Raw genomic sequence first — 129708 nt, 5'->3', positions numbered from 1 at the left:
TTGAATAACTACAAAAAGAAAAAAAACAACTTATTGCACTTAATAAGATCTAACAGAAGAGGGAGCTGTTTGATCTTTGTAAACATTGGATTGTTTGTGTGAATTAACTACCCCACAGTTTTGCAATGTTTTCAATACACCAGTGCAATCCTTTTAGTACAAAGGAAACAAAAGGACGCCAGTCTAATTTAATTTCCATAGGAGTCCAGGATTCACAGAAATACAAATAAATAAAACATGTCTGGTTATGTTCGTGTGTACCTAAGTGATTCACCACCAAACCAGATCATTAACAGCAACATGCTTTATTATCACAATGATTCCTTGCCTCCAGCACAGACCTACAATAAGAATTACCATGGCAACAGCAAAAAGTGAAATGCATGTTTTGGTTTTGTGTGTGCGTGCGCACGGTCCGCCTGCAGACGAGTCAAAGTGAGACTGTCTGCACTCCCCCATTCAGCCACACTCATACACACACAAACACAGTGCATACCATGTAGGCAAGCATGCTGAGACATTTCTCTGAATTGATCTGGGGGAGGAGGATTCTTGTGGTCTTCCCAATAATCAAACAAAAAAAGACACCAAAAACACTTAGTGCCCTGGGGATATGGCCTATTTACAGAACAAACAGAAACCAGAGCCCCTGCCAGTCATCCTGCAAGACTTCACTGAAGTCATCAGTACTTACTAGAAAGTATTTCATAATGAATTTTGCAAGGTTAACATTTTTATTTTTTCAAGAACAAACTTTGTAATAGACGTTACTTTTTTCAGGTAAAGTTAAAAACTTCTACAAAGGGCAGATTTTCACTTGCCATTCAATGTAATTTACAGATAATAGAGAGTGTGCTTGTAAACTTAAAATCTTTCTTTCAGCATGTCAGATATTTCTTTCCCAGAACATTTGTTATAGTTATGACTCAGTTTCCTCTTTAAAGAGTGCGGGCAGGACACTGTAAAGCCACAGCTTGACATGTGTTTCTTGTGGCTATTAGCATGCTCTGCTGAGTCAAGACAGGAAGAAAAGTGCAACTCAAACAAGTATTTGCCATTTAGGATGCCCTCTCTGTGTCTGTTGTATCTGCCCACTGGTTGGAAAGTGGTAGCTGTAGGTGGAATGTGAGATTAATCAGTGAGTCTAAATTGGGAATATAGGTGGGCTCTCCTAAATGTCAGTCACCCAAAGGTTTGCTTGCAGAGTAAATGAGTAAGAAACTGACATTTTAGACAGCTCAGTCTGTGGTTGTGCGCTAAAAGAAATTACACAAACACTCATTTCAATACACAAACAACATTCTAGGTGGTATCTATATCGTATAACATGCAATTAACTGATCAAATTACTGATCACTATATTAGTTTGTCATATAGTTTTCCTAAATTTGATGCATTCTAGTAAATATGTATAGTATTTCTTTGACAACATCTACATTCAGGAAGAAACTCTGGAATCCTTGGAGATTGAAAAAGGCTTGTGAGACTGAACATTGCACTCCTGAGCTTAATTTCTGCTGAGACCTTTTAAAACTATTTTAAAACTTTGTTCAGTTAACCTGTCTTTTAATTAATTTGCAACTCTTTTTTGCTGGTTTTCATCTCCCCCTTTATACTTTCTGAATAATTTGAGTGTTTAAAATGTCATTCTGAATAATTTTTCACCTTCTTAATAATTCTGAATATGCGTCTACCCGTTTAGTAATTTGTGCCCATGTCTCCTGAGATGCTTGGACCTGTGGCCAGAAAGCTTTTTTTTAGTAATCATTCCATGGAATTTAATGTGCAAGACACAAATATATTGTTACATGCACCCACTGACATTCGCTAATAGTGTTTCTTACAACACATAAAAAATGTTAATATTTTGAATTTTTCCCATGCAAACTATCATGATGTAATGAAGTCATTCAGCAACTTTTTTTTAATATGCAAATAATTTCATCATCAGTGTGGTAACGTTTACTAGGAAACGAGTGGTGGCATTGGTCGATGATAGCTGTCAATCAGAGAAATGCTTGTGCGTCATTTCCGTTGTCAGGTGGCGCTGTCGCTGTGGAAAGATGCGATCAGCGAGGAGCGGAGGCTTTTCCTTAATTGCTCATTTCAGTAACAGAGGCTAAGCAACCCGAAACCAAACATCTGTGGTCTCTCCTGTTAAAACGTCAAGCTCCGTAAATACACCACAGCGTTTACCCAAGAAATGCCCATGTTTTAAGGAGACAGCACAAATTCTACCCGGCGGTTTTGGCTCGAGGTAAGCGAGGTGGTGACTGCGTTGCTATCTAGCTTTCTGGCACTGTTAGCCAGCTGTAATGTTACCTACTTTGTTTAAATGGCCTCCCGGCTGCCCTACAGACTCCGGCTTTGCGTTAGCTAACGCTGCTCGTCAGCGACCATATTTAAGCCTCTCGGGTATGCGAGAGTACACGTTAAAGTGGACGTAATCTTGCTAACTGCTGCTTTGTCTAGTTTGCACCGAAAGCCCAACTCCCTGTGTTGTGTGCCTCTTTGTGTGGCAAGTGAGCCCGAAGCTGTAGTAACGTATGTAGCCGATGGATTCAGTTAGCTCTGCTGTCGTACTAAGTTCGTGTGTGTTCCCAAAATTGGTTCCATGATATATTATACGCGAATATACAACCTTAGTTGAGATAAACAATTGAGTGGATTTACCACATCAGTCATATGTATATTATAAAGATGTAACGCGGTGAAGGAATTGTTTTAAACGGTGTTCTTTGCATCTTTCGCAAGTTGGCTGGTAGTATCCAAGTTCCAAGCAATAACGAGCAGCTTTCACTTTAAAAACGTTTTACTCTCGCGTCCTTTACATTCCTCGTTGCCAGAACTGAGTGTCCAGACCTTGTGGGCGTAAAATGGCATGAAACGATGCGTGCATTTCTAATTGTTTTCGTCAGGTGATTTACAGCGTGACCTTGTGTCCATAGCTTGGTCGTGTGGTCAAGGACATTATTGTTGCAATAACGTGTAGTTTACAGCTGCATTATTTGGAAACCAACTGAAGGAACTAATGTGTGACAACATTCAAGCAAAAAGATTCAAATCCGTATGTGATTTTATTTTATTTGTTTGGTCTACTTATGTATTTATTTGTTTGTATAACCTAATCTCATTGCCTCCCCCTCCCTCCTAATTCATCTTTGCTTATTACCTGCACAAAAGCGTTATTTGGCTTTCTATGTCCATCTTGCAACTGCCGGTCAAGCTCTTCTTGCAGAGCCAGACAAGCGGTATAGAGTGGATGAATTTCGAGACACCTACGTGGTTATTTTGTTCTGATACTATTTAAGGAGCCCACATTTCTCGTGGGCACTGGCAGCGTGTCTCTCCTTCTTTTGTGTGATATGATTCAGAAGCAGTATCTGTTCTTTTCCTCCCTCTGGTACAGGCAGAGGCAGTCTTACTTGCCAGATCACTAGCTGAGCACAGAGGCACAGCGGTGTCAGAAAAGGATAGCTATGTGCTGTCATCTCGCTGATGTCATTTAGGTCAGTGTGCAGTAGTTGCTTACGATGACCTTTGCTTTTAAGCTGTGTTTAGCATTGGTTCCATAACACTGCAGCTGGTTTTTAGTTGGTAGATGAATAGCTTTGGGTCCATTTATTGAGTGCCGTGTTGCATTTTTTGTCAATGAGTCAGTCAAGTGTTTTCAGTCCAAGGTGCAAAGATTACCATGTGTGTGTGTTTTTTTTTTAAACCGATTATGTAGCTAAACAAAAATGCATATGCTGTACAGTGCCTGCCAGGTTTGGCTCACTTTTAATTTTAGTTGTCAGTTTTTAATGTATTTGTCTGGCAAAGGTGGAAGCCGTATGTACATTGTCATATGCTGGAAGACAAATAATTTCCCACCAAGAAGTCTCATGAATTGCACCATCTGATTATCCACTTCTTTGCATCCTCTAGAGTAAGATGCTCTCTTACTATTTATTGGCATCGTGACTTTGTGTCACTCTGGCTTGTGCCATAAATGACAAAAAAAAAAAAAAAAAAAAACTCAGCTCATCAGACTTAGTGTGGGCGATGACTAGTGGAGATGGAGACAGATGGGTGAGAGACATGATGATGACACTGTCTGCTCTCTGGGATCACAAAAAGCCTCATGGAAGTGAGAATTCATACCAGCCCTTACCGACTGCCAACTGTCCTGGCTCCTCTGTGCCCAAAAACGCCAACTGGCGAGTGTCACACGATTAGTTTTAAACAGCCTATTTGGTTTTTGCTAGAAAAAAAGACTTGTTCCACTGAATGGGTTATATTTTCTGACTCTTGTGTGCTTGATAGATCCTCCATTATGGCAAACTTGCAGGTTGAGATGCTAAAACTGAAACTCTAGTAAAGTAAAACATGCACACTACAACTGACATTTTTCCTTTTTAGACATGTCACTTCTGCTTCCTTGTTTTTAAATATTACTTCTATGATTCTCTGAGGTTGTATTTTCTTTATCAGTATGATGTATATTTTAGAGGTTTGGGAACAACCTTCAGTCAGGGTTATCACCAGGATATTAAGCATTTCTGATCCAATAAAAACCTGGGACGACAACGAGGTGAATCATTCCTCTCAGTTCAGGGAACTACTTCCCTATTACGGGAAACAGATAGGGTTTCATCACATAGGAACTCAGAATCATTAAACAAAGCATACCTCTTGCTCTCTGATTTCTGGAAGGTAGGTCAGATCTGTTGTGCCAGTTAGAGAGGCTTGTATAATGACGATGTGTCACACTGTCACTGGTTCTTCTGACATGTGAATCTACTTCCTTATCATAGTACACGGGCTTGGTATTTTCACCTTTCAGCCTTGTTAGAACATGCATGTCCTTTCAGAGGAAGGTCTGCAAAGATAAGCTGGCTGCATAGATTCTGAGATAAAGCATGCAGATTAAAAGCGGGAGGATTTTCTAAACCCATGTCCACTGCAGCAGGAAAAGCTAAAGATTAGAGAATCAAATTAAAATGCTTCTCTTTAAAGAATCTTCTTCTACTGGGCTTGTGCTTTGGTTTGCATGCAAAGCCTGCTAGCACCAGCTTTGCATGCAAGTGCATTTAATTTTAAATTGCAGATTGTGGCACATTCACTTTTCCCGGTGGGGAGATTGAATCTGAGGTGTTGCCCTTGACGCCAGAAGCCATTATTTTAAATGGAGCTGTAATGGCTTCACATTCACACTGAGGTGTGCAAATGTGAGGGGAGGGACATTTAAAATGTGGTAGGTGGAGCTGCCCTGAGATTTACCCCTTTTGGCTTTTTTTTTGTGTGTGTGTGTTTGTGTACTCTTAACCAGCCTGCATAAAATCTGTCTTGAGTGTAGCCTTTATTTTTTAACACTCTTAATGAATATTTATTATTTATTCTGTCATCCATTTATAGTTTATATTTTTTGTTGCCATACCAATGCTGATGCACTTTCCCTTTCAAGTTGACTATCTTTATCCCATGAACTAATCAGATTTGTTCCCCTGTAGTGCTCCAGTATGTCCAAGCGGCGCTCGTCGGAGAGGGGGGCTGGAGAGACATCAGGCAGGGCCAGCAAGCTGCAATGTCCTGGGATATCTGGCAGTAATGCCAAGAGAGCCGGTCCCTTCATCCTTGGTATGGAAGGTTTTAGCTTTTGCTCAACCAGTTTGCATTAATGTATTACCCAAACAATTAAAAAAAAAATTGGAAATCTGTTAAACATTTGTATGGATGAACAATCTTTTCAGTGCACACTGGTATCATGAGTGTACAAGGGTATGTGATTAGGAAAAGGTATTGTGTGTGTGTATGAAGAAGTTGTGGGGTGTCTTTGTTTCTACACTGTAGGCCTATGTATGCCTGGGACAAGAATGTAAAGAATTTTGCTGATCCCCATGACATTGGCCAGAAAAGGCCTCAGTCTGTGTTGGGACAAGGTTGTTTCCTTCCTCTAGAAAACATTTTCCCTCTCTAAAATGTACACTTGGTGCTATACAACTCCTCCACTATCTGCAATACTTGGTGCCAAAGAAAACATTACGCTAAGGGGTGTTAATGGGGACATGCACTTGCAGCCTTTAATGAGTTGAAGTGTGAGCACACACTCCAGCGTGTAGGCTGCCTTTTGGTCATGCAGCTGTTCTTTTTCTTATCCTTACAGGGCCTCGTCTGGGCAACTCACCAGTTCCGAGCATAGTGCAGTGTCTGGCCAGGAAAGATGGCACCGACGACTTCTATCAGCTCAAAGTAAATCTGTTCGGGTCATCCCATTTCTGTGTGTTTGTGTGTGTTTTTCTTTCTTGCTTTTATTTAAGTTCACAATTCGGTTATAATTGAGCCATTTGGCCTTCCTTTGGTGTGCATTTTATTGACCCTCTTTCATTTTGGCACAAACAAAACTTGAGCCAGGCAGTCTGTTTACTGGGGCCATCCAGTGCTTCTTAAACAGGGAAGTGAGCTAGAGGGCCATAGAAGGGGAGAAAGGAAGGTAGCGCCCCACCTGGAATGTCAACTTTTAACCCCATAATCATGTTGTGAGTCCATGTGAGACCCTTCCCTCATATCTATGACCACAGCACCTCTGTGTGTACTGCACAGCATATTGACTTCACATTGGGATGTGGGTCACTGTTAAAAAAACTTCAATCCTGTTTGCTTTGTCAACTCCAAACCATAATTTCCTTCTTAATTCTGTTCAGATAAAACTTAATTTCACTTTTGCAGACACTACAAATGTTCACTGCTGTAACTGTTGATTAGCTCTTCTTCACTTCGTTCTCTGATCCTGCTTGCTCGCATGCCTTGTGACCTAACGTTCTGTTGTCATGTGTGATTACGGTAGATTCTGACACTGGAGGAGCGAGTGGACTCTGCTGGGGAGACTCAGGAGGAGAGGCAGGGGAAGATGCTGCTGCACACAGAATATTCTCTTCTCTCTCTGCTGCACAACCAGGATGGGGTGGTCCACCATCACGGCCTCTTCCAGGTAAACTGAGATGTGTATTTGTTTTGACATCAGTTTCAGGTTTATTTCTCAGCACTGTGTGGGTCAGCATGCTCTGCAGTTGAGTATGTTAAATACTGCATCACCACCATGGAGAAATTTATGTCACATAATTTTGGAATATGGTTTCACAGTACAAGTCTTATCAGCTCAGTAATTGCAACAGCAAGCTTGTCATTAGCCCAGCCAGCTTTTTTTTTTTTTTATATTAAGGTTGTTTCAATAGAGAAGTGGAAGTTCCATTAAAGACTATATTTATCTGCAGTTCTCTGTTCGCAGCCCTATACATTCACAGGAAACCCTTTTCCTCACCTGCCTTTCCATCTGCCTCCTCCTCTAACTTTGTTATTGTTCCATCAAACTTCTCCCTTTTACTGCATTTTCTCTGTTTTGTCTCCTTTCCCCATCCGGTCTGTTCCACTCTGCTGGTGATCTCAGAATAGCAGCATTGAGCCGTGCAGTCTGATTCATTTAAAACTGCCATATTGATTGGATTGTTATAGTGCATCGCCTGTGTCAGATAACTGGTTCATGATGTTCTTTTTCAGATCTGCTGACTGCATCTAAAATAAAACTGTCAACCTGATACAGAAATCAATAATCAAGAAGTGGTGACCCTGTTTAAGTTGTGTTTGTAAATAGTTTTTGTCATTTGTTACCACACACTGATCAGGTAAATTGCTTATTTTTGTGTTAGCTTTTGAAAGGCTGTAAGGATGGCATTTCCTCTCCTTAAGTGTGTCTTTCTAACCTGAATGATTCCAGTTTATTGTCCAGTTTTGAACAGAAATCTCTTCTATATGTTGTATTTTGTGGATGTCTCACCATATATTGATCGAATATAGCTGGAAAGTACATCTAGAAAACATCAACAACCCTCTCCAGTTATAAAATGGCACCTTCCTAAAGGCTATTTCTCACTCTTCTCTTTGTTCAATGTTTCCAGGATCGAGCCTATGAAATAGTGGAGGACATGGAGGCCAACAAAGTGCGCAAGATGAAGAAGCGGATTTGCCTTGTGTTGGACTGCCTATGTGCTCACGATTTCAGTGACAAGACAGTTGATCTAATAAACCTGCAGCATTATGTCATAAAGGAGAAGCGTCTAAGCGAGCGGGAGGCCATTGTCATCTTCTATGATGTGGTGCGTGTGGTGGAGGCCCTCCATAAGGTAAGCCAGAGGTGGAATTTGGTAAACTAAAAATAGTTTGACTTCTTTAAAAGGGTTTTCTTCATTGTACCATCCATCAATGTGAGAAAACTTTTGTACTGCAGTGTTTTGATTTAACTGTAGAAGAAATTGCCTTGTTATTGTTTGTTGGTTGAACTTCTTTCTGATTACTCATTTCAAAAGCTTGCGGACCACTCCCAGACACAAACTGATTCTTGTGATACCAGTGATTCACAAAACACAATGTGACCATTTGTTTTTGTTTTGTTTTTTCTTTTTTCCCTTCCTGTCTGCAGAAAAACATTGTGCACAGAGACCTGAAGCTGGGAAACATGGTGCTGAACAAACGGTAAGACGATGCTCAATCACTCATCTGGGCTTGTCAATCAGTTCACTGGCACATAATGTATCCCACTTTGCTAGGTCAGTCATTTCAGTCTGCACAGTAATGTGCAAGGGGCCTTAGTGGCCCCAACAGCCTGTATCCAGTGTGTATTATGCGTTAAACCCAAGAATAGGTCAAATTCTTGGACTAAGAGTGAGATCAATCAGAGGAACCTAAAGTCCTGCTTGCTTGTGCTGAAATCTGAGGCTATCTTGAGTAATGGTTAATGATTCATTCTCCATGGTTGTATTGTCGGGAGATGGCATTTTGTATAACAGAACAAAGAATATAACATTGGTTTGTTAGCAGAGGGATGTTTTGATTTTTTTGTTCCAGGTTGTTGCCACGCGAGTAATGTTACAATGCACGCAGGAGCCTGTCGAAGTGCGTCTCAGATGCTGCAGTTAGGATTGGCTGTGTAGGATGGAAAAATACTCATCTATAAAACTTCTCTAGTCACCTTTTGCAAAGGGTGTATGAATTAGATAATATGTGTGTCCAGGAAGTTAGAAAAACTTTCTCATTTAGAAATTCCTTTGGTAATCATTTAGCTCAAGAGAAATCATCCTGATATTGCATTAGAGATATGCAGGTTCTTTAAAAAAATAGGTGTTCAGCCATAGATTGAATGACTGAAGCTGACACACTCTTCCTAATGTCAAATCTACAGAGAGTCTGCACTTTTACCTATGCAAGAGGCCCATGTCGTTGTACATGTTGATTGTTGCTCTGTGTTTACAGAACTAGAATGATGTTGAGGTTTCCATACAACTCCTTAGTTTCTGCTTGTACTTCAAACAGTAGAGACCAATTGGCAGGACGGACTATGTTTGAATAGACAATAATGAGTGTTATAACAACAATTACTTGTAGTGAAGCTGGTTCAACTTCACGTTTTAGATTAATTATGATATATTATTTTGTTTCACAGCAATTTAATGAAAAGTCATTGTTCTCTGTTTACATTGCTTAGTTGCACCTTAGTTGTTTAATAGTTGCAGTGTGTAGTTGTATTTTTGGGAGGTGCATGATAAGAGTGTGTTGCTATGCTGTATATTAATGCAGCTTTACTCTATCTATATAGATGCAGCTTTACTCTATCCATATAGATGCAGCTTTACTCTATCATATGTATGCTTGTATCATCCACAAGTTTGGATAATCAGAGGCATCACTCAAATAATTCTTATACACGGTCAGCAGGTCAGAGTATTGTGCATTGAAATGTCAAACGCCCAACTTTTTACTTCCATACATACTCCACGACTACTGCATCAGCAGCCTTAACCCCCATCAGCAGCAGCTGCAGCAGTAGTTGCAGTAGTAGTGTTGGTGGTGATGAAACAGTAGAGGAGGATGGTGGAGAGAGGAGCAGACGAGCAGAACACTCCGTCCCAGCAGGAGACAAAAGAGAAGCCTGCCACAGGCCCCATAGCTCAGAGCTGACTCACGCTGAAATGCAAGTAACACACGTACATGTGCAAGTGTACATGTGCACACCCATAGTCATAATTCATTTAGCCCATATTCTGTTTTTGTTTTCACTGAAATCCCTTTACTGCTTCTGTTGTCCTTCTGGTATATCACCTTTGCAATATGCTTCACTTTCCCTTCTCCTTTATTCATTATACTTCCACATTTGCAAAATTCAGTGCTACTCCACCCCAAATGTGTGTGAACGTACAGTCAGTGTGGGAAGAACATGGTCAGTTTAGAGACTCCTTTCAAAATCCCCTGTCCTCCAATGCTGTTTTTCTCTGGGAAATAAGATCTAAATGCTTAACAGTTTATTCAAGAATGATGTGATTTCCTCTTGCAAAGCCAGCTGTTATGAAAGCAGGATGTTACAAATAAATCTGCATGCTATATTTGAATTTTCATGAGTTCCTAAATCTATTGGTGTTCCTTTAGATTAACATCTGTGTATTTATTTATTTAATTATTTTTTTTTTATACAATTATTCCAAAAAGAGAGTTCACTCTGGAATCATCCACATTATGCATTTTTTAAGCATTAAAATATCTCATTAAAACTCATCAAATGATCAGTCTGTAATAGTTTTAAGAAGTCAAATTTGCTGGTTTCTGAAGAGGTTGGCCCGAGTTTGTCCTTTTTTCTCGTCAGCTGGTGCATTTTCATCAGAATGTTGCAGGGCGGGAAAGAGAAGTCATGGGGTTGTTTAGGTCTCTGGTTTCCTGACTTACCCAGGGTCATGTGACCAGGAAGCATAGACGGTGATGTCTCTCTGCAGTCCTCCGGGACCCTTGCCTCACGAGGCAAACATGCAATTTCATTTATCCAATCTCCGGTGCAAGAATAGAAGCCTGGGTCGTGATGCACACAAACAAAAGAACAGACCTCTTAATAAAGAAGGTTTTATGTTGAGGGTCCTTGAAGCATCACACTCTGCTTTTCTGCCCCATCCTTGTGCAGTTCACAAGGCCACTGTTTATTAGCCTTAAATTGTATAACCTGTTGAAAAGGTTTACTCATGTAAAGAAAAAAAATGGAAATGATGTAGAATAAATCTTCTCCAGAGAGGTTTGAGATTGAAACATTTGGTTGAAAATTGAGTGTTCAACAGGAATCTGCTCCAGACACTGTAATGGGAGCAGTGAATAAGTGTGATGGAGCAGGGTGTGAAAGTGAGAGAGAATAGGGAAGCTGTTGACCTCAGGCTTTTCAGAAAGCGGATGTTGGTGAAAAGCGTGATCCAGAAAAGACCCAGGCTGTAGACGGTGGCTGCTTTGGTGTGCGCTCATGTGCCTTCAGTGTGATTATCCTGCATGTGCCTGTTTAGTTTGGGAGAAAATGTGTGGGTGCTCATTACAGTACATATCTTCTTGAGCTTTATATATATTTAATTGCCAACACATTACTGTGCAGGCTTAGTCATCTCAACAATTATCAAAAAACCTCAGGCTGACTCATATGTTTGTCAAAGTGCATCTTTTTTTTTTCCCCCCCTCCGTTGCTGAAAGAGCACACTTCATGGTCCCATAGCTTTAGTTTCACTCTGTCATAGGTAAGCAAAATTTACTTTGATTTATTTTGTAGTGCCACATTGTTTCAAAATACCGAATTAATTTAAAGCAGTAGAGCAACAGTACATCTGAAGTCATCTTGCTCTGAAAGTGCAATGCAATGTTGATCATTAAATTACTCAGATCAGAGCTCACATAAGAAAAGAGTTCATACATTATTATTGAAAATGTATGCAGTAAATCCTCTGTGCAGGGGTCTATGAATGAATGAAATTAAAAATACTTTATTTAACCCAGAGGGACATTGCAAATGGAATCTATGGAGTTTAAAGGCGCTGATGTTAGAAATAGACATCTGTTGTTGGAAGTAGATAATATTTAGATTATGTCAGTCTGTGTGAGTCATCTGTGTTTGCATTATTAAATAATTATTGTACCAACCGCTGATTACCTGCACAGTAAAACTTTAGCTTGGAATCCATACTTTATTCTGAGCTTAAAGAAATACTGTATAAGGAAATGCATTTGTCTACGAGTGAGATATTTTATTTGCGTTATCCTACATATAAAATATGCATTAATCAGATATGTTTTTGTGTGTTGAAAGGACTCATCGCATCACCATTACAAACTTCTGCCTGGGAAAACACCTGGTGAGCGAGGACGACCTGTTGAAAGACCAGAGAGGAAGTCCAGCCTACATCAGCCCTGATGTACTAAGCGGTGAGTGAAAAGTATATGTTGCATATTTGTTCGTTTTGAAGACATGGTCTGCATCAAACAAGTTGCGTTTTAGACAGCCATGAAAAGTCGGACATAACATAAAGCTTATTTCTGACATTTATTTGTTGGAAGAGGCTGACTATCCCACTGGTTTTTGACACTTTCAAAAACCAGTCTCATCAGCACCTGCTTTAGCTGTGATTGACCATACACAGGTGTGAAAACCCACTGTCAGAAGTGAAAGAAAGATTGTGAAGTGTTTTATTTGCAAGGGAAACTCAGTGATTCATTGTCTTTGCCAAAACTACACAGCGGTTCTGGTTAGAGAAGTTCCTCTTGTATATTTGGTTACAGAGAGTAATTATTGGGATTATTTTAATTGGATTGCATAATGTTTAAGCAGCCTTATGTTTGATTTTCCAATTATTGAGCAATCCAAAGGAGGTTGTGTTGCAATCTCGGACTAGCAAAGCAAGAAATAGATAGTTTTTTTTCGCTTTTTGTGTAATCATGGTGATGCTGCATTTTCTCATGCATTCTGTCTGCAGAGGAAGCTGCTCTCTTTGTGAAACAGTCTGCTTGAGAAAAGAAGAGCAGAAATCTGTCTTCTTTTTTTTTTCAGCTTATCAGGGTGCACACATGAGTACCACACACCAGTAACACAGATGCTTGAGCGTGCTCTACCACAGAAGCTGTTAATTGCATCAGTTTAATCAAGGATTTCCTGAGCAGCTGATTATCCTGGACTGTGTACAAGATTTAGAGGGATTTAAGACGTGCATCTTTCCCGTCGAACCAGTTGAAAACTGTAAATAAAACCCCTGCGTACATATCGTCGTAACGTGTCAGGCACACAATTAAATGGAGCTTCAGTGACTCATGCACGGATGACTCACTAGAGGGGAAACTACTCCCATCTACTCCCATCCCCCGCCTGTGTGTGTGTGTCACAAGCTTTAACATGATTGCCGGCTGCTATTGCTGCCGCCTCCCTGGCTGTAACAACACTGCCTATGGTAATGTACGGCCATGATTCTCCACCCTCATCAGTTCCAGTTTATTAATTTTAGGCCCACAGCTGGTTTATTGTCTAAGATTTTATTACAAAAACAGCTCTCCCATATTAAAAATTAGGTTTGTACTGAGAAATTTCTAGGAAAAAGTGGATGTGAAGTTCTTGCTTGCATATGTTTTTGTCATGTTAATCATTGGACCGGGTGACTTAGGGGCTTGACTTTTCAAATGCTTTCTTACTCCTGATTTACAAAGAGAAAAATTGTCTTGGCCCCAAATAAATACCAAACTCTGTGTTTGTCTGCTCATTCTGTTCATAGTTTGTTGTTACAAAGAACAGACCATAACCCGCTCTTCAACTCGTCTCCAGGTCGACCGTACCGTGGTAAACCCAGTGACATGTGGGCTCTTGGCGTTGTTCTGTTCACCATGCTGTATGGCCAGTTCCCCTTTTACGACAGCATACCTCAAGAACTTTTTCGTAAAATCAAGGCTGCAGAGTACTCCATCCCAGAGTGAGTATTTTATCTCCTGGGGATTTGTTTAAAGTGGTGGAGTTGCACAATTATTTGTTGTTTTATTCACGATTCTAAACAAAGATGGACATGACCTGCAGTTGTTCTTATATTGACTGCAAGTTCCCCACATTTCTTATTGTGTTTGTAGTTGATTTTGTAACATACTCATCTTCAGTTCCAGGCAGATTTGTTGCCTGTGTACAGATATTCAATAAAACATTTTTTTTGTGTGTTTTAGAATTAACATGTAGTTCTGTGACGTTTTTGTTTGTAAACAAGCTTTTTGCTTTTCCCTCTACTTCCTTACAGGGACGGTCGTGTGTCAGAGAACACAGTGTGCCTCATCCGAAAGCTGCTTGTTTTGGACCCTCAGCAGAGGCTGACTGCAGGAGAAGTGCTGGAGTCGCTCAGTGCCATCATTGCCTCATGGTAACTGCTCCCCCTGGTGGATGTTAGAAAAACTACATCATGATGTGCTGCTTGTTAGGTTGATTGATTTGTTTGAAGGGTTAGATAATCTTGATTTGCAATGTGGATGATTGTAATTGCACAAACTGTCAAGCTCGTCCATGTTAATTTGTTTAACATGTTGCTGTGTTTACCTAATCACAGGCAGTCTGTTTCATCAATGAGTGGCCCTCTGCAGGTTGTTCCAGATATTGACGATCAGGTCAATCAACCAGAGCATTTGCAAGAGGTAGGATCTGAGAAGATGATGTCGTCTTACAGCCCCAAATGATAAATATGTTTGTTATCCTGAGCATGCATGATACCTGATGATATGGTAGCATTTTTAACTATGAAGCTTAAACTAAAACAATGCAAATCACCTGTAATAGACTGCTTTTACAGCAGCTAAACATATTTTACTATATATATTCATTTTAACCCAGTAATGATAGTAAAGTGAACTCAATTCATTTTCTTTTCTTTGCCCAGGCTAAGGTAATTGAAGAGTCTTCACAGTACGAGTTTGAGAACTACATGCGCCAGCAGCTGCTGCTGGCTGAAGAGAAGAACACTATCCATGAAACCAAGAGCTTTCTCACCAAGCGCCAGTTTGGCAGCATCCCACCTGTAAGGCGTTTGGGCCATGATGCCCAACCCGTCAGCCCGCTCGATGCTGCCATCCTAGCTCAGCATTTTCTTCGGAAATAGCGCCCAAGCCACCCACTCCAGGCTCCCTGGTCTCCTCAGGAAGTAAACCAGAGAAGACTAAGAAGGGGAAGCCACAAAACGGAACTGGCATACAGGAGGACCTGTCTGAGCAGATAAACAGACAACCCTCAATGCAGGTTTTGGCAAGCCAGGTGAAGCAGACATAAAATGGGCACCAGAACAAATTGCCAACTCAGAGCTTCACGTCCCCTGTGTGGATTCACTCTGAAATATGGAGGGGCCTGGAGGACACTCTGAACCAATGGTTCCTCATCTTCTGGTTGCCCAGAAGTCAGATCTCACTGTGCAACAAGCCTGATAGCACAGTCACAGAAGGTTCTGCCAGTAGTGTTGAAGAAACTATTAACCCTAATGCTCCTCCTTTCACATCTCCCTAGTGTAACACTTTGCCCTCAATTCTGGGTCCCCCGAGCAATACAGGTCCAGAATTATGTAGCAACCCCTTCCCTTCATAGTGGTTCAAGATATTGCTTCGAGTCCAGTCACTTGATCACAGATGTCACTTCTGTATACCTCCATTCCACCTTCCTACTCTCACTCCTTCCTCTTCCTCTGTATTGAAATGATCCTCATCCTGTCCAAAACTCTGGCTTCAAATCAATCTACCTCTTTGTCTCTCTTCTCTGTTGGTAAACCATGCTCACTGTTCTGAGACAAGGGATTGTAACAATGGAGTCTTGATGCTACCAGTGACATAAAGCATTAATGTTTTCTGTCAGAGTGAAAATATTTGAAACCTTTTTCCTGGTTTCTAAAGATCTGAATAAGCTTTTTATAATTTACCTGAATAAGTAGCATTTTATCCCTATAGTTGCTGAAGAGAGAACTGAATATCAAAGTGCATGTGCACACATCCTTTGATATTTACAGAATGCATTGTCTCCTGCTTTTACTCATCCCTGTGGAAATCTATTTTTAACATCTAGGCAGCTAGTGTGAGATACCTGGAAGTCACAATGCCAAGAACTGAATGGGTAAAACTGTTGGATCCTCCATGCCAAGGCGTATACATGGTGACTCTTCCTCAGTGCTGCTGTAATGATGATCAGGCACTGGTATGTTTCTGTTGCCAAAAAAATCCTGTCTTAAATTACTCTTAGCCAAGGAAACTGGTACTCACAGGCTCATTCAGAATTAAATGGCTTCCAGGTAGCTTCCCTGTTCCTTCTACACAGATAGATCATGGGACAAGTGTTTCTCAGTATGAATGTGAAGCATCATTCTACACTTCGATACATCTGCAGTATCTATGAGTGTGCATGTTTTGTGTGTGTGTGTGTGTGTGTGTGTGTGTGTGTGTGTGTGTGTGTTTAGGCCTGGCGAAATAAGAGTCTGCGGAGCTGTCGAGCTTTTTACCCTCTTGACACTCTGACCTTTTTAAGCTATCCTTCAGTAATCATCATGTTCTGTTACCTGGCCTGCCTCAGTGGCAGACACTGTGAAAACCAGTGCAGGCTCTGCTTAGATGGAGCTTTGGCTGAATGTTTTTTTTGTTTTGTTTTGTTTTCTTTTGTTTTCTTTTCTTTTTGTAATGGTATGAATGCTTTAAGATTGGAAATTATCACATATCTGTTGCCACTCTTAAGTCCTCTCTCAAGCGCATCTTGTACATGCTTGTTTTAACTTACTTTGTAGGCTCTTTGAGACCAACAGGTGGCTGATAATCGATACTGTAATATTTCATAGTTAAATTAAAATACAAAGTCACAGATTCATAAGTTTACCTTCTGGGTTTGCTCTGCATTTTTGGTGCATTCTTCTTTTATGATCGTAAATCTTTAAACCATGGCAATGCTACTAACCAGTGACTGTTAAGCATTTGTACAATGCATCCTGCCTTCGCGTATTGGTATCTGCTTTAGGCTCCCTAAACTTCTTTCTATTTATATTCTGATTGCATGAACATAGCCTCTGGAAAATTTTCAAATGTCTTCTACTTGTTGTTTTTTTCTTTGTAATTTCATGATAAGTTATTTATTCACTTGTGTAGACCTTTTCCCCCCTAAACCCCTAGGGCTTGTATCACAGTCATTGATTGTAGAAAGTCAAAATGTTTCCTTAAGTTAGTTTGAGATGTGGTGTACTTTATGCCGGTTAAAGAGGCCCCATATCTCTTTGCTCTCTCAGCTTTAAAATGTTCAGTGATTCTACTGAAGTCTTTTTTTTTTCAAAATCATGAAAGAGTAGCATTTTTTTCTTCTTAGGATTATTGAATCATTTTCTTAACTATTTTGCCACAAAGATTGTGGACACCCTAAGCTACACTAATATTGAGACTGACTTTTGCATAGATGTATTTTTTAAAAGAAAACAAAATTATTCTTATGTTATCATGATTGATGGGAGGGGGTTTTGTAGTGTATTTTTTCTGTCATTGCCCCCAAATTGCCACACAAGGCAGCACACTCTGGTCAGTATGTAAATAATGTACATCATGACTTTGCCAGTCATATTGTATGTACAGTAGTTCTACCCAGTGACTTACCAACTCTTGTTTCAACACATGCTGATTGACGTGTACTTCAGGCCATGTTGGCCATCCACCACCGCATCTGGAGGTTAAAATAATATGTAAAGAGAGCTGTTGGCTTTCTCCCACCTCAATGTGAATTCCATGGGTATACAGCAGTATTGTAGTAGTCTAGACTGTTCTTCAGAAAAGGATGTCTTCTGAACTCTGTAGCTTGTGTGCTGACATTAAGTGACCATCTGTGGGAAGTGTCTAACGTCATCTTCCACAAGACACAGTTACAGATTACTAACTGGAGATAGATGTTATTTGTGTCCCCCCCCCCCCCCCCAATCAAACAGTATTTCACTTTCCAGCATGTGGATTGTACCACATTTCATGTTGAGTTTACAGAGTCATATTGATAGTCTGCATTGTGGACAGAAAAGCATGGTAATAGTTTGAAGTTTAACTCTGTAGAAATCTGTTGCATGACTTTAAACTTGCAAGGTGTCCCAGAGAGCAACTGGAATCTAAAAAAGAAAATGAAATAAAAAAAAAATTATCAAAATGACTAGAAAAGAAAGAATAAAGAATAATCTACCCCAACTAGATTAATAGTACAACTTTATTTATATATATATATATATATATATATATATATATATATATATATATATATATATATATATATATATATATATATATATCCCTTTTTTTCTTTTCTTAATAAGCATCTCTTCTTAGTTCTAAAGTAGTCTGCATATATCTGATATATTGCTGACCATTCCAACTGGAAACTGCGTTCAGGATGTGAAATTTGGTGTTGAAACCCAATGGGACAATGTGTTGTAAGCTGCTTGGTTGGACATGGGCATCTAAATACAGAAAACTAATTAATTGTACAGATGAAAAAAACACGTTTCTATAAAAAAAAAACATATTTTTCTACTTCATCAGATCTCTACATGCATGTCAGCAATAAACTTTGATATGGAAAGATTATTTTGTTTTGTCGTGAGTGAATGTTTACATTTTCCCACTAGGTGGAGCAATTTCTTTTTCAGTTGAGTGCACCAGCAACAGCTCTTTAAGGAGATAATACTGAATGTTTGTCTTTACTGGTTTCTAGATATTTCTTTACCTAATGTGGACAACATTATCATCAAGGAGTGGCTACACTGTTCTTGAGTGTCTAATGCTTTTGCACGGTATGCATGAAGCCTGAGCAGAATGAATGACTCTTTGTGTGTCTATGCTGCGGTGAGTCAAGTTGGCCGTCAGACCGAGGCAGATGTGCTTAAACAGGAAACCTCCTGCTGACTGACAACATAGCCGTACCCTGTGGACTTCTCTGATTTCCTTCGCCTTACCTCAGTATATGAATGGATGCACATCCTCCTGTTCCAGCTCTTAATTTCATTAGACATCATGACTTGCAGGCCAGAAGATCCCCACAAGGACACCGTTTCATGCGCAGACCTAACAGATTCAGCCTTTGACAATGACAACCAAGGCATAAAATATTTGCAGAAATGCTCAAGTGACTATATGCTCACGTAACATTTCCCACCCTCCTGTATCTTGATTGGATCACCCATTACACAAGCTGCTGGGGCAAGTCCAGAGATCACAGAGGTCAAAGTTCCACAGATGCTTTGTCCCCACAAATTACAACCAGCTGTGGCCTAGAGGAAGGCCTTCCTGGCTTCATCTGTGTGTCAAACAAACAAATGTTCATTAAAGACTGCGTAAGACCTTTGCAATGTTCCTGTTTAACTACCTCAGAGTGTGACATATTTCACTAAAGAGCAGCTGGACATGGATAACAAAGGCTAAACATATGCACATTTCCAGATATGTAGAAGTATTGTCGCAATATCTGTGTATTTTCCTGGTAGCAATGTATTTAATTTGAATTAGCCTGTTTAAAAACAAATCTTTTTTTTAGTGCATAGCTGCATCAGTCATGTCGTGGTGGTTTATGGTTGTTGAAGTGTGAATGTGGGTTACGGCCCTCAGGCCTTTCAGCCTGTGGACTGATTTAATTATTGGCAGATTGGTTGTCTGCAGGGATCTTTCCAGGACTCCTCCTCTCCGTCATGCTGATTGGCCAGCGACTACTCCAGTTCCGGGATCAGCGGTCCAACCAGAAAGCAATGCCAGCCTCAAAAGAGACGATCGCCCATCATTCGGGGCAGCTGTGGACAGTGGGACACAGATTCCCTGTTTGGGAGCTTTTGCTTGTGTGTGCTGTTTTGATATCCTGTGTGGATTAGGAGATTTGGAAATTAGTGTTAAGTATAAAAGTTTGGTTGTCAGTTTGACAAGACCTTATATCCCTGTCTGAGGTGATCTCTTTGAGTTTTGTTTAATTCAGACATATTCCACCACTGTGGGCGTTGACCCCGTTGTTTTGGGACACTTTTAGTTATCTTGTCTGTTCTGTTGGTTAATTGTGATTTCTGTTTACGTGAACTTTTTGTTGAGACTTATTGAGGATTTTTGTTTGGGGACATAAGGGTATGTCTCCTATGGCGTTTCCTAGAACGAACTTAAACCAAACACACAAAACCGAATTTCTGCTTTATGTGAAGCTTCATTTATTGCACCATCCACATAGTAGAGTCCACATCAAATACAACCCCAAATCTAAAAGAAAATCAAGAAAAACGATCAAATTTAGATTTACTCTTAATTTCTTTGTGACAGTAGTTACCCAAGATATTACTTTTCTTTTTATCATTACCATCATTTCATTTGTCAGTATAATATCAACTACTGCACTTCAGTTCTTTATACAAATTAAACTGTTGACCACAAATCCACACAAGCAAGAGAAAAACAGTTCTGTAAAAGACATATCCAATGTCCTGTTCGATAAAATGCTGAACAAGCATTTCCGTTTAGAGTCAAACACTCAAGGAAGAGATGATGAGATTAGCAGCGTTACAGTTTGCGTAACAGACACTCTGAACTAAGTTCATTTTTGTTGGCAAGCGGTTGTGGCCACAAAACGGGCCCCCACACGAGGAGTAAAGTGGGAGAACATCTGCTAAAGGTTTCTATTTAATTATTTCACATCTTGTTCAGTCTTAAAACAGATGATAAAACAGAAGATCTAAAAATCTATTCACAGTACTGTCAGCCACAATGAGCAGCCACAAAAACACATAGTGGTTGGAAGTATCCAGATAATCTTTACATTTACATTGAGACTCTAAAATCTGTTTCTTGTTCTGTTACACTATTAAAAGCCTCCAGTCATGATATAGATGTAAGCCAATAAAACAAATGAAAAAATATAATTGTCATGTTTTTCACACACTGAAGCAAACAACCCCCCACACTGACTTATATGATGCTGCAAAACTGGAGCCAGCAGGACACAACTGAGCAAACCAAATCTGATTCAGATCAAATGTGTTCTCCTTTGATTAACAAACTACTTGTCTCAAGTCATTGCTCACACACACTGTTCAATAAAAATAAAGGGATATTATATAATATTCTTATTAAACACTTCGTTCTTTACGTAGTTGAATGTGCTGACAACAAAATCACACAAAATTATCAATGGAAATCAAATTTATGAACCCATGGAGGTCTGGATTTGGAGTCACACTCAAAATTAAAATGGAGAAACACACTACAGGCTGATCCAACTTTCACGTAATGTCCTTAAAACAAGTCAAAATGAGGCTCAGTAGTGTGTGTGTCTGAGGATCTCATCTCGGTACCTAATGACAGTCAGGCTACCTCTGGCGAGCACATAGAAGGTTGTTCGGCCCCTGCATAGAAATGCCACCCCACACCATTACTGACCCACTGCCTACCGGTCATGTTGGAGGATGTTGCAGGCAGCAGAACGTTCTCCACGGCGTCTCCAGACTCTGTCACGTCTGTCACATGTGCTCAGTGTTAACCTGCTTTCATATGTGAAGTGCTCTCTGGCAAATGCCAAACGTCCTGCACGGTGTTGGGCTGTAAGCACAGCCCCCATCTGTGGACGTTGGGCCCTCATACCACCCTAATGGAGTCTGTTTCTGACCGTTTGAGCACACACACATGCACATTTGTGGCCTGCTGGAGGTCATTTTGCAGGGCTCTGGCAGTGCTCCTCCTGTTCCTCCTTGCACAAAGGTGGAGGTAGCGATCCTGCTGCTGGGTTGTTGCCCTCCTACGGCCTCCTCCACGTCTCCTGATGTACTGGCCTGTCTCCTGGTAGTGCCTCCATCCTCTGGACACTACGCTGACAAACACAGCAAACCTTCTTGCCACAGTTCGCATTGATGTGCCATCCTGGATGAGCTGCACTACCTGAGCCACTTGTGTGGGTTGTAGACTCCATCTCATGCTACCACTAAGTGAAAGCACCGGCAGCATTCAAAAGTGACCAAAACATCAGCCAGAAAGCATGGGAACGTAGAAGTGGTCTGTGGTCACCACCTGTAGAACCACTTCTTTATTAGGGGTGTCTTGCTAATTGCCTGTAATTTCCACCTGTTTTCTGTTCCATTTGCACAACAGCATGTAAAACTGATTGTCAATCAGTGTTGCTTCCTAAGTGGACAGTTTCATTTCACAGAAGTGTGACTGACTTAGAGTTGCATTGTGTTAAGTGTTCCCTTTATTTGAGCAGTATATATCCATCCATCCATTCTTCCATATATATATATATGTATGTATATATATATATGTGTGTGTGTATGTGTGTGTGTGTAAATGAAAGGCTCAATTTGCATTGGTTTGTTAAATCGTCTTGAATTCTTACATCTTATTGGAGGCTGTCATTTGGGCACACAGGCCCTGAATTCTTACTTCAGGATAAAGTTTCTACGTTCAAACTAAGGAAACAGCTTCTACAATTATGTTTCAGTCTATTTCTAAGTCTCCCAGCTAACTGTTCAGACACGTGTTTGGATGGGTTGGTTTCTGATTAGAATAAGATTTTGACACAATACTCTTTTTTTTTTTTTTTTTTTTGCAGCTCTTGCATTCAATTACTCCTGTGAAGTCCATCTTTTTTACACTTTTTACACTTTGGGTAATGGGATGGGAATGCATTCCTTACATAGTGGTGCTCCCAAACACCCCAAAAATGTGTTGCAAAGCCTCAACAATCGGACTTTCCAAGATAGAAGTGCCTCAACAGCCCCAATCTCATATGGCAACATAGTTAACATGCTAAACATAAAAAGTTGTGATAGCGGCAGTGATGAAACTTTCATTTAATAAACAGTTATGTTGTTTTTATTTATGTCAAAGCTAAGCTAAGACACTACTAGTTCATGTTCACGTTACAGAAAACAAAAGCAATATCGCCTGTAAAGAAGACTGTTCTATCAGATCCTGTTCACCACAAGTCAGCTAAGTAACATTCTCCTTTTGTCATTAACACTCAGAAATCTGGTTGTAATGTGAGTTTAATTCCTGCCTGTAGGGTTTCAATATCAAAGCTTCATGCTGACCCAGGGCTCAACCTCTTGGTCATAATCATATGAAAATTAATTGGCGTCCATGTGGCTGGAAGATTGTTCACAGCGGCTCTGTTTCTTTACAGTGACCCTGTCCTGCTCCATAAAAGAAACACTTCTGCTTCTTGTCTCTTTTAGGGTGACATTTTGGGACATTCACATGTTCTTTCACTAGCCTTTAGTGCGTTTGCATTTGACATGATGCAGGAGGGTTGAATCAGTCTTTGTATAGTTTGCCTGCACATGGCTTTATTCAGGGTCGAGAAATAGAATCTCATATATCTCAACAGGATGATGCTGAGAAGAGCCAGGCCAGCTGACAGGGGGTGGACTAATCTGACAATGTTTTTGTCACACTTTGTCCTTTAAGTCCATGTGCAAACAAATTTTCAGTCTTCTACATCTTACTGGATTCCTTCATCTCCTTCCTCTCTTCAGCCTCTAACCCCATCCATCAGGAACTGAGTGAGAAATCCAACATGGCACAAGAGCTAGTCATTTTCAAACTCCCCGCTAACTCTGAACATCTGGTCCTGAGGGGCGGAGGACGACATGTCAATGGGAACCCTTGTCTCCCCTGTCAACACCATGAAAACGGCCCTCCACAAGGTGAACAAGGAGGCGTGTGTGTGTCTGTGGACTGAGTGTTTTGACTGGAATGATCTTTAACAGGCATCATTTAGACTCATGAATGCTGTGTGTTTGTTGAAGTAGCTACTGTAATTTAAATGGATAGTTTTCTTCTATCTTGCCTCAAAATAAACCACTAAATGTGTGTATCATGGAGGTGATTTGGCTTGACAGTCTACAATTTATTGTGAAACAAATGCTTGGATTACTTTTTAATGAAAGACTGATGAAGCAACAGGATGCAAACTGATATTTCCGCTCAAGTCATTAGTAAGTCAACACACAATGCAGAAATTCATTACATTCATTTACTAAATAAGAGGAATAACGAGGATTTTCTACTGGAAGGTTACAAACTCGCTCCCCTTTTCCTCATCTGCGCGTCATGTCGCCAGATGGAACTTGTTAAGTTATTAATTCAGCGCCTTACTGCTGTGTGAACTGGTGAAGAAGAGCTTGAAAGGTCTTGAAAGGTCTGTGTGCTTAAATATTTCCACGAGTCGTTCTGTGTAGATCTTTCAGTCGCCAAAAGAAAGATTTATTTAATAACAGTTTAACTTTATAGCTATAATATTTCATTTTATGGACCCACTGAGGTGAAAGCCCCAGTGACAGTCGAACGTTTACATTTTAGAGTCAGTATTAATCATGTGTGCAGCTCACATTTACCTGCTTTCATCTCAGTGACTGTCAGAAGTAGAAGCTGTTATGAAAACTCAACTTCTCCACTACTTATGCCATAATTACTCTATTTGATAAAGTGTATGTAGGTTTTTGTTTATTTGAAAAAATGTTTCCATTGTGGTTTTGGCTGTGATGGACTATCAGCCGCTCCAGGTTGTACCCCACCTCTGACCCCATGACAGCTGGGTTAGTACCCCCATTGACCCTGAAACAGATGAGGCAGGTAGAGAAAACAGATGGATTTCTAATTCTGTTGACCACTCAAAACACTTTTAACACTTCAAGCCACATTCACACAGTCTTACACACCATTTCATAGTCTGTACAATTTGTTTTAGCCTTTGCATTCATTTTTGTTTATCATCTGCACACACATTGTCAAACATGGAGGGCAATGTGGGTTGAAGCATTTTGCCCATTGACACTTGGCATAACCAGCCACTCTGAACACCTGAGGCCCAGCTGCATGTGTGTTTTCTCTATTGGGTATTTAGATTAGTTGTTTAGTTTTTGTTTGTTTGTGTGTTTTTTTAATGTAATGTTTTTCAGTTTTATAGTTGCCTTGTACCTCAGGATTACCATTGGAATAGGACTTTCCACCATGTGATGAGGTTATTTGATATGTTCCATTATAGTTTATATGTGCAACATTTTAAGCCTTTGAATAAGCAACAAATAACTACTTATAAAATCAAGACAGAGCGGTGTATAGACGTTATTAACCTAACGCAGCCTTTTGCTAGCAGAGTACTTCATTTTTACCAATTCTTTGTTTTTAAAAGCTATTTCTACAACATGTAAATGTTCTATGCTGTCTGTCAAAACACTCTTGGATTTTCCTCCACTGAATAAACATTTTTTAGTTCCAAATATTCCTCCAAAAAGAGGGAAAAGATCAGAGTCGATCAAGAAAGATCTTTAAATGGCTCTATGTTAGGTTTAACTTTTGGTTTATGTTTTGTTTGTTTTTGGTCTGAGTTGCTGTCACTCAAGCGTGACACCCAGTGGTTTCCAAAGTTTTCACAGTATAATACCCTTTTAAATGTAATGAGAATAACAGAGTCAGTTAAAAATGGAGTGATGAAGCTGTTTGGTTTCACATAAATTCCAAACATTGAAATATGGTAGAATAAGTAGAATTGAGCCCAGGGTTACAGTTCCTGCTGTTTAAATGTTAAAGAAAGAAACAAGAAGAAGAAGAAAAAAAAAAAAAAAAACACTGTACCAAATATGAATGTGTACAGTCCACAAAATGATCCCACACTGACCAGTTGTGGATGGAGGGCGTGTTGGCTTGGGAAAGGAGCTGATGTCCATTGACAGTAATTACGGCTCTTGCAGCTGTCCCCACTCAGCATAGTCAGCACAGAAAAATCTGCTAATGTTTAGTGCTTTCAGGGAAACTCTGCACATTGCTTTCCCTAATGCCATTTAGGTTCACAACACATTTCCTCTCAGGGTCAGAGATGTCACCGAAGCAGATACTTGACTTCCCTGCAAGAGTTCCTGCAAAATTCAGATCGATGTTTTCATTTAAACAGACATAAAGACCATGCAGGGAAAGTGGGAGCTCAGTTTTTCTCAAGGGGGAGTTCTTTTGCGAACAATAAAAGCTGTCCAGCCAAACAGCTGACTGATCTCTTGTTTTGGATCCTAAACATTTCTGGCACATACTGACACAAGCAGCTGCTGACCAGTGCAAAGAGGGGCTCCATTCTTCTAAAACAGTTATTCCACTTTTGCTTTAGGGTTAGCAGTTTGACTTTTATCCCCTGCTTTTAGTACACGCACAAAAATGTACAACAGCTGAAGTTTGCTAGTCATATTCACCATAAAAACTAGACAAGTACACTTCCTACATGCAGTTATGGCATCAATTGTGTGGGTGTGCAACAACTGAGTCATTTACAGAAGTCAAACGATTTCTCATGATGTTTGAGACATATGTTGAGGGAAAATTAACCCTACCAGCACTGATTTAAGCAACCACAAGGCTTTTTGTTAATCATTGTTCTTGTAAAAAGATACCAGATTTACCAAAATGTAAAATAAATTCTGCCTTTCTCATCCTCCCCCTCTTTTTCTCAAGTTCCTCCTACTCCTTCATCTAGTATCTAGTGGCAGCAAATGCCCCCTGGGTTTCCTCTCAACGCCAGTTCAAAAGTGAGATGGGGTGTGGGAGGTCGACATATGCTTCTTTTTCTTTCTGTGTGCTGTAAATATTTTCCCCAATCAAAGAGTCATACTTCAGAGCATAATCTAATCTCTGGAAGTCTATCACTATGACTCACATCAAAGTACAGGATGAAGGAGATGAGTTAAGACAAAGACAGTTCATGTCTGTGTCACTTTGCTTTGCTTAAAATTTGTCCAGAAGCAGGTCATAGCTTTTGGAAGAAGAAGTTACACTGAGGCATTGGTGTTAACATAGAGATAAAGTTAAAAGCAATGAAAGTATAGAATTTTCTTTCTTGGTTTACCTCCAGAACACTGGTTTAAGTAGTATTAATAAGAGTTGTGTACAAATGGTTCTACAGGATCAAAAGAAATGCAGTGTGCATTATGGATTAATCTAATCCATATTACCTTAGTGGGACAATAATGGTAAATTGTTAGGAAAAACAATTATAGATCGCAAAATGTACCCATAGTGGGCTTTTGCAGAGCCAAAGTGTTTGCTTTATTTTATGCACCATGTAAGGATGATTTGGGGTTTTGACTACACTGGATGTACAAAGAAACAAAACTGCCTCCAGAGTTTACTTTCTTGCTTTTCTTCCAACAGCTCATCTATAAATCTTTGATTAATTTAATTAAAGAAACACACAGGGACTGTGTTTAATGAGATTTAAAACGGTTTACTCTCCTTCTGGGTGTCATTTTTTTCTGCTTTTTAGAGATTGGAATTTATTCTACGTTGAACGGTAACTTTGATCTCCAACAAAGGAAAATGAAACTACCATGATTTGGATTTCCAACCTTTTATTCTCAGGTATAATTTCTTATCTCAAACATACTCCTGGTACAGACCAAAGTTATCTCATCTTTGAGTACTGCAGGGTACTCAAACCTCCAAGTGAAACCCCAAAAGATTATCCAGAACTTGACAGTGTTTCTGGTGCCAAATTATCAGAACTAGGAGTGTGTCAGTCCATTATTCATTTAGCTTTAAATCATTAACACAGCTATTCTGGCTCCTGAGCTATTTCCCTTCAGTAATAGAGACTTTACTCTTTCTCAACCACTTTCTCAAAAATATAAGTTATGACTCTAAGTATAAGTACTGTAGATTTTGATACACACTGTGAGTATCTGATTGCATTTTAAGGATTCATTACACAGTATATATATTTTTTTACATTTAGTATAGCAGCAACAGCATCCTACAGTAACTCTGTCTGGCCACATGTGAATGTTAGTGAACTTAAATCCTGGATGTGGAGCTTCAGATTTTCCTCCACAAAACAAAACACAATATTGTGCTAAAAACTAAAGAAAAAAAAGTGAAAAAAGTCTCCACAAAGACATGGATGAGATCAGAATTTACATTGTTTTGCTTTTCTGAAGGGCGTCAAGGTTTCACTTTTGGTTTTGCGTGTTGTTTTGTAGACTGAGCTTCTGCTGCTCTAGTGTGACATCAATATTACGATTGATAATTTCCCGTGGGCAAGGTAGGTTTGTCATGTAAAATACAATTCACAGTTCTTTACATTAAACAGAAAGGGTACAGAATAAGCATTAAAAAGTACATAAAAAAACATAAAGAGAAACTAAACTGTATTACCATAATTAAAAGGATGTGCAAAAATAATAAAATCATGTAAAATAACTAAATTAAATCAAATTTATTGAAAGCAAACAGCATTATAAGTTCAAAGATACCATGCAAATTTCTAAAATTGGCTCTTGAGAAAAGAATGTTTTTAACCTGGATAAATGTGTCTACATTTGGTGAAAGTTTAATCTCCACTGGCAGATTGTTCCGGTTGTTTACAGCATAACAGCTAAATGCTGCTTCTCCATGTTTAGTCTGGACTCTGGTCTGGACTGGTTTACTTGAGTCCTGCTATGTTTATATTCTCTGAATATATCACAGATGTATTCTGGGCCTGGACCGTTCTGGGATTTGTACATGATCGGTAGGATCAGGTGTAAAGATTTAAAAGATAAAAAAGACCCTTTGAAGGCTTCTTCGTAATTTGTTACATTTTGATTGACATTAAAAATTCAGTGGATATGAATAGTGTCTGAATCTTCTCCTCAGTGGTAAAATCTGTAACTATTTCAAAGACAGGCCAGCATGCTGTTGAAGAATAATGCCAAATTTATCCATAGTTTCCCAAAGCTCCAGCTTGCAGCTGGATTCTCTGCACAGAACAGTTTATAAATCAACTCTAACAAACGACTACTATCATGAAACCCCACCAGCAGCAAGTTTCAGAAGTCCTCTCGTTGATTGCCAAACAAAAATAATGGATGCTGAAATTACACCCTAAAATGTCTTGGTTGTAAAGTTTCTAAACAAAAAGAATTGAAAGCAGACTTTTTTAAAGGGTGTAAAACTTATTTTTATCACTTATTGCCATGCAAACTTTTGTTTTCAGCCATTTAGTTACAAAACAGTTTATTTTGAAAATGAGCAATAATGTCCATGCTGCACGTTATCTTAAATAGTTGAATGATGAAAAGAAAAAACATGGAAAGAAAACAACAGGAAACGACAACCCTCCTACACCAGGAACAGGGGTCATATTTTTGTTAGACCCACACACACAGCCATCCTTCATACCACAGACAGCCAAACAGAGCTGAAGGTTGTCATTACGGGCTTCCCAGATTAATGCTTGACTGACTCCTCAGGTCTATTCTCGCTCAGTCAGGGTAAAGTGGGTGCACAGTGGTTCTTAGAGTAGACACTGGGGGACAAACAATCATGCAGGGTGTAATTCTTGCGGCTGTGTCTTCAACCCCAATGAGGCATGGGTGGGGTGCCACTTACTAAAACCAAACCAGGATTTCCCAAGTGGTGCCAGGCACCCATGGAGAAGAAACATGTCTGGACCAAATTCTGGCTACATCCTGGACCAGATGCAAATTCTTTAGGGGTTTGGTTTGGGATCTGTCCCATTCTGGTTTCTGGATTGTTTTGCTCATGCATATTTAACAGTTATAGCAGCAGGATATAGGAAACAGGACAGACTTCTATAGAGATGTATTTGCATTGCATATATCCTTGTGTGGGTGAGCAGTGTGTCTGGATGTGTTCTTGACTTTATGATAGTAAACGGTGTTGTTTTCTCACTTGAAAGTTGAGTCAGTTAGCAATCTGTTTATACCTTTTTTGTATACAAATGATGTATACAAATACTTTGACAGAGGAGATCTAATTTATGCACACACAGGGTGTATACTTTAGCTCAATTTAGCTGGAGAAAATTAGGACCTGCTCTTTTCAAACCTTTAAAAATAATGACCTCTTCCTTTTGCATGGTCTTTTTTAGAGGCTGCACTGGCTGAAAAAGTCCTGACAGGCTGTCATTTCCCTTGAGAAAATGAATGTATTTAAAAAATGTGGCAGTAAGGCTGTTTCTTTTTATTCTCTCTCTTTCTTTCTTTTTCTTCTTGGTGACACAGAGTGTTCTGTGTGAAGTACACTGAAATAACATGGATAAAGAACAGTTTCAGGGGCTTGAATATTACTCAGATTGCATCTCTTCCTGTGTTAATTAAATTGAGATAAAGGAGTTTTTTTCAGCTTTGGGTACTTTCTGACTTGATGGTATCAAACAATTGTTTTTTAAGTTGCAATTATTAGTTTTGGATCACTTGGTGACTTTTGTCCCAAGCAAAATATTAAAAATGAATAAGTACATCAAACAAAGGACTTCCTGTTACACTAAAATATAAACTGAAATAATCATTTTGAAGTCATTTTAACTACTACCTGAATATATGAAGAAAAAACAGGCTGGTTAAGATTTTTTTTTCTATGAAGTTGTTTCTTTAGTTTCTGACAACTGAACAAGAAATATAAAACTCTGCTAGTTTTAGTTCTGCACTGGTTCCAGAATGATCTGTATATAAGCTAACTTGATTAGCATCATGTCTTGTAGCTGCAGTTACTAGGAACATCTGTTTCTATGCTTTTAAGCCATGGGAGGTGGTTTTAGCAACACTACCAGAAGAGATAGTTATTTACATAGAGGTGGGGACACTTGCAATGACAAATAGCATACATTTAGGCTTACAGTATAAACAGAGTTTCTAACAACTGTGCATCATACAAGACAAGCTGGGGACCCTATCTTCTCCACAATGAATGGTAAATGGTCTGTATTTATATAGTGCTTTACTGTACCTGGAATGATACCCAAAGCACTTTACATCATACATCACATTCACCCATTCACGCACTGATGATGCAAGGTGCTCAACCACGACCCATCAGGAGCAATTAGGGGTTTGGTGTGTTGCCCAAGGACCAAGGACAGCTAAACTCGACTTGGCATAGGATCAAACCGGCAATCCTCAGGTTACAAGATGATTGCTCTACCTTGCTGAGCCATGCCGCCAAATTGCTCAGATGAGTTACTTCTACAACCCTGATTGCTAAATCCTACTCAGCTGCTGGATCAACCCCCCTCCTGTACTCCGCCTTGGGCTCATCTATGTTGAAGTGCTGTTTTAACAGAGGTGAATAGTCACAATGGCATTGCATTATGGTCAGCCTGGTCAGCACAAATGACACTTTGGAGTGAATAAATAATCAAAAGCAAACAGCAGGGATTTAAAAAGTTGTCCATAATGGTTTCAATGGGCAGCGTTCAGACACTGGCTTTCACATGCTTTCTCTACCAAACTCCATCAGATTATGGAGAGCACAAGCACTGCCAAGTCCAAGTTGGTAATGGTAGAATCAGCAGAGAATGTCAGACTGAGCCTGTGAGAAATCCACATTTCTTATTGGTCTCGTTGCACTTACTGCAGGTTCTGTCCCAGAGAGCAGAATTTAAACACATTGACTTTGACCCTGAACTCTGAGTTGGTTGATATTGAAGTTGTCATCATCTGTGGGTTTTCATTCATGTTCTGTTGCTGTCTTATTTAGTTTTCTAGTCTTTTGCCATTTTTTACTTCTGTCTTGTTTCCTGTTTTATTTTGTACATTTATCCACTGTCTGCTATAATTACTTTTTTTGTAGGAATAAAAACAAACAAACAAAAAAAAAAAAAAAAAAAAAGACAGGAAAAAGATCATTTTTAAGTATTTGTCACCTGATTGCACTTCTACTTAATGGATGATAAATTAAATTCCTGCCAAAATGCTCCCATATAAATTATTCCATTGAAATGAAAATAACATGAAACATAGTTAGAGCTATAAGCTATAGATCAGCCCAGTTATAAAGATTTGGTCATTTAGGTTTAAAATGTGTCTGTTGCCCCTTGGACCTGTCAGGGGTCATAAGGGCATAAGCACATATGAGTATGCCAAGGTCTGCCCGCTGTGGGTTACAAGTACCTCTGAACACTCTGCACCCTTCAGTGGTGACTCCATACAACAAACTCACATAGTAACAACAGTATAGCAATTGGGAATTTTCCCTTTTTGGACACAATGAAAGGATAAAACATAAAAAACGGAGGGTCTGTTAACTTCTTTTAACTCATGAACTGTGCATATATGATTGTCCCAAATCAATCTTAACCCCTTACATTTCCACAGACAAACTGACAATGTTTGACATATCTTTTTGTACTTTTAACCTTGCCTAGTTATCTATATTTACAGTTTTGTCTGAACCAGATACTCAGTTACCTGAACCCACTGATTGTTAGTCACTTTTTTGGCAAAACCATAAGCACGTTTCACATGTTTAGATACAACTTGCCAACACATTTTCATTGTGATGCACCTGTGTTGCATAATAGTGAGCACAAGTGACAAAAGCCAAACGCAATTAAAGCACAAGTGTCACTCACTGAATACAACAACTCAAAATTCATATCACCCTTGGCCATTGGTAGCCATTTAGCCTACAGGGAACAATACATATTCATTTCTACAGCTTCATGTGAGCACTGTGTATTATATTTTTCTATGTAGTGTTTAGTAACTGCTCAGTCGTGTTTTTAATTTTGATTGACTCGGAGCACGGAGAGGGAGGGTCTGAGGTTTTGTGACGGTAGCTTTAAAATTGGGGTTTGTGTTCACAGTTTAGAGAAAAGGAGAGAAGCTTTCGAGAAATGTGTCTTAGCAATCAAGAAAAACTGTAAACAGCCATGAAAATTTAAACATTAATACAACTTGCACTAAAACTGTATGCAGACCATATTTTAAAAAGTCACCTTTTTAAAAAAAATTCATTTAGAACCTCAATTTTATTAGTATAGCATAAAATTGGGACATAAAATGTAGGGAAAAATGGGATGCAATCATGTTCAAATTTTAAACTTTATATTCATAAGATAATAAAAAATACATCAAATGTTGACATTTGTAAGTACGACATTTTACTATTTCATGACACAATATTGGCATAACTTGAATTTGATTGCAGCTTACATGTCTCAAAACAGTTGGCACGGGGAACAAAGTGCTGAAAAAGCAAGTAGTGCTACAGAGACAGAGTTGACTGGACATGTTACAGCTAATTTGGTTGAATGACAACAGGCCAGTAACAAGACTGGGTATCAAAGAGGACCTTTTTATGGAGGTAAAATCCTTCAGAAGTAAAAATGGACAGCCTTAGCAATCTGGGGAGAAAAAGGCATTAAATTGGGGAACAATTTTAAAATAATGTTCTTCACTGTAACAAGAAACAGCAAAGCCATATGTGAAGATGATTCAGTACAGCTGACTTCTCTGGGCCAAAGTTAAGTTAAAATGAACTGAAGCAAACTGTTCTGTTGTCAGACAAACTGAAATTTGAAATCCTTTTTGGAAATTTGGGACATTACATCTCTTGGACTAAAGAGGAGTGGTACCATCTGTCTTGTTATCGGGCTCAGTTTAAAAGCTTGCATCTGTGATGATTTGGGAATGCCTTAATACCATAGAATAAGATACACATACAGGCTTTAGGGCAGCATTTGCCTCCATCCAGAAGGCTTTGCATATTTCATCAAGACAAAGCTAAAGCACATAAATTGCAATAACATTTCTTCGTAGTAGAGCAGTCTGGGTGCTGTTCTGGGCTGCTGGCAGTCCAGCATCAGAAGACCGAGGACTGTTGAGCAACTAGAATCCATGTCAGATGAGAATGGGGCCACATTCCTCTCCCAAAGGTCCTGCAAAGGGTCTCTTCAGTTCCTTAAATGTTTATAGGCTGTCAAAAGAAGGGGAGATACTGCACATTTTTTTAGATATTTCACTGTCAACTTCATGTTGAGCTGTTGTTTTTCAGTTTCAACATGCAGTGCATTGTGAATAAAGCATTGGTTTATTAGATTCCAAAAGCATTTCTTAGAAATTATGTTGTAGTCTAGTTTAAAAATCTTAATATTGTTGTTTCAGTAATACCCTACTAATACTCAAAATTTCCTCATAACGCCAACATAAGCTAACAATGCTTGGAATGTCCCACTAGTGCCATCAATCACATTTTGGCAATTCATTGTGGTTTGTTCATATCTTATGTGTCTAAAGCTTTATATAGATGTGTTGCATAAAAACTGTTTTTACTGCAGTGATAGTGGGAATGTTTCATTGCAGGGGAGCAAACTGACAATCTGACAGCTGCATCAATATCTATCATACTTTTACTTTGCAAAAGTATGACCTATCATGACCTGTGGATGAATCCACAATGTCTAGAAAATGTAACTGTCCTTACTTTGATAATAAATGGCTCCCTGGTCAATTAAGTCTTCATTTAAGAGCTTGCTTGTCGTTGTAGATTAGTCAGTTTAAATTACATTTCTGTCTGGAGTGGTAAAGCCAGGGTTACTGTCAACTCATAGTTAAATAAATTAGTTTTTTTTACTAAACTCTCAATTTGGATTACAACTCAGATCAGTGTCAAAATCCTCAATAACCTTAAAAAAACATTGGGCAGTTCTTAGTCTGGAGCTAAGCCAGTTCTTACCTACGTGATCACCTCCTTGACCTCATTTCAGCCAGGCGCCTTCTCATCAAAGTCCAGAGTCTGTGCTGTGAGGATGATCAAGGGCATTTTGTGGCCCAGATCACCCTCACTGCATTCTTTACTGAAGGTGTTTGTCTGAAGCGAGGATTTCTTTGCTTTGGAGAAGATAAGCTGGCTGCAGCACTTTCACCCTGGCTGTTTGGCAAGTCCAAAACTTTTTTTTTGTTTTCTCTCTCTCTCTCTCGCTCTCTCTCTCTCTCTCTCTCTCTCTCTCTCTCTCTCTCTCTCTCTCTCAAGGCAGCACTGCTTCTTCTCCCTTCATTGGCACTCGGCTCTTCTCAAGGTCATAAGCTTCCTGCTGTGGATGCTACTTATTGCTTTGAGAGGTCCCCTCTCTTCCTCTCCCATTACCCAATAAAACAGTAATGAAACATAAACTGACCATCACTCACTTGTAATGAAACATGGACTCGTATATTTTACCAGCATTTGCTTGTTGAAACAATCCCTTTATTTTCTAGAACTGTTTTTTTTAAGAGGCCTGACTGTTATTTATTGAGCTCCTTCCAATCTCCTGCCTCCATATTATATCTCAGCAGCACTTAAAAAGAAGTTTATTCCAAACACCTGGCCCATAAGGAGCAGCAGCATTGATTCAGACAAGAAGAGGTGGGGATTTACCACCCAGGGAATGAGTTAAAGGTTCAGATTTAAAGAGATTGTGTGAGGTACAAGCAGCTAAAGCTTTAGATTATATGAATGATCTCTGTGTTTGTGTGCACTTTTAGGTTTTAAATATTTTCTAGATAAATTGCTCAGCTTTTACTTCCACCAATAAGTATAAGTAAACACCAATAGCTACACACTGTGGTTGAGGGTGTGCTGGCAAGTTAGTGGGATTTTATTTTATTTTTGTGTTTTTTTATGGTCAAATATCTTAAAACTGGCACAACAACCCACAGTTTAGTGTCCAAGACTTCAAGCTGTGTTTATTGTTCCCACACACTTGCATGCATCATATCTTTCTCTCTCTCTTTCACACAAACACCTATAAACGGTCCACTTGCTTTCAGCGAATACTTTGCAGGGCTGTAATGGTTTATTTTCTCCTGTCAGTATGTCCTGGGTTGAACTTGGCAGTTCAGATCTCCAGAATGCACGTCAAGCCTTCCTGAGCCTCCAGGCAAAACATCAACCTCTGTGCTGTCTGTCCACCAAACTGAATCATTCAGTTCGGCATCCAAAAATAGAACCAACACATAGATGAGTGAATGTAGGATTAATAAAAAAAAGATATAGAGTAATGTTAGAAAAGAACTTAACTTGATTTTGGGGGTTCTGGAGGAAACACTTTTGAATCCATTTAGAAGTTCAAAGAGCAGTTAGAAGTAGAGATTTTTCTAACATATAAATATTGTATTAAATGTCAGACCTCTAAATTTAATTATGTAGAAGCTTAATCAGAGAGAACTGTTTGATTTGGAATCCACAAAGAGGAATGATCATATAGTCATTTTTCTTGGGTGCAGGAGGAATGTTTCAGTCCATCTATTTAATTTCCAGGTAATATCCTGACTGCATACTCGTGTTACAGCTAATGCTGGAGCTCATCAGATTGGATCCAGAAGAAGTCTGGTTTTAAGGCAACGGCAAGAGGCTACATGCTGTGCGAGAGGTTAATCGTCTGGGGGGGTGAATCAAGAAGTCCTGTGCTACTTTGTAGTTGTACGCCACAGCTGCAGCCCTGGAATTTCATCCTCTCTGAGGAGATGTTTATTTCACCCACTGGAGTGAAGAGGCAATGAATGACTGTGGCTGCTGAGAAGTTCAGCACATAAACACGAGAGGCTCATTTTTCACAAATCATTTGCACCTCAGTAATGCTGAAAGGGACAATAATTTCACCTAACAGCCAGATAATATTTAAAGCTTCCAAAGGTGATTTGAAAAATCCAGGAGAAGCAAATACAGAGGAGAGTTTGTAAACTGTGCAGCCTGGTTGTTTCCCACATTACGCATCGCTCATTTCATCAGTGATAAGCATCACACCATGCTGAGACCACATAAATTGTGGGGGGTTTTAACAGGAAGTTGATTTATGATGTACTGCTGATTTTTTTTTCCTTTTCTTTTTTTTTCTTGCAAGCATGCAGCTTTAATGTAAACACCCTGACACTGCACAAGCTGATTACAAGTGAGGCAGATGGTTCCACTCCAAGGGAGTCATGTTTTTGCATTCCCCTGTCATTGGGGGAGAAATGAGGAATGCATGCTGCACATATGCAACGACGTTATCACTTGCAATGCATATACTCAGACACATTCACAGGCACAATTTTATACAGGCACGTTTCAAATATTACGCTACCGGACCTCTTGTGAGCAGATATGTTGAGTGTAGAGATAGTGGGAATCTTCTATCAAATGTTTGTGACTGCAATCAGCAGAGATTGTCAGGGTGGATTTTTGTCAACTGGCCTTACAGTGAGGATTTGAATTCCACAAGCTTTGACCCCAACTAATTACTGAAGTTCATATTTGTGCCTTGAAGACGAGTCTCTTTCTTGTACATTCCAGTTAAAACATCTGTTTTTGACCTTTCTGTGTTGCTGCCATCGTGCGAGGGACCAGTGACTCATAAACTCGGTGGAAACCCGTTCTTGAATGTCAGTAATGTATCCTTTACTGTGCCTGGAGTAAGAAATCAAAGTAAGACAGATCAAATGAATCCTTTACATGTCCGTTCCTGCCCCAGCCCTTCATTAAAATCAAATAATAAACTAATTCATTAGCTAACTCAAAAACAATGAATGCATGCCTTAAAGATACATGGACATTTCTGACAACTGGCTTACAACCAAACAGATTTCCAGCTGTCCTTGTGCATCGTTTTGAAGAAAAAGAGATCACACTTATCAACAAGTTGATGTTTTCTGAGAACAGAGCATGGGAACAACTTCTGCTTCTCCTAAACCCCCGGGTCCTGGAAAAAAGAACTTGTGACAAACATGCTCTGGCATAAGTACGAGCTGTTCATTCACTTTTTGACACCATTTCGCTCCACCGACTGTGCAGTAGTGTCAATGGGCTCGTTCTCAAATGAAAAGCAGCTCAGCTTGTTATTGCATGCGTCAGTGTGTGTTGACTACCGCTGCAGGGGGTTTGTTCCGGTGAAGAGGTAAATGACCAGCAGGCCTCAGCACTGACCCACAGTCCAGATAGATGCCTCTGTTTCAACACTGTTGATTTAGTCAACCATGAGTCAACAGTTCCCAGCAGAGGGGGCAGGATGGAGAGACGGTGGAGAGGAAGTGAAATGGTGTTGAGCGATTCCATGGGGCTTAAGCCTCTGAGATGGGTGCAAACAGGAAGCAGATGCCTGAACGGTTCAGAGGAACAAAAGTGAGCAATGTGTACCAACTAATGTGGGTGTGAAGTTACTGTAATTACAGTGTTAGTGTAATTTACTCTTAAAGAAGTAGTAAACAAAAAATCTATCTTTAGTGTTTCAAAACGTTTAGTTTGTTCTTATTTTTCACATTTAAATGTTTTTCTTTTACATATATATTTTTTTATATTTTATCTTTCACTCAGTGTGGCTGGAAATGTTTCAGGGAGTTGGGACATTCTCTCATGCATGCACAAAAAGCAAAGAGGCCCCACTTCATCCACTTTTCACACCTGCTCTCTCCTTTTTCTTGACCTGTTTGGTCCTGTCCTCAGAAATGTGCTGTGAAACCAACATATACTCTAACTTTTAGAGTGCTGACTTCCAACCTGGCTGAGCTCCACAGTCCCCATCAGCAGCTGGGTTGCTGTGTTATTATCTCCATTACACTCCTCCAGCACACTCCTTTGAGCTCTATCTTGATAAGAGGGAAAAAGAGAGTAATGACTTTGGTTTGCATCATTTAGGCACAAAGACATATTCATAATGATGACTATATACTTATCTTCAGGAGCAAACTACACCCCAGGTATTGTATCTTCATAGTCATAGCAGTTCACTGCAGTTCACTGCACTCTTACACTGAATGCACTGCAGTTCATTCAGTGTAAGAAAAGTCTGAATAGAAACAGACTGGTTGTTGACATCTCATGGATGCCAGTGTGGATGCCATTATGCACACACATTGGAGAATGCTGTGCTCCAAAGGCTTCATAATTGCCTGTGGTTATAGAATAAAAACGGTCTTTGCCACATTTCTGCTTGATGTTTCAGTTCAGCTTGTTCTCAGCACTTATAAATACCAATCAGGGTATGTATTTTTAGTTCAGTTCTGTGGGATAGTTCAAGCTCAAATCTATTAAGGCTATCAATCATAGTGTGTGTATGCAAGTGGATACATGGATACTGGTGTTTTGATAGAGGGGATGTCTGTTTGGCTCAGCATTTTTTTCTAAACTTGTGTATCCAAGATATATATATGGGTACCAACAAGGGGAGGTTGTAGTGGATTTATTTGGAACCTGAGAGTCCTAAGAAGGTAAACTATGGACCAGAGAGGGAGACTGGCAGGGTTAATGAGGCTAAATATGTTGGTCTTTTTCTGTGATTTCTGAGTTAACGATAACTTTAAAAAGTGACTGGGAATGTTTTTTATGTTGCTAGTTCTGCATCATGGGACCTTCCCAACACCACAACCCTTTTCTAGAATTAACCAATGACCCGCTTCAAGACCAGAGGCTTGAGAGGACTGTTACACTTTAATACGGGAACCTTTCATTATGAAGACCCGCTTTTTTTTCCAAGAAATAAAATGTTAACAGTGAGCCACTGTCCTTCTACTGAAGCCCAAAGAATGCAAAATCTTTTGATATTTGATAAAATGGAAGAACAGTAAATATGAGTGGGGATATACTTTACATAGACTACCATTGTTTCTGTTAGGACAGCTGACATATCACTATGGAACAACAGAAACCTTTCATATTGCAAACATTACTGAAATTGTGTCTGCAATTATATGAACTCAACAAGAAAGTTTTGGTTCCCCCCCCCCCCACCCCACCCCCCCAGCAAATACTTAGCACATGTGTAAAAAGTGTGTTAACACCTCACTTATAAGGAATTGATAAAATGTGTGAGACAGTTCAAACCAACAGTTTAACACCCAAAAATGATTTTCAAAGTACCTTCTTTTTTCTTTTTATCGTATTCATACAAGTCATTCTTCCAAGCTGCTGTGACTTATCTTCCTTTTTTAAAAGTGTTTCTTGTCCTTTTTGTGACATAGAAAGAGTTAAAACAGCTTTGCTGTTTTGTAAGTAGGTTCAGATTGTTTATGCGTAAACTGAATTGGGACCTCTGAAAAGCCCTGAGGGAACCTACTCTGCAGTGTAATGTGTGCTTCTGGTGTGTGGGAATTAGAGTATGGTGGGGTGAAGACTGAAAGAAGAGCACTTTCTGTTCAGAGCTGTGTTTGAATTTAACCTTTCTGATGAATTTGTGGGTTTTAACATGTGGTAGAGATCAAGTCATTGCTATCCTCCCCTTATTTAAATGAGCAATAGCAACATAATGTTACAGGGAAATGTAGAGGGGTAACATTCAGGTGAAAAAAAGATTAAAGTCACAAATTTGTGAGAACTTTTATTCTTACTTTGCAATGTTGACTTAACCTCATTACAAAAGGCATAATTTATACAATTTATACTTTGGAAACAAATTTATTAATGAGGAAATAGTGAAGTTTTAGCCAACAGTTACCATAGATATTGCCATGAATATGGTGTATTTAAAATAATATACAGTCATTGTTATATTCTCTGTTTGCTGATGAGGAGAAGAAGCTGATCCAACATTATAAAGAAAAAAAAATTGTTTTTCAGAAATTTGAGACTTTGATAAGTATTTTTTATATATGTGTTTTTTTTCTTGATCTTCTTTGGTCCATCACAGTTATCTAAGTTTTTGTCTCTCTATAATTTTCCCTCTTTTCTCTTGCTTGTGATGCTACAAGATTTTTTAGTGTTTGTATATTTTCAGAAGTCCTTCAGCAACATGTTTGTAAATCATCAGTTTGCAATACTGCCATTAACAAATAGGTAAAAAAAAAGATGATAAAAAACCAGGTCAATGGTTGAAGTAGCTTAGCTGCATGCAGAGTCAAAGAAGAAGAAATGTTTGAATATGGCAACCATCAACGTTACTGTCAATTTATCACTGACAATGTTCTCTGTGTCTCTGTATTTTAGTGATGGACAGACAACCAAACTGGCTCCAGCTTTCTGTGGGACTGATGCCTTTATCAAACCATAATCACTACTTCTGCTGTTTTAGTGTCAACCTCAAATTTGATACTGTAGAAGTGTTATTGGCCATGATTGTGCCCCATAGTAGTTTCTGCTGTTCTGTAAGAAACAGCTGTCAGGGTTGAAACATGCTGACAGCAATTTTCCTGCCTTGGCAGCTCAGTATGTCATTACAGTGACATTTAACAGAGCTACTGAAAAGTGTAATGTGTTAAACAATTTTTTTTTTTCAAAAAGTGGAGATTTTGCCAGAGACATTTTAGACTGTGTTGATTTCAGGTGTTTTATGTTTACTGTTTGTTAGTTTTCAGCCATGTTTCAGCGATGATGCACATTAAAATACAACAAACTTTCATCTATTTTTTAGCATAATTATTATTTTTAATGTTTAAACTGCTTTGTTGGATATCATCTACACTTGAAACGGAATGATTCATGTAATCAGAACAGATTCACTATAATATTTTGGCTTTCTTTCTCAAAAATAGAAAACAGTGTTTTGGTGACTGAGCACCACAAATAAAGATTTTTCAGTAAATTCACTAAGGAAGCTATAAATACAGTGCAGCATTGTTCTGGCTTATTTTGGGGTATGCACTTAGCATCTTTTATAGTTTCCTGCAAAAGAAAGCCCGTCATTATGTGTCACATGTAAACATATGGGGAGTTTTGGTGTTGCTAGGAGGGGTGCTGCAGGCAGAAGTGAACAGAAGTGGAAATTATTATTCAATATCTTGGACTTCAGCAGACTGTTTTCCTCACTGCTACATTAAGCTCTTTCTGTGCAACAGGCAGTGAGACAGTGAATTAATATGACAATTAAATAAACCCGTTGTAGGACCTAATCTGAGCTTGTAAAGGATTCAGCTGCAGAGTTTTTCTCCAACATCCCTTGAATGCAACACTTTAGGTCTGACACAGTCAGTGGATCAGTCACATAGTTTCCATCAACACAACGAACAATTTTAAATTATGCAAAGGAAGATGGGTTTATAAAAGAAGTGTTTGAGCTGTGGCAGGCTGCATAGTCTGTAATGTTGATCAGATGTGAACAGCTTCACCAATAGAAACAGTGTTTAAGGGAAATGGAAGTGCTCCCTCAGTCTATGTGAGCAGTCTTGTAAAGTTTTCAAAGCGCAGTAATGTTTAACCATAAGCAGGAGTTTAGAAGAGGGTGGAGACATGTTCACTCAAGACAATGACTTGACAAATACACTCTGGAAATACAATTTGAGGATAACAGAATGAAGCAATTGAGCTTCTGTATGGTGGTGACTAGATGCAATTACCCCAAATTTTAGGAAAATATATATATAAAAAAAAAAAAACTAAAAAAAAACAGGACATTTTTGAAAATAATATATAAACAGAAAACACTGTGCTATTTCAGACCAAGCATTTTGTAAGCACAACACCATTGATTAATCGACTGAAGTGTTTTATTTCAGTCACTTCGATAAAACACAAAATAAGAAATATCCTGTCAAAGATGAGGATAACAAAAGAAATGTAACAAAAACAAAAGACAAATAATCAAGCCAATCAGCCCATTATTCTTCAATTTCATGTCCAAGAAGGAGTGGGTGGAAGTATACAACATCTAAGATGGTGTGTTAGTGTTCCCTTTATTTTTATTTTTTTATTTATTTCTTTAGCAGTGTATAACTACCACATGTAGCTATTTGAGTTACACAAATATGTTGGTGTAATTCTTCTCACATCAAATACAAAGAGGGGGTGGATGTCTTAATGGTGTTGCTTATTGAAAATCCATCCAATAGCAGTTTATATATTTTAGTCTTGTCTAAAGTAATAATAGGAACAACGATAAACCACTGCTGTTCACACAAGCTGCCACACTTACATGAAGGATGGAACTTGTGATGCTGGTTTTACATTCCTATATCATAATGATGATAAGACATTATTTCCTGTCTGGAAATGAATGCAGATAGCATGTACATATAACTTATTTAAAGGCAGCTCCCTTTAAAACCATGATTATCGTGCTTGGACTCACATCTTTTGGTATCTTACAGCTATAAACTGAGTTGAAGAGATGAGAAAGTCAGAAAAGAAACTATGAAACCAAAGAGGCAGAAAGAATTTTGTCAACTTGCCAAGTTGTTAAAATGTTTATGTAATCTCACTCTAAGATATTTAAAATCGATCTGCTCCTCCTCCGCCCCTGTCATCTCTGTCAGGCCCTCTGTGTTAAGTGACAGAAGAGAGGGGCAGAGGTGAGGCTGGACACTGGGTCCTTTCCCTAATACTGGTCTTGATGTCATTTGTGTGGATGGATTGCTTCTGTACCCCCCCACAGAAATGTTTCCTGTCCCAGGCTTCCCACTGAAAACCAAACAAACCTTTCCATCCAGTCTGCTTTTTGTTCAGCACAGCAAGGGAGCACTGGAAGCAAGATGTGGTTAACAGATTTTGGAGCTGAGGCCGTTATAGGATCCTCCTGACCTTTACAGGAGGAGTCCAAACTATAAAACATATATAAAACAAACTCATGAAGGACTGCTCAGCATCAGATTGTATATATATATACATATATATATATATATATATATATATATATATTGCATTGCTGAAATACACCAAACCTGATTCCAATTTTTAACAAAATTACTATAAATTATCACTAATCAGTGGAGTTAAAACAGTTGCTTCAAACCAGAAAGAGTCAAAGTCTTCAAGTAGACAAATTACTAATGAGAAGCCTCTTTGGATTATGAATCTTGTAATTTAACTAAATAGTTCTTTTTAGCTGCCAAAAAGTCACTATTAAATTAAATTAGATAATGAATTGTTTTTATATGATCTGCCTTGCTACACATTTCACCACTGGTATGTGGCCCAGCAGGGACAAAAGTAGTTTTGTTGGTATTCTTAATTATATTTTAGAGCTTGTAATTTCCTGGAAAATTATTTGAAAATGCTGATGGCTCATCTGCAAACTATATACAACTGGACATCAGGGGTAATCCAACTCTTCAACTAGATGGACTTTTCTAGTTTATTCTAGGAGTCACTGTAGAGTACCAAACCCAGGCTGTTGGAGATGCAGTATATACTCAATGTTCTTGCACATCTATATAAAGGTATTCTCATGTGTTTCTGTGTTCCCACACAAATGCATGTGTTACAGAGAGTGGAAAATCACAGCAGGAAGGAGATCAGACTTATGATCACAAACCATAAGCTGTGCACAGGAGCTCCCTGCTCTTGGATCCCGTCGGTCCCATAAAGCATCTTCTCCTGGCAAATGCCTCCAGTGAACATTTTACGGGAGGGCACAAGGGCCAAAGACAGAAACATGTGCTTTCATGCACTGGAAAGAAGGTGTGGGAAGCACCTGAAGAAACAGACTAGACTAAATCTATCTACAGCTTCTCAAAAGGAGTTTTAATGAGCAGTGTGAGAATGCCAGAGTGTTTGTACACTGACAAGCTTGATGATAACTGACATTAAACATGACAAGGAAAATGTTTTCCCTCCGCCCCCTATTTGTCTTCACACATTCTCTCTGTTTTTCAAGTTATTTTTTTTAATCAACATTGTTAAATGACATATCTCCTTGCAGCTCATTTTTGCAACTTGATATGCCCATATGTTTTAGTTTTACAAAAAGAATGATGTTAAGTCTCTCAGGGCATCCGCATAGGATATTTATTTCACCGTTGAGTGAACACATGAGTCATCTAAGGGTGGTGCTTGTCTTTGTTTTATTTTTTAAAACCTTATTTGTAATATTTCCATCTCAGTACTGAGATTATTGGCTGACATAAAGGGGGAAAATCACTGCTTACTTGTAAATGTATTGTGTAGCACTTTTTTCTTTTTACTGTTGTAATCGTCTGGAGTGCAAACAGCATCTTTCATATCTTTATGTTGTTTGCCTTGTGCCAAACCCAGTTTTTTATTAGAGGTTTTCATCCACTGTGCATTCACATGGCTTCCCTGTGGTGCATGTCACCAACAAAGGCCTGCATGCAAACTTTGGAAAATGACTGAAATGACTGGGTGAGGCAACTCTATCGTGAAATACACTGCAAATATTAATCTAGGTTAAATACTGTGGTTAGCTTGTGTTACTATGAAACCTGTTTGGGCCATATTGCTTCACTTCATCCCACCAGTGAGCTTTGTGGACGAGTGCTATCTTGTTTAAATCTCACCACCACCACAGTCTTCACACACAGACACCCTCACTTCTTGTTTCATCCTTTTCCACCTGCAGGCAGACCCTCCCCAGTCATAAACCACAAATCCCACCCTGTTTCTGCCTCCTCAACAGGTTATCATACAGTATTTCCATTGAATGCTGCACTGGCAAGCTTGAGTTCATAATCCAGGAAAAATCTTACTTGAAAGTTATTTGTGCTGTGTAATTACTGTGCTCCCTTTTCAATTTAAGCCTAACTTCCACCTTTCTCTTATTCACATTTTCTGTTTTATTCTTGTGGGTTTTCTTTCCTTCCTGTAATTCTCCTTCTTCACCTACCATGATCATAGACTGAGTGGAGTATAAATCAGCCCCAGGGACAGGTGGACGTCAGCCAGGCGTGAAAAGATCCAGGCAGGAATGTGATCACTGATGGAGCACAGAGAAAGATTTAAATCCTGGCATAAAGGGAATGGACTTTAACCATAACCCCTTCCTCAGCCCCAGCAGCTCCTACTCACTGATGCAGCTAACAGGAAGGTTCATTGTAGAGATGCCTTTTCCTTTCCTTTCCTTTTAGTTTTTGATGAGCAGTAACTTGAGAGAGACACTTTTGGAAGATGTTTCATTTAGAGTGAAAACCCAGTGGGTGCAATATGCAATGCAATTTCATCTCAAGAGTGTATGCTATGATTTTCACAGGCGGACTGCTCAGGTTAGCAAGAGGGTTAATGAGTGAAACATGTGGGATCTGGACCAAGATGTGCTTTCACGCCTCAGCAGGGTGTAGCACAATAACAGCTCTGCTCTAACAGTGAACCTCTGGAAGAGTAAAATGAACTCTTGATTTCACCACTCTTAGCTTTTCTTCCCCATTTTCTTATGCAGTATGAGCAACACTAATGAGAAATGTCACTATGCCCTCCCTAGTGCATGGCTTTAATAAAATTTGGTCAAGACAGAGCATGATGGCCAGGAAGATTTACAACTGAGCTTGCTGAGATGAAATACAGATTAGGAAATGCTGAGAGTAAAACTGTTTGCACAGTGTGTGCTGTGAATTTAAATACGTGAAATGCACATCACTGTCAGGGTCAGTTCAGCTGTGTAGTCAGGTTATTGATTGAAATCTGTCCTGAAGACAGATGGGGAGTTTTTATATAGCTCACAGCTGTTTGCAATTAGTATGTCAACTCTTTCGGGGCAGCAGCTGACGTATTATCATGATTACATGTTTGCCATGTTCTATGTGAGGCTGCTTTCACCAAAATCATACAGTTCTCATCAAAGCTCACACTGTAGCAAGGGGTGGAGAGAAATCCCTGTAATAGGTTGCAAATGTTTGTAGCATTTTAAACTGAAATTCAAAACATTAAGCAGCTTAAAACTTGTTATTATATTGTCAGCACCTTGGCAGCACAAGCCCACGATTGAGCCACATATACATTTTTCTGCATATGACACACTGCATGCTCACACTGTACTGCCTGAGTGTTTAACAAAGGATTTAATTTTATCTCCCTCTGGGGAATTTATGAGCAACTACATCTGTACAGAATTACAAGGCTACTACATTGCATAAAAGATACTTCACACATTTGATCTCAATCTCAATTGCTTCCTTGGCCCTATCCTCCCAGTTTGCAGAGGTAAGGTGTCGCTTTTCTTTTCAATATAAAGAAGTAGTGGTCTAACTAGCCCCATTTGTAGGGCTAGGTGACCACTAGAAAAAAAAAGAAACTGTCCTGGTTCTATCATTTCATTTTACTTTGCAAAATTGAGTGATAGGGCCAAGGGAAGGGATTGGAATTAAGCTTTGCTTATTATAAATTTCTTATGACAAATAAGGGTCATTTTGACCTCTGCAAACCCTTTTGTAATCAACCATGACAGGGACATTTATGGACTCCAAATTAACTGATCTGTTCACGGTCACCTTTTATGAACCAATTCAATTCAAAGCAAAAGTGCCTATTTCCTTTACTGTAAAGCTCATATTTCAGAAGAAGTGAAGAGAAAGATTTACAGAGGAGAAAGAGTTGGACTGACTAAACACACAGTGGAGTTTTTTTGATGATGTAATAGAACACACCTCCTGGACAAATATGACAACCCTCCTCAATGTTATAGATGAATTTTTTAACAAGGTTTGAAAAAGTATATTCCAGAAACTAGCAGCAGGTTTGGAAGATGATTTTTCTGATGATCTTCAACCAGAAAAGGAACAACTACTACTTGCTTAATGGCAGGAACACAGTGTTGGCACCGTTTGATCCAGCTTGAGTTACTCTCATTTTGTCCATCCTTAAAAAGGCTGCTTTCAAGTATGTCTTGGTCCAGTCCTAACCCTTTATCTTCTAACAGCTATGTTTTAGCTTTCTTTACCTTGGCTATGCAACTTAGACTGGACAAGAATAGGTTCCTGATGCCTTCACCTTTTGATTTTTATCAAATATTTTGTGGTTAATTTGTGCAATTCGTCTATATCTGATTTAACACATACACCATACTTCAAATATAAATTGAATGTTACATTTTGTAATATAAGGCTTTGCCCTCCCTTATTACATATCAGCTAATATGATTGATTCCAGATGGTAAGCTTACATGAGGTTCTTCTCAAAGTCAAGGATGCTTTTTTGGTAGGATGGGTCCCTTGTTGTGCTGGGAAAATGTCCTTACTTTATTTCAAAATCACACAAAGTAACAAGTAACAAAAATCATGGGGACAGTCCCAGTCATTCACATCGAACACAAAAGAGTTGAAAAACTGACATGGCTGTTAAATAGCTGTTAGCTATACAGTGTTACCAAACTGTCATTCATATTGGCAAAACACATTAACATTTTTACAATGATGGCAAGAAAAATGGTGAAAACCTTTTACATTTAAACGCATGTTGCTTCGGTCCATTGATCCATCTTCTTTCTGCAGTATTTCTGAGGGGCATAAAGGATTGTGGATGTTATGAGAATGCTGAGGATACACAGAAAAATCCTTAATTCCATTGACTAGGTTCTTTACAATGTCAGTGACAACACAACACTCCTTTAGTAAGATTGGATAATTTGGCATACCAGAAGCAGCATCTGTGTAGGGTTTTCTTTCCTTTCAGCTTTTTGCACAGCTAATCATCTGCTTCCATCTGACCTGGAATGGAAGTCGTAGGGTGTATTTGCATGTTCCTTTGGCATATGTTTTTACATCGGATGCCCTTCCTGACACAACCCTCTGCACCCAGAGATCACTGGCTTGTGTCCCCCTAGGGGCTGCAGATGCCAGGGATTGAACCTGGAAGCTCACACATGCAAAGCACGCTGAGCTACATGCCCGGCTTGAGCTACATCTCCAGCTAGCATCTGTGTAGGACCATTCCTTGAATTTCAGAAGAACTGTTTATGTTTGTTGTGCTTTCTTACTTTTAAAGCAACACTAAATTTCCCATCTTTACACTCTGTGCTTCCGATTCATTTTGATGACACACTGATATTAATTATGCACTTTCCTGAGTCCATCATTGCCCTGCAGCATCCTGGGATAACTGTATGAGGATATCTGGCCATTCTCTTCACTGTCCAGTAGGTATATGGATGATTTCCAGCTCACAGATGTCCTTCACTAGTCCTTTAAACTAGACTTGTCACTGTGTTCAGTGCAAGGATTTAATGAATAGAATACCCTTGTTGGACTGCATCACTCTGTCTATAACACTTCTATATGACAAACATGAAACATTCATTTTTGGATGTAAACCTTGTTTCCAAGGTTGAACTTTCTTCCTTTAGTTTCCACATATGTAGAGACTTATGTACATCTGGTCAACATGGAATACAGAAACACAGCAATACCTACATTTTGCCTGCTGTTTTTTCCAAGAAAGCTTTTATATTGCTGTGTTTCTGTCACAGCATGTGAGCTCACCCAGCAATGGCCAGTGCTTTGCTCCATATTGAGAGTGCAGAACATAGGAATGAACAGGTTTTAGAGCACAATGCTGTAGTTGTTTTATTTTGTCTGAAAGGGTCAAAAGACTGGCTTTGTCCAAATGGAACAAAATCTGCCAACCTACACATCCAAAGCACACTGATTAACAAGCCATATATTTTTTAAAATGGTTTTAAAATTGTTTAAAAATGGCAACTTAGCATTCAGAAGCCTTGGTTATGAATCACTTCGACATGATATAACATGTTTAATGGAAAAGTTTAGCGTTGCTGCTATTTGGATGCATTTGGACAGAACCGTGTTTGATGCAAGCTGACTGCTGGCTTGAGTTTCACGTTTCCAGACATGAGAGTACAACTGATTGTGGCATTTAATGCAAAGAAATGCATCTCCTCAAAAGTTTTTCCATCTCATCAGAGATGTTTGCAAGTAGGGGAGAAAAAACAAATCCAAACTGCAGCTACTCATACACAACATGGCATCTTTTTTCCTAGTTGTTTTCTTTCTTGTCACACTGGACTGCGCACGGAAAGACTTGGGCTAATTTGCCTGAGGTTATGTTTTTGCCTTTTTCCTTAACAACAAAGGGAGAGTCCTCCCCCTCCTTCCCCACGCACCCACGCACCCACGCCACACCACAACATACACTCACCCAAGCTCTCCTCCCTCCCCTCTTCCTTATGTTTGCCCTTTTTAGGCTGTTCCTCTTTTTTTCCATCTGAAAGAGGGATAGTATGACAGCTTTTCCTGCTTCTTGTGGACTGGAGCTGGGAGTGCGAAAACTCTGTCTCACTCCGTCTCCAACTCTGAGAGGAAGTTACCACCTCTTCCCCAGACTCTGTGCACACACACTCAGGCAAAGCCACACACGCTCTTCAGGACTTAACCACAGCAGCAACCGTGAAAATCTCAGGGCTGCTTGTAATGTGTTTTGGAGGGAAAGATTCAGATTTGCATTCTGTCTGAGGCTCTCTGTGTGGACTGAACAACTTCGGGGGGACGTTCTGCTCTCATCACTAACTGGGTGAGTTTGACAGTTTGTTTCAGTGTATGTGCAGTGCTATAGAAACCCCTGAAATGTTGTAGTCCACTATTAGAGTTGAAATGCTTTGCTGATCATTAAAACTTGGTTAAGCAGGTTTCTTTGCGGAGAACTTCCATATGCTAAAAGCTGAATTTCTTTTTTCTTTTCCCTTTTTTTTTTTTTTTTTTTATTGCAGCAGCTTATTAAAGGATTTGCATCATGTGAAATACAAGTTCTTACTGTGATTTTTCAGTCACAATATGGTGTGTTAAATATGACAGAGAAGTGAGAGTGCTTCTGAAACAAAAATCCACTTCTACATGTAATTCTCATGATAACAACCATATGTTATCGTATTGTTATTGTATGCTATTTATGATTACCAGCACTGACTGAAGCTGAATATTCAAACCCACCTAAACAGGGTCAGTGCATCATTATGCAGTCCTGCTAGATATGCGTGCTTTCAATTTGTAAAGGTGAACCGATGCTAAATAAGGGCTAAAGAAGCATTAGTTGTGTCCAAACAGGAGAGCCGGGATAATGCTTTCCTGTGCAGCTGCAGGTTATTTTTTAAGGTTGCAGTGATCTATTAGTTGACGCCTTGTAACGGTAAAAGCAAACATCTTGCTATTTTGGGTTTACTGAAGTCAGGAAGAGCAGATATACATACACATGGCTCTAGTTACAATTCAACTTTTCTTTCTTTTTTTTAAAACACAAGCTCATAGAAACATTCTTACGTGACAGCAGCTGACCATATGCTTCAGCCCTTGTGTCTTTTTCCTGTCTCCACTGGATCTTTGCAGTTAGCACATCTTATCACAGAAAAAGTGAAGTGTGGGAGGAGAGAGGTGATGGGTGGAGGCTGGGCAGGGTAGGTGGATCTCTCTGGTCACCATTAATTTACACTATCTGAGTGAGCAGATGGTAGTTTAGCTGCACCTTCTCTAGTCAGTCTGATAACCCTCCATTGGATGCGTGTGAAAACTAGTTAAATAACCTCTCCAAGGCTGACTGGAGACATCTTGACTTCTGTATGACCTCTTTGTGCTGTATGAGTTAACAGTCTTTCCTTTGCCCAAAACCTCACTGCTTCATTCATCAGTCAGTCAGTCTTATCTGTCCCAAGGATGGTTGTTAACTTACTCTATTTACCTAGAGGTCAAAGGTGTGACAGGGATTTGACTTGCTTGTCTAAACTCCCATGGTACCAATCTGTTTTCCTTGGAGACATAGAAAGCTTTATTCCAGTCAAAGTCAGGGTAACACTGAGAAGAGAAAGGAATCCCACACAGAAAGCAATAACCAAGAATTAAAACCAACCGACCACAAGAAAAGGGGTAAAAAGTGCAGTTATTCTTTTTTTTAATTACTGTTTACACATTAGCAAAAAGCATGGGATGATGCTTTATTGTGAGAACTAAATATATACACATGAAAGTGGGTGGATAAGCAAGCTCACAAATAAGCTTTATTACATAGTGGTGTTATGTTTTTTTTTTTTTTTTTTTTTTTTTTTGGAGCAATACAACCATAAAACATTCTCATTTAAAGTTGCTTTGCTACATGAATCCCTCTCTTAGTTTTCTAGCTCTCATAGTAAAGTGTAAAGAGAGCATCATTACCTTAATAAGACTTAGATTCCTAATTACAATTATAACGATTATTATGCAATTTACTATTAAAGTTTGATTTCAGTATTTAGGTCCTTTTTGCATACATGTGTAGTGTGTCTTTGTTCCAGTACTATGGGGAAATGCAGAAAATGCTTTATCAGGTTGTCATGTGGAGCTTTAATTGTCCCAGAAAAGAGACTTGAGAAACCTGAGCCCAAATTAATCAACACCAAGGTGCTGGAGTAGAGAAACTGGGAAAAGTTGCAAAAGCCCTTAAAGAAGCTATTTTCATTTAACAATCCATGACATCAGTGTAAAAATGTGTTGTAGTTAAGCAGCCTCCATTCTGCTGTTGTAGTTCACAAAGACCAAACACGAGAAACTCATGGCCTCGTCGGTGTGTGTTTACACACAGTAAATTGTTCAAGAACTAGCTGAGTGACAACAACATCAATGCCTTGTTTTGCTTCTGCCCATACACAAAATATAGTTATGTAGCATCACCCCTACACTGAAAAAACAGTGTGAAAAGGGCTGGAGAATGTAGATTTACCTTCCGCTTTACCCCGACTATCTAAAATACCAGCCATCTGACACTTAATTTGGGATTATGGATCTAGTTATGCACACACATGGAGGACAAGCTCTGAATTGAGTTTCTTGCTAGCTGTATTAATATATGGTTGAACTGTCCACATTAAATTTTCCAGAAATCTCCCATTCAAAAGGAAAAACAAAAGATTAAGAAACAGACGAGATAAAGCAAATAAAACAAAACATTTAAATCTGTCACCATCACAGCTCAGGAAGTTTTATTGAAGGAATCGGATGGACTGTAAACCAACAGAAATCTTTGGCTGATATGAATTGTAAACTGAAAATAACCACATTCACATTCACAGAGTCCTGATGTATGCAGGTGTTTCTAACAAGAATATATCTTAATGCTCCCTCCATGCTTTCCTAATTAAAAAGAAAAACTTCACAGGTTTCCAAACCCTGATCTGAGATCCTTTGATCAGATTTTGTTGATTGTTCATCCATCTCAATTTAAAATAATACGTATTGGAAGATCTGTAAGGAGTGTGGACACATTGGTTTATTTATATCTGATTTTGTTTGGTTTTCTCTGGTTATCAAATTAAGCATCCTACACTATTAGCAATATGCAGGCTGTGGGTGTAACGACAGCAAACTGTGGTGGCTCCTAAAAACAGAGACGCTCCTGAAGCATCAAGCAGGTCAGAACTGAAAAGTATCTGACGGTCTCAGCATAAGTTTGGTTGTCTCCACTTAGACAATACGATCAGTTGAAGTTTGCTCCAGATAGATAGTGATAAATAGTTTATCAACTTACATGTTAAGGGTTTGTTTTGGGGGTTTTTTTTAAGTTGTCTGCCCTTTACCAGTTTCCTGTGTAAAAAAGCAACTAAAACATCAGTGCAAATAAGAATGCCATCGCTCTAAAGTCTCTTCCAAAAATTTCAAAAAACATTTTTAAACCTTGAAAACAGAGCCAAAAGAGGTATTAAAGTCAAATTTAATGTCAGACCACCTGATTTATAATATGCTCGATTGTTAGTACCTTAGTTACAGCAAAAACATCCACCTTTATTTCATACTTTTCCACAAAGGAACATATTGACTGTTAATCCTATTAACTCATCAAACTTCCAAATGAGTTTGACAATGAGCTTTTCTCCTTATACAGCAGAATGTGTCATAATCTGGAAATAGTGTACATGTACTTTACATTTTATCAAATAACTTTTTTCATATAATTGGTATTTATCAAACTTTGAGAACCTCATTCAATCCACTGAGATTGTCACATACAACATATATCTAAGAAAAAAGAAATAGCAGAATCTATTTGAGTAGCTGAAATGCTTTGATAATAGTTTTATAGAGCATGAAGTCATACCAGGTCAGATGATCATCACTGGATCTGTTAGACCCCAGGCTATTAAGAACACCCAGGCCCCCAAACAGAGTCATTAAAACACCAGCCTGTTTACATCTAATTGCAACTGCTGGTTCCTGCTCTTAGAACTAGTTATAGATTTTTATGGGGAATGTAATTAAAAAATACACACAAAGACAAGTTTAAAAAGTGTAATATGTTTGCTATAAATTAACTGCAGAAAGGGGAATGTTTTAACAGAATCAGTTTTGCTGTAGAGAGTTTAAATACATTAGGGGCTTGAAACATAAACAGGTATTTGGTTTTTGAAACATGTAATATTCTGTGCAATCCCAGTTTGCTTGTGTTCCCTCATCTGGTAAGAGACATGGTAATAAAATGAGCAAGCATGACAAAAAATTACACAGGCACAGTCTAAATGAGCGTGAAGTTATGAAGCATTCTGGTCCTTGCAGGACTCATAGCTTCTAGTAGAGCTCCACTGTCTCTAACACACCATGGCTTATGGTCTGAAAGATGTTTGACATGTTAAACCTTTTGGGGTTTGCCTGAGCTTGCACCCCTATTTTGGAAAAACATAGAAACACACAGTAGCAGCCATTCAATTTTATATGAGCTTCATCAAAACTTTCAGCTGGCACCATACAAGCAGCTACACAAGCATGAAAATGCTGCAACACACACAGATGTGCACATGTCAAGTTTTTTGTGTTGTAAAAGCATTATTAGAAATGTGAGTTGGGCAGTGATTATTTAGAGATGCTGAGAGCGTTACTCACCAGCCACACCAGTCAGCAGCTACTACAATGTATTGCTGAATAGAAAGAACCCTTAAATCATTAATATCCTGTTAGGTTAGTGCAAATAACAAAACAACACAGACATATCTTTTCTTTTTGGTCTCTTTTTTTTATTATTATTATTTTGGTGCACACTTGTTTTGGACCAACTCCCCAAAACTGTCACACAACTTGTTTTTCCCCCTCCTTGTAAGTAATAGATTTAAATCATCTGCGTACTTTTTTCCCCTTTTCTTCTTAGACATTTCTGTGCTTTTTGGTTAGGCAAGTTTATTACTTATCCCTGTTGTAAAATTGTGATTATTCTGGCATAATGAAAGACACACTGCTTTTTTTCTTTTTTTTGCTACTGGTTGTAAGTAAAAGACAGTAAAGCCCACTGACTCACAGCACCTGAAACTATCCAAGCATTCTTTATTAAACTTTCTTAACACAAACACAATCCTGTCAAAACAACTCTACCGAAATCTAACTGAACTTCACCCTGTTCATGGTAAAGTAAAGTGGGTTTTTCTGAACCTTGTCATAGAAAAGTTAAACATATGTTTTGTGTGACAGGGTAATAAGGTCTGTGTAACTGATACAGTATGTGATGTTTTTGTACTGCTGGATGGTTGCCCAGATCGATGTAAAGGGTGAGATCATTGCTCTATTTTTGGAGCTTTTGAATTTAGGATGCTGTATAAAACCTTTGATCCTTGAGGGCTGCTTTCCTGCAGGTCTTTGTTGTTTTTCTGCTCCAATACATCTGATGCCCACCAAATGGATCCAACAGCCTCTTGTCAACTTCTGCACAATGAACCATTATTTTAGTCAATTGTGTTGGAGCAGGGAAAAACCTAAACCTGCTGGATAGTGGCTCTCGAAGACCAGAGTTTGACGCCTGTGCTTTAGCATAACAGAGAAATGTTCATTTGAATAGATTTGAATGCACAGGAGCACATATGGACAACAAGTGTCAACATACTAAGATATACTATACACACATGTGCATATACAAATAAACGATGACAGCAAATACAAACACTCTGTTTAAATCTGGCTTCCAGCTGCCATGAGCTTGATTTGCTTCATAGTACTTCAGTGATGTTTGCATGAGGATGAAACTCTGGATGTCTCTTTTTGATTTACATAGTAAAGCATTCTGAATTGGCCTCACATCTGGAAAACATCTGGTTGCTATTAATCACTTGCCCTAACCTCCAGCTCAGTCCCACATCTCTATTACCCTCCTGTTACCTGCCACAGCCGACAAAACATGGACTTCATGGGACAAGCAGTGCTCTGTGGCTCACTTTTAATGACAAAAAGGGATTCATTTCTTTTATTTTTCTTTGCTTTCAGCCAAGCTGGAGTCACATTGGCATAGTGAGTCATGTTGACTTTATAACCCCACCGTTGCTGAAAAGTACAAAGTCTGCAGTTAAATAATAACTGGCCAACAATGCCTGATTGGGTTTATTCTGTGTTTACTCTTGAAAATATTTTTGTCCTTGAAAGAGAAGCTATTGAGTCTATATCAAATAAAGTACATGCCCAAAGTTAAATAAGTCAACATGTAAAACAAAGCTTTCTTTCAGCTCAATATCAGACACAGAAATGTATTCAAGAAGTTTGGATGGGATCAAATTATATGCAGGAGTGGAAATTTCAGTTTTGGTGCTGCACAAAAAGGCACATTCTATCTGAATTTATAACTAATTCAAACCCACTCAAGAGCAAAGCTGGTGAAATTTGGATGAATTCTAAGTTTACATTCTCAGGCAGCTGAATTTAAATCAGGATCATTTAAAGTCAAATTATTATAAAAAGCAATCCAAATATTTTTTGAAAAGCAAAAGTAATGACTTGTTTTGTGTGATGGCAAACCAGTCTTTTCAAGGTCCAGACATGTAATAGTTGTGAAGCTTTTAATTAACACTTTTGAACCTAAGAGTTCAGGGTTCTGTTTTAGGGTCGGGGGGCCTGGGGAGTTTTGTAAAGCATAACATACCTTCCTGAGCTGTCTCTCTGGTGTTTTCTCACAGCAGATGAGAATGCTGAAATGATGTAACAGCCAGCTGGTGTTTGGCAGGCAAGTCAAAAATCATGTTGTAATTCCTCTGTTGCAAATAGCAAGGTTGATTAACTTTGGCGTTAACTGATGATCAGCTCCTCTGTGTTTTTGTCTAGTGACTAATCTCAAAAGCTGTTGTTTCTAAGAAGCTTTTTCCAATGTTTACATGTAAGTCGTCATGGCTGCTTACAGCGCTGCATTAATATGTTCATCCAGTTTGCAACACTTATATTGTCTGGACCCATTACTGTGCAGATAGAACACAGAACGTTTTCCTTGTGCTTTTATAAAATAGTTGGGAAGTGCATTTTCTCTGCTCTGGGATGCTGCAGAGAAATGACAGCTCCAGAATGTACATGATATTTATCAATGTACCATCAAAATAAGTCAGCACTTAGTTTTAGGAATCCCATAAAAACTATTGAATTAACCACAACCACCCACAGTGTGTCCTTCAGTGAGTACACAGCAAAGGGTTAATTCCTGTAATATTTAAAAGATTAAAAATGTTCTTATTGTCCAAATACACCTAATGCTACCATACAGCCTTCATCTGCAAATGTACTGTAGCTTGCTGAGTTTTCAAACAGCTGTAGATCCAAGTTTATATTTTTCTGAGTGTCAGTTGGGCTTCTCATCCTCATCATAAGTCAAAAACTAATCATTGACATTGGAAACATAAGCAGTTATACTGAAGCCCAGGTGATCAGAATCATGGAAAGGTTGGAGTCTGTGATGTATTACCAAACTTAAACAAAGCCTGGAACGGGCCAGACTTTGATTCCTTTTTAAAATGGCTGATTCTCTTGTTTAAACAGGCAGGATCACCATGTTTGTGAACTTTTGTTGAAGACAAAAGGGGACAGGGAAGCTTCAAATTCAGGATAATTAACTTGTTCTTAGCCCAGTTGGGTAAAACTCAAGACTCATATCATACCAGTATCTGTCTCCCATTTCATCTTTTATTCTTCTCTTCAATAAAAGCAAACTGATGAGGAACAATGTAATTAGAACACAACACAACATAACAACACATCTTGTTATGGGTAAACCTCACCTGGTGCTTCATGTCTTCGTCCTGATGATAACTACCTGCATGTTCTGTTCCTAAATCTCAGGACCTCCATCTCTGACAGATACTTTGGCAGACATTGTCAAGAATGGCAGCAGATCTAACAGTATGTACAGCTTAAAACACAAGCACTTGATGTCAAGGATCAGAGCAAAAACACATCCTTACTTTCTCCAGAGATCCAGCCCTTCAGAAGCTGAAGAAAACTCACAAATACCTCAAAAATGATTTACCTTCACCCTGCTGACCTTTATAAATGCTTTTACAGACACTGTAAACAGAACTTTTGGTTTGGGACACAGTTCTGTTTACAGAGGAGAAAGTAATCGCCTGGACTGCTGGTATGTTGGGGGGGAACTTGAACTTCCATTATGTTTTAGAGCTTTGGGACCATTTTCTGATTTGATGACAGGTGCGATAAAAGGCATGTAAAGCCATCTAGCAGACATTTTTGTGATACAGTTTCAGTTTCTTTGGCAGTTTGAGGATCGTTTTTAATGTTTTATCAGCTGCTTAGAGAATTTCTTCATGAGTAAGAGAATAAGTTGAGCCAAGGCAGAACTCTGATCCTGTATATTTATTTAAGTGCAGCTTGCAGTGTTTCAGAATGTACTCTGCAAGCTGAAAATAGTAAATTAAAATACCCAGATTTGTGTGTTTGATGCTGCACATCATTAAGTCCAGACAATTTCTTCAGTAGCAACCACAGAATTAAGGCAGAAACATTTTAATGAACATAATCAAGACCAAAGACACTAGCTGCTATAAATTCTACTGGCAGCCTCTGTGATCTTGTTCACTGGGGAGACCCTGCGTGGACTTAAAACAATGAAATGTAATTAAATATAAACACGGCTTTTTTCTTCCATTGAAGTTACATCCCTTGCAAAACCACATTTGTAGCAGCCTCGCAGAAATTTGAGGTATTAAAAATATTCTGTCCCTACTGTGGCTTAGAATGAGTCATTACTATTAGGAAATAACACAGACAGGCTCCTGTGTAATCTGACCTTTTCATATATTGTGTATGAATCAAATATGGCTTGACTCCCTGCATAGATTCCTCTGAAAATTTATGACTTTGACTTCTTCATCTTGGAAGAGTAGTATTGTGGTTGGATGGTTTATGAAATTTGTATTACTGGGACAAGCGCTTCTAATTCATAACAATTTTGTTTTGACAATTTGCATCTGTCAAGACTGATGTAGTAGTCAGTACAGGTCTATAACTGAAGGAGTAGATGTTGATATTTTAGTTAGCTAAAGCTAAGTCCAAAAGCATATTACTGATAAATGAAGAATTTCACTCAAGATTTGGAGTAGTTTTATTGGTTCGGTCTGATCTCACTGCAGCATTAGACACTACTAAAAACATTTCACCACAAAGAAATGAAAATATCATCATAATCAAAAGGGATTGCTTTGGGCTTGTTTAATTCATACCTATCTTGTAACTTCCAGTTTCCACATAAATGAAATCTCTTCCAAAGTTTTTCATGCTGTTCCACAGGGTTGTGACATAAGACCAATTCTGTTTACTCTATATAAGCTTCATTTGGGCAGCATCATTTGAAAACATACCTTACATTTCCATTGTTATGCTGATGGCATCCAGTTGTAATAACTAGTTAAAGAGGTTAGAGGCTTGGCCTGGATACATAAATGCCTTGATGATGAGTAATTTTCCATTTCTGAACTCAGGCAACACTAAAGTCATTCATTTTACCGTGAAAACCTCTGAGAATCTTTGGCTAAACCCGTAGCTACTCTGTATGACATCACTTTGGTTTTCTAGTACTTTTGTTAAGATACTCATTTTTTACTAATATTTGTTGTTTAGTTAACCCATTAAACAGTACTTCTAAAGAGGTGTTTCAACTCAAAGTTTAAATAAATTCTTGAAATTTTTGCTGTTTATTCTCAATATTGAGAGTATATAGCAATACTGCAATGACGATTATTTTTGTCAGTGTTTTGCTTTGGGTTGCAATAATGCCAGAAAAGTGCTATATAAATAAGTCTCAATTGAGTTGAGCTGTACTGATAAATCACGTCAATGACATCTGTGTACAGTAGGCAGCTCAGTCATTGTGTCTTGCTCAAATTAGACAATAGCAATGATGCTAAAGGAAGTCTCTGACATAGCTGTTATCCCTGCAGAAAGGGACAGGCCCTGGGAGAAGGAAGAGCAATTGTGGTTATCTCCAAGTGGATAACAACAAAATATCACGCTACATTTAGAGTTTCTCTTTCACTCTGCTCCTCCAGCCAAACCAAAGCAAACAGTCTCTGTTAGAAATAGTGTTTGACCTCTTCTCAGGCCACAAAAACATGGCATGCTTTAGTTATGTGGGTTTCCATGTAACTCAACATAAATAGCTGATTGTGGACTGGCAAATGTAATAAAACTGAGCTGCTCCTTTGTTACCAGAGTAAACTTTTGTTTTCATTTTCTGTGACATAAAGAAATATTTTCCTCCACACTGTTAAAAATGTGCATGGATGAGTAAAGGGGATATTTGATAGTCTGCAGCATACAAAGGACTCAGGAAGAGGATGCCTGAGTGTTTAACCTGAGGATATGAAGCCAGGAAAGAGCTAACGATAAGCTAGGAGACAAAAAATAGGACCAAGCATTAACGTCACAGGACATCGGTCATGGCAGAGACGTGTGCTGCGACACGTTTTGCCAGATCATTGGGAAATTTGGAGGAAGCTGTTTTTTATCTTTTAGTTTGAATAAAATTAATGCCTACAGAGCTCATTGAATGGATCTTAGTTATGTTTTCCACAAAAACACTTTAGCAAGCGTGCATAACTACAGCAGTTGTTTGGTTTGGCTGCAGCTGATCTCTTGAATTAAATAAATTGGCTGTAAATATTTTCATAAATTAAGAACATTTAGTTTTATTTACAATATTCATTAATGTATTTGAGTAACACACAACAAAACAAAATAATACATCAAATCATAAATGCAACAACCATAATCTAAGGTCTCTTTTTTAAGGCTGTAGATCTGCAATAAGTAAAGTAAACTGGGTCACTTGGAGAAAACAAATGACTGAAAGCTGAGCCATCTGATCTGATGAAGTACAAACTTCAGCACAGGACAAGCAGGTCTGTTAATAATTTCCTTGTTTGGGTTAAACAAGAACACAACAAAACAACAGGGCAACAAGATAATTAGATAATGAGTGTTTTGATAGGCTTTAAGCAGGTCTCCAGCTATTAACCACCAGTTACAGATTCTTGAGACATGAGGCTCAATTTTTCTAAATTCCAATACGAAAAGGTTTGTTGTTGAAGATTTCCAGTCATTTGTTTTGTCCTTGACTTGACAGATGTCATTTGAGCCATTCACTGTATTACCTCTGAGACAAAAAACAAAAAATCTCATCAAAAGTCTCTGTTGGATATCCTGCTTGGATAATGATTAATAGATTTCATTAGACTGCAGGAGGGAGGAAATGAACTTGGTCATCATTAAAAAAAAAATAATGGTGAAAGCTTGCCTGGAGGACAGTGCAGAGGTTCTTTCCAACTGTGAGGCGCATAAACAAAAGGCCATCGTCTTCCTCCAGAGGGGGTTGAGGGGGTGGCCTGGAAACCAAGTTGCCATAGTGACTGTGCTGTCAGTCAGCCCCCGAGCGCCATATCAGTCAGGCACTGTGTAAAGCACATACAATCTGCCAAGAAGTGAGATTAAAATCTGCTCAGGAAAGCACAGAGGCTCTGTTAGACCAACTGCAGCTGGCAGAGGAGCTTTTCCTAAACACAACCACAAGTTAGAAAACTTCAGAGCTCAGCATTTTTTTTAAATAAGTTATAAAGCTTTTCTAAATGTTAAAAAGTGATCCTGCAGCTTTATTTACTTATTACACCTGGTTTACGCCCGTCTTTTTTTACAGTAATCATGTAATAACTAACAGCTCTTAACATCAGCTTTCTGTAAATTTCTCCATTATGTAACTCAGAGTACAATGTGGAGTAAGATGTGGTAACATGATGATTATATAAATCACAGGGGAAAAAAATGTCCCTCATAGGAGGCCTTTTAAAATTTTGTTGATATTATAGTCTTATTCCTTGCTAAACAATCACCAAATAAATTGAAAGGATCAGGATGGAAAAGCAGGAAAGTATTAGACAGGAAAGCTAATGGCTACTCACAACAGGGAAAGGTGAAAAGAAATTAGCCAAATTTTCACCATCTAACTCAATCCTCAAAAATGTTTAGCAAATCATGAGTGAACACTAGATTGTGGACTTTTCCACATGTTAATTTACATCAGTTAATTTTTACTGCATTTTCTTAACTACGGAGTGTCTATGTCATAGCCGCATTGGCAGTGTTATGTAGATCAAGTATGAGTAACAGCCTGAAACTAAAGTATCAAGAAATAGAAATCTATACTTGAAGTGTTTTTAAAAGTGTTAAGATTTGAGCTTTTTTAGAAAGGAAAAAGTTGCCTCGTTCCAAGTAGCTGTTATCTTGTCTCCCCTAAGTGCAAAAGCAGTCTGTAATAGCCTTAATTTTAATTAATTCATAAACCATTTAAACATGAAGATATTAATTACTTTCATTTTTGCACTGCAACACATAACCTGCAGACTGAAAAGCCTGTCTCTGGTCTCCTGCTAGACAGTGTATCCTGCAATAGGCCTGTCATTGTTTGCATTGCAGACGCCTCAGTGAGTTTGGATCTAATGTAGCTTGACGTCTGTATGTGTGTGTGTGTGTTTGCTCTTGTCTCAGGGTGGCCAAATGAACTGTTTAGCCTGAGGACGAAAGATCACAGGCCTCGATCCCACAGCGAGGCAGATAAAGACAGAGAGCAGCGTGATCATTCTGCATCGGTTCTGCAGCTTCTCTTTACATTATGAGCTGGGACTGAAGACTTGCTTTGGGGCTTTAATTTTGTGGTAAGTTTTATACTTCATTTGTACTCTGGTTTGTGTTTACTTCTGCTTTTACAGGAAAATATTTGCTGTGTTTTGAAGTTCATTAGTGGACCACATTACATATGGTTTACATGTGTGTGGTTTTATGCTTGAATTGTTTCTTAAAACTGCATCAGCAAATGAGCACAAATGCGACATAAATCACTGAGGTAGTCACATCATGATACCGATCAGGCACTGAAGTTATCAGTGGGTGCAATTATGAGGTAAATGCAAACATAAACATGTGGTTTGTGCAATTTGAGGACATCCATATGACCGGTACATAGGAACAGTTACATGTGGTTTAACTTAGAGAACAGTGCACACATGTTGGAGAGGTAGGTCTTCGGAGTTCGTCACCATTTGACATGAAGAGAATGTCTTTTCCACAGCCGGCCAAAACACAAAGCACATTTTAAAGAGGGATGGTGCCAACATTAGTTTGGAAGGATTTAACACCTGTGGTTTGAACTGGCCTGTTTTCTGGTCCCACTTAAATGCTACAATATGATGTCATTAGGTTAGGGAGATGGGAACTGTTAATGAATTGGCAAAGCTCAGAAAAAAGCTAGAGTCAGCAGGGAAATCCCACTTGGTGAAGGAGGGCAGGAGCTGCAAAGTTTAATGAAGGAATCACAGAAAGACCAGGCAGCACAACATGACCCTGCTGTGATGTTCCATGCAGGAAAAAACCAACAAACGTTTTCTTTTAGATGACAAACGGCTTTGTTTCTGCTGAAGACAAAAACTACTGTGTGAGGATTTAGCATCAGGGTTGCATTAAGGACTACAGAGAAGTATTTCTAAAAAAAAAAAAAAAAAAAAAAACACCTTCAAAGAATAAAAACCCCAACCACATGGTACAAGGGAGTTGTAGAAGTTATGACTGCGTAGGAATGGATACAGACACAATAGAGGTCATCAGACTCACAGGATGTCAGGATGATAGACCACTAAATGTCAAGGACACAGCATCCAAACAATACAACACACTGGCTTTTTCCTCTGGGCTTCACAAATTGATTCAGGAGTCCCATCTGACAGGAAGGAGTCCTTTGTGACCACTTGGAAAACTGACTCTTGACCTCATTTATAGAGGGTTGCCATGGTTCAGAGAGAAAGACAGAGCCATGTGCCAAGTGCATTATGAAGATCCCAGATGAAGGCAGTACTTAAGACGGACACAGAGAAGCTTTTGTTGGAGACTTGGAGGCCTCGTCCCACCCACCCAGAGGCATACGAAGAAGTCAGTGGGTTTGACATTCAGGCACTGCGCTTAATACAACACTGGAGGAAGAGCATTTGGAGAAATATTTCAAAGATTTTAAACACATGGAGGAGCTTTGGTTGGGTGTCCAGTTGTATTATGTGGTAAAGTCAAATTGAATATGGTGGGGCGTATGCTTTCTATTTTTCAGGAGTGAAAAAGTGACGTAAGAATCACCATGGATGTCAAGAAAAAAGAGATGGACCTCCTAAGCAACAGCATAGCTGCATTTGCACACATCAAAGGTAAGATAAACTTAACATAGAACAATGTTCATGATGCAGAGAGACACACTCAAAACTGTTTGTTTGTCTCCTTTCTTTAGCAAATCCAGAAAGTTTTGGCCTTTATTTTGTGCTTGGAGTGTGTTTCGGCCTGGTGCTGACGCTCTGCCTCCTGGTCATCCGCATCTCCTGTAAACCACGGACCAATGTGGACCCCTCCACGACTGAGAAGAAACACCTCAAGGAAATCAGTGTGGAGGATGAGGAGAGTGATGATGATGAAGATGAAGAGGTGGAAGATGTAGAGGTGCCCGTCTTGTTGCCCAGCACTGAAATCCCTGTTGGTAATCATACCAGCCAGGTGGATGGGACTCTGAGTGTGAACGTATTCACTTCAGCTGAGGAGTTGGAGCGTGCGCAGCGGCTGGAGGAGAGAGAACGCATCATACGGGAGATCTGGAGGAACGGCCAGCCTGATATCCTGGGGTCGGGAACTGGGACTATTGGAAGAGTGCATTACTACTGAGATGCATAAGGCTACAAGGGAAACACTGTAAGCTCTGAGGAACTACATAGACCTTTTGGTGGGCCTGGTGTCCTTGAAGCTTGAGAGCCTGTGTTTGATACAAAGTGACTTGTGGAACAGTAAAAAAAAAAAAAAAAAAAAAAAAAAAAAAAGCCATGATGCCACATTTGATATTATTGGCTCTGACGGAGCTGAACTTTGAAATATTGCACTTTCTCTGTAGCATCTTATGTTATTTTTTTAACTGACTACACATAACTGAACCAAGAGATGTCTTAATGGCTCATTTTCCCTTGTGGGCATAGTGAAGTATTAGTATGCAAGCTGAAGGACTTTTGGAGTAATCGATCTATTAAAATATATGGTGCTTAACGTCAGAAATAGTGTTTGTGTGTATGTGTGTGCATGCAATAATTGAACAATGAAAGCAATAATAAGGGCAAAGCACTGTTTGTTGAATTGATGACTGTACAGAAAAATCAAAACTCAAACAAAAAAAACTGAGTTATACTGTTAAATGAAAATGATTTGTTTGATTAAACACATATAGTCTGGTCTGGGGCTCAGATATATGTACAGTAAACCCATTTAAATAGGTCTATTTTTGGTAAATGTTTGTAGAACTTCAACAAAGGAAATGACTAAATTACTAATTCAAGCTGAATTAATCTACTATTTGTATTAATAATGTCAGACAAACGAAAGGAAGCATGGACAATCACCCTAGTGACATTTGTAATTTCTTATATTTCTCATATACGCTTTAGGTCAGGGGTGTCCAAAGTCAGTCCTCGAGGGACGCTGTCCTGTAGGTTTTCAGTGTTTCTTGTTTTAACACACATGACTCAAATTAAATAGATCCAGCAGCCTAATAACTTTTGCACAATGACTCATTAATTTGAGTCAGGTGGTTTTGGAGCAGAGACACATCGAAAACCTGCAGGATTGTGGCCCTCGAGGACCGGAGCTGGACACCCCTGCTTTAGGTCAAACAAATAGACTCAACGTTTCTGGGAACACTAGAACTATGCGGTGATAGTTGTTTTTATAAGCTTGGTGGAGTCAGACTGTACGTCTGTCAGACAGGAAGTCTTAATAACAAAGCGAATTTAATTAGTTTGTTCATTATTGCTCAATAAAACTTAAAATGGAAAAACGCCTGAGCCTTGACAAGTCCACACGGGCTGTGACGTGCAGCCTATCAAGCGCACCCTCATGTGAAGACGACGCGTTCAATCTGTGCACACCTGTCGCCCTCTGCTGCTTCCACTGCGGGAATATTTCCAACGAACACCTGTTATTTTCAAGTCAGTCTAACATAAAATATGCTATTTTAATGTACTGTTATAAAACTACGTCTCTCCTGCTGCCCGTAACGTCGGTCAAACAACAACAAGACAAGCTGCTGACAACTTGGACCTAATGATTCACTCCTTCCAGGTACCAGCTGTTTATTTTATTAAGTCTAATGTCAAGCTTTGTTTGGTCTTTTTAAAAGCACTGTCCAAAGATTGAAATGTATTGAGACAGTTAATGTTCTTTGGTCAGGCATTCACGGTCCCTGAAAAAAAATGAATAGGGACACAAACAGATGCAGCAACGAAAATGAGCTTTATTGTTTGCAGAGACAGCCCACTTTGGCTTCAGGTCTACTAAATTTAGATAATGCTAACTGTTCTTGAAGCAATTTGAAGCATGTGTGCTTTTTGAAATCAGTATTGAAACACTTCATAGGGCTGATAAGCGTGGGTGTGGTGTTTTCTAAATGTCAGCCAGCTTATCCTGTTGCCTTTTCAGCATGTCTAAAAGTCCGGCTGCTTCCTGGTGTTATGCAACTGCAGTTCTGATACCTGCTGCCAGTAAATGCTTCCTAATGCTAAATGCCTTTGCTACTATAAAATGCTTGCTGCTGATTACTGCTCCTGTATAACACCTGCTGCACCAGTCAGTCACGGCATAGAGAACTCATCTCAGTGGCCCTAGACAGCTTTGGCATCCAGGTTAACTGTAGTGGCTGATTGGTGAATGAGCTTGCAGCTAATTTCTAATTAAACTTTGCTGACCTGTACCATAAATGCAATATATGGATGCTTGTTAAATACTTTCCAACTGTGGCTGAACTCATTTTCTCTTGACTTGCATAGTGATGATGGTAATGTCATGGGTTGAACTGCTGCCCTACTGTGTATCTGATTTTTATTTCTTTTTTAATTTGACTTAATTGAAAACTCAGCATGTGTTTAGTTAGACATAAAGTAGGTAAATGTTTTCAGTCTGCTGCTCCTAATGTTTCAGCTCTTGCCCATGGATTTATGGTCATTTGTTGCTCAGTCATTGAAGTTTGCTAGACTGTGTATTTTCTAATTGGAAGTGGCCAAACCCGAGCCAGCCATGGCTCACCAGGTAGCACATTCCCTTTGTTGTCTGTGGTGCCTAGCTTGTCAATAGCCCACATGTTATAGATTTTACAGAATGATTTGTTCTATGCTCTGGAATGGGGTTTTTGGACCAGTGTGTTATCACTTTCAGAACTCTGCTGTTCCAAGTTTGGTGATGCAGGGAATTATAAGGACAAAGCTGAGAAGGCCAACATCAACTCTCCTCTTGTAATAAATTTGTTCCATGTGAGCTGGCGGACTGTTACGTAGTTAAGCTGCCAGTAAAGACTTAGAGAACATTGATGAATATCCCACACCGAGTGAATGTTTGTACTGGGCATTATCACAAGTCAGCCTTCATTTAGTAGGAATGGAAGTATGAATTCTTGGCACATCAGTAAAGCCATACAAAGAGGGAAATTTACTAAATACTCATCAGCATTTGGCATGTCAACATTCTGTCAGCCTTCCTGGGGTCAGGAACATCTTATGTTATTCTGCAGAGATACTAGTGTAACATTGCATGGGGTCTTGTTTGGAGAAGGAGGCTTAAATGCTGTTGTCATCCCTAAAGTATGAACTGTGCTAAAGGAACAGAAGGACACGGGTTTGCCTCAGGACAAACTCTTTTCAGTTGGTGCCTTCATCTTGGGGAAAAAAGCCTGTCATGTGGTAACAGGCTGTCATTGGTCTCAACCGGGGGGACATGAAGTAGTTGTTTAATTGTATAAACTTTTTTAAAATGGCTTCTTCCTTTAAAATCATAGCTTTAAAATGAATCAGATTCAGTATTTTAAACAGACATGTTTGATTTGATGGGAATATGCATAAAGATTAATATATCGATTAGACTGATGCCCATGTGGTATATATGTAAGCAGGTAGATGGATGGATATTATTGTCTTTGAAGAATATGTGGCTTAAATGTGGAGATTAAATAACATACATGAAAGTGATGGTTGCCTTGTAAACAGAATGTGCTGTAGCCCAAAATATTAAAATATTTTGTAGCCTTGACCAACATTAAACTAAGTATCTCATTAAGCTGCTTCATTGTCATAAGATGCATTCAAAGGTGCAGCATGTAAGAAAATCAATGGGTAATAACAGAAAATTTTAATTTACAAACTGCAATTCTATTGGTATCGTATCACTTTATTAAAATAACACATGTTTTTATGCCCATAGAGAGATTTCTATCTACTTCCTGGGGGTCTACATACATAGCAGCAGCTATATTCATGCCACCATTTTCACTATAGTGTCTCTGAATGGACAAACAACTCTGTATGTGAAGTGAAAACCCTCTTAGCTATAGTACCAGGTTTGTTTGATAGGAGCACCATCTGGGATAAGTAAGGCCTTAAAAGGCACATGGATAAAAACAATTTTGAAGTGGTTACCAGAAGTGCAGTCATCGCTGTACCCGAGGCAGCTGGATTTCACAAACAAAAACACGTTTATGTCTGGAAGAATTTTGGCCGCTGTCTCTTCACAACTGTGCTTGGCATTTGAAATCATATCAGTACTTCTTCCACACTGTACCTTTTTTTTAAGGTTATGAACAAATTACAGAAATGAGTGTTTCGGAGTGTTTGTTATTGTTACTGCATGCAGTTCTCCTGATTTGAGAACCACAGTTTTCAATTAGAATAAGCAATGCCATGGTTTTACTGCTTTCGCTATTATCATAATTTTATTACGCTCATTATTTTATTACATTTGCAAAAAGTGATATTAAGAGGAACCACTGCAAATGTAGTTTCAATTGAAACTATTGCTTCAGCATCCATTTTATATTATTTCTAATTTAAATTCTGAACTTTTTTTTTTTTTTTTTTTTTTAACTAACCAACTCATGAGTTCCAAAAAGCTTCACTTTTAAACTGTTTTCTTTACTACCAGCAGATTAGTCAAAGTTGTTTTAAATTCCACCATTAATATGGTGCACTGAGCCGAGCTGTCGTCACCTTGGATCTACAGTATTCCATTTATGCAGAATGAGTCAGATATTCGAAAGCGGTTTGCTATGATTTATTGCAGTCCAAGCAACGCTTGTTATTGCTGAGATTATTAATTTGTTAGAGGTCAGTGCAAAAGCATAATGTTCAATTGCAAATGCCGAGCTTCACAGAAAGAGCGTAGGGGTAAGGAGACATGGTCTTAATGACAATCATTCAACATAGATTTTAAGAATAACATTTTTTGTGGATGTCTCTGGAACACCAGGGCCTGATGAGCTCCAACTGTGGTTCAGATGTGTGCTCTGTGCTGTGCATCTCTACTCATCCTTGCAATGTGTCCCAGTGTCACCATTTCTATCGTCACCATTATCATTTAGAGCCAAAATTAAGACTTCACACTTTGTTTTAAAGATAGTTTAGTCAAAGAATAGTCATTTTTAATATACTTCTCCCCTCTGGCTTCAATTGTCCAAAAATGTTTTATTAATCCCCCCCACCTCCACTGTTATCAACATCAGAGGTGATGAGTCACCATTTTATGAGTGAGAATGTTTCTGAGTGACACAAGTTGGCTTTTCCACTTAACAGAAAAAAATGACCGCAAACTGTAGGATTCCTGCACTTTTAGTCAGAGTTCGCTCAACTCTTAAACTTTCAAAGTTACCACCTCTTTTTCTGCTTTTCTGTTTTGTTTTATCTAAAGCGAAGTTACTTTTATAAGGTTATTTCCACCAGTTGTGCATTCACTTAGAAACACAGCACGTCTCTGTGTAGAAAAATGGATAAGCAGCGCCCTCTAGTGGAGCGATGCAACATCACAGTGATAAAAATGGGGGGATATTTTTAAGCTAATTTCCGTGTATCTTCCAACTCTAAATTAAATATACTTGCATCTATATTCACTTGAATCATTTTAGGTCATAAATAAAATATTCCCCTGTGGACACTAATGTCCTCACCCAAGTTAAAATGGTCAACAAAGCAAGTTACCTTACACAGAAGAGCCAAAATGATAACATGCAGACAGATGCAGCATCTTTAAACTAAAGAGATAGCAGGACCACAGGACAAGCTGATTTTTGTGAATAAATTGGTCACAAAAAGTGCCCGAAGAAGAAAACATGCAAGTTGATTATATCGATTTAAAAATATTAATAAAATTATAAAGTAGGAGTCCATTTTCCTTCCATGTTACCATATTCCAGAGTTCTGGCACAGATGAAGAATACAAAATGCAAGCTAAAAAAAAAGACGAAAAAGTCTGAAACCTGAACACCACTAAATAAGATTCGCAGCCAGATAAAAAAGATCAAATCTTTCATAGGTTTTATTGGAAAAGTCACATGACTTGATCTTTAATGAACAGCACAACCAATCGGGCACAAGCAGCAGGGAAGAGGGCTGCTGCTGGGATGAGTCCATTAAGTATGAGGTAGATAAACTTGGAAAAAAAGCTTTTAAAGTTAATAGAACAGGAAGGATTCACAAAAGCCACCATCTTTATGTAGAATAATGCTCCTTTCTACTATTCAGCAACTACACTAGAGGCAAAGTAATGGCTGTATAATGACATGGCCACTTTCCCTCCTGATTTTAATCCTGTTGAGAACCTGTGAGCTCTTCTTAAATATTTTATGTATTTGAGGCAAGAGGTGACATCTCTTAACAATATATAGGAGGCTATAGTTGCTGGTTAAGCTAAAGTTGACCATAAACAAAAGACAAATTTGAAGTTTTTTAACAGTGGTTTCTAATGCATGTAGGGATGTTCCCATACCTTCTTTTATTGCCTTATACTAATTCCGATACCTGTGGTTTAGGTATCTGCCGATAGAGTACTGATCTGATACCTGTGTTCTTTTATTAAGAGGTATATTAAATTTATAATTTATATAAATTATATTTATTATAGACTTTGTTCTTCGATAATTTTGTTACTAGCATAAGTTAAACTATAAAGCATGAATTAACACATGAGAACAATGGTTCACCTACAACAATGTAGTTGAACTCAAATCAAAGAATTTCTATTAAAAAGAAAATGTGGAATTGTATTTGAAGTGAACATTTTCCACGACGGGCAGGCTGGTCGTTCAGGAAATTTCAGCCTCGCATGTTAGGCATGTTGCTGTTTTGCCAGTGAGATTTTCTAATAAGTGATGTCACCAAATTGCTGGCATAACACTAAATGTTAGCACAACAGGGACTCGGGTGCAGCTGCTTTTCAGCCTAAAAGTCAAAGCAGTTGTCATGCAAGATTGTGTCACTTCTTGTGTCTGTGTGTGGTAATGTTGGTGGGGTTGGGCAGGAAAAAAATTTATTCCGTTTCCATGGTATCGGATGGTGTTTATACAGAAATAATCGCCCAATGCCCTCTTTTTAAGGGGATACAGGATTAGCAAGTATTTCCGATACTATCGGTATCGCCTCAACTGTAAATGCATATACTAGAAAATGAGAATAAAAGGTTGAGTAGGAAGAATGCTCATTTCGGATTAAGCCACGTAATAATTCCACATGTTCCTGAAAAAGACAAAACTATCTGCTTTGTTTACCAATCAGATTTATGATTCTCAAGAAATATAAAATGCCTCAGAAGTATCAACACAGTTCAACTCACCTCTATGTCAGTAGTCTTTCCTTTATTAACGTTAAGGTAACAATATTTCTTTTAAATGAATTTTTTTTTTCCTCTTTGTAAAAGACATCACATTATTTCCCGTTATGTACAGGTACGTATATTACAAGTTCCACTGAGGCATTAAAAAGAGCCTTCAATGAACCCTACAGTAAAAAACACAGTAAGTGTGACAGTGGAAACATAACAGTGTAAAACAAATTATCTTCCAAGCGTAGTCCAGAAAGGACCGTTACTTGTGATTTCCAGCATTCATATCGGCTATGCAACAGCATTGAACAGCATATTATTTATTAAGTCCCTTTGAGGATCAAAGAATGAGCTTGTTCTTATGTCTGTAAATACTTTTGAAAGTAGCCCCTCACTTGTATATATTCAGTTGGGTGCGCCCCCCCCCCCCCCCCCCCCCCCCCCCCCACTTGGTGTCAGAGAAATAGTCATATCTAGTTAATATTTGCAGTCCACAGCGCCTGCGTACCACAGTGTCAGACCAACAGCTCAATGTCTGTGTTGAGATTAATGATTAATGCTTCGTCTTCAGTGTGTCCACTTCCTCCTGCATGGAGATAAAATGGTTTATTCATCAGTTAATTGCACTGTAGTCATGATCTTCAGAGTCCCAACTTCTTGTTTTTTTTGTGGTAATATGCAGCAGTCATAGTTGATGTAAAACTAAAGTCATGTTCCACTGACCTTCAGAGCTAGGCGTTTGTTTCTTTCCTCCTTCAGTTCTTCTTTCATTTCCTGCATGTCTTGTCTTATCAAAAGAGTCAAAAACAAAAATGAGGAAGATGTGGACACGGTTTGGTCACATTGAGCAGACTACACTGTCGAAAGCCTCTCAGATCAGATAAGTGGTAGACTCTTTTTTTTTCACAGCCAATGTTTTGACATGTTGTTGTTAAAGAAAAGCACAAAGATCTCTGTTTGAAATCACATATGGACCCTTCCACATGTTTAATTATCACCAGTATCACTGCAAATTAAAGAGACTAAAGATACAACAGATTTTCTCTGGGGAGCATGTGTGTTTACGGTTTATATTTCTATCTTAGGTTTGGATAAATCATTTCCTGTGTCCTCTAACGTCAGATAGGAAAATCTCTGTTGTTTTCTGGGAAAGATGAACAACCAGAGTGTTCCGATTTTACAATTAAAGAGATTCATTACTTCACTAAATGCTCTTTTAACTGACTACATTTCTCGGCTGTTAAAGTAAATTAAAAACCAGAAGCACTCACTCATGTCGCGTTTGAAGCAGCTCCAGAGCCATCCTCAGCTCTTTGATCTCGGCCTGCAGGCTGTCCACAGTTGGCACATCTCCTTTATGATTCACAATTTTGTTACCCACAACGACTTTAGGTGGTGTTGGTCGTGCTGGAGGCGGCGTCTTGTGCAGAGGTTCAAGCTTTATGAGTGGCGGCACATTTTCTGTACTCTGCAATGATTTAAGTGCATCCATCAATTATGGGTTGTCCTTCCAACAAATTATGGGATGCCTTCATCTAATTTCTTTTTGTCGCATTCAGATGTTGTCTCTGCTAAAGCACATATCTTGCTCAACATCACACTCAGAATATTCTATAGTTTGCATAGACTTCCTGTGCAACAAGCTTATTCTGTTTGCACATAAAGCTACTATAGAAATCTGGTGCTAACCAGATTGCTTAGAACTGAAGGCATCTAAGAATCTAAGACTATGCACGAATCAAAACTGAAAGCACGTAGTCTATTTTTTTTGTAGTGCAGGCCCTAACTAATTGGTTACATGTCCCTTGATGCATAAATATCCAAGAGCACAAGTTTTATGAGCACAGACATGTTTTATGCTTGTGAGTGGCCATGTTTGTAGACAAGAGGTTTGTGCAAACAACACTGTGTCCATGCAGATGTGCAGTTTTCGGGAATGGATGTAAAGGCAGAGTTTTGGAGGTGACCATTACAACATCTGAATGTGAAAACAGGCTTAAACTTAGTGGGATATTATTTCAAAATAGCTAGAAACAGGTGTATTCAGTCTGTTTTACAAACCTTTTGCAAGATGGGCAGTTTGTCTGATTGTGTTTTTTTTGGTGATGGCTCTGGTTCTGTCTGGTCTGATTGACTCAGTGGCTGCAAAAGAGAAATAGTCAAGTTCATTTGCATAAAGTGCTATCTTAACAACAAAGTTCAAAATAAAATGGTACTTCAGCAAAGTCAGTTATTTTCCCAGAATGATTTCATAACTCAGGCTGGGTTGCTTGTGTTGTTGTGTTGTTGCTGCTTGTGTATTGGGAATGTGAGTGCCTCATAAAAGGAGCCTCTATCATATTCATATTCATGAATATATTACATGGCTTTCATACAAGTGGAAAGTCTGTCATGTCCTTTTTGTCTTACTCTAAAATTCAGCAATGAAATAGGAGCAATTATTTTAAGATGTGTCCTGGAAATAAGTCCAGTCTATAAAAGGTCTTTTGTCTAAAAGCCACCCATGAGGCAGTCTGGGAAACATTTTCTTAAAATAAAAAAAAGATAACAATATGCTTCTATTTCAAAAGATGAGACTAGCGTTGCTGGCAGGTATGCACCAGATACAACAGGAAGTTGTGACACTGTTGCAGAGGTCTTAAGCTGCATCTTCAGAAACGGTTACTAACACTACCTTTGTGGTTTACCAGGATGTGATGTAAGTTATTTTTGTGAAATGCTAACCTATCATGGAAAAAAAAACAAAAAATCAAACTTGGACTGTACTTGTGCTGCTGTGGCAAGGCCAGATGGTGGTCTCCTCTGTGGGGGTTTGGCTCTGTTTGCAGTAGGATGACTCAGCTTTTCAGTCTGCACATCCAACCCATCAAATTGATCAGCTTCTTCCTTCTCCTCCGGCTGTTTTTGTGAATCAGGAGTTGCATCACCATTGGTTCTACTGAATATTAAAAAAAAAAAAAGATTGTATTTCTCAGTCTAAAAGTGGGGAACATCACTTTGTAAAAGAAGCATAACTAGACTAGGTGAATATGTCAATTTACATTGTACAATCCATAGTTTGTTTTTCAGAAGGGGAAGAATGGTATTTGAATGTGGTTTTCTGGGTGTCTGAATGCTAACTGTTGCAGGTGCAAAGCAAGGCAGCTGAGGTCTTGAAGTCTATTTTTATATGAGTTGTTTAAACCTGATGTAAAATAAGTTTCACCACAGATAGAAATACTGAAGTAGTGTGACAGCGAATCTGCAAAAGTAATGCACCAAATTCAAAAGGAAAAATGAAATCTTCATGTTCAGATTTCTTAGTCTTGATATAAAACATTAAACAAAGCACTGGCAGCCCATTTTTGGCTTCTTGTGTTCTTAGGTTGAGTGAACTGTATAACTTTTGATGAGAAAATGTAATTAACTGCAACAGAGAGGAAAAAACAAAGAAGGCAAGAAAGAGTTTCAACTTCCCACTTCAGAGGTACAGTGAATGCAGCATGACTTGAAGTTGTAATTGGTGTAGATAAAGATAAGGAGGGTGGATAATTTAACTTTGAGCTGATAATGTTACACAACAGAACCTGAACAGCTTGTTATAGGAGATGTTTACAGACCTAAAGAGCCACAAACAAAGTTACAGGGTTTTGTTTTCAGAGTTTTTTAAATGAATACTTGCTCTCAAGCACAGAAAATGTTTTTTTTTTTTCTCATAATATATTCCCCTCATTGTTTTTACATAATCCACTTGTATTTAAAAACCCTGGGTGATACATTTATAAATATGAAGTGTACCCCATACAGACATATTTAGTTGGAAACAGTTTTTATAACTCCAATAGCAGTTCCTTCAAGCCAGGGTTGTTTTTGTTTTCTCTGTTTAGTGTGTGACTGATTGTATGTAGTTTGCCCAGGAAGCAGGAAATGGGCTGGTCTCATCTGTTTTGGTCTGATCTGACTCATCCCAGAGTTTCCACTGAGCTACTAAATGCCAGGCATCCTGGCATTCTTCTTTAAGAACTCCATGACGACCAGTGGCGGCAACCAAAACCTTTAACATCTAAAAGGCTCCGTTTGTGGTGCCAGACCAAGGAGAAGAAAGTGTTCCTGACCTTTTTCAAATGCTTTATTTTTTAAAGGTTACAAATGATTAACTATTCATTTTCCAGAGATTATTAAATTGCTTTCCACTGAGATTAGTAAGTATTCTTTGGATGACTTACTTGGGTAAAACTTTGTTAGGTTTGTCTTTAACTGGAGGTGGACCAGGTTTGTTGAAGGATGGTAGCTTGACTTTGGTTGGAGGATTGCTTCTCAAATCTTTAGGCTCTGGCTTATCATCTGTTAAACAAAAGCATCACATTACTCAATCTGTATCAGAATAAAATCACCCTATTAATGTTATACTGAAAGCCATCCACACCTTTTGTCTTTAACAAACCCCCTTTCTCCATTGCTGAAACCTCTGTTTTCACTGAAAGAAAAGTAGTCAATGTCAGTTTACCTCAAAATACCAAAAGCTGCACTTACACTATTACAGTGACAGTATTTGGATCATTGACATATATAAGCCACATAAGAAAATGCAGTGATGTCCTACTTTGAGTTTATGTCAGAAATATGTTGCAGCTTGGATTTATTATCCAAACGAAATAATGTTGAAAGTACACTCCATCTGCAGCACATTTCCTAAGTGTTTTTCTGGTTGCTGCATGAGCGGATATAGAGCGGGTTGCTGCTATGTTTCATGCATGCTCAGCAAACCTCCACTCATTTGAGCAGTCATATGATGCTTTTTGGGATTTCCAACATCCTTCCTGTACATCACAACTTTTTGTGCCTATAAATGGTCAGAATAAGTATTCTCCAAAGGAAGTGATTCTTTCTTCAAGAAACGTTTGTTCTTAATTTCCCTGAAATGTCTTGTTTGTAGTCTGAACTTTTCTTCCTCATGCCAGCATTGGGCTTCAAAGCATTTATCAGATCTGATGACGTTGACTGTCCTGTAGATGAATAAAGCTGGAAATATTTTACATTTTTTAAAAGTAAGCTGAGATTTTAGACAAGACCAATTGACCATCCTTTTCTAGGCCAGTGTCATCTGCTTCAAACTATCCCCCATAATGCTGACGTGTTGCTGCGAAACAAGGCGTTTCCCACTGAGTTAGTGATTTTTATTTATTTTTATTTGTATGAGGAATTTTTTTTTCTTTTTTTTTTGGTGAAGTATTTATGCTCAATTAGTAATGAGGTAAAAACACCCTCTATGCCTTGCCTGCGGGAATTTTGCCAGTACAGCAAACTGTCTGCAGCTGAAAAACTTTGATCTTCCCCATCATGTAACGCATTTTAACACAATGCCTGTTTAATGGCTTCTTTGCCACAAACTAACAATGAACAGCTGAACTCAGACTTTGCTGTTTTTTGACCAAAAAGACCAGAGTAGGTCATTTAAAAGGGGGGCTTTTAAAGAAACAGGAGCTAAAAGTGAGTTTGTTTTTAGACAAAAGGTGATGAGGGGCTGAAACGGTATATGGTATCAGAAAATGTTTATTTTTTATTTCATTAATCATGTAAACCTACGTTAGTAGCAATGATATTCTAAATATATGAATGAGAATAATTGCAGCTCTTTATTAAGGTTTAAAATCTCATACAGGTGTGGTGTCTCATCAGCGTACCAAAGCAAAGTATTCATCCCCACAGATTTGTATGTGTTTTCGTTTTGCCAGAAGCTATAATGCTGCTCTTGAAGTATTGCGGTTTTAATGTAGCTGAAAAGAATGCTGAAGGCATGAAACTGTTATCTAGTTTAAAGGAAGGAATGTTAAAGATTTAATTTCAGGTCACACCTGTATCCAAAAGCTGCATAGCCACTCTTACAAACAGCACCACCAGAAATTTATCAGTGACAGACACTGGTGCATTTGATAGAAAATAATACAGCCTATGACTTTGCCTCAGAGAGGGTAAATGGTTTAACATTTTCAGTGTCTGGATACTGAAGATTGTGCCACAGTCGTCTACAGATTGTTATGGAAGTAATTTGCTTATATCAGTTTATGATGAGAAACCTGGTTACAGAACTGCTGCAGTGCTAAAACCTCAAGAATAAAAAAAGGCTAAATATGTTCCCCTGTGTTCAGAGCAGTAAAATCACAGATGCATAATTGAGCAAGTGGAAACACATGAAGCCTACCTTGAGTTCTAGGAACATTGTGCAATATTCCCTCTCAAGCAAAGCATCCACAGAGCAGTGGTGGCTAAAGTGCTGCTTCTTGCTGGTTGTGAAAATGTCTGTGACAGAGCTCTCCTCCATCCCCCTCCACCCCCCACCCATTTCCTCCAAGTCTCCTGAACTGTGTCACATGACCAGTTTAACCATCCCCCATCGCACTGTAGTCTGAGACATCCTGTAAAGCTCTTATTTTTATATACTGTCAGGGAATATGAAAGTACACTGATATGAGTTAATTCAGGTGAAAATGCTGAGTAGTGGTTTGTGTAGCAGTATGTTTTTTTTTTTTTTCTCTCTCTCTGAAGAGGGTCCAGATTTTGTATGTTACCAAGGAGGGAGTTTGAAACTTAAAGTTTATGATGTTGAAAAATTTTGCATCTTACATGCAAAAACATGAGCCACATCCTGTTTTGTGGAACTTGCTGATAAATCTTTTACATCTTCTTGCTTCAGAGGATGTTGCTGTGTATTGATCATGTGCTGTACAGTAAGATCATGTAGACCATGTTAAATCATTGTTTTTCACGGTTTTTAAATTTCAGTGAAGAGAATTCTTTGAGTGACTACACTCCCGGTTCAGTGAGTTTATTCAGGAGCCTCAGGGCAAAAAGCGTCCGTCTAGTTCCCTTTGCATGGTGATTATGAATACCTTGTATCTACATCTGAACAGACTATGCAACAGATACAGTGGCAAATGAAGCATCATTATGTAAGACATATTTGGCCTACGAAGAAAAAAGAAAAGACAAGGCGTTCTGTGCAGATTCACTCACCCCACCCCCCACCCCCCCCTTCAGTTAACAGTCCTGAAAATCCTGAAACTTTACGATTTTAAAAACTTATGCAACCAAAAGGAAAGAAAACAAATGGGTAACGGCAGTACTAAAAATGGTCCATAGAAGTGTCTGGAAAATGTGCATAAATGTCTCCTGAATCTCTGTTTATATTTAGGTAAAATCTGTGCAGTCTTTTTTGTTTTTTAACCTAATATCTAGTGGTTAAAACATGAAGCCACTTATAGGTTTGAAATTGTTTCAGCTGTTCATTCGGGGGCTATTTTATTTGTTTTACTACAGCTTAAACCAAAATTATGGCCACAATGCAAAAATATGCCTTTTCTTACCTGAGAATTTCTTGCTGATGGTGCGTACAGGCGGTTGGCTTGTGGTCCCAGACTAAATAGAGGAGAAACAGAAACTTGAGCAGGCTGACTTAGTATATGTCCTTTTGCATCACAAGCAGCTATGATCTACATACTTTTTCCACAATGGAAAATTTTCAGTGAGTAATAGAAGATGTTTAAAGACAAGCCTTAGTCATAACAGAGTATGGGCTGCAGAAGCTGACTGAAAATAAACAGAAAAATGGTAGTTTTCATTTTAAGGACATTTCCAAATAATGACAGAAAAAAAAGTTTGAAATAATTAATGGTATTTACTCTCAATGCCCAAGGTTTCATGGCAGTCCAGAAGGATGGTCAAATTCCTCTTGGATAGGTTACATATAAGGTCCACTTGAACAAGTATTTGTTTGAGACTATTTTTGTTCACTCACTTGCTTACTCTCCTTTGGTGGGATCACCATAACAAAGTTGTCCGGAAAGAGGCCGCAGCGGCCGTTTAGCTCTCCCTCCCACCAACCTTCATCTTCTGCTTCCTTCAGATGGAGATTAAAGTGTCACATTAGAGGCTCAAACATGGCTCTATCCTTTGGGATGTGAAATTACTGAACAAGAGGTTGCTGCAAGGTCAAGCAAAACATGTCATTTTTATCTAAGAGCGAAGCACAAGTTTGAGTAACTTCCACATTTATGCCATTAAGGAAGGTTCACGTCACATTTATGCTCACTTTGTTTCGTGTCATAATATAGTAGAGTTCCAGTTTTCAGAAAAGTCCTGAAGTTGTTTGCTTGGCATTTTACTTTGACAATACATAAACAGGAAGTAAAACTATTGTACAGTTAGGTTACAAAATATGCTTCCAATGGCCAAGAACTGCTTAAGATTTAAATAAAATATTTGCGATAAACCTTGTTTGTATAATTGCATCTCTCCAACCAATAAAAGTGGACTTATCATATAAAGCTGAATTTGCCTTATAATAATACATCATGACACAACCAGGTTGTACAGGATTAGGAGGGAATCACAGAAGCCAAATTACTAAACATATTTAATAACTCTACTCCCACGTAAAGCTGTGGGCTGTTTTTTAGACATGTTAATCTAGTTAAAGCTACTTAAGAATTAAGTGAGTTGCAGTTGAATCAGATAAACTCCAGTCAATGAAAAATCTATCTTTTTTGTATTTTGCAGGAAAAGTGAAGCATAGTGAGCTTTATCTGAGCATGAACATGTCACAGGCAGCAGCAACTCTCATCTGACGTCCGCCAGTTGCATTTTTTTTTTTAAGATTGTGGTTTTTTCTAAGTTATAATCTTAAAATTGTGTAGTTGTACACCAGATGTTATTAGCCGGATAAAACTGCCACAACTTTAATAATAAAGATCTATTTCCATGAAGTTCCATTCATCCAGGCTAAAAGTCATCCTTAAATGGCTTTAAGTGTTTCAGAGCAGGTATTTAAACTGACTCTTGCTCAGCCTGAAGTGAACTGTGAATTGCATTGCATGTTGTCTAAACAGCCCAATAAAGAAAGCAGACTCTCATGCACCTATAAATGCTGAAGGATACTACCATTTCACTCAGTTTCAGCCTCAAAGGCCAAACAAGTGCCAGCTCTTTTGTTTCTTGTCTGGTGTGGTTAAAAGTTTGCAGCAGTTATGACTCAAAACTGCACAGTTTGCACTACGTGGCAAAAGACAACTGCACATCAGTTTGAGAAAGCTTGTCACTTCATCCACAGGAACAGTCTTTGGTGCATTTTGCAAGCTTATAAAATACCATCAGAGATCATCCATGCCATTAAAAGCTTTTACAACAACTTCAAATGCCAAGTATGGTGCAGCAACATCAACGTTGAAGTGAAAACTGGCATTAGAAAAGCCCCTTTCAACATAATCATTGACCGGGTCATGGAAAGAAACAGCAGAAGATCAGCACAGAAGCATCAAATGAATCCTCTTTTACACACTACAAGATCTTGAGTTTGCATTTACCACTGATGTCAAATTCACACCAGCATATGCAGGAGAAAACACAATGCATCAGCAGCTTTGCAGACCAGGTGGGCCTGAAGATCAGCCAGAAGAAAACAGAAGTTATGACCCACAACATCTCAAATCTGATACAAGTTAACAGTTGTGAACACCTACCAGTAACAGAGGAATTTACATATCTCTGCAGCACAGTCACACATGATGGAGTGAACCGTGACGTCAAGAACAGACTAAATAAGGGCAGAGATGCTTTTAATGTTTGGAGATGAAGACACTACAGCACCAAGACCAAGTTAAGACTTTACCAGAGCTGTGTTTTTACTATACGGATGTGAATGTTGGTGGATGACAAGAGGATCTTATCAAGCAGTCAACCTCCAGAAGAATACTACATATATTCTGGCCAGAAACCATCTCCAATGAAGATCTGCTTGATAGATGCAAAGAGGAAAGCATGAAAACTGTCATTCTGCAGCAGTGCTGGATTGGACATGTCTACTAGAAAACCCCCAGGCCACATTACACAAATAGCAGAAGGCAAACGTAAGAGGGGAAGGCCACAAAACGCCTGGCATCAAATGGTGGAGTACAAGATTAAGATCCTTAATCACATCTGGGGAACGGTGATCAGGCCCAGAATTGGCCCAGAATCATCTAGCATGGTGATCCTTCATTGCTGCCATACATGCCAGCTAAGCATAAAAAGGCACAGTGTAAGAAGCTCCTACGTGCATGTCAGTATACCCTAAAGATTATCTTGTGCACACAGGTACATGATTTTCTTGAGAGTGAAGCAACTGGTCTGTCTGGTTGAGCAATGTGCTACACTGTACACAAACTGCTGTGTACACAAACAAGTTTTACACCCGGAGGAGCTTATTGCCTGCTGAAAGAACACCGCCAGAGGGAAACATGAGATATGATGCTATAAAATGACAGTAGTTCTCAAACCTTGCTCAATATCACTACAACATCTCCTTTTTTCAGGTCCAGCTCATCCTCTGCTTTGGCTTTGTAGTCAAACATGGCCTGGCAACAATCGACAGCTGAGGAATGTAGAAGAGATGACATGAGTAAGTGACCTTACAGACACTGAGTCTTGCATTGCATAAATGATTGGAATAAGAGGTTGCTGCAAAGATGAATAATCCTTTCCGCCTCACAGTACTGACTCATAAGTAGAAAGAGCTTGTGACCGACAATGTGAAGATAAAAGTTATAAACCTTTAACCCTGACGACATTTCATTTCTAATGTTCTTTGTATGGTAATTAATCCAGTTATTGTAAAAGCTCTTTGTCTGACCACACCTAAGCCATACAGGTGAGAGCAGGGGAATTGCCACTTTTGACACATTGTGTCAAGATATAAATAAACCAGCCAAACAGCTTTTTAAATGCTGCTCATGAACATCTTATATAAGGCATTTCTTTCTGTATGCTTAACATTACAAACAAGCATTCTAGGCACTTTTGATGAGACTTAAGAGAAGTGTGAACTTACAGTTTTTTGCTTTGTGCCTCACACTTGCTCTCTGAGATACCTTTTAATGGGATGAAAACAGCATCAAGTAAGTGGGAAAAAGTCCATACATGTTTGAGAAAACTTGTTCCTGCAAGACATACCTCCTTATTGAACGTGGTGTCGGATAGTTTGGGTCTAATCTTGCCCTCACTGTGCTTCACATCTAGTTAGACATAAATACTTTTAATTAATCTGGAAAATGTGTGAACAAAGAGATTTAACGTATGACTTAACCACTAACCTTTAGGGGAAACAAAAATTTCTTTGACAAAATTTGATGGAAATGCCCCGACTTTGCCATTTTTCACCCCCATCCACCATCCATCTTCAATCTGCCATGTGGAAGAAGAAAAACCGTGACTTAAAAAAAAATAATAATAAAATGAATAAACATTAAATGGCCACATTTACACTTTCAATATATTTTATGCATTGCAGAGATTTAAAATCAGCATATTTTAAGATATCAGTGAAGTTTTGGCTGAGCAAACATTTCCTCAACACCCTGATTTGGATATAAGCTCTGGCTTTGGCTTCAGGAAATGACACGTTGCTACCTTCATTTCTAAACAGTAGTTAACAATGTATGTGTATGTCTTTGGGGGGAATTTGTTCCAGCAGCTATCAGTTTGCTTGACAAGTTATTAACTTAAAGTGTAGTTTGCTGCCAGAGAAAGCAGAGTCACTCCTTATCAAGTCATTTGAGCTGTGATAAGAAAGACCTCTGTACCTCTCTGACGATCTCTATGATCTCGCCAACGACCAGCTCCAGCTCGTCTTCATTTTGTGGACTGTAATGAAAGGCGACCTCGCATTTCCTTGTCTGTTTCACTTTCTTTGCTGAAAGAAGAAAGGATTGTAGCACTCATCACTCAGAGGTGGATGTAAAGCACATAACTCAATCACTGTCATTGTGGGGTTTCTTTTTCTTTTCAGTGTTAAGTTTTGTGTGGTGATGATGTGGTAAACACATTTATGGTTGGCTTTCTGACCACACTGTTAATGTGAGTGCATGGACCACAGTAACCACAAGCTTAAACACCTGTATATTTTTCTTTCCTTTAGTTTAGAAAAGTTACAATAAAAAATACAACGAATTGTAAAGAGCTTTCTTAAATCTTAGAGGATGAATCATTTATCAGCCTAGATGAGTAAATTATATTGCAACATGAAGATATTTTAGTTACAGTATATTTAATCTGCGAATTAAATGCAGTACAATTCTCTACCAGCTGAAGTTAAATTATTTCCAGTGGTGACGATTATCAGCATCAGAATTGTCTAATTTCTCTGTTTGCTCCCAAATATAATATTTACTAAGAACTTCCTGAGGTAAAATAATGCATAATTCCATTATGGATGAATAATTTTGACACTACTATGACCAAGGGGTGAACAGATCCTTCCAAATCTTTAAAGTTATATCAGAGATATTTGCTCAAACTTGGCATTACTTTTTCTGATACTTCTTGGCTCCCTGTTGCTGTCACCCATCAAATACACTGGCACCTCCTACAATGAAAAGCCAGAAATGAGAGAAATGTAACATACATGGACAAACGCAAACCAAAAGATAACATCAATGAAAAAACTGTTGGAAAACCTTAACAAAGTTGGCAGGAAAGATGCCTCTTTTCCCCCTCAGCTCCCCGAGCAGCCATCCTTCTTCGCTAGCCTTGGTGACGTTTTTGACCACATCCCCAGTCCTCACTGTGAGCTCGTCACCCATGGTGCCCTCAAAGTCGAGCAGCACCAGCACCTCTGCAGCACATCCATAAATAGGGCAGAAAATTAGATTCTTTACAGTGATGCATCCTGACATTTCAGAACCAAGATAAACCTCTGAGCAGTGGAGGATATAGTGAAGGATATGGACTTGGAGTGAATCTAGGTTACTACAGACTAATTTAACACTTTTACTTAAATGTGCAAAAAAAATGCATCTTACAAGCCAGAATTTTCTGGCTAGAACAAAAGAAATACAAAGACAGGACAATAAGCTTAACAAAAGTTTGGCAAGATGCGTATTCGGTCTATGCAAAGGTGTGAAGTGGACTTCACATAGCAAGGCTTTAGTTTTATTTGCATGTCAAATTTAAAATACAAATCAGCAGACACAAAGCAACTCCACTCTCTCAGCTGTTCTTTGTGTTGAAATCTAACTCCATTACCAAGCTTTGTCTTTTTTTTTTAAAAAAAAAAGGAAACTGAGAATCAACATATAGAGAAATCCCAACAGTATATTAACAATGACTCACCCATGATATTTTAAAATGTGTTCTTCCTTGGATTTGTTGGTAATTACTTCACACAGCAGCGAACAAACTTCTTGAAAGGAGAACTGAAAGAGTGTGGCTCTGTTGTCTGTCTGAGAGATATGGAAGCCTAGTCCCTTCTTCCTGCTTGTCAAACATTAACATTGAGCAACCTTTCCTGAGGCAAGTCATAGCAAGTCAACAGTAAAGAGTAGGATGGGTCACAGGGCAGGGACTGAGAGAGAGAAGGAGAACAGAGATTGAGAGAAACAGGTAAGACTGGTTTACAGTGAGGGAACAAAGCTCTGATGAAGTGGCTCATGACAATGTAACTAATCTACAACAACAAAAATATTAGAACACTGAAGTCAGAATGCAAATTTGCATGTTATCACCTGTCTGAGTTTTTTTTTTTGTCATCTCTTCTTAGTGTCATATTTCTACAGAATATAAATCCAATTCAAAGTCCATGTGCACATGTGTTTGTGATATTATTCCCTCTTTTAGGTTAAATATTTGGGAAATTTTAAGCAGTGACCTTAAAGTAGTGAATGAATCTGCATTTAAGTTGCTTCTTATTGAATAACGATCTTTTCTTTACAGAGTTTCTTTAGCTCCAAATAATGTCTTATCAGGCTTGATTATATGGATGCTTTTTTAAATTAAATGCTTTCTCTGTTTCCCTTAGTACATCTGAATAATGAGATGTGGGATTTAAAGGTTTGAGCGTCTTTATAATGACGATTATTAAAAAGCCCAAGAAAGAGTTTGCCAGAATTTACTTCTTTAAATGTTTAGACTCTTATAGCACCACTGTAAAGCAGAGGCTTTCTAACAGAGGTCCCAAATTCATTCTACAGCATAATAGTGATCTCAAATAGTCAAAGTATCGTAATAACAAAATGGTTCCAGCAAAAAAAAAGGAACTTTAGAGGGCGGCTGTTTCTGGTGATCTGGGCTAACCAATCTTATGATGAACTGTGTAATAGTTTCACTGTGTAATAGTTTCACGACTTTAACAAAGTTGTGTTGTTTTTGTTTTTTCTTCCTGCTTTTTTATGTTGACATGTTCTGACTGTGGCTGTGAAGTCTGTCTTCAGTTAGAAGAAATCACCCAGGCACATTCTTGTAAAGGCTGATTCATAGTGTTGACTCTACTCAGAGCTTATGATGTAGCCAGCACAATTAATAAATATTATTGCATTTATTCATGTCTGAGTGTGTGTGTGTGTTACTCTGCAAGCAGCTCATGACACTTTGTTTTGAGGTTTCTATTGTGTTGACTTGTGTAGTATATTTCAGAAAGTTTTTATTAAAGTGAATAATTTAAGAGGAAATAGCAGTGTTTATATGTGAGCAGGGATGGACTGGCCATCGGGCACACCAGGCATTTTCCCGATGGGCCAACGTATTATTCAGTCTGACTTATTTTTATAATTAGCTAGCCCATAAAACTCTTAGATCAGCATCTCAATTGATGACAGGGTGGTTTTTAAGTGACACTGGGCTGGCCCAATTAAAATTTTTGACACCATGCCTTTTTCCCTTGTGCCGTTGTAATACATTCATCAAAAATAAAGATGGCAAAGGTATTTATTTTTTAACCACGGGTCCATAAAACACACTGATATGCAGTCCACTGACTCTTTTTAACTGACACAGGGCTGATCCAATCAGATTCTTGATTGTGTGTTTAGTAATAGAGTACTTTTGGGGCCTGAAAAATGTGTTTGAGGCATCTTCTGTGTATTCATGGACAACGTACGGAAATAACATTTATTTCATTTTTATCTAATATTTTGTCCATATATTACACCAATGCAGCTTTGTGTCTATCAGAGAATCCAATAATTCTGGACCTGAATGAATCATTATGTATAGGAAAGAAAAATCTCAGTGAGCAGAGGGACTTTCTGAGCACAGAAAAGTGATTTTTGCAAGCACATCAGTTACATTTTGAGCAGAAAATATTTTTGTGCAAAGAATAACAATCTGAGCAAACAAAAAATAATTCTGTGCACACAAAATGAATACACGCGTTTGTAAATGAACACTAACCAAAAATGTAATGAAGTTTAAAACTAACCACGGATCTGGACTTAAACTATCTTTTACAGCGATACAATGATGCAGCGAAGCAGCCGTTGTCAGGATGACTTTGTCCGAGACTGTGATTGATAAGAATTGTGGCGCATTTATAGCCTTGTAGAAACCCGAGTGAACACACTGACCGTTCTGAGCACGGAAGGTACACAGAGTGTGTGCACAGGTGTATGGCAGAGGATAGATCAGTGTGGGATAAGATGAATAAAACTAAGGGAAATGTTTTTTTTATGGCTCTACATCTACACAGAGAGGAGCAAACGTACATTTCTGCTCAAAATGTAACTGATGTCCCTCTCTAAGTCCCTCTGCTTACTTAGAAATGAAGCACAATAACAATATACACTATATTGCCATAAGTATTCACTCACCCATCCAAATAATTGAAATCAGGTGTTCCAGTCACTTCCATGGGCACAGGTGTATAAAAAAAAATCAAGCACTGAGGCATGCAGACTGTTTCTACAAACATTTGTGGGGGAATGGATATTCCTCAGCAGCTCAGTGAATTCCAGCGTGGTACTGTGATAGGATACCACCTGTGTAACAAGTCCAGTCATTAAATTTCTTCACTCCGGTCAACTATCAGTGGTATCATAGCAAAGTGGAAGCGATTGGGAATGACAGCAACTCAGCCACAAAGTGGTAGGCCCCATAAAATGACTGAGCGGGGTCGGCAGATGCTGAGGAGCCTAGTGCACAAAGGCCGACAACTTTCTGCAGTTGATTGCTACAGACCTCCAAACTTCATGTGGCCTTCAGTGCAACTCAAGAACAGTGCAAAGAGAGCTTTATAGATTGGGTTTCTACAGCCGAGCAGCTACATCCAAGCCATACATCACCAAAAACAATGTATCAAACTCATTTGATTAAGAATGGATGTCTGTTTAGTTCATTCAAGAGTCAAAGCAGATGAGCAAATACGTTTGGCAATATAGTGTGTGTCTTGACTGGAAAGTTATCAGTTTTCTTTCACCCTCAAACACATGGTGAGTACTGCTTTAAGATTCACCATAATGGTGCAGTGTACATTTTTCATTTTATTCATAAATGACACTTTTTGAAAGTATTTAATGGGTCCATTCTCTCTGATTCCCTACTCATCTCTGGCCCTTATGGCTCAAGCTGGCCCAGCTCAAGGGAAAGTTGAGCCATTGTTCAAGTCAGTGGGTAAACTGAGCCATCTAGGGTTAGGTTGACCAATGTACCATTTTTCTGTTAAAACATGCACACAATTAGGGGAGAAAAAAATCAGCAAGATTACTTTGCCTCTTGTCCAACAATCCAAACACAAGCGTGTTATGCAGAGTATTTGAACACAAATGATGAAATAGTGTTCTTACATCACCTGTTCAGTATTTGAATGTCATGTATGTAAGATGTAAAAGATGGGGGCATGCTTTAAAATTGAACCAATCTCTACAAGAGAATTGAATTTATGCTATTAAGAGCAGGGCTATTTTTATTTAGCAACAGTTTGCCTTAGTTGTCCTGATGAATCATGCAGTCTCATCACACCCTACCTGCATTTCTATAGAGTAAGCCTGTGGAACTGGCGAAGGAAGCTTCTTTGAAGTGGTCTGCCACTTCCTTTCCAATCTGTCCTTGCTTGGGCTGTCCCACTTTGTCCTGCTCTTGTCACTTCCTTTTTTTCTTTTATTTATTACAAAATTGAAAAGGGTTGAAATGTCAATCTTTCTTTTTTCTGCGACCATTTTGGTGGAAGTAGTCTATTTAAAACAGAAAAATCTATTATATCATCATCAAAAGCTGTTTCTGTTCGTATCTAATCACTAATCACTTTTATTCTTAGATTGAGCCGCAGGAGGAAAATTGATGACAAATCAAAGAGACGGATAATACGAACGGTAACAAAAGAGCCCAGAAAAACTTCTAAAGAGATTAAAGGTGAACTTCAAGCTCAAGGAACATCAGTGTCAGATCACACCATCCGTTGTCGTTTGAGCCAAAGTGCCAAGGAGGACACCATTGTTGAAAACAAATATAAACATAAAAAAGCCACATTGGAATTTGCCAAACTACATGTTGACAAGCCACAAAGCTTCTGGGAAATGTCCTATGGACAGATGAGACAAAAAAGGAACTTTTTGCCAAGGCACATCAGCCCTGTGATTACAGATGGAAAAATGAAGCAAGAAAAGAACACTGTCCCTACTGTGAAACATGGAGGAGCCTCTGTTATGTTCTGGGGCTGCTTTGCTGCATCTGGCCCCCTCTCCCGTGGGCTCACCAACTGCAGGAGGGGCCATAGGGGTTGGGTGCAGTGTGAGCTGGGCAGCTGCCGGAGGCGGGGACCCTGGTGATCTGATCCTCGGCTGCAGAAGCTAGCTCTAGGGATGTGGAATGTCACCTCTCTGGCTGGGAAGGAGCCTGAGCTGGTGTGCGAGACTGAGCGGTTCCGTCTAGATATAGTTGGACTCACCTTGGCGCACGGCTTGGGCTCTGGAACCATTGTCCTTGAAAGGGGCTGGACCCTCTTCCATTCTGGAGTTGCTCCCGGTGAGAGGTGCCGAGCAGGGGTGGGCATGCTCATTGTGTGCTTGTGTGGACGAAAGGGTAGCTTCCCTCCGCCTTCAGGTGGGGGGACGGGTCCTGACTGTTGTTTGTGCTTATGCACCAAACAGCAGTTCAGAGTACCCACCCTTTTTGGAGTTCTTGGAGGGGGTGTTGGAAAGCACTCCTTCAGGGGACTCCCTCGTTCTGCTGAGGGACTTCAATACCCGCGTGGGCAATGACAGTGAGACCTGGAGTGGCATGATTGGGAGGAATGGCCACCCTGATCTGAATCCAAGTGGTGTTTTGTTGTTGGACTTCTATGCTCGTCATGGATTGTCCATGATGAACACCTTGTTCAGGTATAAGCGTGTCCACATGTGCACTTGGCACCAGGACACTCTAGGCTGCAGTTTGATGATCGACTTTGTAGTCTTATCATCGGACTTGCGGCCGCACGTCTTGGACACTCAGGCGAAGAGAGGGGCGGAGCTGCCAACTGATCACCACCTGGTGGTGAGTTGGCTCAGGTGGTGGGGGAGGATGCTGGTCAGGCCTGGCAGACCCAAGCGTGTTGTGAGGGTCTGCTGGGAACGTCTGGCAGAGTCCCCTGTCAGAAAGAGTTTCAACTCCCATCTCCGGCAGAGCTTCAACGATATCCCGGGTGAGGCGGGGGACATTGAGTCAGAGTGGGCTGTGTTCCGTGCCTCTATCGTTGAGGCAGCCAGCTGCAGCTGTGGCCGCAAGGCCATTTATGCCTGTCTTGGCAGTAACCCCCAATCTCGCCTCGGGATCCCCCCGGATGAGCTGGTGAATGTGGCCGGGGAGAGGGTAGTCTGGGTTTCCCTACTCAGGCAGCTGCCCCCGCCACCCGACTCTGGATAAGCAGCAGAAGATGCATGGATGGAATTCTGTTGAAGTATGGTTGAAATGCAATGTCTGGCTTTCATTGGTTAAATTTCATAGAATTTTTATTTATTATTACTTTTGTCAGATTCAAGTTATTTCTGTGACCATTGTGAGTTATTCTTTCATTAACCCAAGGGTACCAACAATTTTGTCCACGTGTGTACATGGCAGCTGCCGTATTTGTGCCACCATTTTTATTTTTGCTAGAGTCTCTGAATGAACAAACAATTCTGTGTGCACTGAGAACTCTCTGAGCTACAGTACCAGCTTTGATAGATGACAGAGCACCGTTTGAGATAAGTAATGCCTTTAAAGGTACATAGAAGAAGACGATATAAGTAAATAATTTTGAAGTAGTTACCTGTAATGCAGTCATCGCTACACCTGAGGCCGGATGAAAACATGTTTGGCTGCGAATGTATTTCAATAATTATTACACACTTTTTAAGCTTGAACTTTTTCTTTTTTTTTTTTTTGCTGCGTTTTATTTTCACTCCTAAAATTTACAGGGAATTATTGTGCTTTTGGATTTCTTTCTGCAGCAATTTTGTTTACTTTAATTAACACGCATGTTAAGTTATATCAATATGAATTTGTTTGATAAATATGTTAACGGTTCATTCTTTTGTCATAGTTGAAAGTATCAGTGTAGTTCTTCTTTAAAGATGGTAGCTTTTTTTTTTTGTTGTTTTTTTTACGTCACATTAGAAGACCACCAGTGTCACCTAAGTAAGCTTCACTTATATGGTCAACAGTTCACTGATACTAAACTTGTAGTACAGACTTTCTTTAGTTATGTCTTTTGTTATGTATTTTCTCTTTTATGGTGATCTTGGTATAGCAGTAATTTATTTATTTTAAGTCTGAATAGAATGTTCTCCAAAATCCCATAATGGTCTGACTCAATAAGACTCGTGTTAGGTCATCAGAGTTATCAGTGTCTCTTTAATTTACTTAAAGGAAAATGGAAATAAACAAACAATTGCAGCTTAAAAATTCTTCTAAGAAAATCCTCTTAACAATTAAACTGGAATCTCTATCTGTTGGCCTGTATTGTACAAAGACCAGCGCAACAAGGCACACAAGGTATGTAATTACATTCTATTTTAAACAACAAAAAAGGTAGTATGCACTGGAAAAAAACATTAACTCACTATCTTTTGTTACAAACTACAGACGAAACAATGTAATCTGTTCTTTCACAATTTACATACTGTAACTAATAAAATAGTATCAGCTGGATACAACTTTGAGAAACAGTCTTAGAAAATACATCAACATCTATGGGAATAAAGACACACCATCTATTGCAATCAAAATCAAACTCCAGCCTTGACAAGTACAAAAACTACAATATAGATCTATGGAGGAGTTGGAGGAGGCCGTGGATCTCTGTCAATACATTTTGAAGTGGTATTGTGACATGACAAAACTAAGCATAGCTATTGTAAGAAGAAAAACATCTCACTGCAGAATGTTTCGTGCAGATGTTAAATATACATGTTGTCAGCCTAAGACAGATGCATCATGCCTTCAATTAGCACTGAAAATTGGTTTGTAATGAGGCTGCAGAGTATTTTTCACCCTGCAGAGTTGGTCCCGTTGACAGATAAGTCGTCTTTTTTTTATTATTATTATTCCTTTACATCAACGTGAACAACTCTGTGTACTGACTGCCTTAAAAAAGTGTCTCCACCTTCACAAGTTTAAGACAAATTGATCTGATCAACAAAGAGTAGTTCATTTTTTGAACTGCAAAATACAATTTGTTTTTTGTTTGTTTTTTTTTTTTTGTTTTGTTTTGTTTTTTTCTCCAATCCCCACAATAAGAAACATCTACACATGACAAAAATGCAGTGTGAAAAAATTCAAACCAAAAAAGCAAATAAAATAATAATAATGAAAAAATGGTAAAACTTCAGTAGCATTTTGATAAGAAATGCCCTTTAGCAGTGCTTATTACTAGTTACAACCTGTATCCAGATGTATAAGAGGATTTTTTATGCCGGGTCAAAGTAAGTATTCTGATCTGAAACCAAAGCAACAGCATCAAAATATTTGACTTTTCATTTATCGATCCATTGTGGTAGATTAAATCACTAATTTATATCCTATGACAAAACAGAAGACTGATAAGATTTTTGTCAGGCTGCTTCACTGCTCAAGTTTTCTCTCTGTCGATTTCTGCCTCTTTGTGGTCCTGTTCTGCCTCCTCTCCTTGCTTGCCACTGTGCTCCCTGCTGGCCTGGAACTTATCAAGGGCCCATTTGGGGCTATTCACACAGACACCACCAGTGGCTTTACGAATGATGAATCGTGCCCTTCCACGGGAAAGGCTTCCCCGTCCCCGCCCTTGGTTGTCCATCCACTTGCACTCGGACGACTCGTCTCTATCGTCGTGCTAAACCATTTAAAAACAAAGGGGTGGGGGAGGATAAAAGGAAACGAGGTTGAATATGGTGATCTGATAAGGAGAAGCTTGTAGTTTGACATAGCAGAATTAAGAGGCATGAATCAGAAGTGTTTAATCCTACCAAGTAGTATTTTTTGCTCTTGGGAGTAAACTCTGGGTCCCAGTATTCACTTTTTGGGTCTACAGCCACATTCACAGGGTTACTGTGTGAACTGTTTCCCTGATAACTGCCTTGATTCCAGCCTCTTCCACGAATTCGTATTTGCTGTAATTGAAGAAAAAGACAAGAAATTAAAAAAGAGCTAACACACAGTGATAATAAAATATATGCTCCGATTCAAACTCACAAATCCTCCACGTGGCCATCTTCCTTCAGCTGGTCCTGGTGATTCTCTTTGAATCAGCTGGGCCTTGTTAAAGACTTCATCTTTGGACTGAGACTTGTCATGAGTCAAGCTTTTGTCATTTTGAGATTTAGAGGATGAGGAAGATGAGGAAGAACTGGAACGAGAGCGCTTTTTATCACTTTTCCTACCAAAAGAAAAGAAAATTCAGCCATGTTCAGATATTTATGTTGAAACCTGTGTGAACAGAACTATCCAACACAACTGGAGATGCTTATAAACTTGTATCTTCCCAAGGAAGCATATGCACGTACTTTGACCTCTTGCAACATCTGGAGATGTTTTCCTCTGATCTTCCCCTATTAGGATCCAGGGAATCTTTCATATCTCTCCCCTGGTCCTGATTGTAATCTCTTTCATAGGTGGAACATTTTTTACGACGCTCAATGTCTAAACGAAGGTCCATTGGGTCCCCTTTGACTTTTTCCCCACCGTCCTGAGCAGATCAAAACACAGAACACAACGTCGTGGACAGACTTTGGATAAGCACGTAGACACTAAAAGTCTGCTCTCATCTTGTGTAAATTACGTGTCAAACTAGTAGTTTTGCCTGTTTATAGTACATCCTGAACAATTCTCCAAAGCATTTTATACCTTTTGTTTTTCTAAACCTCCCAGACAGCTATCTGAATATGGTATGAAAATCAACTAGAAAATACTTCAGATTTACTTCCACTACACAATCCATCATCAACAGGAAGTACTTTATGTTAAATTTGTGTTTTAAAGTCATTATTACAAGTATACAACTACATGTGGACATGCTATCATCCCATTCTTGAGATGATGCATGGATCCAACATCTTTCACCTCATCTTCTATGTTTCTAATACTTCCAGCAGTCGATTCCAGAACTTTTCTGACTTTTAAAACTCAAAACAATAGGAGAAAAAAACGTGGGCACTTTGGTGGTTTTCCTGTTTCAAGCAGGTTTTAATTAATTTTAAGTTAATTATCATACCATACTGATACAAATAACTGGTAATAGCTGCATGGAGGATGGCAAATGAGTCTAAAAACTTTGAGGTATTCTTTGAGACATAATTGAAAAATATACCTAGGTGCTTTATACGTATTTGGTCAAAACGTGCCAAACGCACCATTGTGGCTTTTTAGCAAAAGTGAGATGCAATAATCTGATTGTTCACACCGAGCTTGCAAGGTCTTACTGTATATACTGTTTTTAGCAATTATGTGTTGACCTTACGTTTCCATGCACGTCAATAGAGAAAAACTATTGGGGATGACTCAGCATGTTAAACATGTGAATGTAAGCACATGTGCATGAGGTGCTTGCTGTTGGTTATTTCCATTACTTATTTATTATACTCAGTTTTTTTGTTTTTGTTTTTTATTCTTGTGAATACTTACGAAAATCCTTGGAAAGCTTTGTCACAGAGGCCCCCATTTCTGACTGAATTTGATATACTGGCCTCAGTCAGCATTTTTCTCACAACAGACACAATTCACCATGAGGTATTACAATGAACAACAAAAATGCCCCCCTTTTTTTTTTTTCTTCCTTTCTTAGACTTGACCATCTCCCCTCATGGAAAGCCACAGGCTTTAAGTGAGAGCAGTCTAAAGGCATCAGACTTGCTGGCTTGTTTGCTGCTGTTTGTCATACTGCAGAGTGTTCAGTCACCTTGTAAGTGCCATCCTCTGAGCTTTTCATCGCCTCAAAAAGTTGAGGGTGTTTCTTAAAAGCACTTGGTGAAACATCAATTCGCCTGTGAGAAAGAAACATAGTTAAGGAAAGAAAATTAAGATGGCACACGAACTTTAGTGCAGGTGTCAAAAACCAAACAAAAGAAAAACCCAAAGCTGAGCTACACTGAATCAGAAAGGCAACATGAAACAGAAAAAGGGAAAAGAAAAAAACTGCTGGGAAAATAAAACTGACCTCCACCAAGCATGAGAACTAATTAGCCAAGATAGTCTGTTGATTATCTAATAGGAAAGGTGAAAGAAATACCTGCAAGCTTTTTAAAAGAAGACGTGAAGCCACAGCACACTGAAGGTGAGAGGGTCACTCAATAGGCGACTCTACCTGTGTATCTCTGGGCTTTTTCTTGGCTTCATCATTTCCTTCTCTGCAGCTTGTCTTTGGTACAAGGTGAATCGCTCGTTTAGAGTCATGCCAGAAGACTGAAAGTGTTGGGCTGAGAGGGGAAACGGTAAGACATAAAATGGTATGAATGTGCTGATTTGGCTGTTTTAGATAATGCTGCTTTTACTTCCATGTTTACTGCATTGTGTCCTAAAAGATTTTCCAGAAATTTAAGTTCATAAATCTCAAGCCCACTGTTTTTATTTCACATCCCTCTCAAAATATGACAAAATATGCTCTTCCTTTTATCTGAAAAATGCAAATGCTGTAGTTTCCCAAAGAGTGGAAAGTTAATTTGAGCATTATTTTCAGTGATACAAATTCAACATTGTGTGTAATTCTAAAAAATGGATTCCTTCATTATTTAAAAAAAGGGTAATTATTAAATTAAAAAAAAAATGATGGGAAGACACATTGTAGAAATGTTTGACTTACCTTTGATATGATGCACAATGGTGACAATATGTTGAGCAAACAGCTCGGATGGACTCCTCTGTGACTGAACAGCCTGAACGTGCTGAAAAATGGAGCGAAACTCCTGATCCTTTTTTGAGGACTGCACGAGGTCCTGAGACAACTGCCGCTCTTCAGCTAAAATATCTGAGGAACTGAAATGATTGGGGGGAAAAAAAGCTTTAATGCTCATTATTATGACAAAGTAGGCTGATGTGTTGTTTCTTATAAGCGTTTCCAAAAAAGATGGCACACTGTATATAATATAAATAAAAAAATGAGAATGCAATGATTAGCAAATCTATCAAAGCCCATATGTAAATAAAGTAAAAATACATTTAGGTTGTTGAAATGTTATGTTTAAACGTGGTGATTTGTCAGAAGGTCAGTTGCATTATTGGGTGTTAAAAGAAAATCCCTGAGTCTGCAGAGGCGAAGATGAGGAGTTGGGTAAGTATTCAATATGGTCTTTGTCTTCAACGTATCATTGAAATAATGTCTGTAATGGTTAAAAAACACTGAAAATTACTATTAAATGACTGTGATACTCAGTACCTCAATCAGTGCTGTATAAACCAAACATAATTCTGTTGTAGAAATCATGGCATCATTCTGTAGCACATCTGGACGCTGACAGCAGTGAGCACTGATCATTTTTGGTCCTTGCTTTATCCACAAGTGAAATCTGACACTATGTGCTGGAAAGAGAATAATCATACAGCAACACCCAGAAACGTCACTGCCTTCTCTGGGCCAGAGCTCATTTAAAATGGGCTGAGGTAGGCTGTTAAAGTGGTCTGTGATCTTGTGAATAAAACTTTGAAATGCCTTTTGGGAATCATGAAAGCTGATCTTCCAGGCTTATGTGGAGAGGAATCATCAGGCTTGTTATCAGCACACAGTTCCAAAGCCTGTATCTATGTTGGCATGGTGGTGCAGTAGTGCATATGGCATGGATAAGTTGCACACCTGTAAAGTTGTCACTGCACAGAGATCATCAAAATTAGAGTTGTACACAAATAGCTGAAAAATAAAACCAGAATTACTGAATTATCTGACGTCTGTGATTGTAGGGTAAGATGTATCATGTTTTTGTGCAGTTTCTGAAACTGCAGGGGGGAAAAAAAGAATTCCTGAGAATGCACAATTTCCAGCTGCGTGAACAGCTGACTGTGTTTTTGATAAAACAGCATTGCCTCATAAACACATTTACAAACTGATTCAGGTTCCTGAATCAAACATCATGCAGCGCAACCTTGTAAAATCTATGTCAAAAGTAGAACCACAACAAAATTAATTTTACATTAAAAAAAAGTCTAGTGGCACAGATTTACTCAGCTTCATGGTGAACAAGCTATGTAACTGCAACCACAGTCCTTTAAATACAAGCAGGGTGCCTTCAAGCAAGAAAGGTTCAGTGCCTGAACATCATCTTCAGAGACAGCCTTCCAAATGTCAGGAAGATGATGCAAAACCATATTTATACTGCTTTTATTGCATTAATATAGATCCTATAGGAGAAGGAGTCCAATACTAGACTGGCCTCCCTGTCTGCTGTCCAGACCTGAAAATGTTTTAGTGCATTAAGATGCAACACACAACAAAGAGGGGGCAGCTGATTCAAAGTGATAGCAATCTGGCCTCAACTGTTTCAAAATAAGTTTTTGTTTTTGTCTCATGTTTGTTTGTATCAAAATTAAAATGAGCTTGTATAAAAGGTGAAGTAAACCGTATTAAGCATTTGTTGTGCTTTCTTTATAATAAACAGAGCTTGATTATGATTTGGAAATTATTGCCTTTTTTTTCTTACAGTTTGCACAGCATTGCAACTTTTTTGGAAACAGGGTTGTAGTTACAACACTAAGCAAAAATATTTAAAGCCATGAAATGATGCTCACCTCATCAGGCTATCTCCAGGGAAACCCATTCTTACATTAAACTTTGCTTCCTGTTTCCTTGAGGAAACGAGAGGCGAGTCTTCTCCTCTGATCAGAAACATCTCTCTGTCAGAGTTCCGCCTTAGTGGTTGAGCAGAAGATGGGACAGATGGAGATTTTGCCATCTTCCCTATTTTGTAACTCATGTCTGGAGACAGCTCTTCAAACTTGTCAAACTCCCTCTTAGCGAGGGCAGCAGCAATGGATGCTGCTTTATCCTGCTTTCCACTTGGATATGTCTCCCCTGCCATGGTGTCAAGTTCACCATTCGTAAACTGTGAGAAGGCTGCATTCTGCCACTTGCCAAAGCACTCTTCAAAGAGTTTTTGAGCTGAATGAGTGACTTTGCTCTTTGGCTTATATGTCTCGTCACAGTTATACCAGTCTCTATGAAGTGATTTTGAAGGAGACTCATGGATCATCTCATCATCTTCCTCCCCCTCAGCAGACAGAAACGGGGAAGCTTTTAAAAAGCTTTTCAGAGACACCTCACCATCAATGTTTTCTTTGTGCTTTCTTGATAGTGAGTCAGGAATGACTGCTGATGCTTTGCCATTTACGTTCCCCTTTTCCATATTTACATGAACAGCCTCAGTGCCTTTGCCATTTTCCCAAGAAGATTTAGCTTTTTTGTTTTGCTCCTCCAAAAACCTGAACAATGAAAAGAGATAGAGTTGAATCTAAAAGGCATGCCGCTTGACAAATGACAGCACACATTAAAATAATTAAAATTGAAAATGTAAAAACAAAAAAATTATAAACACTATCAAAACATAGTTTGGTTTAACAGAATAAATAAGCAGCAACTCATGAAATGAGTGTAAAATTGGCCTTACTTCCTGAAGGCAATGGAGATTGGAGTTTGATCTCCACCCAGGTATTCCTCAGTGGAGAAGAAGTCAAAGCTGGGAAGCATTGGATTTAGACCTTCATGTAAAGGTTTTTTTGTTGAGGTTGAACCACATGCCATCGGCCATGTGGGGGCACCATTGCTGGTGTCTTTTGTGACTATAGTAGGACTACGTTGACTAATAGTTTGGCTGCTCTGACTAACAGTAACAGCAGAGCTGGCCACAGGACTGTTTTTCTCTGGGCTGCTGCAGTTTATCAGACTGTGCCAGTTCCCCTCAGTTTTCCCACTGCCTGCACCTTCTCCTGCCAATAACTCAACATGCTCCACTGGCTCCTCATCTGCCCCTCCTCCCTTTTGGGCTTCCTTGAAGGCTAGTTGCTCCTCTTTGACATCCTTGGAGTTTAGGTTAGCCAGCACCGAGGCTGGCCTGTTTTTGGGGGAGGAGCAATGTGATGAGGAGGAAGAATGTTGAGATTGTCTGGATAGAGGAGAACAGGATCTGTCAGAGTGATGAGAGTGACCCTTCGGGGGGCTTCCTGAGCGTTTTTGCAGGTTGTGTGATCTTCCTCGTGAGTGGTTAAACTGCTGCTGTTGCTGTTGATGCTGCTGCTTCTGAGGATGTTGCTTGTAATTCTTCCAGTTGGGGCGATAGTTGTTGTTTTGATTGTAGCCGCCACCCCCACGCTGATAGCGTCCACGTGTGAAGTGGCCCCGTCCTCGGCCCCTGAAGTTGTAGGGCCTCCGGAAGCCGCGGTGATAACCCCGAAACTCCCTGTTATTCTGGTATCCCCTCGGGTATTTCTTCTCCCGGTTATGAAATGGAGAGTGAGATCTTGATCGAGACCTAGAGCTAAAGAGAAAACGGGGAAATGGCAGCATGCCGTAAAATTCCACAAAGAGCTAAGATATACACATGTGAGATGGATTTAAATCTTTGGTGCTTATAGTAATGGCTGTTATGCTGTGGGAAAATTTTCTCACATGATTTAGGTCAACATGCCACTGAGTATTAATACATTTTTAGTGATAATCATGTTTATTCTAAGGCATTATCATCCATGTCTCTTTTAGGATCATAATACTGAGTATCTGACATGCTATGTCCGTGCAAAACATAACCAGCAGTAAATATCTTGCATCATAGTAACATTAGCAACATGTTTAGCACATCGCTTTTGACTGATAGTCTAAATTCGAATAATATTAACTCATTTCACCTTTTTAAACAATTGTGCTGCCACAGATAACATTACCACTGAGGCCACTGACAGCTCAGTCTAGTATAAAATAAGTGAAAGTATTATTTAAATGGGGGTTAAAATGATAAACAGTTGTCAGATTGCATCTTGATATTCTAATCGGTTTAGTATTCGTATTATCTATAAAGAACTCATCCCATTTCCACACCTATGGAAGTCTTAAGATTAGCAAATAAAACCTGGTATATACTGACATTTTTCTTCTGCCCCAGATGAAAGAGCTCCATGGTAATATCTTTGATTCTGGCTTTAAAAACCAACAACAAAAACATACAGTCCTACATTTGGTGAGAGGTGTACAGAGACCACTGTTATAATGGTGTAAGCTGGGGACCTACATCTACTGGACTAGCTGCCTAATTGGAAAAATATCTTGATCAGTGTGACATTGTGTAAAAACCAAAACAAAGCCAAGATTTTTATTTACATTACAGTTCTCCGGGTCAAACCATGACCACAGCAAGGATGCGCACATCATGTCATTTTTCTGTCCACCCGTGATTCCTACACTCAGTTAATGTGATGCTCTGATTCGTTGTTGCTCTCAAGTCACATTTCCATGATTTAGCAGGTGCTGTCATTACACTGTCTGCAAACCATTTTTATCAGCAAAAAGTGCTAAAAGAACAAAGCTGACATCAGTCGAGTCAACAGTGGAGCAGACAGGGTAACAATAAAGAAGAATGGAGAGCAGTGTGTGAGTTACAGGCATCAATCAGCTATTTTCAGCTGGTTTAGGTGGTGGGAATTTCCTTTGGAAGAATTTTTAGCCCCTCTAGTAGCGCTTCAGAGAATAGTAGAACCATTGCCAAGGTGCAAAGAGGCTGTTCTGGCAGCATGTAATGGCCTAACACTGTTGTTTTTCCTTTAAATGAGTCACCTTTCTGCAGGTCAAGTATAAATAGTTTTCTTGTTTCTGGCCCCAACAGTGGAAACTTCAGAGTGTTATGTGATAGAACCTTTGTAAAACTGCTCCACATTAACTTAGAGATTAGACATTAAACATGAAGCATGCTGAATAACAAGGTAGCTGAGCAAGCATTTAGGGGAGGCATGGCTAATTACAACCAGAAACTCACTTAAAGTTGTTCCTCTTCACCATATGGAAAAGACATAAATAGATTATCAGTTATATCCGGTGGCTATATATCATCTTAAAGTGGCTAAACATATGTTTGTGTATAACGTGTTGAGGAAGGCCACAAAGGAGTACTGCAAGGAGAAAAGCAGAGCTTCCACAGGACGGTGATAACTCGGGATGCAGAGTCACATTTTTCCACACGGTGGCTCTGCTGCACTTCTGACAATGCAGTCCTCTAGCCTGAGCCTACAACATAGTCCTGAGATTATATCACTAGATACAGTGTGTTCACTGTTCCACAAAATCATTTTTTTAGCAAGTAAAAATGCTCTTTTTTTCTTTAAGGTACAACATTTCAAAACCATGTCCACAACTTTTTGTTGGTGCAGTTTAAGATTAGGATTGTTTCAAGCATTAAGCAGACGGCAAACTTGTTGGTCCGTTCCCATGCTAATTACACAATAAGATCTTCTGCAGCAATTATGAAACTAGAAAAAAAAGCAACCCCTTACTGTTTCCCATCCAAAAAATCCAAAAATTGAATTGCATCAAGAAATGCATGCCAAGATTTTGCAGAAAATTCTAAATTGAAAGAACAAGGTTGTGCCAAATCACATGCAAGCTCATTATAAAACCGCATAAATAAGCTGAAAAGGCACATCACTCACCTAGTGTGTTTTTTCATTGGAATACAGAGCGACGGAGAGACGGCAGCACACTGAGAAGCACTGCACACTCGCAGCAAAAGCTACTGATACTGTGGACAGCTCTGGTGGAGCAGTGAGTCACATGGACCATACAAAGAAGAGAGAAAAAAAAAACACCTCTTGAATCCTTTGACTCTGTTTTCCACTTACAGGGCTTCCACAACTATTTTAACAGGATGCTTTGAAAGATGGTTTAGACAATTTATTGGTCTTTCTCACTAAAACTTGGCACATATTATCTTTATCTTGCTTCAGCTTTTAGTAAAATACATTGCAGCTTGAGTGTATGTACAAAGTTGAAAAGCAAAGCACAAACTTAAGTGTCTTGTCTTGCTGAATGTTATATACATCTGTAGATGACTTAGGTGAAAGATTTAGAGATGAATGATGGAGGTTTACTGTTCACTCTATCTTGCCAATTTTGACAACCTATAAATATGTCTTTATGATAATTTCAATAGGGTGCAACACTGCCAGGAAATAAGCTACCATGTCATTTTACTGCTATACCAGTCATGCTGCCAGAAACAGCAAAGGCATCAAGAAACCTCATGATTTCTTCCAAACGGACACACATCACCCTTCACACAGCTTTCTTACTGAGGCAACAAAGAACAAATGATACCTTAGTGATTAAAGGCTTTATAAATATTTAGATCTGCCCCCATGTAATGAAATGAGCTCCAACTTAATATAGCCTGAGTTGACTAAATTCTCCTATCGGCATCTGAACTCTCTCCTTCAAACAGTAATTTCCTCTGTAACTGGAGCCAACTTCAGAGTTTGAGTAAGACTCAAATCCATTATAATGCTGCACCAGCTTAGTCTATTTACATTGGAGCCAAACTCATAAAAGAAAGGATTAGACAAGGTCTTGAAGGGGCCAGTCAGATGATTCGTAGACAACAAATAAATCTATAATTAATAGTTCATTTGCGTCCCAAAACAATTCTCTCAGAAAAAAGTACATATTTTTCTGCAGGGTTCAGGCTGATCACTTCCTTGACATTTATTTTTGTCATGACAATAGAATCATTCATAATGATAAAGAGTTGTGTGAATATAAACATTTTTATTAAGTTTTAAAGCCTCTCAAGAATTTTCAAAATAGTTTAACCATTCAGACACAGTAGCATGTAGGCATCTTCAACAATCAAGAAAAATTCTTTTGGTTATATTCAACCGCAAAACAGCAAGTAGATCTCATAGTAAGGAGAATTTTTTCATACCTGTAACGATGCTTCCTGGACCGAGACCTGGAACGACTCCTGGAGCGAGATGTGGAACGGGATCTTGATCGGGACCTCGAGCGGCTCCGAGATCTGGAGGCAGATTTTGTGGATCTGGACATCACTGCACTCGGCCCACCTCAGGCTGTGACACAAAAGTGTAATACAGTTGAGTTAGAACTGTTAGGGGGGGAATACAAGAATAAGAAGTACATATGTTAAAAAAAAATAGACAAGTTTATCAGGTCACCTATTCAAAGCATTGGCTGCAGGAAGCAGATGTTAATCTGTGTGAGCAACATGAAAGAAAAACTGCATTTCAAGAAAAAAAAAAAAAAAAGTAGTCCCTGAAATAAAGCATCCGACAGAGAGAGGGAGCATCTGAAATGGACCTCAAAGAGGTCTAAAGTTGAGTGAAGAAACACAACAGCTGTGAAAAGAGGAAGGTTGTGTAGTGCAGGGCATCCAAACAAACAGTTTTATTTAGTCACTGATCATTTGCATAGAGGGCTGTCTTCTGTCAGTCATCTGACTTCTTGTCTTTTGAGTCCACAAAAAAAAAAAAAATAGAAAATGCAGCAGGTTCCTGTATCCTATGCTGTAGTAAAATGGAGGTCAAAGAGCTTAAACAAGCCATCTGTTTAACACCATCACACCAAGTCTCAGAATTACAGAATGTTTGATGATTATCCCAAATACAAACTCAACAAGTTTTCCCTCGTGTTCTCCAGCCCTGGCTCTTGTTCACCGTATATTTTTTATTAAAAATACCAGTAATAAGTTTGATAAAAAGTAAGAGTTAGAAGGTGTGTGTGTGTTTTTTTTGTTTGTTTTTTTTTTAAGAAACTTGTAAAAGCTGCAGTGAGTGAATTAATATAAAGCTGCTAAATGTCTTCACAGAACAGGCACCAAACATGGGAGTATTTGCAGAAATTTGAAGGTTAGACTAATTTGGTCTTGTTTTTTATTTGGATTAATCTTTGATTGAAAATTAAACCCAAACAAAGGTAAATATTTAAACTTGCCCATCACTCTGCTGAACTGATAGGAAGCCTTTCAGCTTCCTCTGCAACAATGTTGTTCTGTGCGGTTAATAATCTGCTTTGAATATGCTACCTGAAAGAAGTTCTCAGTGAAGAGCATGCTCTGTGTACAAAGACCTCAGCATATTTTTAACTTCAAAGGATGTTTCTTCTCAACATCCCCAGGACTTAAGTTCTAAACCCCTGAAACTGTATTAATACAGTACTGTGGCAAGAGTATCTGGTTCTTGCCACGATCAACAAGACATTATCTGTGACATATGATCCTCAGAGTATGTGAAAGCTGGGGATCAAATAATTGATCTCTCCTCATGAGAGGCATCTTCAGGAGCTTTGGAAGGAGGAAATTGCTGTGTGCACATGACAGAAATTTTAAACACAGCATACAAAATCACATGTCCATAGCGTTTTTGCATCCTTATGACTATGTTGAAGAGAGTTGGAGCGGATCCATTTTCCCTCTCCCTCCTCCTCTGTGAACTTCCCACTCCCCTCATCCCTAGCAGCTTGTTGGCTTTGGCTTTCAGAGAATCATTTCCTGAAGGCCCAGCTTCAACAGCTTGTCACTTTGGCTTACTCTGCACATTTTAAGACTGGCACTCAGATGTGGCCATTTCCAGCACAAGGTTAAGGGTAAATTGTGACGATTTCTAAAATCGTGGCTTTATGAATAAGAGGTTAACTTCAGAAGACCTTTTAATTGCAGTGGACTGCTTTTAATTAGTTGCACCAGATGTAATCAAATGTTTGAAATAAACATGTGTTTCAGACATTTTCAAATGGCTGAAAATGGTTACTTTGAAACTTCAGAGTGGGTGTTTGCAGAAACTGAACACAAGGCCACAAGATTGAGCAAAGCCATGCAAAAAGCAAGCTTTATGGCTGCTTTATCAGGACATCAGAACCTTATAACAATATGTGGGGATATGATTAGTATAAGGTGTGTGAGGAAAGCTCTGCCTTTCCCTGTAGCTGGCAGAACTGAATGCAGCTGGATTCTAATACCTCCCTCTAAATGCTTGATTGATAACCAGCTCCAGTTGTCTTTGCTCCTCACTGTGTGGCCGGCAGCCTGATCACTGACATTTCAGCCTCTCAGAACGGCTGCAGGAAGCTTGATCTCTAATCACTCTATATTACATTTCCTCACACTGCACACCGATACACTGACACACATTCACTCAAATCACACATCTATGCTAAGGAGAACTTTTTCGTTGACATTTTTTGCCTTATCTAGCCATTATGCTGTTTCCATCCACAAGTGTGTCTTGATGGATTAATTATGTCACTGAACTTGTCAGCTCTTAATCCAAAGTATTTCTGATTTTAGATGAGTTTTATCAGTAGGTGTATTTTATTTTTAATTAGCTGTATATATAGTGTCATTAAGAAAAAACTCAAGAAGAATACTACTGATCGTAATTTTGTTAAACAAAAGTCACGCTTGTTTTAATCTCTTTCACTTTTAAAACAAGACAGGAACAGCAGAGTATTGACAGGAAAAGCATGTAAAACTAGAAAAACAGGTCCACAACATACAGTAGCAGAAAAATAAAAACAGAAATGGACTGCATATGGAGAACAGTTTAATCAGAAACAGCCTAACAATCAGACTGAGAATGTCCAAAGGGAGGAACTCTGACATGCTCGCATACATAATTAAGAAGAGAAGGACAGCTGTGTAATCCTCATCAGCTGTTTATTTCATGTAACAGGAAAAGCAGCTCTGAGCGACAATGGTCTTGCAACTTGATACACAGCCGAAAGCTGTTTGAGAAGAAACACTCCACTCAATCAACCACTCTATCATTAAGACCGGGATGCCACAGTGGCAGCTGGAATCACACTTGCTATCTATATGCGCCCCTGAGACACCCCGCTCGCTATTTCAGAAAAAGCCACAGCAACTGTCACTGGCACAATGTTTGGTTACTGAAACGTATCAAGGTTTCTTAGTATTCCCTCAAGAAGCTTCACATGCATGCTGAGACACTTAATGGATAGTGGCAGTGCTGCATCAGAGCAGATGCAGCTGTGAGCATCCTTCATGGGTTAATAGGAAAATAATAGCTCTTATTAAAGTGACTCATTTCTCACAACAGCTAGCTTGTTTGTCATCAAACATCTACAGTAGCAACTAGACAGACAAATGGTGTCTTTCATGCAGTATTACTTTTTTGTATATTATCTAAAATGACAGCGCCTTTCAAGCTGGAGCTAACATTCTGCTAACTGCTAACTTAGCCTTGCTATTCTCACCCAAGCATACTATTTCTGGAAGGATCTGGTACTTTTAACCAACCATTTTCACTCTTATAACAACAATCAGGAGTTTGTAGACTTAACAGCCACCACTGTATAGTCTTCTAAGATGTATGAAAGGTTGCTCCTGCGTGGAAAATGGAAAACTATAACAAAGGCATCCTCACACTGACATACTTCTGAGCTGTCTGTCATCACCACATTTGTGAAACTCTTTTGAATACAAGGGGGGGGAACTCATCAGCTAAAGGTCCTCTATTTTGGTCTGTTGAGAACAGCCTTACAAAATGATGATGACATAGTTTTAGTATGCATTAATATACACTTAGTAGTTTTCTTTCTTGAAGCTTGGCATCTGTGCGTTAAACTGGGGACATGATTTGTGTTTACGGTAGTCCTTAGGAACATCATAACTTGAATATTTTCATTTCTACCATGCAGACACAAGCTGACTCAACTGAAAGTGGGTTATGAAACGTAATGGACATTGCTTCTGTTAGCAAAAGAAACAAAAGTGGGCACCAAAGTTATGGCAACAGTGTTATTGCCACTTTCAAGTTTAATTATTCCAGAAGCTCCCAAAGTGTATGACCCAGTTATATGAGGAAAGAAACACAATAAGTTGTAATGCTACCTCAGTATGTGCCAGTATTCTTTGACACAGGCACACCCTTCTGTTGTATGTTTGCTAAAGAGGATTCACCTCAGCCTGGATCCTGCAGTCTAGCAGGATGCATGGTGCTTTTTTTTTTTTTTTTTTTTTTTTTTTTTTTTTTGCATCAAGTGGTTTCCAGAAATCCCTTTTAGAGAAAGAGGGTGAGACCACTCTTATATGTGAACTGGTAGGCTTGATTTAGAATGGTTAGTGTTTACAGTAGTTGGAGGGACATCTTTGTGGAGCCTGTGTAATTACAGCATTCTTTCACTGGGCTAACCACCAAAAACAGCAGTCAAACGACTAAAATGACAGTTAATTTTTTTCTGAATCCCAGGTGGTCTGAGGATATGCTTTAGAAATCTGCATAACTAAGTTAAGGATCTGGCAACATGTTGATAAATGAATGACACGGATTAGAGACATATTACTTGGAGCAAGTATGTTAAATGAGGTCATGTTCAGGACGGGTTGGACAGCGCACCATTCTGGCGCGTCATTATATGTCCATCATGATGCATTAACATGCCGGCAGGGAAAACTGGCCACTAAATCTTACACTTGTATCATATTGATTTAGAATTAAACCTTTCTGTGATGAAACTGATTCAGTGTTGATGATTTAAGAGTTTGTAGCTACTTGTTTCCAGAAATATAATTCCGCAGAAGAAGTTGGTAGCAAACATTAATTAATTGATTTCTGGCATTGATCAATTTGATCAACTTCCATTTTACTGACTGTAATAAAGGGGGAGGGGGGGGGGAAGAGGATAATACTTTGCTCCGAACTTAAAGAAGGGAAGGAAAAAGAGGCAACTTACCGGTCGTCGTTGTTATTCAGTGTCTTCGAGTCACATTCAGGCACCACGGTAGCCTATAAGGTGGAATATGGTGAAACTGAGATAAAAGTTCCTCCCTGCCTGGTTGCTGTTGTGTCCAGCTTATGCGTAAGTTCGTGTGTCGGCTGAGGTTTGCGGTGTTCAGACAGAGGGGGTGTGACAGCTCCGTGCTGCTATAAGGTTCATATTTCCTTCCGCCTTCTTCACCGCAGTCCGTCCAAACAGCAGCGCAGCGAACAGGCGCGCAGTTCAGGAGCCGCAGATTAGACAACGAGCTCAGGATCCGACTTTTATTTGTTTTTTATTCTCTGTAAAGACACTAAATGGCAGAACAGTTTTCATCGGCTTGTGTTGACAGAGTGGAAAATACAAACAGTTTAAAAAAAAAAAAAAGGATTGGCAACTTTAAATGCAATAATTCTTTAACACCAATTAATCCAATTAAACAAAAAAAGTCAAGTACAATTTTAGGGTATACTTGAAGATTAGCCTACGCTAGCTATCAACATTTTTGCAATAAGTCTAATTTTTACCCAAATCAATTACTATAACAACTTCATCAAGTTACTTTTAGGATAAAACAAATAATCAAAATAAATAATGGCTTTTAAAATACAATACGTAGTTAAACGTGTAAACGGTGATTTACGGCATTTATGGGCTCCTTGACAAAACCAATGACTAGTGAGGGATGATGCTAAAGCAAAAGAAAGAGAAAGAAAAATAATTAACATAAATATAACATTTTACGTTTGTTGCAAACAGATTATCAAAAGTTTGGATGAGTGGGACCCTAACAAAGATTATTAAAAAGAATATGAAATTTGTGTATGTGAGAGCGACACACAGACCTTTAGTGAGTCCAGTGAGACCCTGAAGAGAAAATGATGTGCAGACTTTTACCCACAGAGGGAGAACGATTGAAGTGCCCTGTCTTTGGGGTCATTCTTATCTTGGCAGGTGTTATTTTGACGTCTCAGTGCAAGTGTGTGAGAATAACTGTCTCAGTTAGCAGAAACAGTGCAGAAGTCCAAGTCTTTCTTCCTGTCTTAAAAATCATTTGCATGTAGACATCCAAGCTCACACTGTTGTAAGTAGAATTTCTATCACATCACATAAGAAATTTTTTGGTTACACAAGCACAAAAAGATCAACATGGCATAGTAAATAAAGGATAAAGGATTAATCTAAAAAGATTATCCACACATTTACAATATATTTAGTAATTTCACAAATTATTTAACAAGGATCAACATTTAGTCTTGAATGTATATAGGGAGGGACATTCTTGCCTTGATAGCATTTTAGAATTTGTTCCACTGTCATTAAACAACAAATGGGAACAATCGGGCAAAAACTGCCTTGTCTCATTTTGCTCTCAAACAAAATAGTGAGCCATCACATTTCCCTTGTGTCTCTCTAAATAAAGTAGTCAAAACAAGCCCCACCTCCAGCAGCTGCAGCAATAACATGCTGCTGATACACTTATGCTTTAGATTTATTAATAATCTAATGATGTTACGTGTCAGAGAGACCAAACCAGTGCTTTTCCTTTAATGGACCTGCAACATTTTGCAGATCATATTTATGTACTGAAGTAGGACCTTTGTGATGCTATATGACTACATCTGAATACTACCTATCCTCTGTAGAGCCATTCAGTTTAGATATTGTGACTCCAATGAAAAAACATACAGTATGTGGTGTTATTTGACATCATTTGTTTGAATTAGAAGCTCTACTTTTCATAGAAGTTTAGTACTATGTATTCACTCTGATTGATCTCTGACAGGTTGGACAGATTATTTGGACTTGATATATCATAGCTGTTTGGAGAGAGGGGCAGGTCTGTCATTTAGAGAAAGAAAAGACAAGTAATCAGATGATCATCCTAACATTCACACATAATGACTTTTTTGAGATGATGGAATCTATTATATAAATATAAACAGTACTGTGGCAAACATGCACAGCATTGTGACTGAAAATGATGTAGCTGGCAGAAAAGTTATGACAAAATGACAGAAACATACGATTAAAGTGGTGAAGAAATGATTAACAGAGAACAATATCAGCATCTTGGAATGGCTTAGTCCAGAGTGGAGACCTGAATCCATCTAGAATCTTGTCTTTTGCCACTTATGTTCTATGCAGAGACAAACTATTATGTAACTCAGTGCAGCTTTAGTAGTTCAATTACTTTCACACTGGCCTGATGGTGTCAACTAAAACTCAGTATTATACCCAAATCGTCAAGATAGATTTTGTGCTCTGTGTAGTTGTTCTTTACTGAGCTAGTCATCCAGATGTAGCTAGCAAAGTGTCCGTTTAGCTTGCATTTTCACAGGAAGCATGCTTCATATTGTTAAATGTGCACTGATAGTCATGGTTACAAGATACTTGAAGATAAATTTGGGGGGGAAAAAAAACAACTCATGATCTGGCGACTTCTGTGTTCTGGGTGTTTTGACAGCATCTCTTTAGCTGCATTTAACATATCTGCAAAGTAGTTCCTGAGAAATAGAGAGAGAGAGAGAGAGAGAGAGAGAGATGTTTAATCCATTAAACTTTGTGTTCTGGCTGCTTTTTAAAGAACAGCCAACAGAAATTATCTCAATAAAATGTTTAAGTATTGTATCTAGTGGGCTATTCAACTACAGCATTACCAAATAAGCTGGCGTGTGATAGATTGTGATGAAATAGACTGTTATTAAACTTGTTCTGAGTCAATCTACAGTTGTCTGTTTTATCTCAGCTGATGAAATCCAATCTGTCTGGAAAAAGGAACAAGTTTCTAATGATTTGCAGTTGTGTCTGTGACCAGATCCATGCAGCTCTGACAATGTCTGAGGTACAGGATACCCAGTGGCACTTTAAATGTGAGTTTCCATAATTCACACTATTTTCTCCACATAGATCATTTTAAATATGAAGCTGGTGCACATTTGTTTTGAATCTGTAGGACTTTTGTGTCATTCATGAGCTCCAATGTGCATTGAAACTTCCAGATGAATGTTTGAGGGTCTGATCTGAGTTGCATCTCCCAGCAGCCCACTGCAATACTTTTTAAACATTTTCTTAAGATAGCATGAATATATGGAAGCCCATTTCCGTCACTCTGATGAAAAAAAAAAACATAGTATCTCATAATTATGACTTAAGTATCTCATAATAATGAGATACTATCTCATTATTATGAGATAGTATTTCATTATTATGAGATACTATCTCATAATTATGACTTAGTATCTCATAATTATGAGATACTATCTCATTATTATGAGATACTATCTCATAATAATGAGATACTTAAGTCATAATTATGAGATAGTATCTCATTATTATGAGATACTATCTCATAATAATGAGATACTTAAGTCATAATTATGAGATAGTATCTCATTATTATGAGATACTATCTCATAATAATGAGATAGTTAAGTCATACTGTAATTGTTACAACCAGCCTTACGGTTATAACAAAACAACGCCGAACAACCAAGAAAACCAATTATAATTATTTATTAAACCAAAACTTAAGACAAAATAATATAATCATGAAGTGTGATTGTCTGCAATATCAGTAATGTCAGGGCGTGCTTGGTTGTGTGTACAAATATAATGAGTGCAGTGTTGTATGATGTAGAACTAAACCAAACACAATAACGAGGTGCAACGGCGCAGGTCCGGCCTGGGAGCGGAGCAAAGAAAGAAGCTACCAGGCCGATTGTAGGCGGGTCTTATATAGCTACGCCCCGCCGAATACTCCAGCTGCACCTGCACACAAACATAATTAACAAAGCCACAAAAGAAGAAGGGGTCGTAACATAATCATGAGATAGCATCTCTGTAGCAAACCACTTTTGCTTTGCTAATTTTTTGGCCACAAGGTGGCAGCCTGCATGGTTAAAAAGGTTGAAGTTTAAGAAAGTTAATTGAGCTATTTTTTTATCGCATCTTTTGGACTGAGGTATAAAATACAGTTCATGATTTGGGTTTATCATAAGAAAATGTAATTCATGTGTTCTATATACAGATCGCTTAGTTGAAGCTTATGATTATAATCAGCTTTATTTTGAAGATCGCTTACTACTTCCGGTCGGCACTGTGCCTTCCGGTAACAACTTCCGGTAATAACGGCGGGTAGAAAACTCGAAGGAGACACGGAACAAGCTAACAGTACACGGAGAAAAGGAAAACGGTTAAAGTGTAACGGTGAATTACTTATTATGAGATAGTATCTCATAATAATGAGATACTATCTCGTAATTATGACTTAAGTATCTCATTATTATGAGATAGTATCTCATAATAATGAGATAGTATCTCATAATTATGACTTAACTATCTCATTATTATGAGATAGTATCTCATAATAATGAGATAGTATCTCATAATTATGAGATACTAAGTCATAATTATGAGATAGTATCTCATAATAATGAAATACTATCTCATAATAATGAGATAGTATCTCATTATTATGAGATACTTAAGTCATAATTATGAGATACTATGTTTTTTTTTTTCATCAGAGTGACGGAAATGGGCTTCCATATGAATAGAAGAAAACATAAATAAATGGATAAAAATAACAAAAATAAAGACTTTTTACTAATACTACTTATGTTCATATAAAATGTTTTAATGGCACTAGTCTATAAAGTTCTAAAAGTTCTCCTATCATTTGTATTTGTAATGTAAATGGATAAATAAGAAACTGCTAAGCTTACTATATAAACAGTAATGCCAAATGGTTCAATGAATGTAACTTCACATGATTTGCCATTTAATATAGAATCTCTTAACCCAGATTCGTTTGGCTTGTTCTCAAAATCAAAGTCCCCCAACTCATGCAACTTTCATGGGTTATTTATCAATGTTCCCTAAATACAACCAATAATGTTGCAGGTTAAAAACAACTACAAGTTGTATATTATACAATGTGTAAAATGAGAATTGTATAGCATGTTACATAGTTTTGACAACTGCTTAAACGGATGTCCCATTACTGGTTAATATCTTTTTTAAATTTATTTTAATTTTTTTTTATTGTAGAAAAACAAAATTCAATGTGCTATAAAAGTCCAGGGGATAGAATTAACTCAACTGCTTAACTTCTTTTTTCCTTGGCCTGGAATGTGCTCCTTTCCAGGAACGGGACTATTAATCAACATATTATTCTGTCAAAGAACTGTTGAGACAGCTGAGACAGTTACCTTTCACTCCCACTGTCCTGACAACAGACAAATAGCAGAAATAAAATGCAATGACACTTTTATTTGCACACATGAAATGCTGGGACAAATAATAAGCCCTAAAAAATATTGCTATCAGCTACCATTTCTATGCAGACCTATCCATAACCTTCAAGTTTCTACAAATATGGCATTGCTGATGATTTCTGGATTAAAAGTGAAGGCCTCCTCCTATACTTAAACTTTTGATCTTGTGATAATGATCGTACACTTAACGTAAGCCAGACATTTACAAGGTGATAATATTCAGAAAAGCTAAACTAAAAAAAAAAAAAAAGCTTTTAAACTGCAGGAGCTTGTGTGGAAAAAGTGTGTAGAATAGCTGCTTGGCATGAAAGTGGATGTTTATCTATCCAAAGAACCTTTTTTTCCAAAACAAAAGTAAACTTATTTTTTCCCACACTGCCTGAATCTTAAGCAGAAAATGATGCTAAGTGGAATACAGTGGGTCAGGCGCCCGTAGACGGATGTTCTTTCTCAGTGACTAGCTGCGTGGAACTGTTCTCCAAAAGGCATAAAGTTTTATACATTTTGATAAAAGGACCAAATTCTATAAGCACCCTGAGATATTTAAGCTATGAGAAGGTTTGGCCAATGAGTTGTTAATAACAGTTAATAAAAGCCTGTTGATGCTAACCTCAACTATTGATACTTAAACCTACGTAATACCTAAACTCCTCTAGGTAACTTATTTGTGTCCTGATGTCCTCAGTCTGTGTTGCAGTTAGGAAATGACCCTTTGGCAGGATTTATTGAGAGAAAGTATATTTAAAGAATAAAGGATGCAGAATTGGCAGATTTGTAAATGTTTTCAGCTGTGAATCGGAACATGAACTGATCATGTTTGGGACTTAATTGCAGCTGGGGGAACATTTCATTGAGAAAGGGAAGATTGGATTTGAAATGCCAATAAGTTCTGGAGGCTAACATAAACACATCTGTAAAAAATATGAATGCGAAAACAAGATTGCACAGCAGAATAATAATCCTAAACATTCTACAACTCATAATCCACACTGGACTCTGTCACAAGTTGAAGCTGAATTTATTTTGCATTTGTACTCAGTCTGCTGACCTCATTATCACTGCAAATGTTTGGAAAAACCTCAAGAGCTTTGCATGAAACACCCCATAAGAATCTTACAGGCCTTTAAAAGAATAATGTGTAAAACTTCCCAAAACAAGAACTTTGACTACAGACAGACTATTCTCTCTGCATTTTCCAAGGGATTATACATCTTCATGTTAACCTAATTTTAATGACACACTACAGCAGTGTATATTTGCATAGGAAATACATTTAGCCAATAATCTGACACTATGTGCACACCCCACCGACACATCCTGCTTATTTTATTTATTCAAAATATGGCTTCCAGGGAACTGATACAGTGGATTGACTTTATCCTCATCCAGGATGTACTGACCACATTTATTTTTGCATAGACTCAACCACTCCAACCACAACAGTAAAACTTTTTGTAACTAACAAACCAATAATTACCTCTCACATTCAAGTCCTCCTCAAAGACAAAAAGATGGCTTTTATATCGAGGGGTCAAGGAGCTGACAAAGTTGGGGCAGAGAGAACTGAGGAGGAAGATTAGAGATGGAAGAACAGATGCAACAGAGTGATGTAAGTGGGGTCTGGAGGAGTCAGAACACAGTAACTTCAGACCTGTGCTTGAGAAGGACCAGGAGTGGGTGAATGAGCTAAACAGGTTCTTCAGTAAATTTAAACTGAATCCTCCCGCACCCCTGCACAGCTGATCGCACTAATCCAGACTGCTCGTGAGGTTTTTTTGACAGGTAACCAGTGATGAGTCATTCCCTGATCAGATGCTTCCTCGTCCAGCAACAACTGTCCGGCATCGCTCTAACTTCAAAGTGTCCTTTGACCAGGCTTAAGGTGAATAAGGCGACGGGTCTAGATGGTATAAGATCCAGGCTCCTCAAATTCTGTGCTTGACATCTGTGTGGGACTGTGTAGCACATCTTCAACATGAGCTTCAGGCTGCACAAGTTGTCAAAGCTGTGGAAGTCATCCTGCGTAATCCCTGTGCCCAAGTCATCTCGCCCCATCGACTTCGATCCTCCCCCTTCTGCATACTGGGGTACGATCTTCAATGGATCCTCTGCAGTTTGCATACCAGCCAAACGTTGGGGTTAATGCCTCTGTCACCCTTTTCATGCAGCGATCTGATGCACCTGGAAAGGTCTGGAAGCACTGTGAGGATCACAAAGGACAGTCGGTATTATACACAAAATTAAGTTTCTTGATCACACAAATTCTCAGTTTTTACAATCAAAATTACTTAAACTTTAAGACCTAATTCATTATCATACAGCACAGATCATGGTAAATGGTCTGTACTTTTATCCAAAGCGCTTTACATATACATCACATTCACCCATTCACACACACATTCACACACTGATGGCTGAAGCTACCATGCAAGGTGCTCCACCATGACCCATCAGGAGCAATTAGGGATGTCTTGCTCAGGGACACCTCGACATGAGCTCGATGGGCCGGGATCGAACCGGCAACCCTTGGGCTACAGGACGACCACTCTACCCACTGAGCCATGCCGCCTCATGTATAAATTTAGTAAGCATTTACTACAACTCAACACTAAAAATCTTTTCATCCAGAGAGATGAGGTCATAATTCACTGGGAAATTCTCTATATAATAAAATGCACTTGGTAAGAAGCAGAAAGAGAATTTTTTGTGTCTGTATGTAGGGTCTTGGGTCTGGAGATCCTGGGTTCAAGTCCTCGGGCTGCCAACTAAGGTAAACTGCTGTGGGCCCCTAAGCAAGGCCCTTAACCCCCAGCTGCTCCCCGGGCACTGAAATCTGGCAGCCCACTGCTCCTAGCAACTACAATGGGTTAAATGCAGAGAAAGAATTTCTCAGCTGGGATTAATAAAGTAGAATAAAAAAAATAAAATAAATAAATTTATTATTATTGTTATTATTATTGATTCAAACATCTTTTGATATTATACAAGTATTTTATGAAATACAGTGAATGGTTTGTGGCTAAGGGGGTGAGATTAAATAAGTGCTGGCTTCTTCCCTATCCCTTTGGACAAAGACTTATTGTACATTTCCTTCTTTTGTATATTCCTTTATCTTCCTGTTTTGTTGTCTGTTTTTTGTTTTTTTCCCCTGTTGTTTGAAAGTTTTTATTTGAACAAAAGACAATCAGTCAGTCATGGAATAAGCTTCCCACCCCCTACATGAGACTGTAGGTAGGTAGGACAGCACCAACAGCAGCATGCTTCTTCACTTTGAGGTGCATAAAGGAAATGTGCTGCAGGTCCTTCCTCCCTCTGCTGTCAGACTCTATAATCAGGCCTGCTCCCAACAGACCTGATCATCCACCCACCCACAACAAAGATCATCATCATCATCATCATCATGGCGCATGTTGAAAATGGGCAGTGGTGGTGTGTGATGCAGCAAAAATATTGAATCATATACAGTCCAACATCAAACCACTCTTCAGTACTCTGCTCAGTGACCTGCCACCTTCAGAAATTTTCTAATACCTGTGCAGTGTTTGGATGCATCACAGAGGATGATGATGATGAGTACAGAACTGTGGTGGCAATCTACTGGAAGGGCCAAAGCATTTCTACCTTTTGAGGCAGCTGAGGTCCTTTAACATCTGCTTGATGATGCTCAGGATAGGCCAGTGATTTTTTTTTATGCTGTTGTGTGCTGGGGCAGCAGACTGAAGGCGGCAAACACCAACCAACAGACTCAATAAAATGATCTGTAAGGCCGGTCATGTTGTTGATGTGGAGCTGGAGACTGTGGTGTCAGAGAAGGTGATGCTGTCCAAGCTAAGAACTTTACTGCACAGCCCTTCCCACCATCTCCACAACATGCTGGACAACCTCAAAAGCATGTTCAGCAGCAGACTCATTCCACCTCGCTGCAATACAGAACCTCTTGTAACCTCTTGTAAATGTTGTAAATACTGTCAATTATCTATTCGTTAAATTCTTTGTTGTATTATTTATATTTTGTATTCTATTTTTCTTATTTTATTATGTTTGATTTTATTTATTTTTTGTTTATATTTAATTTCAGATCTTACTCTAATTTCACTTGGACTTATTTTTCTATTTTCGGTCTCCTTTTCTCTCACTGTATGTCATTGTTTTATGGAGCAATGCGATGTAGTAATTTCCCTGAGATTAATAAAGTATTTATGATTCTGATTATGAATGGACTGAGTTTGTAATCGGCTTCAATTCAGAGCTGCCCAGAAATGAACATAGTACTCAGGTGTACATGCTAATTATTTACTGTCCTGATGTGTGGGATTAACTTCTTTCCAGTCAGAAATGGGAAATGAGTAACTAGTGTTTCCCCTGTTTAGCATACCTGCTAAACACTGGAAACTATTGTTTAGCCAGTGTACCTGGATAGAAATACCTGTCTAAACATGCTTCTTTTGGTGGAATTGCTGTCATTTGGTCAGGACTCCTTGGTCTCACAATTAACACAGAGTTATTGGCACAGCAGGTAAACAAAACTGTGTGTTATTACCCAGTTTACTATAGTAAGTATAGTATAGTCTATTTATCAATAGCCAGGTGGTAATGATGTTCAAAGTGATCAACTCCAGTGAGTAAAATGAAAAATAAGCTGTAAGTGAAAGAGGAATAGAAACCAAAGTGGTGAAACAAACATCCCTGTTGGACCTGTTTGTTCAGTAGCAAACATTCCAAAAAAGGTTTAAAAGAATTTGTTCTTGGTATCTAATGTTGTTGCAGCCAAAGCATCAAAACACCAATGCCAGAGCATGTTTTGAGCTTATCTCGCTACAGGCTTAGATAAGACGACAGTATCGGATGTCCTGAGATGTTTTTTAGGAAGTCATACTCCCCAAACAAATGGCCTTTCCCTTTGCACCATTTTCCAGTTGTCGTGGTTTGTAGTGAAAAGTTTACACTTTATGGATAGAGGGTATTTACAGGAACATACTGGGAGAATTTAGCTAACTTTTGCCTAAAACTGAATCCAAAGTTTTAACAATTATCCCCATGTCTAGTGTGACCTTGTATTTTCTGAAACTCAGATCTGCAATGGCCCTGATTTGCAATATGCCTTATGGCCTCTTCCTATCCATCTTTCATATCAGCTCTCCATCTTATTGCTGTTGTCCAGACACCAGCTGGGCTATTTTGGGCAATCCCTCTGACACCACTTCTTCCCTCTGTGCCTGGATAAAAGAGTTCAGGCTGCCCCTACATTATATCCTCCCCACCTGTTGGAGCTGTCCATATCCTTTCTGACATGCTTGAACACACCATCTCTAATAAGTGCACTTAGATTCCCCTCGGGGAAGACAGGCGGTGGAAGATCATAAGCCATGTGTTGCTGAAGCCTTTGTAAAGATGGTGCAGAAGTATGTTTAGTTGAAAGAGGGCAAATCTTAACCTTTGTAAAGAGATAGATGACCATCATTTCCATTTTTTAATTAGTTTTAGGTGTATAAAAATGCATTGGCAAAATAAAAAATAACAATTTAAAAAAGCATGTTTCTTAGGTCATTTTTTTGCCAGACCTTTTGTAACTTGATATCACCCACATGGTTATGGTTACTTTTTTAGCGGTGCTAGACTCCTCTTAATAATGCCGCTGTGGACAGATTCAGTATGAAATTAATCTTTGAGGCTGTGGTAGCAATTTCAGGACATAATGTCCAAAAAATAAAGCTTCAGTTGTTGTAAAGTTGAAAAAAAAATTTGTAAAACTGTCTTTTACAAAAGCACAATATTCAAATTGCCAATTGGTTCCCACCCCATACTCTTTAAAAAGTCTGTGAAAGGACTTGGTCGGATATCAATATGACTCAGCAGGATGAGCCTGTGTCAAGTCATGCATTAATTCCAAACTCAGTGGTATTTCTGTTTCTGCAGTTTGCAACACTGGCAATTCTTACCCTCTCCCTCCCACCACAAAGAGTGGATTCTTAATCACAGGGCATTTTTATTGCTTTGCAAGGTCCACTGAGATCTCACTTTTTTGTCATTAAAAGAATATAATACTTTGTGTTTTTTTTGGAAGTTAAAAGCAAATTGCATAATGGGTATATTCAGTCTTTTGACAGTGGGAGAAGAACTATTCTGTGTTGAGGTAAAGTTATGAGTGCAATGTAAGTGTACTTAAAACATAAAAGTAAAAAAAAATAATGAAAATATCCGCAAAATGTCCTTGAAATTGAAATGCTCCAGTGTTTGTTCATCATGAAATGAAATGGCCCCCATAATATTGCCTCTTAAAGCCATGGAACTGAACTTTGGCAGTTATGTGCATTTTAATGCTTCCTTACAAGGGCTAATTTAGCATCCATCTTGAATCCCATCTCTTCTCTGAGTTCTCTCCAACCAGTTAGTCAGTCTGATGTTGACTGATGTTTCGATTCCTCCATTAATGTTCTTTTGTGTTTCTTTGATGAATCAGTTTATGGTGCAAGCTCAAAACAGCCAATGTGTTGTGTGTTGGTGTGTGACAGGAATTTGTAAAGCGAAACAAAGCTGAAACATGATGCCCCAGCCTGGGGGGAAAAAAGAAAAAATGTTGTGAGGTTTGGTTTCTCAGCTCCAGGATGCTGCAGGCCAATGACTTATCCAATAATGTACATAATGTCACTTCCCAATCAAAACAAGTCACAATTATGGAGTTTTATGGTCATAAACTTGCATACTATCCTTTTTAAAGGTGGTATTTCTGCATTAAATTGGCACTTTTAAAGATTTAGATTAAAATATTTTGTCCCTCAAACCTCTGACTTGCCTATTTACAGGGCAAGCTGGCATTACAAATTTGAAAGCCGTTCTCTGTCTAGTGTCAAAAAAGAAAGTGAATAACTTGGTCACCTTTTACAAGCAAACAAAACAAAATAGATGCTATAAGGTGCTAACAACATTTTCCATTCTAATGGCTGCTCGAGCCATTTTTGATGGCTTCCTCACCTCCTTATTGGGGCTCAAACATAAAGCTTAATCACTAGTGGTAAATGGTTACATAAATTCTTTAAACTTGTTTAAAATGCTTTACTATGACGCTCAAAAGTGTTAACCACTACAAGGTTAAAGCCAATTGAGTGTTGCTTGAACAGTAACACAAACACAAAAAAGTTAAAGTTGTCTCTGATATGGAGTAAAAATGAAAATTGTAGGACATGAAAACATTGAAGGAAGGACACTCAGTTACCGTAACATAAAAATGATGTTAGATTTAGCACAACCAGTTAAAATGCTAGTACAACAATTGTGACGTAATTTCTTTCAGGCAAAACTGATCCTCTGTTGGCAACCCAAATGAAGTTATGAAATGTCACTCCTGGAAAGAAGTTCATGGAATATAAGGCGGTTTTTCAACAGCTGTAAATCCTTCAGCAGTACTATCACTGTCAATTACAAGAAGTGTTTACGATCATTATATTTTGGGATTTAACGTCCAGTTAATTTTGGTACATCCTTTAATGTCAAGCTTTCCCACTCTATAAATGATCACATTTGGCTCTAAAGTGAAAAGACACTAGCTATGCTGCCAACACCTGCACTGTCCTTTACTGTAACCATAAATGTCAGGTTATCTGACACCTTTTCAACATAAGATGGAATACCCTCTTGTCCTCTTTGTTGTCAGCACAGCAGACCTAACTGAGCCTGAGAAGCTGAACACGCAGGCATGACAGCTGCCTGTGCCCCCTGAGGGCTCCATGACCCCTGTCCAGCACCTATTATCACCTTCTTGATGTTTCTGTGAGGCTTGAATCTCAACTGTACCCATCAGACTCTGTGTCAGCAATAGATGAGAAAGGAGGGAACCCAAGACGGATCTGCTAGCTCAGGAGGTTTAATGAGAGCTTTGATTATGAGCAAAAGCCTGGTGTGATTACTAAACAAATGTACACAGCCAAAAAGTCATAAAAATGTTTTTAGAGATTTACAGCCGTAACCAAATAATAAGGTCAGTGTCCCTTAATATTGACAAATTTGTCAGTCATTTTATTCTTCCATCGTGTTGAAAAGTTGCAATTGTCCACAAAAAAAACTAAACAACAAAAAAAAAAACATTCATATGGATGATGAGGTCCCTGTGGTTTGTACCACAAGGTGCATATTTAAACATGATTTGTTTTTGTGCATGTGTATTTTGTTTTTAGCAGGTGTAACGAAGCCAATGAAATCTTTTTAGTTTTTCTTTCCCTCTGTGTACTCATAAATTATATCAAAACAAGGACGTTGGGCATTAGTTCCATACAGTCGGTCTCTGAGGGAGATGCTGTTTTTCACTAAGGTAAAATTCATCAGTTCTTCCTGTTAGTTTCAGAGCCTGCATGTGGGAAAGAGCCTCCATCGGAAAAAGTGAGCTGTGCCCACTCCTGTAGACCTCAGCACAGAAGCCTCTATGAAAAATAGCATGCACACCCAGATGTTATGTTACCATGAATGCTGATTGAAGGTGTAGCCAATAAATACTTGACTATTCATTAGATGGAGGGATGAAGGTTGCTTAAACACTTGCCACTGCATTCAAATGAGTTAGCAGGTACCAGTGGTTTTTTTTTTTTGAGCAGTATACAATGGGCTTTGAAGACGCACCACAGAAATTTAGCAGATTTTCTCTGTGACTTGCCTCCTTTTAAAAGCTAATTCATCATCCATCTTGCATCCTACCAGTCCTTTTAGACCTTGACTCTTTGTCTTATCTCTTGTTCTGTCTCTCTTCCTCTGATAATGTCGTCTTTCGTTTCTTTACTGAGTCAGCCACTGTGCATGTTCAAAATGGCTGATGTGTTTATATGTTTGCTAGCGTGTGAATCGGCGCGTAAAACAAAACTCAGCTGCAACGTCACGCAGCTTGAAGGAAGAAAAAGTTGTATAGTTTGGTTTCTCAGCCTCGGGACGCTGCTGGGCAACGACAGCTTCTGAAATGCCCATAATAGATGTCACTGTGCCATCAAACAAGTCCGGAATGCAGAGTTTTAAGGTCGGTTTTAAAATTGAGCAGTGTAGAATAATAAATTATTTATTTTCTACCATTTTAAAACACAAAAGACACTAAACCAATTAAATACAGTTCAGTTTTACTCAGAGCTCAAGCTGTGGATTAAACTTATACTTTATTTTACTAAGTCATGGCAAATTAGGCTGCTGGATCTCTCATAACAAGAGTACAAGATAAAAATGCCTCAGAACAATAAGGGCAGTGTGCTTTAAAGATGTCTTTTGCATTAGAAGCACATGTCGAGTACATAAACTAACTTCCAGCTTGAGTTTTGCACATTGTTTTTGTCTTGCATGCTAAAATGCTTAACATAAGCACTAGTTTAACCTCTTAAAACTTTTTACTTTGAGAACAGATGGTGCCAAACTGTGCCAAAATGGCTCTGCTCTGATTTTGTTCTGCTTCATTTTGTCAGAGTTGTCCTTTGCAGAGATATTGTTCATGTTTTGTCCTATGCTTTGATAAAGGTTTGGAGCTAATTCCATTCATTGCAGAGGGATACTCATGTTGACCCTGAAAGTGTTTGTTTTTGAGGTGAGCGTGAAACTTTTTCAATTGTTCTTTGTGACATCGTCATTTATTCTCTAACACTAACACATACAGTACCAGTCAAAAGTTATGACACTGGTTCCTGAATTTTTGGTTTACTTTATTATTTCTTTTGTCTTCACCATCAGACAGTACAATAAAAAAGAAGAAAAAAAAAAACTTTCACCATCTGGTATTTTTCCCTCTAAGTTTGGTTTCTAATCTCTTAGATATTCAAGCCTGTTGCCCAGACCTAAATTAATACCCATATGATGCAGCGCAGCAGTGTCTAAGAGAGGAACTCCCTCTGTGCATGTCGCTGGCACATGCACCCCCACAGCTGAGTCTGTTCAGTTACAGCTAAGAGCTTTCTGCGTCACAAGGGAGATTGTTGGTCAGGGGCTCAAGGGTTCCATGTATGCGGTTTTGATGAATCAGTACCGGGGGGATTTGGAAAAATTTTGTTCTAAAAATGAAAGCCAAATATATGACCAACATGAAGTGCCAAGTAGCATTGGAGCAAGATGACTGACTGGTAGTGCCATTTTCTCTCTATGCGATTCAGATTATTACAACTTCATTTGTAACTCAACTCTGAAGGGATGAGCAGCAGGTCGTAAGGCCACACTAATAACCAGTGCTGGCTAATAAGTCGCCAGAAAGTGAAATCAGGAGAGGTTTAAGGTCACATAATACCTCTTGGTGCATCTCTCATTGTACTTCAAAGACTTAGGAAATACATTCTTTAACACCCTCTGTTGCTTTACAGGTTTGTATGTTTAATATTACATCAGCCCACTGAGGAAAAGCAGAGCCTGACTGGGATAATAGCATCTTATTGGCTCTAGATACATGTGATAGGTGACTATGGCAACAACATGGCAAATCTGAGAGTATATAAAGCATTTTCTATCCATGTTGTTGCGTGGTAAGACATTTAGCAACACATCACACTATCAGTAATGCCTCACACTCTCAGTATCAGATGATCAAATTAAACATAGATACAAGTGATCAGGCTAAAGTAGGAAACGCTCTTCTCAAAGCATGAAGGGAACTAGTTTTGCACCAGACTTATCTTTAATTGCTTGATTTACTTTTTCAAAGACAAAAAAGAGATTGAATTTAAAATAAACTTAAGCTGTTACTGCACAACTCTTCAGCTAAGCTATGAATCGTACCTGTACATGTGGGATGCATTTGTTTGTGGATGTGAAATGCACCTGGGTATTTGTAGCGCACAAGGAAAAACACTTAAGCTTCTTTCCACTTGTACTTTCTCAAAACCCATAGGAGGCATCCCTGAGGGCAGCGACATGCCCCGAGGATGGCCTGTGTGAAAGAGAGCAGCTGGGGCTGCCACTCTCCAATTCAGCCATCTGTAGCTTGGCGCAGGCCCATCGAGGCAAATAAATCATATTGTTACTTCAATAAAAGATAATACAAGCTAACCTCTCCCTTGCCACAGTCAACAGGACTGTTTCTATATCAGATGATAAAAATAAAAGACTTGCTTTCACTCTCATGCTAGCACACCTTTTATTTTTATTCTTTTTCTATATTTATTTTAATGCTTTATGTAAAGCACTTTGAATTGTCCTGTACATTAAATGTGCTATACAAATAAGCTGCCTTGCCTTGCCCTTGCAGTTACAAAGATGCTAACAAAGGTGTAATCCCACCACCCTGCTCTGTACCTTCTCTTTGCTGTCTTTTAGGGATAAAATTAGCGCCTGTGCAATTCCACTCAACCAACAGTGTCCCATCTTCTTAAGCTGTCAGTCAGAATTACAGGCTGTCAGCGGTTTCCCTTACAGTTAACATTCCAGTAAGTCACTGGTAACACAAGAGCATGAGCAGGAGACAGTCAGTGTTGGAAGACTCATCATAAAATGTAGATTTGCTAGCTCAACATCTGAGATAATTGTTTCAAGACTTCCCAGTTTTTTTTTAGAACTAAGCATAATAAAAACATTGGAGATTGAATCATTTAAAATGGGCTTGTTCTACAACAAAGTTAAAATAGAGCTTTAAATATCAGAGTAAAATATTTTAATTATACTATTAAAAGGTGACAAGAGTAAAAATATTGCATTCACATCTGTGAAATATATAAATATGGAAGTTGTACTCACTGGTTGCTCTTTTTTCAATGGCCACAGTTACATGGTGTTTTTTTTTTGTTTGTTTGTTTAATCTGAAATTAATTATTCAGAACTGCATAATTCGGAATAAAGTATTTTCCTTTGCATTTACATGGAAATAGTAATTCCGAATTGAGATTTACATCGAAAACACCTTTACTCAATTCCGCTTCAGATCTGGGGGTTGGGAAGGGTTCTGATTGGAAAGGGGGCAGACGTGACATATTTACGTCTACCAGAAGAAAACAAACTACTTCCTGCTTCTTTTCGTTATGTCTAAAACATGAAAAACCACATACAGACATGGACAAAGTTGTTGGTGCCCTTCGGTTAATGAAAGAAAAACTCACAATGGTCACAGAAATAACTTGAATCTGACAAAAGTAATAATAAATAAAAATTCTATTAAATTTAACCAATGAAAGTCAGACATTGCTTTTCAACAATGCTTCAGCAGAATTATTAAAAAAATAAACTCATGAAATAGGCCTGGACAAAATTGATGGTACACTTAACTTAATATTTTGTTGCACAACCTTTTGAGGCAATCACTGCAATCAAACGATTCCTGTAACTGTCAATGAGACTTCTGCACCTCTCAGCAGGTATTTTGGCCCACTCCTCATAAACAAACTGCTCCAGTTGTCTCAGGTTTGAAAGGAGCCTTTTCTAGACGACATGTTTCAGCTCCTCCCAAAGATGCTCAATAGGATTTAGGTCAGGGCTCATAGAAGGCCACTTTAGAATAGTCCAATGTTTACCTCATTGCCATTCTTGGGTGTTTTTAGCTTTGTTTTGGGTCATTGTCCTGTCGCAAGACCGATGACCTGCGACTGAGACCAAGCTTTCTGACACTGGCCAGCGCATTTCTATCTAGAATCCCTTGATAGTCTTGAGATTTTATTGTACCTGCACAGATTCAAGACACCCTGTGCCAGATGCACAGGGCCTGCAATCTGACACTGATGTTCCTTGAGCTTGAAGTTCATCTTTAATCTCTTTAGAAGTTTTTCTGGGCTCTTTTGTTACCACTTCTATTATCCATCTCATTGATTTGTCATCAATTTTCCTCCTGTGGTCACGTCCAGGGAGGTTGGCTACAGTCCCATGGATCTTAAATTTCTGAATAATATGTAGGCTACAACTGTAGTCACAGGAACATCAGGCTGCTTGGAGATGGTCTTATAGCCTTTACCTTTAACATGCTTGTCTATAATTTTCTTTTTAATCTTCTGAGACAACTCTTTCCTTTGCTTCCTCTGGTCCATGTTGAGTGTGGTACACACCATGTCACCAAACAGCACTACCTGCTACTATATAGGCTACTACCTGTAGCCTATATATAGGCCCACTGACTGATGACAAGCTTGTAGACACCTGTCATGCTAATTAGCCTTGGATTAATATGTCTCTTTGGTCACATTATTTTTCTAGAGGTACCATAATTTTTGTCCAGACCTGTTTCATGAGTTTATTTTTTTTTAAATAATTCTGTTGAAGCATGGTTGAAAAACAATGTCAGACTTTCATTGGTTAAATTTCATAGAATTTTTATTTATTATTACTTTTGTCAGATTCAAGTTATTTCAGTGAACTTTTTCTTTCCTTTAACCAAAGGGTACCAACAATTTTGTCCACGTCTGTAATCTTTTTGTTCTGATTTTGATTATAGTTTTAAAGCAGCAGCTTTAAAACTACCACTGGCATACCACTTCACTTTTGTCAGCTGAGGAGAAGGGAGATAGAGTATCGTACCGTAATCACATCACAAGGGAACGAGCATGCACAGAACAACCAGAATTAATTTAAAGCGGAATGAATGTATACATGGTCGAGGAATTATTCAATATGGATTTAACATCTGAGTAAGCCAGCCACTTACTTCGGATTTAAGTTTAATTCAGAATGGCCATTTTCATTTGGAATTAGGTGTTTACAAGGTCATTTTGAAGAAGAATTAATTTTAACTCTGAATTAAGGGGGAATTAAAACTTTCATGTGAATGTGGCCAATGCCATTATTGGGGCTTTTTTTTTTGTTTGTTTTGTTTTTTTTTTGTGTGTGTGTGTGTGTGTGTTTTTTTTTTTTTTCTTTTTCAAAACAATCTCCTTAGCTGAAACTTCATATCAACAATGGGTGAGTTATATACAGTATTTTATGTCCTAAAAGTACTGAAGAGCCTTAAAGGTGCATCGTGTAACAAAATAAAGCGTGACAGAAAATTTAAATATATTTTTAAAAAATATCTTTGTGTTGGTATCTAATCACTTTCCTAAAATAATCATTTGAGCCATTCATGTCTAGTTGCCATGGTTCCACGTACATGGCAATTGCCATATTTATGCCACCATTTTCACTATGGTGTGTCTGAATGGACAAACAACTTTGTGTATGAAGTTAGAGCCCTCAGAGCTTTAAAACTACAGTACCAGCTTTGTTTGATAGGTGTTAAAGCATTGCTTGAGATAAGTAAGACCTTTTAAAAGTTATGTAGAAGACGACTGTACATATTTACATAATTTTGAAATAGTTACTTGTAGTGCAGTCATCACTGCACCTGACGCCACTTGAGCCATTTGCAGATGTAAACATGTTTATGTCTGAGAGAATTTTGGCCACTTATGGCCACCGTCCATTCACAACTGTGCTTGGCATTTGAAGTCATTTCTATGCCCATCTTTACCACTAGAGGCCACTAATCCTTACACGCTGTACCTTTAAAGCTTAGAGCAAGACTCTAAGAAAGGGATGTCCAATGTTGGTCCTCAAGGATAGGTTTTAGATGTTTTGTTGCTCCAGCACACCTGACTCAAATTAAATAGATCTCAAGCTTATAAAAAAAATGTAAGTTACTGTGAAAATTGCATCCCCTACATGTTATGGCCTTTTGAGTGTATATGAAGAAAATTGGAGTGAGAGTTTTTGACCTGTGAAAGAGAGCTACATTCAACAGCCTGGTTGATCTTCTTTGTGTAAACTTTATGGACACAGTAATACAGTTTACAAACTTTCACATAATTTGCTACATAGTAGATAATTTGTCAAGTTAAGTCCCAGTTTATGTGCATGTCCATGCTTTATATGTGTCTCAACTGTGCATTATTTCTAGTTTAATCTTAAAATATTCTGTTACGTTTAGGCAGTAATGAAAAAGATAGAATTTCATCTTACTGTCATTTCCTACATTCAGTTAAAAAAAAAATGACTTGAAAACCCCCCTCTGGTTTGAATACTAAACAACACAGTGCTTAAAGTAACAGCCCTCCTTGGAGCTTGGAGTGAAATCAGTAGAATCATTGGTCTTATAACTAAAGGCAGATGCCCACTGCTGGTCTCCATCAGCTTACTCTACAACATAGCAGTGCAAGTTGAAATGAAACTTTTCCTGTGGGAAACAAACTCTGTTTTGAGAGTAAAAACTCCCCCAAAAAGAAATTCATGTAGTTGATTGAAAAAATATGAAAGTAGGATTCAGTTGCTTTTAACCAGCTCTTCAGACAGCTCTGAGGAAGTGGATGGCAACAGAGGAATGTTTTTGGAAGACCGCAATGAGTCACTTTTGGTCAAAAAGAAAACAGCTTGTTTATGATACTTTTGTAGAGATGAGAATGCACATCTCCACCTCTGACAAATGCCTTAAAAACCTTTAAGCACTACAGTGGACTAGAGGGACCTTTGCACTGGGTGTCACCAATAGCTGTTGCCACAATCCATGTGGACATGTTTAATTTTGTGACATAAAAAATGATAACATTTGTGGACAGAACATGACGACTGTCACAGAGCTGTGAATGAGAAAAAGTGTTTATTATTAAACATTGTTTCACCACAAGACGCATTTTATTGCCTCTCCAGCTACAGAGAAGTCAACTTTTCACAGGTGGATGAAAAATGATCTGTCACAATGACTCATTCACACTGACTCATTCAGCCGTGTCACCTTCACCAGTCTCATTTAAATAAGTCTTTACTGTCTCTGCTAGAAGGTTCAGTGTTAGCTAACACATTAAAAGCTATGGAAAACTTTCTATATAAATAAAAAATGTTTTTGCTGGCACCCATCCACCCATCAGAACATGCACATATATGGAAACTGCTGCATATCTGAGTTCTTTAACACACACAGGATTGTTTACATATGATGCCTGCCTGCACTCTTCATTATCATCCATAAAATAGCACCCAAATATTGCCAGATAAAAGTCAAATGAGAGCACATTTTTCAATTGTATCAGATTAAGCTGTCACGCTCTAGTGACGATGCTGACTGTACTGCAGTAAAGGAGCACCCCTCAGAGCAAGCTTCTGATAAGTTGGAGTTTGATGTTTTTCCATGTGATTCAGCTTCCTCCCACAGTCCTAGGGTTTATTAGTAGTAAGTATGATTGCAAGCATGCATGCTAAACTCTGTTAGCCCTTATATGTACCAGCAACCAGCTCAGTCAAACTCCACATGACATAATATGTGTAATGCAGGTGAAAAGTGAATGCTTTTCTCTTACATACACAGCTGATGTATTTTTAAAGTGTAAACAGTGTAATAGTTTAACAGCAAATGTTGCAGAATTTCATTAAATTAATGCAAATTAATTGTTTAACATTTGGCTTACTAAAAATGTCGCTATTTTTTTGTAGACATCTGGTTCTTAAAAAAATCTTGTTGGAAAGTAGCTCTCTCTGAAGAGACTTTCTTATAATATTTCAAGCTCTTTTGGTCATTTTCCACTCATCATTGGTCCCTGTTGTTCCGTTTACTTTGGCTATGTGAGTGTTGCATGTAGCAGATATACTGTAGCTGATGTTTATTTTAGTGAAGTAAAGCTCAGAAGGAAAATAAAGCAGGGCTGAATGTCGATTTTTGTCCCAGCTGAGCCTGAAACTGCATATTCGGTAAATATCTGTGCCTGGAATTTAACTTAAGTTTGCCCCTTTGCTTCAAAGATTTAATGTAAGTCTACTACATTGGTTCTGAAAGAACAGGTTTGTGTTGCACACATGCTTCTTTCAAGTGACCTTGAATACGCACTGCTGAGGACTGTCCAACAACCACAGCCTTTATTTCCTGCTGAACAGCTCCACTAGAACAGTAATGCTACTTTCTTTAAGGCCTGTCAAGACATGTCAACAGTAGCTAGTGAAGAGACTGAAAATTCATACTCACTCACATTCTGCCCCCTATGTTTACAGCCATTTTAAAGATTGCATCTTGTACCCAGTTGGTCACAAGGACACGTCTGTAACTCTGAGGTTCTAATGGGATGCTAAGGGATTTGCAAGAATATGGCAGAACACAACTTCCAACCACAGCCCAAGTGATTTGATTTGTTGACTGCATTTCCCTGAGGCTACATTTAGTCAATGCTTTGTAAACACCTCATTAGAGGTGAAAGTCCTCCATAACTCACCCCTGTAATGTTATCGAATGGCTTTTAATTTTCCAGAGACACAGTAAGAATTATGTAATATCAGACAAGTCTGAGCAAGTTGCTATACACAGATATGCTCAGTGCACAGGACAACTTCTTCTACGATTGACAACATAGCAACAAACTGTAATTTAACACTAGGATGTAAACAAAGCCAATAATCTAACTCATTAGCACAAAATCGAATCTGTTTGAAACCATCTCCTTAGAAGAAGTACTCCACTACAGTTTTTTTTCTGTGTAGACTTGTTAAATGAACCTGTGAAAACTGCTGTGCTGATTACCAGTAAATTATTTTCTTGACTGGCTGACATCCATGTTAATACCAGCACTATTCTGTAGTGCTG

The 129708-nt window shown here is 38.7% G+C and overlaps 4 protein-coding genes and 2 long non-coding RNA genes across 11 annotated transcripts; 3 read left to right on the top strand and 3 right to left on the bottom strand.

Moving 5' to 3' along the window:
• The first annotated feature begins 2038 nt into the window (after positions 1-2038).
• Positions 2039-18034, top strand: stk40 (serine/threonine kinase 40). 2 transcript variants are annotated; one of them, XM_041988060.1, is made up of 11 exons: positions 2039-2257; positions 5493-5619; positions 6146-6231; positions 6827-6970; positions 7935-8159; positions 8456-8508; positions 12137-12252; positions 13637-13781; positions 14094-14213; positions 14397-14481; positions 14724-18034. In XM_041988060.1, exons 2-11 carry the CDS (start codon positions 5502-5504, stop codon positions 14940-14942), a joined length of 1311 nt encoding a protein of 436 aa, XP_041843994.1. In that variant the 5' UTR covers positions 2039-2257; positions 5493-5501; the 3' UTR covers positions 14943-18034. The 2 variants fall into 2 exon arrangements, with proteins under 2 accessions (XP_041843994.1, XP_041843995.1); XM_041988061.1 differs by lacking the exon at positions 2039-2257 and adding an exon at positions 3427-3509.
• Positions 18035-32617: 14583 nt separating this feature from the next.
• Positions 32618-37393, bottom strand: LOC121641000. 2 transcript variants are annotated; one of them, XR_006010630.1, is made up of 3 exons: positions 37146-37393; positions 34291-36981; positions 32618-33531 (listed from the first exon to the last, which is right to left on the bottom strand). It is a non-coding gene; the product is annotated as an uncharacterized LOC121641000 (long non-coding RNA). The 2 variants fall into 2 exon arrangements; XR_006010631.1 differs by having other exon boundaries at positions 36888-36981.
• Positions 37394-49434: 12041 nt separating this feature from the next.
• Positions 49435-64273, top strand: eva1ba (eva-1 homolog Ba (C. elegans)). The gene is made up of 4 exons (XM_041988542.1): positions 49435-49686; positions 61917-62083; positions 63523-63616; positions 63697-64273. Exons 3-4 carry the CDS (start codon positions 63550-63552, stop codon positions 64119-64121), a joined length of 492 nt encoding a protein of 163 aa, XP_041844476.1. The 5' UTR covers positions 49435-49686; positions 61917-62083; positions 63523-63549; the 3' UTR covers positions 64122-64273.
• A 4024-nt stretch (positions 64274-68297) lies between these two features.
• On the bottom strand, positions 68298-84357 carry sh3d21 (SH3 domain containing 21). Of its 2 annotated transcripts, XM_041987476.1 has the most exons (17): positions 84192-84356; positions 83537-83694; positions 83388-83445; positions 82664-82773; positions 82175-82265; positions 82035-82096; positions 81913-81952; positions 81362-81456; positions 78847-78948; positions 78416-78467; positions 75478-75528; positions 75278-75395; positions 73839-74010; positions 73134-73214; positions 72344-72540; positions 71796-71859; positions 68298-71658 (listed from the first exon to the last, which is right to left on the bottom strand). In XM_041987476.1, exons 1-17 carry the CDS (start codon positions 84193-84195, stop codon positions 71626-71628), a joined length of 1488 nt encoding a protein of 495 aa, XP_041843410.1. In that variant the 5' UTR covers positions 84196-84356; the 3' UTR covers positions 68298-71625. The 2 variants fall into 2 exon arrangements, with proteins under 2 accessions (XP_041843410.1, XP_041843411.1); XM_041987477.1 differs by lacking the exon at positions 75478-75528 and having other exon boundaries at positions 84192-84357.
• Positions 84358-90639: 6282 nt separating this feature from the next.
• thrap3a (thyroid hormone receptor associated protein 3a) lies at positions 90640-107195 on the bottom strand. Of its 3 annotated transcripts, none has more exons than XM_041987463.1 (11): positions 106945-107195; positions 102161-102305; positions 97868-98734; positions 96993-97682; positions 95077-95249; positions 94582-94693; positions 94177-94261; positions 92786-92967; positions 92475-92628; positions 92249-92392; positions 90640-92115 (listed from the first exon to the last, which is right to left on the bottom strand). In XM_041987463.1, exons 2-11 carry the CDS (start codon positions 102280-102282, stop codon positions 91876-91878), a joined length of 2769 nt encoding a protein of 922 aa, XP_041843397.1. In that variant the 5' UTR covers positions 102283-102305; positions 106945-107195; the 3' UTR covers positions 90640-91875. The 3 variants fall into 3 exon arrangements, with proteins under 3 accessions (XP_041843397.1, XP_041843396.1, XP_041843398.1); XM_041987462.1 differs by having other exon boundaries at positions 92475-92658; positions 106945-107191; XM_041987464.1 differs by lacking the exons at positions 102161-102305; positions 106945-107195 and adding an exon at positions 100893-100977 and having other exon boundaries at positions 92475-92658.
• On the top strand, positions 106331-115149 carry LOC121641378. The gene is made up of 3 exons (XR_006010694.1): positions 106331-106342; positions 107114-107118; positions 114968-115149. It is a non-coding gene; the product is annotated as an uncharacterized LOC121641378 (long non-coding RNA).
• Positions 115150-129708: the final 14559 nt, after the last annotated feature.

Source organism: Melanotaenia boesemani, chromosome 6 (assembly GCF_017639745.1).
Source record: "Melanotaenia boesemani isolate fMelBoe1 chromosome 6, fMelBoe1.pri, whole genome shotgun sequence".
Classification (NCBI taxonomy): Eukaryota; Metazoa; Chordata; class Actinopteri; order Atheriniformes; family Melanotaeniidae; genus Melanotaenia; species Melanotaenia boesemani.
The sequence above is the reverse complement of the archived record's forward strand: the minus strand, read 5'-3'. Positions and strand labels throughout refer to the sequence as shown.

Bases quoted from the DNA above. Each gene is read 5' to 3' on its own strand.
- stk40 (XM_041988060.1), top strand. From the start codon at position 5,502: ATGTCCAAGCGGCGCTCGTCGGAGAGGGGGGCTGGAGAGACATCAGGC. The intron at 13,782-14,093 runs GTGAGTATTTTA...ACTTCCTTACAG, and splicing joins GCAGAGTACTCCATCCCAGA to GGACGGTCGTGTGTCAGAGA. The intron at 14,214-14,396 runs GTAACTGCTCCC...ACCTAATCACAG, and splicing joins AGTGCCATCATTGCCTCATG to GCAGTCTGTTTCATCAATGA.
- eva1ba (XM_041988542.1), top strand. From the start codon at position 63,550: ATGGATGTCAAGAAAAAAGAGATGGACCTCCTAAGCAACAGCATAGCT. The intron at 63,617-63,696 runs GTAAGATAAACT...TCCTTTCTTTAG, and splicing joins TGCATTTGCACACATCAAAG to CAAATCCAGAAAGTTTTGGC.
- sh3d21 (XM_041987476.1), bottom strand. The intron at 82,774-83,387 runs GTAATGCCAAGT...TTCTTCTTTCAG, and splicing joins GCCAAGAAGTATCAGAAAAA to CAAAGAAAGTGAAACAGACA. The intron at 78,468-78,846 runs GTGAGTGAACAA...TCCTCTATTTAG, and splicing joins CACCAAAGGAGAGTAAGCAA to TCTGGGACCACAAGCCAACC.
- thrap3a (XM_041987462.1), bottom strand. From the start codon at position 102,282: ATGTCCAGATCCACAAAATCTGCCTCCAGATCTCGGAGCCGCTCGAGG. The intron at 92,659-92,785 runs GTACGTGCATAT...TTCTTTTGGTAG, and splicing joins AGATGTTGCAAGAGGTCAAA to GAAAAGTGATAAAAAGCGCT. The intron at 92,116-92,248 runs GTAGGATTAAAC...TAAATGGTTTAG, and splicing joins AGAGCAAAAAATACTACTTG to CACGACGATAGAGACGAGTC.